Raw genomic sequence first — 131,807 nt, 5'->3', positions numbered from 1 at the left:
TTTTTTACATCAAATCCTTTTATTTGAAATCGTTGAACTTGCTTTCTGTTCAGATCATTATTTTTTTAATTTACTTTAAACACTCAGGCATATTTACGTCTCAGGCGTATTACGTCAAAACGGCTGATCGATTAAACGTGATCTTTGAGAAATAGAACATAATCATTGTTCTTATATAGAAGATAGAAATAATTGTACACATATTGTATAACACAAAAAGTGAGGCTATATATACTTGCGAGCAGTCTAAATCCGTGGAAACCTTTACTAATGAAGCCGCCTGGAGTCCCTTTGATGCGCTCATCGTCATCACAGCGAGCTTTATAAACTCTCTCGGCAGAAAATATCGAGCGGTCCTCTCTTCTGGAATTAACCCGTGGACGATGCCGCGGGGACATAGATTTTTCATTAGATTTCCCTGTCAGTTCTTCCACGTTGCTACAATGAGATAGAGAGAGAGAGACAGAGAAGGGGAGAGGGAAAGAAGGAGAGAGAGAGAGAGACAGACAGACAGGAGTTACCGTGGAAACTATTCGTTAGAGGCATCGCACATATATATATGTATACTTTCATAATTAACGGATATCGAAAGAACACGCCAACAAATCTCTGCACATGTATGTGACCCAATAAAGATGCCAATTCTTTTTTCTCAATACCGAGAAGGATAAAACAAAAAAAAAAGAACAAATTTTCATTCCGCCGGACGATACATTTCAGTTCGAAGTCCAGTTAACATTCGAGAACAGCACCAGGTGTTTCGAAGCATCCCTTCTAACTATATATCTATGTGATGATATGGTGAAATAGGGTTGGTATGGGGTGTATCAGGAGGTGGATTCATCCTTTAACGATGGAAGAATTATGGTGGCGGTAAGCACCGATACGGTGGCACACTTACGAGCGAGTGCACGGTAACGTCAATGAAACCACGCTGTTTAGTAGCTGCACTCTCTTATGGCGACGCCTCGTAAGAGCATTCTGTGAAAGACGATCATATATAACTTTATTTTTCGTTGGAGATAGTTGATCGTTTGTAAAATCCAAACTGAAAAAGAAGTTCTCTATAATTCGTAGAACAAATAAATTGAATTTTCGTATATTGAAAATATCAATCAATTGTTTAATCGATTGTGTAACATGATTAAACGTTGTATTATCATTTTTTATCGAATAAAGCCTTGAGAAAGGACATTCGAAGTCAATCCTGCAGATGTTTCTTAACATTTTGTCGTTTTTATCAAAAATGTGTTTTAGTCAAAAACATTATTCAGTCTTTGATTTAATTTATGTTACCAATCGCATAATAGTAATAAATATTAGGGAAAATATATTTTGCAATGATTACGAATATATTTCGAGTAAAACTTTGAAGGACGTTGATGATCGAAAAAGATCTTACATATTCGCATATATACGTGAATATTGAACACATGCTTTTTATAGGACAATAACTTTTTTAAGATTCGATCAAACGACTTGATTTTTTTTTAAAAAAGTTACAAGAATTAGTTCTAAATGACTGCGTAAAAGAAATTTTTAAAAGATTGCAATTGGTTGTGGAATCACGAAAGAAGAAGTAAATACCGCTTTTTATAACTTTTTTATCTTGGCTTGTAATAAAAATTTAAATAACACATTTTTGAAAACTTCTATCATTTATACGTGGAAATAAGCGACAAGCGTAAAAAGATATCAAAATCTGCATATTTTACGTAAAAACTTGTGAAAACTGCGATTTTCATCATTTCTAGATCACCAGAACGTTAATCGATTTCAATGGAATTTTGAGCATGTATTATATAACAGAAATAAAATTTCTCATTTGAAATTTTCATTATAGATTCAGATAAAAAGTTGTAAAAAGATGACCTTTTTACTTTTTCTTCGTAATTCCACAATCAATCGCAATATTTGTAAAATTCTTTTTCTTTTTTTTCTTTTTACACGTTATCTAATAAAATAATTCTTTTAATTTCTCAAAAAAAAAGAAAAGAAAAAAAGGATCAAGTTGTTCGATCGAATCTTAAAAAAAGTTATTCTATTGTAAAGAGAGTCTATTCAATTGCGCATGATTACTGTGTATATATAGGTATGTGTGTGTACGAGTATACTGGGCCAATTGAAAGGTCGAAGGGAGAAGGACGTTCTCACGATACTATACTGAAAGGCATTCTCGATTTATCACTCAGGCTCTCTCAAGGGAGAACGAGAGATGCATTTTACTCTCGCGTCTTTAAGAATGCAACGAGAATTATGAAAGTTCGCGATAATGCTCAAGCCTTCGTAGTTCGTGCCTTCACGAAGAAGATCGAGAGAGAGAGAGAGGGGGGGTTAGGGCTCTTGGGTCGATCTATATAAACCGATCGAAATTTGTCATTGTCGTCCTGGTTTCTATCGATCGTTTCTAAGAACACCGAGAAACGTCGTTGCAAAATGCAAATACTTTATCTCGATTTATCATTCACGATTCCTCGAGAATTCTACGAATGATGTTGTTTTTTTTTCGAAAAGAGAGACAGAGAGAGAGAGAGAGAGAGAGAGAGAGAGAGAGAGAGAGAAATGCTTGAATCGACAACGTAATTATTTACTGTTTTATCTTCGTTTTAAATACCCTTTGCATGTATTGTACGATCGATCGGACAAAAATCAACTAATTGTTCTAAATGAAAGTAACGATTAAGAGGAACAATCAAAATATCTATATATTATTTCCATTATATTTGTAATTATTTTTAAAAGTACGCGGTTGATTATATCGTTTTAAAGGAATCGCCGTGGTTTGAAAAAATTATGAAAACGTTTATCGCTCGTTATTATTATGCTAAAAACGTCGTTATTTTTTACGATCAGTTAATATTGATAATTAACGAAATAAATAATTATGTTTTCGTATTAATAAAGTCGATGTTATTTATCTCTACGTTAAAGATCGAAAGATTTCTTCTTATCAATTATTCGTTTTTTACAATTTGTTTCTTTTTCTTTTCTTTCTTTATTTTTTTTTCTTCCTTTTTTAATAATCTCCATCTTTATTTTTCTTACGAATTATATCATAGATTAGAATTCATTGAATCTGGATGTTCACCTCGAATCCCATGTATTGTTATATCGTAACAAAGAGTTTCGTTTCCTGTTCCCTCCTCCGATATCTCTTTCTTTAGATGTTCACCCTCATCGAAATCGTTCCAATCTCCCTTTCGCGATAAATCAACTGACTCTCATCCATGTGGATATACACGCACACATAGAAACATTTTCCCAAGACGCATGCCTATAAGTCATAGAAAATCTCCAAGATTTATAACCCTTATTCTTTCGAACATTTTAAAGTCGTAGACCGATCAAACCCATGAAAATTCTATGGTAAATTCAACCCACGTATACTCTTTCTAATTATTAATTATTAATAAGACTCATCGACAGTAGCAATTTTGGAGGTGTTCTATCTTAGATGAATTAACTTGACGATGATTACGAGTAATTACATGTATATAATATAATAATTAAAATAAATTGAGAATTATTATATATAACGGTATATTACTTTACAGTAATATATAGTAACATATAGTAACATATATAGTAATATTAATTCTTTGAACTATAATTTATTTTTCTAACTTATTCTCAACCAACTGTAATCTGAGTTATTCTGCTTTTGATATATCATGTATACATATACATACACATATACATTCAAATTAACTTTTTGTTGGAACTATTCCTTACTTATTTTTTTTTTTAATCAAATGGTATATCGTGTGAAAGATTGATGAAAAGGATTAAATATAATATATTATAGTAATACATTACATTTGATATTAATAATAATAATATTATATATATGGATAATTAATACGTATGTTAAATACATTATATTTTACGATAGTCAATACCAAAAGTATAGATCTAGAGTAAACTTTTTGTCATTTTTGATGTATTCCCTTAAGAAAGTGTAAGTCTCGTAGCTTGTTTGCATCTGGCGAAAGGTCTGGTTCCCAATTTCGTAGTATGAGAATACTGGTAGTGGTGAAGCCGAGAAGACTTGATGGTGATAGTGATGTTAGTGGTAGTGGTGGATGTTGGATACTCTCGGTTGACAAACGGCTTGCCAGATCCAGGCGACGAGCCTCTGGCTCCCCTATCGTGCCGGCGTTGCCTTTTGCCACGTTTACACGGGCGCAATACCTCGACGATATAGAGTTTAATAGCAACTAGAGCCAGTACCACCTGGCCCTGCCACTCTGTTTCTGCCAACTTTCTGTCGGATAGTGAGTAAGAGAGAGAAAGGATGTGTATGTGTATATGTATGTATATGGATGTGTGTGTGTGTGTGTGTGTGAACACTGGTCGAGAGTCTGGACGACATATATACGTTCGTCCTTTCACCTTCCCTCCTTATTTTTCTTTTTCTTTCTCTTTCTCTTTCTTTCTCTCTCTCTCTCTCTTTCCAACCTTAGAAAATCCCTGCGGAATTGTAGACTGTGGTAAAATGGAATACGCGTCGCTTCAAAGTTGGAAGTCTGTGAGAAGCCTCGTTCTAAAGGCTAGGCCGTTTCTTAACGTCAAACGGAGAACCCCAAGATGTCTTTTCTTATATGCCGACCATTTGGTTATCCTTAAAGGATTCCGTTCAAGGTAGTTCTCGTTTAAAACGAGAGAAAGGAAAACTATACCGGATACGTGTATGAGTTATATGTATATCAATTTCAAATGTAACACGCGGATTTTCCTTTTTCTTCTTTCTATCACCTTCGAAGCCCTTCTTTTTCTCTTGACTACCTCCCTACCGTACTATCCATCGCTTTTGCATAAACTTGGAAAATTTGTAGAATTTCGTTCGTTCGACGTTCTCGAAAGCGCCTTATCGTATTCCCTGTGGTATTTCACCGATCCGAAAGTGGATTTACGTAGAACTTGTTTCAGTTACAACGATAACATAAGACCGCAAGGAAACGGAATAACCATGTCAAGTGTATTGCGATACGAATAAAACGTCGTTTTTTTCAACTGTCGAGCTGTACTATCGAAACAATGTGTTTTGTTTTCTTTTTTTTTCGTTTTGCTACTCTTAGATCATTCCTCGAACATTTATCCTTGATTAATAGATAGCAATTTAAATAAATAAATATATTGGATATATTAAGCGATGATAAACTAATAAGAATTATAATGATAATTCGTCGAAAGATTTTCTTTGTTAGTCAATATGACGAATTTTTTTTTTCTTTTTTTTTTCCTTGAGAACTCGATCAATAAACATTTCATAAATATTTACTTGGGCCACTATATATTTCAAATAGATCGTGGATGTTAAATTTGTGTAAAGAAGATATTAATCAAATATTCACTTTATACCGGGCATAGCATTCCGTTTTCCAAGATGCTGCAATATGAATAAGTTTTCTTTTCCGTATATATGCTATGAGAAGTGGGATGGTAGGAAAAAGAGAAAGAATGAGAAAAGTGGTAGTGGTGGAGGGGAGAGGAGTAGAGGAGCTTATCCGAACCATAGTAAAAATATTCCATATTTCAGTCTCTCAGCAAGCATCGAAGCAGAGCTGGAAGAAAACCGATAGAGAAATGGAACGCGTGTGTCGGATAAACGTGAGATTCTTTTGAGAACGCAATGCTTGTAATACGGAAACTATAAATATGGCTACCGCCATGTGTTAAACGTTCTCTATTTCTATCTCTATCTCTCTTTCATTTCGAAATCCGTATCCCAGTTATAATGGTGAAAAGTTTTGCTCGATGAATTGTGACACCCACAATTTGATACTTTTTTCTTTCTTTATTTTTTTATCTCACTCTTTCTCCTCCCTTCTTTTGCCTCCTTTGTCTTTCACATTTCCTGTCGAGATTTTCTAAGTAAAACGATAATGTTGAACGCAGTTGCTATGTTGTATACAAGCATGTTTCCATGTACGTTCTTATGACACTTAACCATGTCACTCTATTTAAACATTTTTTAGTTGTAATGGTGTTACCGTTCTCTTTCTTTTTTCTTTTTTCTTACCTTCTCCTTTTTCTCCCTTTTCCTTTTCTCGCGCCACGTCACACATTACTACGTATGTATATAAGCGATAACGTTTATTACGCACATCTATTATACTTTTTCACGAGGAAATAAAAAAGTAACGTTTGATATTATATTATAAGTATATTTCTTATCTTCGTTTCTTACGTTATATATTTATTACGTTAATAATTAATATCACGTTTATCTATCACAGTCTTCGAAAATTTTCTTTTCTTTTTTTTTTGTCAATGCGGATACCTAAATTAACAAAAAAAAAAAAATACAAAGAAAATTTTTCGGAAATAATCTTCGATGAATTTCATTTAACTGTTCTTTTTCGTTTCAGTTTTATCGAATTTATGGAAAACTTGCGACAGATCTTTTTTTTCTCCAATGCTATTAAAGCTTTCGGTGATAGCTAGTAGCTCTTAGAATTGCAGATTTCTTGTTGTTCTTATATTCATTATACTATCATATATATCTATCCTCTTTCAACGTTGTTTATCATAGTAGGCAAACAGGTATGGTTGACTCTCAAAGAAGAAGGCTCATATTGAATCTCTTTCATTTTTTTTTTTTTTTTAATTTTTCTCTCTTCATCTACGATCTTTCATAATATCGTTATTTTCCTTTCTCTATCCTTTACTTTTTCACGTTATCATTTTCTTTAACATTTTATCGTTCTCGTTCTAATAAATTACACTGCACGATAAATGAATTTTTTTCTCTTTTTTTTTTCTTTTTATTAAACATATTTTTTTTTTAAACGAATCTTTCTTCAAGGATGAATAGATTATATAAACTGCCTGAACTAATCATACTTATTACCGTTTAACTTCAGTACAGAATGAATTATAAGATAACATCATTCCCGAAGAGAACAACAATTTTCGCCCAGGCTGCTGGCTTCAAGGTCGCGTGGGAGTTACCCACAAGCAACTTCTTGGACAATCGTGTCGGCAGATCCCTTTCTGACGTCCACGAGTCCGCGAAGCTCGTTTACGAGAGGTAATAAATACTTAAATAGTTAATAGAGTTAATAATGGAAAGGACGACTCACCGATTCTAGGATCACGTGGCCTCGAATCGAGAACATCGGAAGAGGAAATTTCAGGTCGAAAATATAAGATAAAGAGAGACAAAGAGATAAAGAAAGAGAAAGAGAGAGAGAGAGAGAGAGAGAAGGTCGAAAGAAGGATGAAAGCCAAAGAGGCCGGATTTCTGGTCGCTCTTTCCCAAGATTTCCGTAGTAGGAGGCTTAAAGATTGCCCAGTACAATCTCGTCCTCGAGAAACCTACCCTCCTAGTCTTCTACTTGATCCTTCGAATGTCGAAGTACGATAAAATTCTTCTCCTTGACTCTCTTCTATCTTCCCTTCTAGTCCTTCCTTTCTCCCTTTTTCCCTTTCAACCGATTAAATTATCTTAAATAGAATGTAAAATTGCAATGTTACTCGTAGTATCGTTATCTTGATCAATACATCGTATTTAGCCTATTTACTTTTCGAGAGACAACATTTCTTTATTACGAATAATAATGATGGATCATTTTGCAATATGAAACTATACGTTTTAATATGACTTGCAATGGATTTGTTAGTTTTTGAAAAAAAAAAATAAATAAAGATTGAATAAGTAAAAGCTTATGTATGTCGAAATACATCGAGGTACAATTTCCAATATTATTACTTAATCGTCAATAATCCAATATTTGTATCAATATTTCCAATACTCCATACAAATTAATGACAAGTAGAGAAATAATATATAAAATATTGGGAGTGGATTTATTAATATTGGCGAATCTTTTGAAAACAAAATTTTATTTTCGAAAGATTATTTTTAAGAAAGAGAATTAATTATAATAAAATTCGAACATTGACGTTTTCTCCCTCTTTTCATTTTCTTCTTTTTGCACAAACACGGAAATTTTTTCAGTCATGGTTTCGATGGACACTCCTGTCTTCTGAAGAACATCTGTCACATTCTCGAGTACGTAAAATGGAAGGATGGCGTTATGGCGAAGATATTGAAATTATTCGTCGGGTAAGCGCTTTGCATATTAATATCAATTACATGTCTCCGATATTAATCATGTTCCGTTTTCAGGCCATACATTAATAACGACACGTCGACCAATGCATCGCCAGATTTCTGTCGCGTTCACCTCGAAAATTGTCCATTAGAGTTCCAAGGGGTCAATGCTTTTTCAGAGAGAACTTCCGAACCTTCATCACGTAATTGAAGATGAAGAGAATATTACATCTAATTTTACTCAATGTTCTTATTAAAAAAATAGATTTTGATCTACGATTATTTTTCGTTCAATATAAAAATTTAGATATAAGTAGATGAAGTTATTATCATATACTATTATATTATATGTATACATTATATAATACATAATACATATTTATATGTGTATATATTTTTTCTTTAATGATATATTTGTAAAATGTGCTGAATAAATGTATGAAATTTAATATCAATATTTAAAGAATTTTAATACACGTGCGTCGTTGTTATACGATTGTTGAAATAAAAATCACAAAATTTTATTGTAACGAATGTTTAAACTTAATGATAATTTAACCATTTTAATTACGACAAAATAACGACTAATAATTCGTTGTCACTCGTTCGCTATATATGTTATAAGTAGCCAGTGTTCTAATAGAGAGAGAGAGAGAGAGAGAGAGAGAGAGAGAGAGAAAGAGAGAAAGATTGTGAAGTACGAAATTTCTTTCGTTGTACAGCGAATTAAAAAAATGGAGGATGCTCGTAGAAAATTCTCTTTTCAACTGGAAAAATTCGTCTTCACGACGATTAGTGCCGTGCGGTGCGCGTAAAAAATTTCGGTGTCACAGGCATTGTTCTTTTCTATGCGAGTGCCAGTATGTTCGCATGTTTTTCGCGTCAGCTGAGGACGAATATAATTGCAAGATACTCCTCTGATGCTCTGGTTTAACGAAAAGCATTAATTTAGAGTGTTTCATAGTTTTCTTGAAAAGTGAAAGAGAAAGAGAGAGGAAAAGAAAGAGAGAGAGAGAGAGAGAGAGAGAGAGAGAGAAGTACACGAACGTATAAACTTTTTTTTTCGTGCATACCCATGTTTCTTTTGCGTAGATGTAAAAAAAATAAATTTCTTTTCGCATAGTAGATGAGTGGACAGAAAATTACGTGTTTGTACAGTATTCTACAGTTAACAGTTAGTTAATATTTTTTAGTCTGTACGCAATTTTGTACTCGTCCCGTACATTATATAATACTCATAACAATACTATATTATCAGAATAATCTCATCATTATCGAACTTCTAATAAAGGGATATGATTTATTAGTCGTGTGAAATTAACGATAAATGAATATAAGTTTCATCTCGTTAAACTTAATATTTTTACTTTCGAAATTTATACAGTAAGAAGGAGATATTTTTGAGAATTTTTATCATACGTAGTATACACTAACCATAAACTTTATAAATTTTCTTTCTATTTCTTTCTATTTCTCTCTCTCTCTCTCTCTCTCTCTCACTCTCTCTCTTTTTCTTTTAAACGATCCACGATAATTTCCGTACCGGTGTCACGCTCGATTGAATTTCATGAGTATTTTCTCGTTTAAAGCTTTCACATGCATTCAGCTGGTTTAAAAATTCCTCGATCCCCATGCATCCGTTCTCGAATACACTATTTTTCTCTTCGTTTCCCGTTTTATTCTGACTCGCTTGCCTTTCCATCTCTTCCCCTTTATCCTTGTCTCTTTCCATCTCGTCACGTCGTTCTACGACAGAGTAGTGGTTATAATTGCATCTGGCGGTCCCGTTGGTGGCACGTTAACGAAAAGCATTAATTTAGAATGCTCTGTGGTTTTCTTCCCAGACAAGCAAATACTCATACAACTCCCATATGCAATTAACGGCAGGCTCGTTTTCCCGCGATGAGCTACGACGAAACGAGGAAATAAGAACCGGCGAATGAAAAGGAGGCAAAATGGTTGACAGCTTTTCTTCTCTTAGCTTCTCTCTCTTTCTCTCTATTTTTATATATGATTATATGTACTTATTTCTCTCTCTCTCTCTCTCTTTCTCTCTCTCTCTTTCTCTCTCTCTCTCTCTCTCTCTCTTTCATTAGATTCTCCTCTTTCCCAACTGACAAAGCTTCCAACTCGAAATGATATGAGAGAAGATGGAAATCTAGAGGAAAATCGCGATCGTTGCTTGGAATTCAATCATTCGTACTTACACATGCCACCCATCTTCGCGTTGTTATCGCCGTTGAATCGTGTCTTACAGCAGACAAATAATGATTGTACATAGCACGTAGAAATGAATTTTATTATGTCTAACGTTTCAATTCAGATCTTCTTTTAAATGCAGACATCGAGAAGATTTCATTTTCGAGTATTTGCTTTTCACGTTTTAAATTTAATAGAAAATTCGTTCTCTACTTATGAATTATAAAAAAGCTATTTAAAATAGAAGAATGCTCGATAATAATAATACTACTCGTTCGTAAATTATCGGATCACATTGATTTTATTTTTACGTTTCGATTCCCAAGAGTAGTTACGTTCTCAACTATTTATCTGCTATCTGGTTGCGGCACCGGGCAAATACCCCGTTCGCTAATTAAGAGTGGCCAGAAGAGCTTGAGAGAAAGAGAGAGAGAGAGAGAGAGAGAGAGAGAGAGAGAGAGAAAGAGAAAGAGAGAGAGAGAAGCAAACTTTAAAGGACGTCTGATTATTGACTTTCCTTTCAGTTTCTTAATTGCTTTTACAACTTGTGGAAGGATCAACGCGAAGTTTTGCTGCATTTTTGTGACACCAGGAATGCTTTTCACGATTTCGATTTTACAATTGACGTTTTCAGAAACGAATTCGAAATTGCTTTTGATCGAATAAAAATCCTTTCTCTTCTTATTCGTTTTCTTTCGAAGTAAGAAAAAAAGAAAAAATAATGTAATAAATAAAATTAAATTAAAAACCATGACAAAGGATATTTCTTTAGAAAAAAATTCTTCTCTTAGCTTATTGTCGATTTTCGAAACGAAACACATTTGAAGAATACATTTGACTCGTATACTTTTGTTCTTTTTTTTATGACTCACAGTAGTAGCCTGATAAATATTTTAAAGAGACAGTTACGACGAACATAAATGGATCTTATATATATATATATATATATATATATATATATATATCTTCACTCCTTTCTTTATCTCTCTCTCTCTCTCTCTCTCTCTCTCTCTCTCTCTCTCTCTGTCTGTCTCTCTTGCTCTATCTCTTTTTGTCTACTTTTCTCATAGAAAATGCAAAAGGAATGTTTACATCAAGCAGACGTGTTTATTCTTCCTCTTTTACCAACGCAACTACCTTGAAGGCTTCCTAGATTCAGTTTTAGGAAAGTAAAGCAACGCTTTTCAAATTCGTTCCTGGTCGTATTTAATCTCTCGTTTTCATGAATAATAGGAAAGGCAGATTAAAGAAAGAGAAAGAGAAAGAGAGAGAGAGAGAGAGAGAGAAAGAGAGAGAGAAAGAAAGAGAAAACATTGAAGCTGCTCCTCTTTTGTACTAGTTCTCCTTTATATCTTAATGCATTACCGCGATCTATTAATCTAAGGATCTTCATAAAGGTAGTCTCTTCATTTGCATTAAATAACCTATCTACTTAGATACGAAAACATGAAATTGATAACAAAGAGATCTTGATTAAATTACGGCATATCAATTAAGATGCCTCATCATTCTATTATAACCTTTAAACAAATGTTTCAAATTGTTAATTTGGCGTCAATTTACATCGTCATTACCATGGATATTCATTTTCTTTCGGTGAAATATTTTAAACCGAGCAAAAATTATGATATTATATAAATAGTAAGAGGAAATGTTTACAAGTATTACTCGTCTGATATGAGTTATGTACTTCATGAGACATGTTTGAACACGAGAACACGAATAAATAAGTGCGTTTAACTTTGTTTAACGTAGAAATAGCTCGTATAAGATAGAGGTAACAGGCGGGGCCATTAAGCCATCGAAAAAATGGAGGATGGTCGAGAAAAGGTATTACCGTTACCGTACACTCGGAAATAACCAAAGAAAACATTATTCTCCATCTCTCTCTCTTTCTCTCTCTCTCTCTCTCTTTCTTTTTCTCTTTCTCTTTCTTTCTCTTTCTCTCTCTCTCTTTTTCTCTTTCTCTCTCTCTCTCTCTCTCTCTCTCTCTATCTTTTTCACTCTGGTTGTTTAGTAAATCTTCCGAGAGAAACTAACCAACAGCTTCGTCTCGTGAATCTCGTGAGATATTTAACGAATTGACGCAGTTCGATACCACACCGAGATGACGTCTCCTTCTCGAAAATTACTCGAGCAAAAGAGGGAGGAGATCATTATCGAACGACGATCCTAACCAGTCGTGAACTTCGTCATATCTCGATTTTACTTTTAACTTTTCGTACGATCGAAAAATTTTTATAAAATTTACATCGCTCCGAACCTTGGCTCGGTTATTCTTCGATATAGTTTCTTAAATTTTATGATTAATCCAAATTTTTGTGATAATCTCTTAGATCCGCGATAGGAATAACTAAGTAAAGTGTTACTTGAAAATTCTTTGAACGGTGAAACGATTTATTGTTCTTCTTCTTTTTTTTTTTTTATAAGTTTATTAAATCGAATGATTTTTCCTTGAAATACAAATGTAAAGTCATAATAATTTATTTTATTACAATCAGTTGATTTTTGTTTTGTTTTTTTGTTTATTTCTTTATTTTTATTTCATTCGTATTTACTTTTTCTTTTTACTAGCTTTTTCATAGAGTAAATTTTACGAACTAGTAATTGAACGTCATGAGCGTGGCTCCTGTTGAAGTGAAAGAGAGTTGACGAAATCGGTTGTTTCCGTATCTTACGTAGAAACTGGAAGTGACGTACAAAGGATTCAAGAAAATAGGAAAATAACGTTTGGTTGTAGTCTCTTCTCGAAGAGATGCGAAGTTTCCGTCGTTCCTTGAGTCATCTCTTCGTGATCGCATGGTGTTTGGATTTCTTCATCTTATACGCCAACAGTCTCCATGAGGATGTACGAGGAAATTCCACGGAAGTCGAGGTCTCTCCGAGAATGCTATCGCGACAAAAGAGGTACCTGATCTTTCCCGAAGGTAGCAACTTGCAGGTAAATAACGTCAGAAATATATACGTAGTGCATCCTTCTCCTAATTATTGCGGATGTTTCGCGTACCTTCGAGCTTTCACTAATGGTATACAAAGAAATCAAATGAGAAAGTTCTTTTTCCTTTTCTTACTTTTCTTTTATTTTTTTTTTTTTTTACATTTTTATTTCAGTGACGGATTTGAAAATAAACATGAACCAATGTACATAAATATATAAAAATTGGGAAAAGTTTTTTATAAACGATTTATAATACTTTACAAATGAGAATTTGAATATTTGTCACGAATTTGCAATAGTTACGTTATAATTATTTTCAATTATGAAGATACACGTTAAAGATAGAATGAATGTAGGAGAATGAATAAAATCAACGGGGGGAGGGGGGAGGGGAGGAGGAACCCGAATAAATTAAAAAAACTTAAAAGAGATTGAAAAAGGATAAATGAGTATGACTATTCGTTAACATAGATATATCGATATATCTTTCGAGATACGAATCTAGCGCAAAGAGTATAGCGTTTGGAGAAATGGATCGACAGAAAACCGATGGGAAACGTATATCGCGTAGTAGAATAAATACGTACGTAAGAGACTAACACATAGGCACGTATACCTAGATAGATATACATACATAGATATATTTATATATAAATCCCTTTTAGTTAGTATACTGCCTGACTATCGGAGCGTATGGCAGAAACGATGATTTGGTGATGGGTCTGACAGCAGCGTTGGCTTGGGAACTTCCGAGTAAAGTCGACTCCAAGATATCGGATTTACTTCACCGTAGAAGCCGAAGTGTCATGTTCCCGAAGGTTGAAGCTTTCTTGCAGTCGTGAGTACCTCGCGATTTCTAACTAGAAGATTGTTACTTGGGAGTAGAGTTAAAGTAATTTGTCGTTGTCCAAACTCTTGCGAGGGAAAATTAAATTCGCTTCCTTCTTCGTTGTCGTCGTACGAAGAGTAAGAAGCGTCACGGTGAAAGAAAGAGAAGAAGAAGAAGAAGATGATGAAGAATAAGAATAAGAAGAAGTAAAAGATGAAGAAGCACGAAGGAGAAAGACAAAGCTATCAAATACAATTACGTTACATAGATTATATTATTATATATTTATATATTCTATAAGACATATACGAAAGCGCGTGTGTTTATTAGAGGGAGATAATCTTCGTTGCGTTTGCGTCGATGCGTTTCAATTTGCCATCACTTTAGGAAAAGATAGTGAAAAATCGTAAGAAATAAAAGCCGCTTGTCGTCTTTCTTTTTTATTTTCACGGCCGCGATCGCGACTAGAGAAAAGATAGATAGAGAGAGAGAGAGAGAGAGAGAGAGAGAGAGAAAGAGAGAGAGAGAGAGAAAAGGAAAGAAATAGAGCCGACGGAAGCTATCCTCGAGGCAACGAAAATAACGGGAGACTTATGGCGTTGTATTCCGTAGGAAATGGGCCGCCCTTATCCTACGTAAATCCGCGGAGAACTAAAGCAATCTTCCACTGTCGAAGCAACGAGCTTCCTCTCTCTCTCTCTCTCTCTCTCTCTCTTTCTCTCTCTCTCTCCATCTCTCTCTTTCTCTTTCTACCTTTTTTGCATACATATTTCATCTATCTATCTATCTCAATCTCTTTCTCTTTCTCTCATATGTACGCTATATATACAAAACGCATCAAATCGATCGAGCTTTTTCTTCGTGAATGAAAAATGAGATAACGATTTTTCCACGCATTTGAAACGTGTTTGATGTTTGAATCTCTACGTTAGAGGTTCAAATAAGAGAATAATCATTTCTTTGGTAAATACATCACATGGGAATAATGAAGCAAAAGGGACCAATCTCGGGATTTTACGTCGAGAACATGTTTTAATGATTAGAAAGAAAGAGGAAATAATAGCCGTTAGTGAATTCTTAGAAATGAGATTTTTGATTTTAACAATGTTTACGAACCGATCAATCGAAACAACGAGTAATTTTTATTACTAACGAGAAAGTTTCGATCGATTTTCTCTTTTTCTATCCCTTTCTCTATCTATTTATCTATCTACTTATCTCAGTTTTTTCAATTTATTTTATATTTCTCACTTTATATTTCATATATTTATTATATATTTACCGACTATAAAAAATAATGCAAAAATGAATTTTTTCCGATAAATGAATTTTTAATCTTAATTAACCTGTTAACTGTGCTTGATGAATATAGGTACTTGCTTGTTATGAAGAGAAGATAAGTTTTTGTTTTATGATGAGTATACTCGTCATATGAAAATAAAAATTATCTTTTTCTATTTGTATTAAAATATTATTGAAAACTAACAATTATTAATTTGCAAATTTAAAACATTTAAGAATATTTTAATACAACAACGAAATAAAAGAAAACAAAGAAATAACAAAATTCAATATTACATGTTACATCAATTTGACTAATAAAATTATTGATTTTTCAAAGAAAAATCATTTTTGTATAATTCGATTTTACAGAAGCTATATCTTCTATTCTACAGAAGCTATATATTTTACAGAAGCTATAATCTATGTTTGTCACGGAGTATCTTCGTTATCTCTTAATTATTGGGTATAGAACGTAAATAAACAGTTTTAAAACAGATCTAAACAGTTAACGAGTTAAATATTCTCAAATAAAATCGAACTATAACTTTTTGTACGGAATACAATTAGCATTTCGTATTATCTATTCGTTTGCATTTTACATTTCAATAATCGACTTTCTATTGTATATATTATATAACTATTTTGAGTTTATGAAGTATCTAAAACATTAATAAATATTTTCTCTTGCACTCACTCACTGACTTACTCACTCACTCACTTTCTCTCTCTTTCTTTCTCTCTCTCTCTCTCTCTCTCTCTCTCTCTCTCTCTCTCTTCCGTTATATTGTAAAAACTTTTGCGATTATACGATTAATTATTTTGCAAAGAAGTGAGTGAGAGGGGAAATATTAGTTCATTTAATTCAGAGCATGACGTGCTCATCAAAGTTTGGCATAGAAGGGAAGTAGATTTTAAATTAAACTTTATCGGCAGCACTGGTATCGACGGAAGATCCTGCGTAATGAAGGCCCTGTGTGAAGCTGGTCAGAGGCATCCATCTCAAATCGGCAAAGGAACCTTTGTTCAAGAACTCCTGCATGCCATTTTTACGTAAGTTGACTTTTTTTTTTGCTTTTTTCTTTCGTAAGCAGATATTTCGAATTATTTCAAAAAAGTACAATATATAAAAGATTATTAATGACAAAAGATATAGAAAGGTTAAACAGAATATAAGACCCAGTCGCGATTTATGCCAGACAGTTTATGCTTGCTTTTTCACTGGTTATCACTGAACGTGTTCAGGAAGATATTATTGCAGGTAAATTAGTAGATAATAAAACATTCTATAAGCAAGAGAGAAATTTCTTATGTACAGATAAAAATTCTTATTTATTTTTGATTAGCCAAAAAAAATTTCAGAATATTTGAAAGATATCAACCTTGAAATGTGTTTGACACTGAAAGTGTTAAACGGCCTCCCATCTGCTATTTTTCTCTCATTCTCTCTTTCTCTCTCTCACTCTGTCTCTCTCATATTCTCCAATTCTAAGAAAACGCTGTGACAACGGCGCCGTCGCAGGAAGTTAACGTTTTTCTCGAGTTTCCTCTTTTATATTCGCTCGACGTTAACTTCGCTGTATTTCACTTTGCTGCTAGACGTTCGTTTAAAGTGTTTTATGTAAAGTTACGCCGGTCGTTCGTTCGCCTGCTCGTATTCTCCTCGATATCGGACGATTTAAATAAGCAAACGAGCTTCCTCGTTGTGTTCCCTCCTCCATCTTTTCGTTGCACACGCATAGAAATTGTAAAAGTACTGCAAAGAACGCGAAACTCTGATAGGGGGATGGAATACTTCGGTAAACGAGTAAACGAGATCCGGAGGAGCGAGATAACGAAAGAAAGAGGGAAAGGTTGAACAGGGAGCAACGAAATGGAATGAACGAGGGAGGATGTAAGAACGGTAGAAAATTATATTGGTATCGTTTTGCGTTACTGGAAAATATCACAACGAATTTTCTACCAATTAGAAAGATCGGTTGGTATATATTCGTGAAGTTTCGAAAATCCAATTATTTATTGGCCTTATCTATATTGCATTGATTGAGAAATAAGTATTGATCTATTCAAATTAGAATTCAAATTAAAAAGAAAATAAAAGGAAAATTCTTTAAAGATTTCACACAAATATATACAAGGTATTTTGCGTAACGATCGCTACGATTAGTCAAAGTACATACACTTCGGAAGTATTACGACCTGTAACATAAAAATTATTTAAACTCATTTGTAAAAAATCAATTGTTAAAAACTCATCAATATTCGATTGTTAAAAATAATATAATTTTTTTAATAAAAAATTCTGTGTCATCTTTATTATTTTAAATACCACCGTATACGTAACTCAAATTCTCCGAACTAATTCCTATTGGATTTTTGAAAATTAATAGTGTTTATTCAGAGTCAATGTCTTAAATAAATAAATAACAATAAAATATCAATTCGAATCAAATAATGAAGTAGACGTTTGTTTAGATTACCAAGAGACGGTGGGAGATTCGAATGTTCGGAGGATCGACCTTATGAGAGAGCGTATCAGAACGGTGGAAACTGCGAGAAACTTTATCCAACGTGCCGATACTCCATTTACAGTGTGGATCTTTGAGATCGAAGGAGGCGAGGCGAAAGCTTCGTTCGCACGAGAAGAACGTAAGAAACGTGTGCGATGCTCGTAGGAAAAGCTCATACGAAAACCTCGCGCTCGACCGCTCCTCGAATCCGATGGAAAACTTTCTACCAACTAGAGATGTTACTGAAGTTTTTCTGGCTGCAGTCCAATCGACTCGTTGATGGGAAAAGGATAATGCTTTGCCTTTCGTCAAAATTATTCTGACTTTCATTATCGACGAGATCTTATATCGGACCAAAAAGAAAATATATGTACATGTTTTTCTTCTTAACACAATTTTATTATATTTTATTTAACATTCACACATTTAAATAATTACTTATATTTAATTTAATTAAATCGAACGAACGAATGCACTTCATGTCTGTATTTATTTTTTTAAAGAATGAGATGAGGATATGCAAAAAGAGAAAAAAAATAAATATTATTGAAAGTGTTCGTGGTGAATTTAGTTAAATTTTTAAATCACTTGTTTATTCTTCTTCTTTTTTTTTTCTTTGGTAAATAAAATATCGCAAAAGTTTACCTTTGTAAATTCTCTTCATCGATTCCTCTCTTTCAGATATTTTCTAATAAAATCGGTATCCCTCCTCTTATACCTCTTCTTTTTAATATAAGCACGGTTTTTGATCGTATATGTTTTCCAAGCTCCTCGCAAAAAGGCATTGGCATCGTATTTGCCGGAAAACGTACGCAAAGTTCGCCAGGATGTCGACGTCAAAGGCGAAATGCTCCGTGCATTTTGATTTTTTACAATTTCGACCAGGAAATGGCCTCCTACTCGAGAGCTTAGCGAGCTTTATCTTTGATGAAACTTTTGGTTAAAGTTTAACCGAAGTTTATTCGGTTCGCGTTGATCAAAGGAGGATCGATCCGATGAATCTTTTGATCATTGAAAGTGTAATTACCGTTAAAATCTTAAAACGCGAAGAATTTGATACATCGCTTTGAAATTAATTAATTTGAATAATTTATAAATTAGTACAATACAAGAGCGATATTTCTACATGTATTAGGTGAGTTTAACAAATTTTTCTATCCGAATTATAATATTTTTATTATTTTCGATAATATCATTAAATATTCTATAAAAAAGTTGCACGGTATATGAGTATAATGATTCGTTGAATAACTAATGATAAATATGTTATTTGAATTAAAACTATAAGTTTAAGAATTTTTACATTTCTCTCTTTTAAATCTAATCTTTTATCTTAAGATAATCTTAGAAAAAATAAAAAAATAAAAAAAATAAAAGAAAAAATGGATTGTTGTATTACGATAACAAACATATATCATTCGGAGATGAAACAAAATAAAAAAAAAAAATTAGAATGACCTTGAAATAACTTACATTTCGACGTAAAAAATTAAACGGCTAAGTCAATTATCTCTCTTCCTCATATCATATCAACTTTTGTATAAGTATAATATTTTATTATATTACTGAAAAACAATGGAAATAATTTATATGGGAATAAAATTACTAGTTCTCGGCCTGTGAATGTTATTTTATATTATTATATTTTACAGAGGAACAGATTAGAACGTATTCTTTTCGTAAATGAAAAATCGAGGTCAAAAGTCAGAGCAAGAGCTTCGTTATATGGGAAAACATTAAGGTAAATATTTTCTTATTTAAATTTCATTACTCTCGACACGACGGTATTGCGTTCCTTCCAGTAGCTCATTTTTGCAGGAAAGAAAGAGATAGAGAGAAAGAGATCAACTGAACACAAGACAAACAAAAGAAGAAAACAAATTTAGATTGATTTTCAGACGATCGCGTTTGAAAAGTCCGAGCCGACCGATTACGATGTAAATAATTCTCGAAACTAATCAACGATTTCTCCAGCACAGGATCGAACGAACGAACGAATGAACGAAAAGTTTTAACAGCGCGATGCGCTACCTTCTCCCACTCTCATGAATATTCCAAACCGGTCATTATATTACGTCGACGGGCCGTATAATTCATTTCGGTGCGGCTTCGAATAATTTTCGCGACGTTTTGCATTAATAAAATGGCCACTCGACTATCGTCAATTTATAGCTCATTTCGGTGGAGTGGTCCGAGCGTGTACGACTTGATTCTACTTTTTTTCTCGCCTCACCCTCTTATTTGGCGTCAGGTCATGCGTGTGCGCGTAGAAGGATGCGATATATGCGAATTGTCGCACTTCTGTGTTAATGTGACATCAGGAAAATCATTTATTGTAGTCGAGTTTTTTTAAATGATTAGAAAACAGTAAAATGATCCCAGTTGATATTAGGCTTAAAGTATACACATTTAATATAGTCAAAAATACTTTGTACATAAAAAAATTGAAATCGTATAATGCAGTTTAAACTGTATGTCTAAAAAAAAATATTTAAAACACATAACACACCTCTTCAAATTGAGTTATTAGAGATATGCTAATTTGGCAAAATTATGCAATCAATTTATCGAGTTAAACGGTGCTTTTTTTTATTTAAAGAATAACATAGAAACGATATGAATTATTAAAAATATCTACGGAAATAGTTGTAACAAAGTTTATGTTATATTATGTATGTTAGAATTAAACGTAACCGAGAGATTTTTGTTTAACCCTTTTAAATACTTTTAAATATCACTCCAAACGAAGTTTATTTATCACATTTATAGCAAATTGTGTAAAAAAGAACTATTCTGATAATATTATAAATTATTGATAACCTTAATAAATATTATAACAAAATAAGTATTATCAAGTCTCGTTACATTTCTTAATAATGTTAAGGTAAAATTTGTATGGGGGAAAATGATTGATATTAATCATGAAATTTTAATCACTCATAACTTTAATATTCAATAAATCTATTTTATATAGAAATACATTTTATAATGAAATCCATGGTATTATTAATCGAACATATTTATTTTCTGTTGATTCAAATTTTTGTTCCAATTTTGTAACGAAGTCATGAGCAATAAATATATAACGATTACAAGAGATAAATTAATCCTTTGGAAAAGTTTATGTGAGATTATAAAATAAACTTTTTCTTGCAAATTTCATCTCATTTGTGAGTACGTAGGTACATTTAATTAGTGGAAGTATCGCAAGGGACAAATAGAGAGAGAGAGAGAGAGAGAGAAAGAGGGAGGGAAACGATCGATCAGGTTAACCATGCAATAAACCGCCATAAATCGTATTCGACGTGATACAAGAGTAAAGGGTTTAAATTAATATTCATACGCTTTTGAAAGCTTCACCGCCGATTCGTTTATGCGAATTCCACCTACATGTGAGTGCGTGTTCGTTGCTACGACGACAAACGGGGTTGCGAAGAGGGGACGTTGGTGTTAACATACTTAATAGTCCGTTTATATCCACGTGCGATTTCTCTCAGCCTTAATGGATGTTAAATCATTGTTTAGGATCGCTTTACCTCTAAAATCATGAGCGTAAGCACGGAAATCGAGAAACTATTCTCTCGCGGTGTTCCTCTTCTCTCTCTCTCTCTCTCTCTCTCTCTCTCTCTCTCTCTCTCTCTCTCTCTTTTACACGGGTCGGTCCATATTGGCCGACATTAATCGCCGTTAATATAAAATACGTTGAAATATAGAGGAGAGGCATAAGTTGGTATTTAATGCTTTATTCTCGACTATAGCGATAATAGTAGTGGTGTGTGTCGGTAGTGGTAACGATGAGTGGTAGTAGTAATGCAGTTGCCACGAATTTAATATTACATGATTACTCTCTTATCAACTCATTATTATTATTATTATTATTATTATTATTATTATTATTATTATTATTATTAATATTTATTTATTTATTTATTTATTTTATACATTTTTCATTTTTCGTTTTTAACATTTCTTATTCTCTAACAATCTTCGTTGTTCGTTTTTTTCTTTTTGTTTTCGAGAAACGTTTCGAATCGATTTTTTGTAAGTATTTGTTATTCCATTCTCGTTGAAAAGATGTAAAAATTCTCTTTACACGATCGAGAGGTTTTGTAATCTATGCTACGTCAAGAACGATGATCAAACATTGGTCGACACCAAGTATCAATCTGTTATCGTAAATCCTTTCGGTAAATATTGGAAACGTGTATTCACCTACGTTTCGCCATTCCTTTCTCTTCTTTCTTTTTTTTTCTTTCTGTTCCTTTTTTCTTTCTTTCTTTTTTTTTTTTTTTTTTTTTTTACTTTTTTTATCCTTCCCGAATTTATTCGAATTGAAATCGTACGAAAACGATGCACTAATTAATTTATCGACAAATATATTTTTCCCATGTATTTTCAAATAAAATTATTTACTTCTGCTTACCATTGTCTGCAATAGTTCGTTAAAATTAATTCGATTATCTTCGATTTAAATGTTCAAAAGTAATTAACTTTTACCTTCTCTCAAACTTTTCTGTTATTAATGGAAAATTTTTTTATATCGCAAAATATAAAAAAAATTTCTCTCTCTCTTTTTCTGTCTTTCTCTCCATTTATCACTCCCTCTCTCTCTCTCTCTCTCTCTCTCTCTCTCTCTCTTTCTCTCTATTTATATCTCTCTCTTTCTCTTTCTTTCTCTCTTTCTCTCTATCTCTTTTTCGTTGAGAGATCATTCCCACATAGTAGAAATACGTGCGAAATGAGTAAAGCATTACGGTTTGGTGATTTTGTACAGTCGAAACATCGAACAGTCTTTATATCAACCGAATGTTTTTCTTTTCACGTTACAACCTCCATTGTATAGAATTATTTGGCGTGAAAATGACAGCAGTATTATCCATCTGTCCGTGTACCGTTAGGCCAAAAGAAAGAGAGAGAAAGAGAGAGAGAAGAGAGTAGTTAGCATGGTTGCTCGAACGGAATCGAACGGAAGTACAAAGCGAATCGTATCTTTGAGCCTTCGTTTTGTTTCGACCGAACTGCATCGAAGATGCCGCGTCGAGTTCTCCTACGTCGTTTCCTGCTGCTTTTCGTGTTGTTTCATCGTCTCATTGATGAGATTTCTCAGTGTCTTTCGAACGACACGTGTACGAGAGGTAAAAGGGCAAAGGATGATGAGAACGCGAGGTATCTGATATTTCCACAGGGAAGTAACGTTCAGGTGAGATGCCAACCAGATTGAATTTATTGCCTCGAACGTGGCTCGTTGTTTCGCCGATAACTCGTAACGTTACAAACTAAAAAATCGACCGAGATTTATACCTGATATTATCATTTTTTCTTTTTCGTTTCTTTTTTTCTTTTTTTTTCTTTTTTTTTCCTTCTTTTTTTGGTTGACGGCAAAAGACTCGAAAATACGTATGTGTTGTGTTTGGATTGGAGTAAAAGGGAATAGGATAAAAAAAAAGATTCGAACTCGTCCATCGACGAGTTAATCGACAACAAAAAAAAGAAGAAAAAAAAAAGAAAAAAGAAAAGGAGAAAAAAGAGAAAGTGAAAATAAAAGATAAAAACACACAGATGATTCACATGAAAAAGGATTCGAGCGTATTTTATCGAATTCTCCGTGTTAACGACTTAAAAAAAAAAGTATAATACCGCTTGTTCGTTAAAGGAAAGTAGTACGAAGCACAGGGATGATAGGAAACTTTTTCACAAGTTCACCTATCACAGGGAACTTTAATAATAGGACATTTTCGAAAGTCGCTTTTGATTAACTAATTTTGCCGTGGCGAATACGGATAACTAATCGTTACGATGGACGAAGTTAAGCATGGATGGTTATTAAACGATAAAAATTAACAACTTTTTGCTTATTATCGTTCTTTTACGTCATTGTCGACACTAGTCGATCTTACATACTATATCTCACGGTTTATGATAGAAAAGGAAAATTTACGAAAAACTACTTTTAATCTTCCTTCATCACTAACATTTTTATTTTATAAACTATATGTAATCCTCGCGCTTCAATATCGGTTTATATCGAAAAATAAAAATAAAAATCTTGGATATTTAATATTTATACATCTTAATTTTTTAATATCAATTATCAAAATCCGTTACAGTTGATCCAAGTACTTAGTTTAATTATCGCTGTATATTATTATTCCGTATGTTTTATATAAAAACTAATTGTTTCCTTTAAAAAATAATTGCTCGTTAAACGCGAACAAAACTTTCTAACAGATCTAACATTTCTTACTCGATCATTACCTTCTTATATATTTACATAGGTTTAACAGGTTATTCCTAAAATCAATGATCGTATTCGTAAACGTCTAAAGTTGCATCGATGTAAGTATAGACTTTTTGACTTTGAAATCATAGTGATCAACCAGTTGGATCGGTAAAACGATGATAAAATGGGAGTCATTACATGCCGGTCGAATTTCGAAAGAAGACGTATGCTTACATAAAGAATAAATCGCTCTCATTCGTGGAATCGATTCAAAAAGAGAGAAAAGAGAAAGAGAGAGAGAGAGGGAGAACCAGAGACACGTAGATAGATAAATAGATAGAAAGAAAGAGAAAGAGAGAGAGAGAGAGAGAGAGAAAGAGAGAAAGAGAAAAAGAACCATCGAATGGAGAAAAGACTTTCCCCTCGGAGCTATCTCGTTTCAATATTTCAAGCGATTCGATGATCGAGTAAACTTCGCGCGTAAGACAAGCAATCGATTCGAACGTCGGTAAATAACTTCGTGACTCGGGCTACAATATAGGTAAGATTGTTTTTTGAAAACAATGCAATCGGAATGGATATCTCTCTCTTTCTCTCTCTCTCTCTTTCTCTCTCTCTCTCTCTCTTTCTCCCTCTCCCTTTCCCTCTCTCTCTCTCTCTCTCCCTTTCTTTCTATCTTTGAAAAAATGGAAAACATTTCTTATGGAAATAAAAACTGTCTTAACAAAGAAAAACAACAGATAGAAATCTAATTTCGTTAGATATTTACATAGAAAAACTTTCTTTGTAATAACTCCATTTGACTAATCGATTTAGTATAACATTCTCTTTTCTTTTCTCTTTTTGGTATTTCATATCCACATACATATATACAGTTGGTATACTGCATGACCATCAGCACGTACTCGAAGCCTCAAGGAATGTTTACCGTTGGTGTTACGGCCGGACTGGCATGGGAGCTTCCTCATAGAAATACCGTATTGTACAGGAAGCCAGCCGAGGTTTATCATCGTCGAAGCAGAAGGGAGTTGTACCGCAAAGTGGAACTAATGCTGAAAACGTGAGTGACATGCACAGAGCGAGGGAAAGAGGAAAGGCGACAAAGAGAGGAAGAGAGAGAGTGACAGAGAGAGAGAGAGAGAGAGAAAGAGAGAGAGAGAGAGAGAGAGAGAGAGAGAAAGAGAGTGAGAAAAGAAGAGAAAGAGGGGGTGGGTGATGCGCGTGTCTATTCGATACCTGCGTGTCATTGGCACTGTCCACATTATTGGACAATTTATTGGAAGCTATATATTTCTCTCTCTCTCTCTCTCTCTTTTTAATTATATCGTTTTTTTTCTTTCTTTTTAAGTATCTTATCATCGCGGGAAGCAAATTACATCTATCGAATATTGAACTCCGTTTAAAATCAATATTACGATTATTATGAATTCTGACAATTGTCAATGATAATGCACGTTAAAGGTTGGTTAACTCGATTTTATAAAAAGTTACTCGACATATTTTTTCTGGTATTACCTATTCTCTGATTATTCAAGAGAGAGAGAGAGAGAGAGAGAGAGAGAGAGAGAGAGAGAGAGAGAGAGAGAGAGTGAGAGAAAGAGAGAAAGATCATATATAATTATTTTTATTCGTACTTCGAGAAGTTCTGTCATAATGCCCCGACGCTTTCCTCTTATTTGCATTGCATGTTCTATATAGATATGTACTAATACGTATATATGTTTGTATGTATGTGTGCAATTTAACGAAAAAAACCACGATAAAAAGTGGCTTGCCTTTCCGTAATATGCCTAGCATACGAGTGCTCGTATGCATGGAAAATAACGACAAGGTAACTGTAATTACCGCGTAATACATATTACGAGGTGCAAACGTTTCACGGAATTACATTTGTAAATCCGTTGGATTAGACGGCACCTAGGATGGGTGGAACTTCGCGAATTAAACGAAAAATGAATGTGAAGTTTCTTTTTACGAAAAATCGATCAATTGTTTTTACAAATAATTTAAAAATGCAAAACAAAGCGAAAAATAAGATAAAAATAGCGAGTCGTTAAGTAAATATTTTTCTTTTTGTTGCTTTTTTTTTTTTTTTTTTTATAAAAATTGTTCTTTCTTATCGTTATCGTACAATCGATTTTATTTAATTAAGCTAGGGTTTCCTTGTATTGAAACAATTATCGGTCTCTTTCCTTTTTAATCTCTCTCTCTCTCTCTCTCTCTCTCTCTCTGTCTCTCTCTCTCTCTCTCTCTCTCTCTGTCTGTCTGTCTTATTTTTCGATAAATTCGGCAAAAAGCAGAGAAAGCAATGAGCGACAAAAAGAAAATAATCTCCATGATATCGATGCTAAAGGCATCCGAGTATCCGAAGCCTTTTAATGAGAGATTCAGCGACGAAGTTGGAATCTTAAGATGGTCGTTTAAAAAAGAAAAATAATAAAAGGAAAAACGAAAAAAATACGAAAAAAAAAAAACCAACACAAGTCGCTTCGCTCATTTCAAAGAGGCCGTACGATAACGAGTGTCGAACGCGTGAATCTCTTTCCTTTCCTTCATCCTTTACACTCGCTTTCAGTGTAATATAAGTCGTGAAAAGAAAAGAAGAAAAAAAAAAAAGAAAAGAGAAAACAGAGAAAAGGAAAAAGAACAACGACGACACAACAAGGCAACGACATACGCTACGATCACATTAATTTTTTCTCTCCTGGGGAGACACGAAAAAAGCAATTTTTTTTTCCGTACGTGAGATGTTTTTTGTCCTTTTTCTTCTTTCTTTTTATCTTTTTTTTTTCATCTTTCGTCAGTTCAATGCATCACGATTCCGACGCCACGAATCTTCGAAAGGTTTCGTTTTCTCCTTCTTCTTCTTCTTCTTCTTCCTTTTCCTTTTTCTCTTCTTCATCTTCGTCGTAGGATAACGAGCGTCGAACGCGTGAATCACTTTTCTTTCCTATTCTTACTATTCGAGTAATATAAGTAGTAAAGAGAATAAAAACAACAAGATGACGACCGTACAACGACCTTACTCATTTTTTTTCCTCTCCTGATGACATAAAAAAAAGAACCATGTTTGGTATACGTGATACTTAGTCTTTTTTCTTTCCTTTTTTTACTTTACTTTTTTCGTCAGCTCAACGTTACCATTTGCCAAGCTTCGAAAAGTGTCTTCTTCCTCTTCTTCTTCCTCTTCTTCTTATTCCTCCACAATTTCTTTTTCTTCTTCTTTTGCTTAGCTTTCATGACGAGAAGAAAATGACAAGAGGTGAGTCGAAAAGCAAAAGGTCGACTGCTCGAAGCCATTGTACCCTTCCATCTTGAACAACGATACTTCGGTAAGAGTGAACTATCAGGTACCTGCTTGCATGGATAAAGAGAAAAAGAGAGAAAGAGTGAGAGAGAAAGGGGGGGATAGAAAGCTCATGAGAGCGATTTTGGCGCACTTGACGAAAATTTTAGCTTTCTTTCTCTTTTTTTAGCTTTCTCTTTTCTATATATACATATATATATATATAGAGAGAGAGAGAGATATGTGGAACGAATTCTCGAAGGTATAGAAAAAGAAGAGTAAAGGTCCAAAAAGGTTATAGATGAGAAGGGAGAGCAGTAAGATGGGAAGAAAAGAACCCTCGACAATAGTCAGGAGAAGGCATTATTCGAATGCTCGTACCGATCAATTAATGCGCTCGAGTGCCCTTTATAAAGAAGCATTTGCTAAAGCTAAGAATTGGTACGTGTATGGGATTAAGAGGTCGCAAAAGGATCGTTCATTCCTCTCTTTCTCTCTCTTTTTCTCTCTATCTCTTTCTTCCCCTCTCTTACTTTCTCTTTACTTTCTCTTTAGACCATGTATCCTCTTTCATGTCATGAAACAAATCATCTTTCTTTTGAAAGAAAAAATAAAATAATACAATATTGTAAAGAGAGATAAAGAACAAAGAGAGATAGGTAAATAAATATTTACATAAGTCATCATTATACAGGGAATTCGTTTATATTATTTATTAAAGAAAAATTTGTGAATATGAATTATTATCATTTTTTTTTTTTTTTTATTAAAGAACACTCGATTTTATCTTTTTCTCATTTTTTTTTTTTCAAGAATATTGTTTCACGAGAAAATCATGGATATAGTAAAATCTACATCCTTGATTATTTTCATTCATCTATACAGTACATATCTTTTGTGTTAAATCTTATTTTCTGATGATTCAACTATTATTTAAAGAAATCGATTTGACAACTACTTTGGATATTATTTATTAAGACAAGCTTTACTTTCAGTTTTATAATAATATTGTATATATCGAGATAGATGATATAATATTATATTGTTATATGTTACGATACTAACAGCCGGCTATTGCTTTGGGGATCGTTGGAATTCTGAGTTGTTTGAATAGCACGTTGCAAGGCCCTTTAGAAGGCTAAGGGAATATTCTGTAGCAGTGACACTACTATGAGAGAGAGAGAGAGAGAGAGAGAGAGAGAGAGAGAGAGAGAGAGAGGAAGAGAGAGAGTCCTGATATCAACGTTCTAGCCGGCATTATCGCCAAGTTAATGAATAGACCGTAGACTCTTGGCGAAACTGACGGCCGATAACGAGGATGATAGTTACAAACGACACCGTCGTATCCTCTTTCTCTCTCTCTCTCTCTCTCTCTCTCTCTCTCTTTCTCTCTGTGTCTGCCTCTGTCTCTTTCTTTCATACACAGACTCACTCTATGTGTGTACGTGCACTATTTAACGTGTATCGCAAGTCACGTCGTGTGACTTCTCTCCTTTCCTTCCTTCCTTCCTTCCTTCCTTCCTTCCTTCCTTCCTTCCTTCCTTCCTTTCAGGGTTAACGAGAAGCGAGTTCCCCTCGTCCTTAATATCTTCGGGAATATAAGCAATCTTATTTGATTTTCTTCTTTTCTCTTACGTCAGACGAAGACAACGAAGTTTATCGAAAAATTTGTTTGTATTAAAATCTGAATATTATGAGGATAAATAGTAAATTTCGTGGTACCCATTTTTGTTAATAGGCGCATGAAATAACTTTATTTATACATGTGTAGATAATATTTTCACGAATAATATTTATTTGTTTGGCTTTAGTCAGGGTAAAGATGGCAAGGCTTGCGTTCTCAAAGCTATTTGCAAGGCTTCTAAAAGGGATAGAGAGATGATTGGCAAAGGTACCTTCCTTGAAGAAATCCTACATACAATTTTCACGTAAGTATTCGCGATTAAACGAATGAAAATAATTTTATCACGATCTATAAAATCTGTAAAAATCATTGATCTATAAAATCTCGAGTGTCGATCTGTAAAATCGTTAATAACGTTTTATAAATACCTGGTCGACGTCAAAATGATAAAAATTATCGTAGTTTGTTATTTTTCTTTTTTTTTTTACAATTTGCAGGTAATACTATATAAACGTAAAAAATTGTATTTATCTTAATGTGTGTACTTTACTTATGTATATTAAGATTTTAGTTAAAGTCAATGTAACGCATTAAAACGTACCAATCGAAACTTTTAAAAACGTTTTATCTAATAAATTGGAAGCAAGATCCTTACAAATAAAAAAAAATAAAAAAAATAAAAAATTCATACATTTTATTAAAAATATGCGAGCAACGTGACACTTATGTATATATGCGCATACATTCATTTAAATATCTATCCTATACATATATTTCAAGAATATAAATTACAAATTATCTTTTCTGAAAGATTTCAAAGGACGCGTATAGTGATGAATAGGATATAGATAAACGTTAACCACAGCAAAAAGGCTATTAGGAAGCTCGAGGGCATAGAAAATTTGAGAAAATCTTCGACTTAAAAGAAAAAGGGTTAAAAAGTCAAAGGAGAGGTTATCTTCACTATTTTATTTTAACAAAATGTTAATATTATTCATAAGATCGAGAAGATGACGTAGCACTTTTAACGTTCCTATCACTTTTCTCGTTTCTTTCTTCTTTGACAAGCACCAACTGAAAAGTTTTCGTCTTCGAAACGTTGTTCGAAACATTTTCACTAGGGCCAAAGAATTTCCCTTGGTAACTTTTGACGTTGCTTTGAAAGCCAACTTCTTCGATGCTGATCTTTAAAGAAAGAGAGAAAGAAAGAAAGAAAGAGAAATTAAATTCTACGAGGAAGTATCGATAAATGTTAGAAGCAGGAAGTTGTGTGTAGAAGTTGATCTCTGAAAAGTTTACAAGGACACAAAATCCGATCGTTCGAATACAATTCTGGTCCATTCGATGTTACGTTTAAGAATAAACAGTCGTTCTATCAAATTTTGTTCGAGTAACTTCACAAGTGACCGTTTTTATATCCAACAGAATTTACTTTGCTCTTATATTTGAAATTCTACTGATTTGTTTTTTATTTTACTAAAAAACTATATTGGAATAGGCTTAACGCTTTCAAATACATAGATAGTTATTCTTGTCTATTGGAAGAGATTCCAGAATCGATTAACGAGAGATTGCTCGACTCGTTTTCAATAGAAACCCCTTATCGAAGTTTGTAGTATAATTCCCGTACCAAAGTAATTCGTTCCTTTAAACGATGAATCTCAAGTGTTAAACACGTTGAACCAATTTCGATCCTGACAAGCACCAATGTGCTTCCTTTTACAAAGTAGACAAGAATCTTGGCTTGTATTTACGTTGCCTTTACGTTCTACTTCGTTCTGGATTTCCCAGAAGAAAACGTTCCTACGTAGTCATTTTACGTAGTCAATTTATTTTTCGTCTGTCGAGCTTCATATATATATTCATGACAAGTATTACAGAAATATTTTGTTAATACAATAATTTATTATTTCTCGTAATTCTTTTTTTCTTCTTTTTTTTATTTTTGTTAAATTTATTCTCATTATTTTCTTTAGTATCTTTCAAATTTTTGCAGTAATATAATAATAAGAGAGAGAAAGAAAGAGAGAGAGAGAGAGAGAGAAATAAACATAATGAATTATCATTTTTTTTAATTAAAAAAAAATATTATTTTTGAATATATAAACGATAATAAAATAATATCTGTTTAATTTTCATGAGTTTGTTCAGTAATATACGTTTAGCATCATTCAATAAAAAATATGTATGTGTATATAAATAAGTAACGTAAAAGATATATATTATGTATGTATGAAAAATATGTAAATAAGTACTGTATTCATATACAAAGAAAATATGATCTCAAGGGAGTTAATATAATTTAAATATTGATTATAAATTATAATACATATCATGCATTTGTATAACAGAATACATCTTCGTTATATCTTCTTGAGCAAGCAACATACCGATCGATATCTTTGAATTCTTGCGAGTTAGGCGAGCAAACGATCCTTCTATTAACCCTAAACTCGAACTTTTCGTGATCTATTATAGTTCATAGGACAATGTTGAAGTTTAGAACGGCTAAGATTAGCATCGTCCAATGGGATAGGTCATTAACAAGAAAAGCATATCGAACGGTAGATAAGAAAATCAATGGCTAGTCAAGTAACTAGCTAATCATTAAGCGTTTGGTTCTAACGATTTGAAATTTCTATTTTAATTATATAATATAATTCAATTCAGAATTGCAGTAAGTAATTGCACGATCTTATTCATTAAATAATTTCATTAATTAATTGTAACGTTTATAACGTTTATTAAGACATTTAACAATGTTTATACGATGAAAAATGATAAATTATTTAAATTATAGATTACCCGATGGTTTCTACGAGCTTGATCCAATGACAGAATACGAGGAAGCCCATTGGAAGAAAGAAAATTGCAACGAATATATAGCAAAATGTCCAGACGTTTTTTGAAACAACACGGATGAATCTTCTTCCTTAATTTACTCATACATCGATAAATTTTTCTTCCGGAAAATCGCCTTTATGAGTACTCAGGCATCAACTATGTTAGACTTCCTCTAGAGAAGCTCGGAAACCGCTTTAGTTAATGCTGCATTTCTGTGGCCAAGTACATACCACATCTTCCATCCTATCATACTTCATCAAAACTTGGCAGCTCATTAACGAAATTAACGTAATAAATCTAGATCAATTAAATTATTCGTCGTTATATTAATCAATTTAACTTAACAAATATTTATATACCATTTAATACGATATTTAATAGGTTGTCAAAAGATCAAAGAAGAATAGTAACATTTTATTTATTCATTCTTATGTTTCTTTTTACTTTTATAATACGGGTATATAGTATTAGGGATAGTAGACACATAGAACTAGTACATCCACTTCTACGTCCTCGTTGAACTATATAATAAACATTCATGCTGTCAGAGTTTAATGCACTTTTTATTGCATATCGTCTGAGTGCTCTAGTATCTTCACGTTATGTATCCCAACACTACATATGCTCTATATATGATATTTCGTATGATATTTTACCGATACATTTATCGTAAATTCACATGATAATGTCGTTCTTAAAAAAATGGCTTGATAGTATGACGTAAAAATTTTACTAATTAATGTCTAAATAAGTAGCTAATATACATTATATATATATATATATATATATATATATATATATATATATGTATGTATCTGTATATGTACAAACTATATAAATGACTTCGTGTAATAATGCATGTTATTCTTTTTCAATGATCGATTTTCATAATTTCGATTAAATTAAACGCAATACAATTATTGTTATTAAACTTCAAGATAATGACTCGATTTATTTCAAGTAAATAAACATAGACATTAAGCAAAAAATAAAATTTTCAATTGCAATGTTCTAAATGGATGATAAATAAATAATATGATGTTTTGGAATATTATAAAGCAATTAAATGTAAATAATGTCTTCTCTATATGTTGTTTTACTGCACATTTTGCATTTTTACAAGCTTAGTAATTATGATACATTTATCAAGATCTTTAAACGAAGAAATAAAAAGGATCTGAAGAAATGTAAATACAAAGACGGAAAGGATACGTCCTTGAACCTATTTAAGTTGCAATTTTACATAGCAATGATTAGGATAATGATATTAACGATGGTAATAATAATAATAACGATGATCATGATGACAATGATGAAACCTATACTACTATTAATACAGATTATGACGATAGTGTTGAATTCTACGAATTAGTATCGATACGATTAGTCCGATAATATGAAAATACGCTTGAATAAGTATTGTTTATTTTAAAGTAAAAAGATAATACCCATAGAAATAGTTTTTAAACTATTATATAAAAATTGTTATATTATATAAAAGACGAATTAAGAGAACAGGGCGATTTGCGTTAATGATGCGCAGTAGAAACCCTTTCTCTCTCTCCTTCTCTCTCCTACAGTTGATGGCCTCTACCTAGATGAATAGTATTACAGCAACATATTTACGTCGATGTATCGTATGCTCCTGGTTACACGCCATGCGTACGTAAATGCATGTATCTATACGCGAGTATGAATGTGTGGAGAAGTGCATCCAGTGAAAATACACATGCATGATGACAAACCCCGGAAGACCATACATGAAGGGAGAAGATATAGGATATATTATTCCGCTAGTATGAACTATTATTGTAATACTATTCCGTTGAAATAACGTACGATGTTTCCTCGATATAAATTTTCCTTACGTATGGGAAATATCTACTAGATAAACAAGTAAAGTTCATTCTCGTTGTTAACAATATTAAACGAACAGCAGTTAGATAATTTTCTTTTTTTTTTCCTTTAAATCCTTCGCAATTCTTTTATTTTTTGAATTAATTTCATTAAGTATATATGTAATCATTTTTTTTTTCATTTGACACATGATGATTTCTTGGTAAAACCGGATTTCTTAGTGAACGTTGAATAAATTGTTCGTTCTTTTGGCAGCATTCAAGAGAATAGATTCTGGCAGGCTTGTCACGTCTACTCGACGAAAAAAAAAAGAAAAAATGAGGAGGAGGAGAAAAAAGTAGAATAAGAAAAGAGAAAAAAGAAAGAGAGTAGTCCAGGATAAAATTACCTTTCGGAAGAGAAGCCACGTAAATGGTTAGAGTGCATCCAAAGCAGGACTTTTTAAGATTGGATAACGTGAAGTAGGTTTTGATCTTTGAATATATTTTTAGAGATTTGAAAGATTTAAATGCTATCTGTTGATGTAAATACGAATATGTCTATACATGAGAGAAGATGGCGAAGTCAAAGCTTTCTCGTTGAGATTTCCCAAGATTATACGAAGAAAAGAAAAAGAATAGAATGATTTTTACGTGTATTTTTCTGATGATACGTGTTGCGAACTGACAGATTGATTTTCGAAAGTAATAAGTTCTTTTTAAAAAGTTTCATGTAAAATTAAATGTGACTCGTTGTATTTCTTTGTATATTCTTGTTTATTATATTTTTTGAATTCTAAACTCTATAGTTGATATATATATCTATTTATAGCGTTTCTTGTTAAAGCAAGAATAAAAAAAGTTAAAAGAAAAGGAAATTTGAACAAATTTGAAATGGTGGGAGCGCATATGCGGGGATAGGATGAAAGGAAGAAAGCTACAAGATATAATAAAACGTAACATATATCTAATATATATTCAATATAATAATTATATTATTATATTATTAATTATATTATTAATTATATTCAATATATATATTCAATATAATAATTAATATTCTAAGAAAACAATTAAATGAAGTTAAATGAATGCTTGAAAATTCGATTAATTTGCTTGACGAAATAAAAAGAAACTCTTACGTACTCATCCGCATAATTACGTATACAATAAAACGATGCTAAAACTAATTAGAATTGATTGCAATTAAAACAAGCACAATTACTTTCTTCTTGGAAAGGCTTTTTATGAGTAAAAAAGACGGTCGTGAAGTAAAATCGCTGGGCTTGACTTCAACGTTGCCCTGTAATTTTCTGTGTATCGTTTAGCGATAATTCGAAACTCAAAGTAGACTGTTTTGCGAGCTCCCACGCGTGTGTCTGGTATAAATGTTGCGAAGAAGAGGAAGCCGAACATCCGTTTACCTTATTACAAGTAAGACTATATTCGTGCCTATGAACTTAACGATTTACTTTTACAACGAGGTCGATCTAATGGCTTTTTATTTTAATAATTATTCATTTTACAACATAATCTTTTATCATAATAAAATATTTTAATAAAATCTTTCCTGAATGAAATATGTAAAACGTATCATTATAATGATGTACGAAGATCATCGAGATAGTCGTTGAGTTTCGATTGAAGAAAAAGAAAAAAAAATGAAACAATGGAACCGAAAGGCAAAGAAAAGAAAGAAATAACGAACAATCATGGTATGTTTGAAAAGTCGGGGACACATCGTAGTTTATTTTTTCTTATTTTTCAAGTCTTTCTCGCCTTGGGCAAGTCGAAGAAGAGTCAAGAATGTAACCGAAGTGATCGTTCCAGCAGTTCGGAACGATAACTCGTACATCAAACACACGTGGCACGTCTCCATGTGAGGCAAAAGACGACGCGAGTAAAGCACCGTTTCGACTTCTTCGAGTCTTTGAACCTTACATGGTGACTGGTTCGTGGCGTTAACCATAAAGGATGTTGTTTTAGACACATTGAAAAAAAAAAATAAAAACAGTTTTTCATTTTGTCTCGTACGAGAATATATTGGAAAAAGAAATAGAGAAAATAAATAAATTTGTCAAATAAGAAAATGGTCTGCTCAAAATAAAGTAATAAAAAGAAGATTTTGTGGTGAAAAACGAAAAAGAAAAAAAAAAGAAAGGAAAGAAGAAATCGTTCAACCAAGAAATGAGGGCACCATGGCTCGTTTTGATACTGATGGAATTACCGGACGTTGTCCTTGGGGTATCTCTGTGTCATCGTAATGACACTGACTTTGGTGTCAGGGGTCACAGTTCAGGAGAGATCTTTGTTAGAAGAAGACGATCTCTTGTCTTTCCAAAGGGCAGCGCTTTCGTGGTGAGTTCCTACGAGATTTATCGGTTCAAAGTGGAAAACATTAAAGCTGAGCCAATGTGTAGATCTTAATTAGATAGATTGAGAGGTTAAAGAGTTCGCATGGTAGAGTGAAACATTTGGCTTTTCTTAAACGAATTTACTCGAGTATTTTTCTTTTTCTTTTTTTGTTTTTTTCATTCACAGACGACCTTGGCTATGTTGAAAGCTATTATGGTTAAAGAACCACCAAATTGGAACATGATATATGAATTCGATGTGATATGGCCAATACCAAGTCAAGAAAATTTTCGAAAGAATTTATACAGAAAGCCATGGATTATAAAGCGACGTCACAGACGAGAGATTTACAGTAATTTCGAAATGGCATTAAACAGGTACGTACGTGAAAGACCTTTGTAACTTATTATTTTCATTTACTGCGACTTTAATTTAATCTCCTCGGAACGTTTGAAACTCATAAAAAATCAACGATGAAAGCGTTCGCATATGAAAAGAGGAATAACTCTTTTCAGTCAAAATCTCCCTGGCCGTCAATGCGTTCTTAGAGCTATTTGTGAGACTGCCTCGATTCTGAATCAACCAGGCTTGTCGTTGGTGGAAAAAGCGTTGAAAGTAATCCTTAGGTACGCTTTTTAAATGGCTTCGTTTCCTTTATTTTCGGTTCTTTTTAATGAAAATCTCGTTACAGCAATTCCGAAGACGTAGAAGAAAATGATTGTTACGATATAGCTTATCGAAAAGATACGGATTGTCACATCGAGTATCCTTGCCCGTTTTCTTTTATAGAATTACTTTTATACAGCTTGTACTCTTGAAATTGGATATAAAAATGAAAATGCTTTTCTCGATTATACGTAATTTATTTTTTATTCTCGAAACGATTTATCTTTAAATCTGAGAAATATTACGAATTAAATAGCATTTCTGGTTGAAGCATTAAAAACAAAAATCTTCCAAGATGCTTCGCTACGGCGAAAGATACTTACTTATGAGTAAGTACTTGCGGTGTATCTCTTGCTGTCATGACATTTTGTGTTTCGTGAATTCTACTTAGAAAAACCGAATGATCTAAAACCTGAAAAACGGTGAACTTGCAACCGTTATCTTCTTATATGTCATTTTGGAGTGCAGATGTACGGATATAATTATCAAGAGGATGACGAAAGTTTAACGCTATCACTAATACAATTTTTTCTTAAGATAATATTTAAAACATTGACAGTTAATATTTACCAATCATTGTAAAGAATAATAATATAAATATTACATTCGTTAAAACGTTACGTATTTGTAATATATTGTTAAGAAGTGATAATTGTATATAAATTATTTATTGTATTAAAAAAAAAGAAAATAAATAAATAAATTTTTTACATATTAAAGAATATTTTAATTAATTAAAAGATTTCGAAAGATTCGCAGATTTTCTGAATTTTTTTTTTTTCATCGTCTTTCCAATCTGCATTTAATTATTACAGATTATACATATGTATATGTATACTTTAACTATATGCCATTGACTTATCGTTTATTCCTCATCTCTCTCTCTCCTTCTCTCTCTCTCTCTCTCTCTTTCTCTGTCTGTCTGTCTGATTTTCTGCCTCTTTTTCTCTCTCGTTCTCGGCTTTAGCTTGGAAACTTTGAAAAGCGTCAACGTGACAACCGATATTACTTTGCGCGAGAGCCCGAAGCAAAAGAAAGTTTATCGATGAAGAGGTTGCCTCACTGCTTTTGGAGTCGGTAGAATGCAAAAGGCGATTGTTACGGACGATCGAGCCGTTCCGAAGCTTATAATCGCGGTCCAAAGTCCGGGCCATTGTTCTTTTTTATATTCTTCCAGTCTTCTTAGATACTTTCAACATAGTAAAGAGTTTTCAGATTCATTGTCTTTTTTTTCAGTATTTATCTATCCACGTTCATCATCCGAAAATTTTATTCTAAGACATTTACAATTACATTTGAATTATGACAAATACGTTTTAAGAAATTAACCAATGAGATATGGTTGTTCGATACACGTTCTCTTTCCATGATACGTAATGTAGAATTGATTTATTTTAATCGACAATCGATGCTTACGATCCATAAACGTAATAACAAAAAATCAATAATTTTATGAAAATGATATGGATGAACAATTCTAATAGATAATTCTAAATAATCGTTCGATAATTTCGCTTATTGTTAAATCCTTTTATTATTTTGAAATCGAAATGATTAAGTATGTATCAAGCTAATGTTTTTCTTTTTACTTTTTTTTCTTTTTATATACTATTTCTCAATTTGCTACGTTTAAATGTGAATAGTTATCGTTTTGAATCTGCATTATTAATTTAACCCTATTAAATATTCCTATTAAATATTATATTAAATATTATTCTTAGGATTAAATAATATTCCTATTAAATCCTTAGAGTATTTTTATCGAAAAATAATTGACAAGTATTGGACCAGGTTCAATTATGAATCTATGTCTATACATAAGTTTTCGAATTTTCGCGTGGCTAATTACGTAACGCCTAGCGCAAGCCTGTAGACATGAATACTACACGTGTACGCCGATAAACTTTAATCGTATTAACATCATCGAGGTGATTAACGCCCTGAAGGCTACCGGTGGTTCGACCTACCGTGTTCCTTGAGTTTGTGTTAATCGTTTGTTAAATAAATCCGAAGGAATTGCTGGAAGAGAGGGAAAGAGAGGAAGAGGGAGAAAGAAAGAGGAGAAGAAGAAGAAAAAGGGAAGAGGAACGTTAACGAACGGTTACGTGACGATGTTCGAAATACCAAGCAGAAATATCAACCAGAAGTACTTGTTCTTGCTCGAAAGAAGAAAGATTTGGTGCTTGTTCGCCGTCCACGAGAAATATACACAGTGAGTACAAAAATAAAAGAGAGAAAAAGAAAAGAGGAAAAGAGAGGAAAAGAGAGGAAAAGAGAGAGAGAGAGAGAGAGAGAGTGAGTAAAAGAGAGAGAATTATTTTTTAAAGAAATCTTTTGAGAGAGAAATAATAATCTTACTTTTTTGTTGTACTATTTTGTCTATTTATTTTTTTTCTTTTTCTTTTTTTTTTGAATCATATATGGTAATAATTATCTCGTTCCTTTTATTGTATTTGTTTAATAATATAATGTAAAATGTAGATTATTTTGTACACTTATACTTAGCGTGCATTAAAATACGTGTTATTTTTTTTATTTCACTATTGGATTATTCTATTTATTTTTTGTCCTTTTTCTATTATTCCCACGTTATATCTCATATGTGTAACATTCGCAATTGTCCGATCATTTATTGTATTGATTTCCCATAATAATAAAACGTTTACAAGTCCGACGATTATCCGATTTGGTACTATCGACCAAATAGATTTCAATGAAATTTCAATGGATGAATCTGTTGTATGAGCTAAGATATTATCGAATTATTTTATCGGACATTCGCGATACACCCTACTCTTCCTGGAAAATAATAACGGTGTCAAACTTCTTCTCTTAATTCCATTTTCGTCTAAGGATATATATATATATATATATATATATATATATATATATATATATATATTAACTGAATAAAAGAAGATAATCGAGAAAAAGGATTATTTCGATTTTTGATCCACAAGCGACGAGTCCAAAGAAAATTTTTATTTATCACATCGTTAAAGTTCAATCGGAAACTATGGTGAATTTCGCTGATTCTGCTCTTTAATTACACGGAAATCCAAAGTATTTAATCGCTCCAATTCCGCAAACTCGTTTGTTACTCGCGGCGAACTTTTCTTCGGATAGCTGGTTCTCTTTCGTCTGGAATGCGGGCGGAATGCGAGACAATGAAAAATGTAAAGGGACTAGAAGAAAGGAAAGAGGGGAGAAATAAAAAAAAAGAAAAAGAAAGGAAGACAGAAGGAAAGGGATGAATAAAAGAAAAAGAAAGAAAAAAATGATATGGTTCTAGTTAAATGCACGAACCAATAAGAATGTCCTCCGATGAAGGAATTTTCTATCATCGATCCTCACCCCGCACCCCTTCCTTCCCGTTTCATCGAAATAGCACACACCTGTGGCGACAGGTGTAAGTGACAAAATAGGAAAAAAAAATCCGATCGTACGAAGGAAAAATGTCTAGTCGTTGATATATTTTTCCTTTTTGTTTTCTAACGACGATGCGTGGTTCGATTCGAGGATTAAAAGAATTTCAATCGAGGACAAGGTTTTCTTTCATAGATAATATTTTTGAAGAGATGTCTCGTTCCCGATGAATACTCGAAAGACCTAGATCGAGTTTTCTAGTATCGATATCGACTATCGATCATTTTCTTTACAGCGTCGTTTTTCCAAGGCGAGAGATCTAACAACTTCCTACTTCCTAAAGAGCTTACTGAGGCGAGTCTTGAGATATTTCTACCGAGTAGAAATCAATCCTTGGTAAGTTCCACGTGGAAAGTTTCGTCCACGTCGATTCGATGTCCTCGAAGGTCTTTGGTTTGCCTCTTGTCTTGTCTCGTGATTTTCAAACGATTTTCTCAACGCCATAACACGATCTTTATTACTTTGTTTCCTTATTTCTTTTCTTTTTTGGTTTTCTTTTTTCTTATCGAAGTAACTAAAGTATATAAGTGCTTACTTTATCGAGTGGGTCAAAATTTTATTTCAGAATAACAAAATGAAAGACAGAGATAAAAATATCAAACTCCTCCTCTCCCGAATAATTTCAAAAAATGATCGCAATAACAGATTTTTATTTTCATTTACGTGCGAAAGAAGTAAACAAAGAAAGAAGTTTACTCGTATCTCTCATATCATTTCGTTGAAAGATATTCGTGAAGATACTCATGTATTCGGGACTAAGAAGAGCTAAGTAATTTATTAAGTCAATATTCGTGAAGAAGAGGAAAAGAGAGGGAGAGAGAGAAAGAGAGAGAGAAAAAGAGAGAGAGAGAGAAAGAGAAAGAGCAAAAAGGATGGGTTATGATTTTATGAAATGTTATTACCATGGAAAATCATTTTGCTATTTTCATCAAAATTACTATCTCAAACGTTGTGTGAAATCTTTGAATACAAACTTATTAATGTATCGAATATAATATATCTACTATGTACTTATCATCAAAGTTAAGTATTTTCATCAATATATCAAGAATAAATGAACTCGTTGTAACATAAATTTTTTTTTCTTATGATTTTGGAGCGAAAACAAAAAGAGAAAGAATAGACGACAACAAAAAAAAAGGAAGAAAAACAGTGAAAAGTAAAAGAATAAAAAAGACAAGAATCCGATATCAAAGATAAAGGATAGATCGTAAAAGTCGTACGAGAGACTAAGAAGAGTAGAAAGAAGAATCAGAGAGAAGGAAACTCTGAAAGTCGAAATTTTCACGTATTAGTGAAATACTTGTGTCTATTCCAATGGAAGAATGTGACAATATTCTTTTTTCTTGCAATAGAAAAAAATAGGAAGGGGGAACGAATTTCTTTGAATTGTAGCGACGAAGAAGCAAGAAAGCAGGAAAAGAAATAGAAGAAGAAGGAAGCAAGATAGAAGAAAATCGTGAAAGATAACGAAAGGGAAAGAGAGAGAGAGAGAGAAAGAGAGAGAACTATAGGATCTCATGGTTAGAAGCGCGAAGACTATGATTAATGTATGACCACGTGAAAATATAGAATTCAATTCTATTTGTGTACAAAGTTAAATCTAAACAAGGATCGAAAAAACAAATGCGTTAAAATAGAGAAAGACGAAGAAGAAAAAGAAGAAGAAGGAAATACATACGCTTTTGCTACCAAGGAACAAAATTAATGCCGGCAATTTGAGACTTCGTAAAAGGTAAAGGATTTAAAGAGAAAGTAAAGAAAAAAAATATATATATAAAAAAAAAGGAAGAGACAAAAAGAGACAGGAGAAAAGTCGAAAGAAAGATTGCGAGAGGAGCTAAGCCACGAAACACTCTCGACGACAATGATGACGACGACGACGACGCCTACGGCAACTTTTTGCGAGATGAAAAAATTGACAACGATTTGTCACGTTCTATCGATTCTCGAAAAAACCAAGAGGAATATATATATATATATATATATATATATATATATATATATATATATATATATACCTATCTCAGCTTCGAAAAAATCATCTCACGATGTTCTACCCTTCTTTGCCTTTTTGTCATTTTCTCTCTCTCTCTCTCTCTCTCTCTCCCTCTCTCTCTCTCTCTTTTTCTCTTTCTCTTTCTCTCGTACGAACGAACAAACGAATGAATGATCTAATCTCTTCCTTTATCCGAAAGTAAAGCTTCTCCTTGTTGGTCTTTTTTTCTTTTATTTTTTTCATTCATTCTTATTCCGTGATTCGAGACGTTTTGTCTCTATTTCTCTCTCTATTTCTCTCTCTCTTTCTCTCTCTCTCTCTCTCTCTTTACATTGATATCGAGAAAATTATATCTATATCTTCTTTTTCCACAGTAATATCAATTTCCCTTTTCCTTTTTACGTACTTCTTTCTGTGAGATAAAAGTAAAACGATGTTACACTACATCGAAAGATAGAGGAAAGCTTTAATATTATATATGCATATATATATATATATATATATATATATATATATATATACGTACATAAGTACTTATGCAGATATATATCCCTCTCATTCTACCCCTATACGTAACTATCCTTCCCATCCTCGAAATCCACATAGTCGATCCTATTTTAAGCTCAAGGATTCGGTTAAAGTCAACCATTTTCCGTCTCGAACTCCTCCATGGATTCTAAGAATTGCTAATCGAGCTGTCACTCGCCTAGGAGTTACCCTTCGTTTTCGGAAAATCTCATTTACATTTCCTTCTATGTTAGAAAGATCGAAATGTCTGCACGTATGTATGTATGTATATATGTACAAAAGAGAGAGAGAGAGAGAAAGAGAAGAGACGGGAAGAGAGAACGAGATAAAGAACGTAAAGAGGATTTCACGTCGCTTACGTATCAGCACCCCAAGCAATGTCGTTCGTTATGATTATTTCGTCGATTTCCTAGCGACATTCCAATCTCTCCTTCCACTCACTCTCGTTGCATCCAAGTAAGTACATCCCAATCGAAGTCACGAAATACTTTGGAAGGATTTCACACCAGTTTTCGCTGTCACGATGGCAAGAAAAACTGTCGAATGCGTTACCAATTCTTTCCTTTCTCTCTCTCCCTCTCTCTCTCTCTCTCTCTCTCTCTCTCTCTCTCTCTCTGTGTGTGTGTGTCTCTCTTCTTATATATATACTTTTTTCTCTCATTCTCCTTCTTCCTCTCATCGAGTACAACGAAGAGCAGGGCACTTTTATTTCAGATAAGTCGTCGAACAACTTTTCAACGTATTATACCAGGATTTGCTCGCGAAAAAGTTAGATAATTCCTTTACGACTTCGCACTCGGCCGAGCAACTTTTGGCTCACTTTTTTTCTCTTTCTCTCTTTTGTATTTCTCGTCTTCTTTTAATCGAGATAAAACAATTTCCTGTCATTGGTACGGTCCGAAAAAGCTATAGATAAAACTCGAATTCTCATTTGATAAGACGTCGAAAATCTTTGAAGGTCGAGTATGTAAGTACTTACTTTAAGTATTTCGATTTTTTATTTTCAACAATAGGTAATTAAATAAGTAAGTAAATAAGTACTTTTTGAGAAGAAAATTTATCTTCTGAAATAAATAAGTTCTTAGTTAAAAAAATAAATTTCATTTCTCTCTCTCTCTCTCTCTCTCTTTCTTTACCTATAAAATTTTATAAATATATTGATCGATATTGTTATTATTATTATATCGTTATAGAGTTTGGACGATTTCGAATTACGACGAATCGATTGCTTTTGCTATGGTACGATAACAATGGAAACCAAGTTCTTCTTTCGTTCCATGTATATTTCATTTCAGAGATATGGATCGCTTTGTCGGCCGTTGCCTGCTTATTCTGGCGATACTTTGCGGTCTGCTGTACGAGCACAAAGCGAACAGTGATCGTGATAGTCCGCACTTGAGACGGAAGCGTTACGTCGTCTTTCCGGAAGGCTCGAGCTTTTCCGTAAGTATCAAGAGGCACGTACAACATTCTTCTGTACAAACGTTCCGGATCCACGGAAACCCAGGAGACGTTGGAATATTAAGAAAGGATAAAATGTGTACACGGCGCATTTACTTCAAGGCACACACATACACACATACACATATTCAATCTTTCTCTTTTTCTTTTTATCCGACAAATCGTAACATTATATTTATTCTTCCATTTCATTTCGAACACGAGGGACTGGCTAAAGAGAAATTATCTACTATATAAATCGTTCGTTATATTTAAAAGAGAAAATGGAATTTAAAAGTGTAACGATATACAATCACGACTGAAATGATAACAATCTTCTTCATTTTCATGAAGAATGAAATATATTGTATCCTTTTTTTTCTTCTCTTTTCTTGCTTTGAAAAGTAAAATATTTATTATACCTAGACATTTAATATGTCTAATTGATGCTATTTTTCAGATTGCACTCTGTATGACGGTTCATACTCTAACGCCAGACAACATCTTCACAGAGGGCGTAAATTGGGGTATCTCTTATGATTTACCGAACGAGAGCAAGCCGGCTCTTGAACCATTTCTTCAGCTCAGAAACGATAGATTCAAGAGCACCAACAAATACGGATCGATCAAGAACGGCTTACAATCGGTGAATAAGAATGCTTTCGAATATACTGGATGGAACGTACCTGGCAAATACGTTCAATTTTCTTCGTCTGGAAAGAAGAGAAAAGGTTACAAGGGCAATTATTATTATATTCAAAGAAGACATCGTCGTGACCTTTACAATAAACTTGAGGTCATCATGAACTCGTAAGTATTTTGTAATTATTATTATTAATAATAACGTTATTCATTATTACTATTGTTATTGTCATCATCGTCATCGTCATCATACCTTTGTCATTCTCATAATCGTTACTGTTATTATTGTTATTACGATGCGACAGTCGTGCAACACTGTCATATATCGTTCTACCTATAATATCCTAATACTAATTATTAATTGACGGCATGACGTTTAATGTAATCTAACGCAACGAGCAGGACCATGCGGATTAATTGCCCAACGGAATATTAATACGATCGTTGATTACAAATGTATGTATATAAAATATACGATTGTATTCAATTTCGTTTCTACTCATACATACACACATACACACACATACACGTAGATATATATACTCATCAATTCAAAAATTAATTTCGTTCTTTGACGAGTAGGAAAAAAGAGAGAAAAGAAAAAGGAAGAAAATATTTTATCACGACATTTTGCATTTTCTTCCTCAAGATCAATCGAGAAAATGTCGATTCTAGTTTTCATAGATTTAGTAAAGAGAGGAAGGTCGGCCGTTCGTTGGTAAGCAAAAATTTTCGTAAAATGTACTACGGACGGAGCGACAAGCTCGATGTTCGATAATAAAATGTTACAGTGACGTTAGTGGCTTCGAACCGATCGAGTCTCGTTTCTCTTTACGAAGAGTCGGCCCGGCCTCATCGACGTGTCTCCGTTCTTTTTATCGTCAATGTCTTACGTACATCCTTTTGATCGAGTTACCTAATGCAAAGACCCGATATAGTATATAAGTATATAGACTGTACACTTTATCTCGTCCTTGTTTCTTGGTAAAAATGTCCATTTTCGACTATAAAAATCTTCAATAAGATTTCATCTTGTTAACGACATCCAAAAGAGACAGAATTAGGTGGTTTTACTTTTGATGTAGTTATATCCTAGAAAATAAGACGTATACTAATATTAATAAAAAAGAATATTTTCAAGATCTATCTAAAAAGTTTTATCCGTTTTATTTACATTTCTTTTTTTTTTCGAAAAATTCAATATTTTATAAAACTCTACAGTTTGATAGAGTAAACGGAAATGAAAGGCAGATTTTTTCTTTTTTTCTTAATTTGTGGTAATTCTGTTGTGTGTTAATGAAAATTCTTATTAAACTTGTTAAACAAGTCAAAAAGTTAATAATCCAATCTCTGTTATTTCTCTCATTTTATAGAAGTTCTTATTATAAATTTTGTAATTATATATGATGTAATATCGTATGAGTTAACTCATATATACAAGTTTTAAGTTAAACAGTTTGAATGCCATAAGTTCACAATACAGTTATGAAATACGCAAATATACGAAAATGAATCTTACTAGTGTATTTAAACAGTAGTATTAATTTATGTAAAACACATAAAATAAAATTAAATATAGCGCAACTCAATTTGTATGAAATTCCTACGAATATTTCCATTACATTCATAACAGGTCATTAACTTTCATTTTATTGTTAAATTTATCAATTACCATTAAATCATCATCAATATCTCGACTGTTAAATATAGAAGATACATTTATATATGTATGATTAAATTCAAAATTAAACTAGCAGAGGAATTCGTTGTTATGGAAAATTTTATATCTCAAATAATAAAAGTCTCAATAAATTAAAGAAAAAAATTACAATTTTTTTAAATCTAATTCTTCCATTGTATTAGTTATGAAAAATCGAATCATACATGCAGATAATCAAAAAGGATAAAAGAAAAAGAATTTTATAGTCTTGATTTTTATCCGTTAAAACTGAATTTCCGCGAACAATAAAATTTGTGCTTCGTTCATTTTTATCTGTTTTATCAAACTAATGTAATGTTTTATCAAAATCGAAGACAGCCACTTCATCGAAGACACGAATATACCCTATTAATCTAAGAATTTCATTATCTAACGTTTCATCTCTTGAATAGTAGATAACCAAATAATAGATAAGATGAAAAGAGCTTTAGAAGAAAAAGTATCTCGAAATTCAACCCCTCCGATTCGTCCGTAACTGCGGAGGAAAAATAATTGAACCTTTGGGTGGACGGTTATAAATCTGATTATGAGCGAAAGAACGTGGAGAATGAGATAGAAAGGAAAGAAAGAAAGAAAGAAAGAAAGAAAGAAAGAAAGAAAGAAAGAAAGACAAGTAGAGAGAAAGAGAGAAAGAGAAAGAGAGAGAGAGAGAGAGAGGGAGGGAGAGACAGAGAAGGAAAAGAAACTACATCTTCGTAGCCATTCTGTCTAGAAATGGATAAATGGTCTGGCATGCTTGTTCAGAAACGAACAGCCGTACTAGCGTAGAGAACTCAGACTCGCGGCTACCGAGGCACCACCCTCTGATTCATGCCACCCTTAAGCCGTTCTACGATCACTAGCGGCCACCCACGAACACCATCGGAGACACGAAAACCCTCTGTAAGCCATCTTGTAAACCGTTCTCATCCACGCAAGAGCTATTCAAGCTTTACTAAGTCTCAGACAACCAAGACTGTCTTTATAACTTTGACGCCTAACCGTAAAATCGTATGTTATTTCTTTTCTTTTTTTTTTCTTACGCTATCGTTGGTACCAGATGGTAAGACTATCGATATTTCGATCGAACGATCAAACTCTTCTATAAAAAAGAGAGAGAGAGAGAGAGAGAGATTTCTTTTAGACTAGAACGTAAACTAGTTTGTTCGTAACTCGATGACTCGATTTTTCTGTGATAAATGATCAATGAGATTACCTTAGATCATGATTAATGCGATTGTCGAATCGAGAAAACTATCGGGAGTGAATTGCTACGAGGAGTTAAAAACTTTTTATATTCTTCAAAGCGCTTTTGTATTGTAAGATAAGGAAACAAATTATGTAAAATAATATAAACGAGTGTAATAATGTATTTTAAAGAAATTAACAATGTTTGGGACTTGTACAAAAAATGATGAGAGAACAATATCAAGAAATATCTAAGATAATTATTTAATAAGTATATTAATATACTATTGATTATATATACATATATTATTTTGTAATTATATATATATATTTTTTTTTTATATATTCTATAGCTTCTATATATATAATTTTTTTATAGATTCTATATATATATATAATACATACATACATACAATATATATATATATTGTATGTATGTATATATATATATATATATATATTGTATATATATTGTATGTATATATTGTATATATATATATTGTATGTATATATATATATTGTATACAGATCTTCATTTTTATGATCTTATATATGATACGATAAAACATTGATCAGTAAGAATAACTGTAAGTATTTAAATAGATAAGTCCATAGGAATGCACTTTGAATCGTTAGACGTTAGATCATTTTTTCGTCTATTTAAATATCTATACATTTATACGAAGAACCGTTTTAAAGATAGTCTCTTTTTCCTTCGCTAGCCACGCCCTAAAATTCACCCCTTTTGTCAACGAACTCGATTCATGCCACAATTGGATAATATGATCGCTCGAAATATTCACGTACAACGCGTTTTTGGATTGAAAATATATGACTCTTCGCAAAAACTCGAATTCATTCGACGTGATTAACCGCGTTCATTGACCTAATTATATTGCAGCTGGTACCGCTGTGGAATGTAAAATACTTTTTTCCATCGATTATGGATTTTTTAATTACCATTTTTCAACACATTTATAACGAGCGTTCTTAATCTTTTTTTTTTTTTTTAATAATACAAGAGGAATTGATAACATCATGCATACATTTAAAAATATATATTTTATATTATATTTAATAACATTAAGTAAAAAATTCTTATAAAAGAGATTATAACTTACAATTTGTATTTTATGCATTTGATTCTATATCATATGATATAGAACGTTTTACGTATGTATTTATAGGTGCATTTATTTCTAAATTTATAGGTGTAATTTATTCCTAATCTCTCTACATAATTTCACATTACTTTATTAGAAGCTATAGATCAATTCACTATTACTACTAATCTCGATAGCGTTCAAAGTATTAAAAGTTTGTTTTGTTAAAAGCAATCGTTGATTATACAATCGCATCTATACGTCCATACGTATTTTACATTCGAAAGATAAAGGATCGTTAATCAATAGAAAAGTTACGGTCCTCAAATCAAGTCGTAACGTTTGAGCTCGCTCAAAGCGGTACACGAAAGGCTTTTGCAGCAGGCAAGTCACGTGTATTTTCTTCCTCTATGTGAACGAAATAGAGAGAGAGAAAAAGAGAAAGAGAAAGAAAGAAAGAGAGAGAAAGACTAGGAAGTAGTAGTACGAGCAAGAGAGTAGTTCACGTCACATCCGCCGTTGCTACATCCAATATTGCAGTCGAATCGAATGTCGAAGCATCGTGACGCGACGTCAGGTTATATATCGTCTGGCATAAACCACCTCTCGCAGTTAGCTTTCCCGATGGGAAAGAGAACGACGAAGTACGAATGAGAAAAAAAGGAAAGAGAAAGAGATAGAAAGAGATATACTAGCCACAAAACGGAAATATCCTGTTCGATCGATTTTGCAAGGTAATAGTCATATTAGAAACTGCCGATAACGACGAAAATTCACGGAACCTTCAGAATATATCTGTTAATATAATAAAATAAAAAAATTAAAAGATGTATAGAATACGATTAATAGTTACGACACATTAATACGTATCCATTTATCCTTTTCTAATCTTTTTTATATCCTCGATTATATCAAAAGCAACGAATGTATATTTACGTTTTATCTTACTAGTAGAACTAAAACAATCGTCTTTATCCTTTCAGAATGGGTTTTGACGGGAGATCCTGCGTCCTTCGAGCTCTTTGCGAGGCCTCTCAAAGACTAATGCCAAAGGGAAACACTCTTGTGGAAGAAATGATGAGGATATCATTCTCGTAAGGTTCATTGAGGATAAGTTGAAAAAGAGAAAAAGAGAGAATAAAAAAGAAAAAGAGAAAGAGATTTTCAACTAACTTCAACATAGGGTCCATGAAAGCCAAAAAATTCAAATATACATTCTCTCTCTCTCTCTCTCTCTCTCTCTCTCTCTCTCTGTCTCACTATCTATCTCCTTTTCCCTTGTTATCTTCTCTCTTTCTTCTCTTTTCTATTTCATCCTAATAGTAAATTAAGAATCGATCGGATTTGAAAATAATCTGATTTATGGTGGAAGGGATGGAAAACCTTACTCCTTGAAAAGTATCGGTTAAGCAAATAACGTTATAAGGATTCCTTTCCCTGTTCCTTTCCCATTCCAAGTTTGTTTCCCTCCTCAATTCGATCCTCTGAGTGATTCATTACTTTATAACGCGATCCCGCGCGTTCTCCGATTCCGGTTTAACGCTCCGATTGCTTTGCTCTTTCAAGTTTCTCCATCGACTGTTCCACCGAGGATATTTAACTCAATGGAATCGAAGGAGCATACGCTATCCCACTAAATTATGCTGATACCTCATCGCATAAAAAAGAAATATACGAATGTATAAATATATCAGGATACGTATAAGATTTTACATTATAATTAAATTTAATTTATGAACATCATTGTTGTTACAGAGATGCAAGAAACAATGATACATTACCATGTATCCATATTACCAATGATAATAACTTATCAATGATATTATCAATGATAATAATTTATCAATGATATTACTAATGATAAGTAATAAGACATTCGTTATTAACTATGATTGAGTTCATTAAAATACAAAATTTAAGTATGTACTATGAAACTAGGAAACATTAAACTCTCGGATATAAACTAACAATACATTTACAAGTTTTTATCGTTCTATTTAAAAAATAAAACGATTTATAATCGTTAATAAGTAAATAAAGACTTATTAACAATTATCAATTGTTGCATAGCGCACTTTTTATCTTATACTATTATTTGCATTATTTAATATCTTTTATTCGATTGCATATTACTTATAGTCTCTAGATTTGATAAATAGAAATGCTATAAGTAAAATGCAATCTACTTATAACATTTCTACTTATAACATTTCTACTTATACTATTCTATATTATTAATCTATCTTTATGTTTACAGTCATGTGTGACTATAATGACAATTAAAGTGTTAAAAAAAAAAAATTGTTGAATGAATTTTAAACTACGTGAATACATAATTCAAGCATACATTTTTTATTTCGTTTGTTTACAGGTTACCCCTTAAAAAGGTATTTTCCTTTGAACCAGAAGAACATCGTACGTATACCAATGCCCATAAAGCCGGTCACGAAGGCCAAGACTGCGTCGCCATGTTCCCCGGATGCAGTTTCTCCCTCATCGACATGGCCCTCGGGAAATATAATGCACCGTCGGGCGACTATACTGACGTTACTAGCTACCATCCATCGCATCCGGTAATTCCGATTGGCCCGTCCGGAACTTATGCCACCGATGATGACCACGACGATGACGTTAGCGAGAATTGGACAAGATATAACATGAAATAAACTCTATCTATCTCGGACAGGACGAGTTCTCGAAACTAGATGAGATTTTTTTTCTTATATATGTAATATAAGTACGTATGAGAAACTTTCGATATTATCAAATTCTATAACAGTTTGATTTTGTCTTTGACGTTTTAATCGAAAGATCAAGGTCGACATTATAAAAAAAATATTTCAAGAAAAAGACAAGAAATTGAGAAATTTGAAGAAAAGAAAAAAAAAGAAAAAAGAAAGAGAGAAAGAGAAAGAGATAGATAGATAGAGAGAGAGAGAGAGAGAGAGAAGAGAGAGAGAGAGAGGAGGGTAAATCTCTTAACTCTAGCAGTTAATCGGTGCCGCCGAGAACCCATCGATAAAGAAGCTCAAAATGAAAAGCAATTTTCGGGAACGCTTGAAGGAAATGGTTAAATCGGAATTAATTTTCTACCCCTCCCGGTAAGTGACACCGGTATTCGTATCTTTTCTTAAATAAGAGGGTGTCTCCGACGAGGGATCGAAAGAAAAAAAAAATAAGAAAGAAGAAAAAGAATGAGGAATAGATTTTTGTCAAACGTAAGAAGGACAGACTGGCCTTGCCGATGTTTCTTCGTCTTCTTTCCCTTATCCTCTTTCCTCCCTTTTCAGTTTCTACGTTGGCTGCGTAACGTCGTGCGGTCAACGCGATAAGGGATGAAAAATCACTCGGCACGATTTGCGGACTTTCTTGCGGACAAAGATATGAAGATATTGAGATCTTTTTCCTTTCTCATTTCTATACGTAAAATGTCTTTCTTCGTATAATACGAACCATCTGCTTCCTCTCTCTCTCTCTCTCTCCCTCTCTCTCTCTCTTTCTCTCTTTCTCTTTCTCTTTCTTTTTCTCTTTTTCTTTCTCCCTTTGTAACTCATTTCAAAAACGAATAGACGACTTGTCATAGAGAAAATTGATTTTCGACTTGTTCATTGTTATTTCGTGTTTGCCGAGCGTGCTTCTTCTGAAATAGGAACGTGACGATAGACTACCCAGCTGAGTCGATGAAAAATATACGAGAGTGAGATAATTGTCACATTGATTAATGAAGAAACTATGAATCAACGTAATTGAAATAATTAATATTTATATGCATGGTTACGTTGATATATAGTCATTTGTATTATAAAAAATAAAAATAAAAAAAGAGTAAAAAACAAGAAAACATGAGAAAATAAATAAAAAAACTTCACATTTATTGTTTACAAATTAATTAATCATAAACAATAGAAAATATACATGCATTTATGTATTTCTAAGATCATTTCTCTCATTTCGAGAATTCAATCTGATAAATTCCATTTCTACATATATGATTTTATTATTGTCAAATCTGTAATAAAGAAGTATATCTTTCTCTTTTCATGCTCGTAAACAAGTACATTTTTTTTTATGGTGACTAAAATTCAGTAAGAGCTGAACAGATATCGATTCTACGGCGTTGGTGGCACCGCCCCAGTTCGCGGTGCAGGTCGGGCGTGGTGATGGTGCTGGTGGTGGTACTACTGCTGATAGTACTGCCGGTGGTATTAGTGTAGACCGCTTATAACAACCCTCTTTTCCATGACACCATCTGATTCTTGTACGATTAACCACAATTCTACTACCTATCCTTAGATTAAAAAAAAATGGTTATTATAATGGAAGAGAAAGAAAGAGAAAGAGAGAGAGAGAGAGAGAAAAAAAAAGAAAGAGAGAAAGGGAGAAAATTTTAATTGATGATTAATGCATTATGAGATGGATTTATTTTCATTAACGTCAAAATGATAAATATTCATTTATGACAATATTTTGTAAAATGTTTTAAATAGACAATTTTAAAAACAAACGTACAAGAATCTTGTAAGAATGTCAGAGATCGATCGAACATCGACTTAGTCCAATATACCGATCTCCTTTATGCGGTTAAACTTCTCCTCTTGAACTTTCTTCCGGATTGAGTCCAGTTACCCTCGCAACTTCTTTGACTGTGTCCGTTCGTAAACGTACTACTCGATGAAAATTCGATGGGAAGTTTCCACGAAGTATCATAGAAACGTGGAGAGAAAGAAAGAAAGATAAGGAGGAGGCAAGGTAGTGTTAGTGGAGGAAAAGGTAAGGGCGAAGGAGTAAGAAAGAAAAACGATCACTCTATCGAAAAGAATGATCACACTTTACAGCTTCTGGTGAATAATTTTTCCTTACGAGCTTCTGATTTGTTACGAAGTGGTAAACACAAGTACAGCCTGGTGATTTTCATTTGATACCATATAATACATATATACAAAACGTAGCTATAGGTAAAGGAAAAGGAAACATAAATAATGATATAAAACAATCTGGCAACAAATTTGAAATAAATGGAAATGTCAAGAATAATCGTAATAAAAGAAATATATATATATATAATACGTATATATGGCTAAAATAATTTATTTATTTTTATTTTTTAATTGCGGGAATAAATTCTTGAAAAACGTTTCTATAGCAAGCAGAAAATACTCGACTATTGATACGAAAAGTATCGAACCTCCCTTTGCAATACTACTACTATCTCGAGAAATTGCTTCCCTTCGATTAATTTCATTTCGTGAGACGCGTACTGCCTTCTCTATAAGGAAGGAAAGAATGAGATAGAAAAGAGTCTTTCCGATTGCCTCGATGTCTTCTGCCGCCTTAGGTGATATCGTCGCTCGTTTTAAGTTTCGACGAAACAGAAGGAGCCTTCTTTCTTTTTTTTTTATTCTTACTCGTGAATCCTTGGAAGAAGCTCTGCAATAACGACAGTAGTAACGGTGGAAAGAAGGTTGACCTAAGTAGAAAAAAAAAGAAAGAAGAAGAGAAAGAAGAAGACAAGCTTCAAGCTATAGGAGAAACGAAGAAACGAAGGAACAACGAAATAAACGAAGGAACGAACGAAGGAACGAACGAAGGAACGAACGAAGGAACGAAGGAACGAACGAACGAACGATATCTTTTCCTCGGCGAATTATACTTGACGCCATTTCGATTCTCCGCAGACGTCAGGATTTACCAAGATTACTCTTTATCGACGGTTCTAACGCTTGAAAAATTAAGCTTGAGTACGATCAAACGAAGGAATTTGTTTCGACATCTTCTTTCGCTTTTCTTCTATCTTTTTCTTCTTTTATTTATCATCTAGTAGAGTTAATTCGACTTTGATCAAACTCGTCAAGGTTCTTCATATAAAGATGATAATACTTATATAAAAATGAATGAACACGAACGCCATATTGTACCAAGAAACAGAAAGAAATTGCAAGAAGTAAAGAAATATCAGTATATCGGAAAAATGATTATCTAAAAAAGTATATTCTCGATGTTGTGTAATAAATATTTAATTTGTACGATTTGAAAGAAAGAGATAATCGAAAAGTTAATAATTATATAAGGTTAGTAAAGTAAAAGTAAGAAAAAATGGAAAAATTGATAATCATAAAACAGAACAACGATAATTGTAAAAAAAAGATTAATCTATTAAATCGTTATACATAATACGTATATCTTCTCAGAATTTATAAGACCAACCCCAAGAGCAAAGCGAGGTGAACGAGATGACGTCACGGTAGCTTTCACAGGTATAGAAATAATTCAGACTTTATATAGTGCCACGTATCAGTCGTTTGTGAATTCTAAGGGAGTTTACTACATGTGTAGGAGCGCGCGCAAGAGCCAACGTTACTTGCGAGAAAGTGCGTCCTATATTATGAAAGACGCGATGCGTTGGACGCGCTTACACTCACCTCCCATCCGATATTCATAGGGAATAGGATAGAAATTTGTTGGAGGGGAGACAAATTTTATCGTTCAAATGTAGATGCGTTTGAACGTTTATATAACGGGTGTTTCTCAAGCTCGAAGCAATTTTATGTGAAAGATTGTCGACATACTTTTTCTTTATTTTTTTTCTTATTATTCTTCTTTTTCTTTTTTTTTCTTTCTTCTTTTATTTTCTTTCTCTGTTTTTCTTCATAATTTTTATATTTTTATATTTTTATATATAGCGAAAAAATTCTCTCGTTAAATAAACAAACACAAAGGTAAACAATTTCTCTGTCATATAATGAACATTTACGATATATTCTTTTAATCATGTGAAATGGAAAAAAGGAATTTTTTTTGTTATATTCTTTTAATCATGTGAAATGGAAAAAAGGAATTTTTTTTGTTATATTCACTTTCACTAATTGCTCTCACACACGCGATATCATTAACACCATAATTATAATTATCATTTTATATTATATCATTATTATTTTATTATCATTACTGATAAATATCATCGTGTGTAATTCGGGTTATTACTAAAGACTTTTTTAATTCTCTTCTTTTGCCCTTTAATAGATCTTTGATAGACATATCCCATTTATCGATCTTACGACACAAAAAATAAAATAAACTAACACGTACTAGAAACACGAGTCACATTTAATTATAAAACGAAATTCAAAGAAAGATTTTTTTTTATTTTCGGAAACGATATTTTCGTAAGTTCGTAATTTTATGTTTTAAATAAATAAAAGAAAATCTCTTTATATACAAGTTTACAGAATAAAAATTATATAGATATATAACATAATAATACAATTATTGTTAATCTTTCTATGATATTGGTAAAACCTTTTATCAATTTTAAAGATTTATTATATCAAATAAAATCTGAAAATATAATATTTTCTGATTAAATGTTGACATTTTCGAACATGTTTGGATCTGTCGTAGACCTCACAACAAGAGAGAGAGAGAGAGAGAGAGAAAGAGGGAGAGAGAGAGAAAGAGAAAGAAGGAGAGAGAGAGAAAAAGAGAACTGATAGTTCCGCGCGATTTTTCCGCTATTCCATCTTTGAAGGAGAGAAAGCGAGAGAATAAAAGAAATATAGAAGCGAGATGATTCTTGCGTTTTCTCTTCCGTCACATCAAAAGAAGCATCGACGTAGTATGGTCCGTCTCACGTGACAGAGAGAGCGATGAAATGAAAAATTTTCTCTCTTTCTTTCTCTCATTCTCGTTTCCTTCCTTCCTTCTTATTTTTCCTTCGCTCTTGTGTAGTTGGTACGGTGCATCAATGGAGATCAATTTAAAGCGGAAAGAGAATGAGAAAGATAGAAGTAGATACCTAAGACGACGACGAAGACGACGACGACGACGACGAGTCGAATGTCGAAAACGGATCAGATAGAAACCGGAGAGAAATCAGGGGATCTGCAGGGAAAATTCGAGGCGAACGAATCTAGGAAGAATCTACCGAAAGAGAATTTCAAATGGGGAACGCGTCCATCGGTATATCCTCCTCTTTTACTGCATCCTGAACCCTTCGAGGGCAACGTCATTTTCCTCGCTTTTTTCTTTGTTTTTTTCTTTTTTCTTTTTCTGTTTTTTTTAAATTTCCTTCGGATCTCATTCTTTTTCTCTTTCTCTTCCTTTTCTATACCAGCTTCCTTCTGTATCTTCTAGTTCTCGTACTGTCTTCATGGATTCTCGTGAGACTGAAAACTTGAAAAAGAATTATTTTCTTCATCCTTTATTCTTTTCTCCGATAATAGATATAACAAAAAACAAACTGATCATACAAGAAAATATTTCTCGTTTAAGTCTAACTTTAAAATAATATAAAATAAATATTGTTATATATGTATATTTTTTTTTTTTTAATAATTTACACATATACTATTTGTACGTTATTCTTTAAACAAAAGATTAAACAAGAGATACATATTTAATACATAATCTTAAAGAATGTATAATTTATCCAATGTTCCTTTTGTTAATATTTTTCTATTAACACAATTTGGGAAGGCCCTATGTTTCTTAAATATTTTTTAATTTTTATAATTATTAAAAAAAGAAAAAAAACAATTAAAATTATTTTTTAAACTTAATCTCTAAAGATCAATTTACTACTTTTTTTTTCTAAATATTAAAAAAATCTCTCTGTATAATACTTGCACCTTTGATCTTTAACTATATATGAATTTTCACGAAAACTGGTAGAAAAAAGAGAGAGAAAATTTCGTTTCAAAAAAAGCGAAATACTACCGAAGCTCTCCTCAAGTACACGATAAGGGACTCCTAAAGTCGAGTTACGTTGGAATGGCACTCGACCAAGAAAAAATAGGTAAAAATCGATAAAACGTACATCTACGTTTGATATGAAGAGAGGTTTCATTTTTTTTTTCTTTTTTGAACTTTTGAACTACGAACCATTGATCGCCGCGAATTAAAAGTGAGCAATACCTAGACGTTCGTACAACTAATTGGATGTACTTCAACTTTGTGGTATTGTATAAAGATTGATATCAATGATTACTCAATATTTATACGGTAGTCAAAAGGTAATTAAAAAGTAGAAATAAATTTTATTTAACCTATTAATTTGAGAGATTGGTGAATTCAAATTTATAAAATTTATTTTGATTGAAAATAAAATTGTATAAACGAAGACAGAAAGCTTTGTATATAATTAATAAATCGTAAAAAAATGATTTATCAAGAAGTTTAATGCGATCTTAATAAGAGTAACCAAAAAAAGATTTACCTATGTAAGATAATACGGGATTAGTAAATAGAATCACAGAGAATCGTATCTGTGAATTTTTATGCGATCAGACACGAGAGATTCGATCCAAAAATCCTTGACCATCTGGACAAGAAGAAAAGATCTTTGAGCAATTTTCGTTTCTTTGACCAATTTCGGCTGCTTGTAGAAAATCTTCAGGAAACGATGGATCCTCAGCGTGTTCTGGTCTATAGCGAAAAATAAAGTATAATTAAACATATAATAACGAACGTTGAAAGTAAAATATTTAATTGTAAAATATAAAATTACGTTAATAAAAGATGTAGAAGTTCTCCTATAAGTCCTTCGTCTATCAAAGGATCCACAACAGCCTCGCAAATACTTTTTTTTAAACATTCTCGTCCGTTCAATCCATTTCTATAAAATTAATATCATTTCGTCAAAAAAAATGTTGTTCTTGATTTGAACAAAGATATAGTATACCTTTGAAAATTTTGTTCCAATGTATTAAAAAGAAGGTCCCTTCCATACCAATCAAGGTCTCTACGTCGTCGCGAAAATACACGATTTTGCGAAAGATTGCTGAAGAACGTTGCGTTTTGCGGCAGAGCATATTGGAATTGAAAGTTTTGGCCATAAACCAAAATCCTTCCAGCGAGCTTGATCGGCACTGCAAATCCTACCACGAGCTATATTGCGAACACATCAATTTATGAAGAAGAAGAAGAAGAAGAAGAGGAAAGAAGTATATTGCGCGAAATTTTGATTTCTATTGAAATTTCTCTCTCCAAACGGTTTATTTTTCTTTGTACATAATGTTACAAAAATAAAAGAATTTTATCTTTCTTTATCTAATTTTTTCAATATTTCACGCCTTTATGCATCAAAAAGTCTATAACTTCATTGATACTCGTATAAGCTAGATTTTGTCTTTTATCATTGTTAAGAAATCGTATTTTATTTGCAAATAATTTGCAAAAATTACGTTATCCTAAAAAGTATATACGTAATATTTTTAGAATTTTTATTTTTATTTTATAAAATATTACTATCATTTAATTTCATCAATTACTCCTCATATAGGTACACACATATATATATATGTGTGTGTGTGTGTGTGTATACATATATTCACACATTCTATAAACAAATAAGATCTAACAATAGAAAAACAATTAGTAAATTGTTTAGATAATTATTTAGTGAATAATCTAGAATTCCAGAAATATAAATACAGTTTAAAGAAGTTCTTGATTTCCAATATATATAAAATATTATTGCAGTATACAAAAATTAGATTAAATTGTTTTGATTTATATCCGTGATAATACATACATCGGAAGATATGAGTGTACTGAAACAAACTAAATAAATTTCAATAAAAAACTTAATAAATATTTTGTATCTTATGAAAACTTTCCTTCATATCCTAATAATATTTTAACAAATATTGTTTATATCATTGTACGACCATAATATTGTAAAGAAACACAATAAAAGTATCTTTTTTCTTCCTTTTATATATAGAAATTTTCTAATGTCCGTATTATGAATTGCGTTCAATTATTCCGAAATGTACGAATCGAGATTTTTAAATGTGTCTTTCATATTACTTCCGATTCATGAATTCTTTTGTTTGAACATAAGATTTTCTCGACGAAAGAAACGAAAAGAAAGTAAAGATTTTCATAAGATCTAAGTAACGTTCCGCGATAAAGATGAGAGTTGACCAATGGCAGCTAGGGATTGCGTCTATAAGAAACAAGCCCGGAATTCATCTTAGAGAGTACATTCGCTCGTAAAACATTCGTATTCTCGAAGACTGATAAAATCTAGCCTACATATATGAGTACCAGTATAGACTTCTTAGAGTATGAAAGTGATAAATATATGAAGAGAATTAGATGAAGAAAGATGAAATTCTTTTGTTTGTAACATCACGTATAAAGAAGTATATATCATTTTCACGAACCTTTTAGAATATGAAGGAGATAAAGATGAAGAAAATTATATTACATTGCATACAAAGAAAAATATTTCATTTGCTTAAACCTTTTAAAATATGAAAGAAATAAAAATAAAGAAAATTAAATAAATAGAGAATATGAATGAATCAACCATATGGGATTTATCTTCTCTTTCTCTATCTATTTTTTTTTTCTTCTTTTCGTTGCAAACAAAACGTTCTAAATTCTGCAAAAAAGTCACATAAAAGTGGTCAAACGATAAGAATGAGCGATTGAAGAGAGGAGGAAAGTGAAATTACGCTGTCTCATGTAGCTTTTTTTTCTTCCATTTTTGTGAGAAATTTCACCATTCTTGACATCGCACGGTGGTCTTCGTATTTCAACTTTTGGAATACCGCTTAGTCTCTCTCCCTTCCCTCACTATTCGTTCCTGTAATTCCCAAGATATTACGTTGTTCTTAAACTTTTTCCTTCTTTCACGTCTGTATCAACCAGCCCCCCGTCCGGCTACTACCATCCTTCCCCATTTTGTTTTTGTTTTTCTTTTAAGTCTTTCTCCTTCTTTCCTATTACTTCTCCTCCTCTACCCCTTTCTCCATTCTCCATTTTCTCTGTCACTTTCTTTCCAAGTTACCTACTTTTTTTGGTTCCTTTCCTTTCGATTTCCTATATACACTTTCTTTACGATTTTACATCTTCATATTATTTTCAATCCCATGTATATTGGTTTTTAAATATAGATTGTGGCCATAAGATAGTATCGATTGATTCTTATTCGATATTAAATATTGAATTGTAAATCAATAAATAATATCGAAATTTTCAATAAAAAAAGATACTTAATACATTGTTGTTTATATAAATATAAAATGTTAAACATTTCTACGATATTTATTAACTAACCTAATAATTTTGACGTTAAATAATTATACATTTTACGTTAGAGATGACAAACATTATAATTAAACTGTATATATTATCAGCATTTATTCGAAGAATAAGAATCATACTTTTCTATGATGTTTATTCTGCATTGCCTTATGATGTACCAACTGATGTTATCTTTTCAGGATGAACAGTATACTCCGTCATGATCTATCCAGCTACATATAACGTTGTAATTGTTATCGCAAGATATTTATCTATTCTAAAGAGAAAAAGGAAAAAGAAAACGAGAAAATAACAAATATTTTACGGCTGGCTTACTGTATGTCTTTTATTTTTTATTTTTTTTTTCATTTTTTTAGTTTTCTAATTTCTTTCTCTCAATTATCTCAACACAATTTTCTTAACAATTATTTGTAGAAATAGAAAATTTGAACAGTGCAAGACAAAATTAAGAAAGTGTTAACTAGTGCAACGATATAAATTACAAAACTAACAATATGTTAAAGTGTATGAATTTATATATTAACAATTGTTAAAAAATATCGAATGTCCAAAATGATTCACCTGTATCGTAAAATTGTATAAAATAGTATCGTGCAGTGTAAATAGTAAGGTATGTTGTATCGAGTTTCACGCGCGCATATAAAGTTAGACCGTATCGGATATATACCGGGTGAGTCATATAAAATAGGAAACATCTGAATTATTTTTGACAATAAAAAACAATCTCTCCGGAAGAATGTTTGATTTGAAGAGATTAATATATAAAATAAAAGTTAAAACTTTTGCCCGAAGATTATAGTTTTGAAAATATTTATAAAAGTCATTGATATTTTTTTAAATAGAATTTGATTTTCTTGTTTTTTCTTTATTATAGAAAAATTCAATAGCAAATCAAGGAAAATTCTAAATATCCTTTTATCATTGTGATCATTTATGCATATATTTAATAATGAATCTACATATCTACATTAATATATACATGGTATTAATGATTTTATAGAGACTGTTTTCATCACTATTACGTAAAACACCCTATCGATTTTTCGAATCAGCACGAACTATATTACAATAATACCTTTCGCCATTCTTAGCTTTCTCTTTCTATTTCCCCACTTTTCCACCCTTCCTGAAAGATATTCGCGTGAAAATCGCACAGCGTGCACCATTTTCGTTACGTTCGACTACCGACTTGCACCCGTGTGGAATTTAAATTTTCCTAGAGAGAAGGAAGTAGAAAGAGGAGGAGGTTACACGGAGGCGTGGTATTCTCGAAGGAATCGTAAGATAAATGGTAGGAAACTCGCTTTTACAGCAATGCTCGCACCTTTCGAAATTGACCATTGACCGTTCGGTCATTTGGTCATTTACTTTCTTGAAATTTCTTCAATTCGCAAATTTTCTAATAAAACTTTTTATTAAAATATATAATTTTTCAATAATTACCAGTTCAACATTCGACCATTTGATCTTTTATTTTCTTGAAATTTCTTCAATTTACAAATTCTTTAATAAAACTTTTTATTAAAATAATATATCATTTTTTCAATAATTACTAATATATTTAATCTCATATCAATAATATAGTGTTAGACATTTTTATTTACTTTGTTCAAATATAAGTTTTTATATTTATTAGCTGAATAAACTAACAAAAAAGAAAAAGAGAAAAAAGTATTAGAAACCAATTAAATCATGATTTTATAATAATATCAAATTAGTTATTCATTCGAAGTACAGGTCATTGTTATTAGCAAAGAATTTTCTAATTCGTTTATTCAAATAATAATTTTGTTCTTTCATAATTCTTAATTTTTGATTTACAATAAACAATTATATTTTTTACTTCGTGTAATACTTTTATCTGACAAAAAAAATATTATTAGATATACGTATCTACGAAAACGACTTTCTAGGTGAAAAGAAAAATGTTCATAGAAATCTTTTAAATTTCGTAAGATAAAACGTTAGTAACATTCTTTTTATACATACGCTAACGTCATATAAACGAGTGTACGTACATACTACGAATTTACGTGTTCTCTTCTTCGCGTTTAGCCGCTTTTAGAGGATAAACTTTCAAATATTTGCAATACTCGGTAAGCGAGCACAGAACGCGTCGTGCAGCCGAATTACGATGCAAACAATCAATGTCAATTTCTTTCCTTTTTTTATTATACTTTGGCAAACTACACTCGCCGTCGTTCCATGCCATGCGCGCATTGACCCGAATACATCGTGTTTGCTCTCTTACCGTACTTCCGGAAGCAGCAATCAAGCAGCCCGAACTAATGTAAACGACCGACGTGCACAACTTCGACTTTTCCATCTTTTCTTTTCTTTTTTTTCCTATCTCTCTCTTTCTCTCTGTTTCTCTGACGAAAATTCGACCTCGCCAAGACTGTTTCGTAAATTTTTCTCCCCTTCGTTTACCTTCTTGTTTTGAAAGGATTACATAGCGAAAGGAGGTTAATGAGATCGGTCGAAACGTTATGATTATTTATTTTAATAAATTTTAATTGTAACAAACTGAATTGAACATCTTTGTATGACTTTATTATGTATACATGTATATAAAAAGAATAAAATAAAATAAAAAAACACGAAACCGAACTAAATAGAATATTTTCATATTGGCACAGTCTTTTGCAATTATAATGATATTAACTTTGAATAATAATTTTTCATTTTAAAAAGACATCTTGCAAGAATTTTTTTCTTTTTCTTTTGTTAAGTAACAGTTAAACAATAATAACGAATAGAATAAGATCGTATAATTCTTAAAAAGTATTACTTATCAATTATCAATTGTTATTTATTACTCGTTACTCATTTTCTAAAGAGGCATTATTCATTATTCATTTTTATCAACGCAAAAGTTTATTACAATTTCACAATGCAAATTAGAAGCTATCATATTGTTCTTAGAAGCTATCATATTGTTCTAACTCTGACATCGATAATAAAGATACAATATCCTACGACAACTCAATATACACATGTATTATATCTAATAGAGATTGCTTTGTCTAGTACCCCTCCATCCGGCTCAATCCTCTTTTAAATAGTTTCTCTATTTTCTACAAATGCACTTAATTCGACGAGATACGAAATTGAAAATGAAAAGCGTAACACTGTTCTAAAACTTGTTAAGTTTCGCATGCGATCAAAGGATTCCAACAGAGAACGTTGATTCAAAGTTAAGTATAATAGTTTTGTAGATGTTACATGAAATTTGTACACGGATATATCTCCTTGTGAGAATTTAACATAAATTGTTCTGCATGTGAAGTTTACTCGGGTAAAACTAAACACCGATAGAAGTACTTACTGGTTTGTGTCTAAAATATTATTGCGCTTGATCAAGCTAGTTTAAACCTTGTTCAACGAGATCACTCCTCCTTTCTCTCTCTCCCTCTCTCTCTCTTTTTCTTTCTTTCTTTCTCTCTCTCTTGCTTTTTCTCTTTCTCTCTATCTCTTTTTCTGTTTCACGAAAGAAACTCGTTCAAAGTAGCACTCGTCCTACTTTATATTTAGGTTTATCGTTAAGGTAACAGCCCGGAACGAACAGACGAATAACGTGTTATTTCAATCTATTCGTTTGGAATTAATATAGAAAGAAAATGTTGCGTTAGGTTGATACGAAAGTAAATTTGTCCCATTAAACCCATTTCCGTGTTACACCAAATTAAGATCAAATCTGATCGAAAGTAATAATGAATTTAAAAAAAATATTACGTTTACGATAATAAATGAAAAAGAGAGATACAGAAGGAGAGACAGAAAGAGAGAGAGAGAGAGAGAGAGAGAAAGAGAAAAAAAGAGAGAGAAGTAATAAAACGATATTGTTGCATCAAGATATGTAAATCATAAAATACATTTTCATTATCGCACACGTACACATACGCACATGCAAACACACATAAATCGCTATATATTTGATTATTTTTTATTTAAATAGCAATCGCTCGTGTAATCTATCTATCCATTTTAAGCGCTCTCCAGGTAACGTTTCATGCATCCTTCCTATTATTATCGAGCCACATTATTCGAGTCTCCTGGAATATTAGCAAAATGATTGATCGCGTGTTTACCCGATGAAACATTGAAGTAGCATTTGGAATCCATTTTAAACATCAACCTACTATTGCACGAGCGAAACACAGTGGACGAAAGCATCGATCATATTTTATGTAACACGAAAACGGTCTATCAAGCGGAAATTTCATGACGGATCTTTCTCTCTCCTGTTATCTTTTCGTATCAACGAAAAGTGTACGCACTATCCCCCGATATATCATTCTCGCGCTTTCTTTTATCTTTGGTATGAAAAGAATAGAAAGAATGAAAAAAAAAAGAACAGAAAGAAGAGAAATAAATCTCGCTAATCCATAAACGAAACGGACGAAGTGCGTTTTTCAAACGAGCGCTCCTTGAAGAGCGAAAAGAGCCCTTTCATCATAACGAATAGAAATAGACGTGAAAAGAAAAGAGAGAGAGAGAGAGAGAGAGAGAATGAGAGAAAGAGAAGCATTATCTCGCGAGGGAGTTGAGAATCGACGTTACATTTTCACAGCCATTAATTTCCACGATGTTTCCCACTAACACGATAATAGAAAGCTTAATAAGAGGAATATTCATGATAGTAAGCTTAAAATTTTAGTGGTCTCTACGTTGAAAAGAATTTTCATGCAAACGATATTCGTCATTTTCATCGATCGATTGATCTACCGAATCGATGAGAATAATAAAAAGTCAAATCGATAGAATAAAGACGGATAAGCGATCGTAGAAATGTTAAAAATTATGAAATTTAGCGGATACGTATAGAATGTTATTTTAAGTAAAATGCTATTTTTTTGCTGTCGTTTTTTAGACGATGATATTTCTGTTCGTTTTTTTTATTCTATTGTTTTAAAACGATGACATATATCTATATATGCAATAGTATTTTTAAGATAAATACTTATAAATACTTTTAATATAGTCCTATTTAATTTACAAAAATGTTCCTTACTCACTCAGGAAGTTCCATAATTTTTTAAATTTCTAAATTCGCTACTCTGTTAGATGAGTTTATAAAAATCGATCATTGAAACGATTTTTGTTTTTACTTGAACTAAAAAAAAAAAAAAATGAATAAAAAAGTCATAGATATTACCGGCTAGTAGGAAACGAAAGCAGAGTTTTACTTTAACGAAGAACTTAACAGAGTTTACTCGATTATACGACGTAATATCGAGTTATATTTATATGGAAAACTACGAGAAAATTAAATTTCATATCCCGCTCTTCTCTCGACGTCTCGCGCTCTTTTCGTAATTCGCCTTTGCTATGAGAAGAGGTTAAAAGACAAAACGAAAAGATAGATAGACAGAATAAGAGAGAAAAAGAGAGAAAGAGAGAGAGAAAAATATTGGCGTTGTAATTCAATCTCTCTCTCCCTCTCTCTCTCTCTCTCTCTCTATTCCTTTTTCAGATTAATAGCAAAATAAATTTCGAACGTTTAATCGAATATTTGACCAATGAAAAAAAAAAAGAAAAAAAAGAAAAAAAAAGAAAATTCTGTAATAATTATATTTATTATTTCTTGATTGAATAAAATAACCTACCTTTATCGTACCACCAAAAGGATAAAGAAGTGGAGGCGAATAAAAAGCGTTTCTTTTTTCTCTTAAGTCTCTATCGATTTGACTGGATGATATTCCAAGAAGACTGGCCAAAACGAAGAAGAAGAAGAGTAGACTAACGGTCATCTCGGATCACTAAACACAAAGTTTAAACATAAAATCAAAAAAAGAAAGGAAAGAGAAAGAAGAAAAAATGATATCATTCGTTAACCACGACCCATATACGTCGAGTCGCTTCGTAACGTTAAACGAAAATAATAATAATGATAACAATATTGGCGATATATGTATATAAATATCTTCTATATAATATATAGAATCTTCTATATAATATATGTACGTATATCCGTTCGCGTTCAATGATACGGCAAATGTTTCATAAAATGCTTAAAGTTATTTAACGTGCGCGAAACTGTAACAAAAAGAGAGACAATAAAATGAAATTATTATAAATCTCGTAGTGAGAGTAATATCGTTTCGATAAACATTAGATCGATATGATATGAACGAATAAATAAAAAAAGATAAAGATGTAATAAGACATATGTAGTTATGTATCTACGTATGTAATACGAATTGAACAAAGTCCTAAGGAAAAATAAAACAGTAAACGAAAAATAACTTGTTGGCCTCGAGCTAAACATAGAAGAAGACTGCTGGACGAATAAACAAAGTTTGCAACTCTTCAAAAATTCTTGAAACTGTGGGAAAGAAAGAGTAATGAGAAGGAACGATAAGAGAAAAGGAGAGAGAAATAGTGAGAGAGAAGAGAGAGAGAGAGAGAGAGAGAGAAAAAAAATAAAAAAAAGGCATCGGAGATATTCCGATCGAGGAGTTTTCGAGTGAAAAGACTTGCAACACTCGTCGAAAGTTTTCTTTCTCGAACGAAACGGTGAAAGTTTAAGAGACGTGGTGGTTAGAGACGGAGGAGAGGGGCTTGGGGATGGGTGATGGAGGGAGACGTTTTATGAAAATCACGCGGAAAGCGATGGTTTTCTTATTTTCAACTGGAAAAGCCGAGCGAACGAATTCGCGTATAGATGTATCTCGAACGCTCGAGCACAGGTTTTTAAATATAGGTGCACACCTTTATCAAGGGTGCAATTTATAGCAACTTTTATAGTAATCTACCTCTTATGACTCACATAAGTATCGCGTTACCTTCCATTCTTTTCAACTTGCATATAATAACCTCTCGCAAAAAAAAGGAGTTCGAACGAGTTAAAGACTGCCAATAAATAACTCCGATTATTTTTTCATATAGCTGAGAAACACTTCCCTCTCTTTTACCTTTTACTTTTTCATAAGTAGTTCCAAAATTTTTTGCTCGTAAGGATTCGTTAAATTCTTACATATCTCTTTTTAACGTTCAACTCGTATATCTTTATACATTTGCTCTCAAGATATAAGCGTAATTTAATATCAAATTATATGGTTTTTTTTTTTCTTTATTTGATACATATATTTTATTTAATATTATCTATAATTTTAAAACCTTCATATCTTTCTATTTATTTTAGAAAAGTTTCTGATCTTATCATTACTTATATTTTTAATCCAAGATGAACTTTTATAATTTCATATACATATTTTATATATTTCTTAAGATATCTTCTGAGAATTCCGATAAAAAGACTATATAAGTTTCTCTTCTTCTTTCTCTTTACAGGCGTTAAGAACTATCAGCCAATTTGTAATTACGAAGTAATTTAATTTTGACAATTCCCATAACTCAGTATAGTAATTTCACTAGTAGCAGTACGTTTCAACGTAGAAGCTGATAAACGAAGATCGGTCGAACGTCGGCAGTACCAAAGTATCTTTTCTTAGGTACGCGAGACAGACTTCGTTTTCCATTAGGCGCAAGCATAGAAGCTATGGCAAGAGTAGAATCGCTCGGTCAGCGACTCGACACCTGCGATAAATTGTGGTCTGTACGTTCTGCAGAGTTTCAAGACCCGCTCGAATGCCCCTGTAACGTCTGTTACCAAAACGTAACCACTAAAGTGATCTTAAGATTCAACTTGGCTATTACGAAAAAATATCAATATTAATGGCCCAAGAAAATCGATATCTAGAACGATCAGAACATTCTGTAGGCATCTCTTGCTCGTAATATCTAACCCAATAAATATTAAACATGAACTTCAAAACATTTCAAAATGATTCATTCGAATTGATCGCGATTGAAATTTTGCAATAACAATAACGACGTATTGGAAAAATTAGAATTAGTCTATTACCCTTTTCTTTTCTTTTTCTTCTTTTTTTTTCCTTTTCTTTTTACCTATTCTATAGAAATTGACATTAATTCAAGGCAATCAATGTAATTTCAAACTAATTCGAACGAATACGAAACGAGAGAAACGAAGCTGCGTAAAAACGCACTTAAATCGAATTTATCTTTTAATCGGGAGTAAGATTAGCGGCGGAACGAGAACGGTCTTTGAATAATTACGTTCTGTACAAAAGCTAAGGAATAATTTCTTGAATGTTCGCGAACAAATCAGGAATAGTTATTGTTCTTATTCCTTTCAACCTCACTTCGAGTATTCTTCCTCATCTTCTCTCCTTTCCCCTCTCGTAATCATCGTTTCGTCCGTTCTCGTCTAATTGTCATTAACTTTTCCGGATGAGTATACTCTCAACGAGGCGTCTCCTACTCCCTGTAGAGTTCGTGAGACAGAAAGAAAGAAAGAGAGAGGGAGAGAAAGAGAGAGTGAGAGAAAGAGTGAGAGAGAGAGAGAGAGTATGTGTGTATAAGCAAGTTCGAAACAAGAGGTTTTCCACGTTCGAGTTTCAAGAGAAAGATAGATAGATAGAAAGAGAAGGAGAAGAGGAACAAAGCATGGCGCCGACAACTTTCAAATTTTCGATACACGTTCTTTGAAAAGCCTACAACGAGAAGGTAGGGGAAACAGGAAAAGTAGAAGATGGAGGATCGTTCGTTAGTCTCGAGATAGTTCGATGGTCCCTTTTCATTCTCGAGAAGCGAAAGTTTACACGTAGCTTTTATTATTCAATAGAAAATTCGATATTATAACTATATCAAGAAAGAGAAAAAGAAAGAGAGAGAGAGAGAGAGAGAGAGAGAGAGAGAGAGAGAGAGAGAGAGTATTGTTTAATTTCCCAGCTGAAGGAAGATCAACTGCATAGATAATATCTTTATACGTTTAACTAATCTCTAAAATTTATCACTTAAATTTTATCCATTTTATATGAACCGTAATAAATATAATAATATAAGTTTGATGATAGCGAATAAAAAAAAAATTTCAATATATAATACTTTTTATTCTTCTCCTTCTGCTTGAATAATCAATAAAAAAAAAAGAAAAAAAAGATAAAAATAAAAATTCTAACGTTGAGTTAAACTAATGTCAAGTTATACGTTACTATTATTGACCACTCTTATATCAAAACCTACCCATGCGATCGTGCGTGACCGTTCAGACTTCATCATCAATATGAAAGAAGACAGAAAGAAAGAGAAAGAAAGAAAGAGAGAAAAAAAGAGGGGGAGAGAGAGAGAGAGAGAGAAAGAATCTTCTGAGATACTTTCAGTTTAGTTTCCTTTACCACAACTGAATGAATTTCGAGGTATCTAACTTCCAATGTTGGAAAAAAGAAAGAATTGAGAAAGAAATAGAGAGAGAGAGACAGACAGATAAACAGACAGACAGACAGAAAGACAGAGAGACAGTGAGAAAGGGAAAGGGAAAGAGAAAGAGAAAGAAAAAAAATAGATAAAGAAAATCATTGTATTTACGAATCGAGATAAACTAGTGAGAAAAGAGGATGCTGAAGAAAAATGAGAAGGAAAAAAGAGGAAGAGAATGAAATGAAAGGGAGAGAAGAAAAAGAAAAAGATGAAAAGAAAGAAGAAAATGGCACATCGTATATCGCTTTCCTTAGGTATCTTAAGGCGAGTCCCGACAGGGAAATTTACTTAGGACTTTTCCCATTTCTCGCCTTCGCCTTTCATGCTAGAACACCTTGTTGTTCCTCCTTTCCCCCACTACCCTTCTACACCCCCATGCTGCCTCCTCTTCTTCTCTGTATCTCTTTCTTTCTCTTTTACGATAAAAACGCAAAAAAAGATCGAGGAATATCGCCCAGTTATACGAGATCATTTTTCTTTCTTTCTTTCTCCGTTATAAAAAAGGAATTAATTGAAAATAAAGGCGGAAAGAAAAATAAAGGGAAAAGGTGATCGGTTTGGTAAGGAAACAGTCGAACCTCACGAGATTTCTTACTCATGACGATAAAAGCCTCCTGGCACGAAAGGTTGCCCTGGTTGCGGCGAAATACCGCAATTGCGATCATTAAGATCTCGATTCGGTCCATCCCAAGTTTACTTCGCGATAAAACGATCATTCCGCACTAGGAAAACGTGGCAGTCCATAAAGCATAATCCGTGGATGATATATATATATATATATATATATATATATATAGAGAGAGAGAGAGAGAGAGAGAGAGAGAGAGAGAGAGAGTAAGAGAAACTTACTTTCTGGCAGTATTCGCGTTAAGCTTCACAAGACTATTGGCAATAAACCGCACTGGTTTGTCCATACATCTAGTTCATACATTTTCTCTTCGTATTGATTTCATAAAATAAATTCTATTATTATATTATTTTTTTCAAAAATATCGTCTAATCGTTCATTAGAATAGATTTTGAAAAACATATATTTTTTTTCATGATACGAAATGACATATTATAAAAATTTAACAATCGTATTTCAATCTCGTTATTCCTGCTTTCATATAGGAATTCTATAATACTTATTCATTTTTTTATCACATTCATTTGCATTTTTTCTTTTCTTTATTAATATTCTATTTTTCTATTTACAATAAGTCATTCAAACAATATTTCATATTATAAAGAGAAAACATATAATATTGTTTATAAAATTAGAAAAGAAAAAGCAAATTATTTTGATTGTAGATTCGTTTTATAAAATCACATGGACAGTACAATTTCCAATTTATTTACCTGAATAGTAGGGGTTTGTTAATGTAGCTATTTCTGTCCGGTACGTACATGTACTATGTTTTGAAGAGTGGACTAATCGAGATTTGAGATCGATGTCGAACAGATGGTTAAAAGGAAGGCACGTGTTGTTTCGTGACCTTCCGCCAACCCTTTTCCTTGTTTCCCTAAGGAAATAAGATTTCGGTGAATGATTTCAGAGGTGATTCGATGCAATTGGGATACGTTAGCGTGCAGTCAACGCCAGACTTCCCCAATCGTTCAGCCTCCCTGTACGACTCCTCAACGCTCCGATGAGTGGAATTAACCGAGATTGCCAAGTCCTCAGTCGGTCTGCCGACAAAAATCGAAATTCGATCATTCGTCATTCCGTCCACATGGTCTCTTCTCTTAATTAATGTCGTCTCTGATTTCTGATTGCAACGAATGAATTTGACGATAATTCGTCGTAAGAGAAAAATGGATAAATCGAAGAGAAAAATTAATTAAAAAAAAAAAAAAAAGAAAGAAAAAAAACAAGAAAAAAAGAAAGAGACGAGAGATAAAAACAAGAGTATCAAAGTGACCAACGTCTCTTAAGAAAATAAATTAATTGAGACATCGACGATGTCGTTAGAATGTGTACGATATAAAAACTGAAATGAGCTCCTTCCAGTGATATTTCAAAAAAGAACCGTTAAGGACGAGAGAACTGAAACGACTCTGAAACGTGATGAGAATGAAATCGTGACGAAGAAACAAATGTTGTCTCGATATCGCACGAAACAGAAGGTAAAAGGAAAAGGATAAAAATTGTAGGAGGAAAAAGAAAAGAAGAAGTAGAAGAAATAGAAAAGAAAGATAGAAGGATCGTCTTTGTTACTTGAGAAGGAAGAAGGGATAGGAGAATCGTGCGTTTCTCGCGACAAATTAATTAAGACTTCGGCTTTTCTTAGTTAGAGACAAACGAGAAAAAGTCATAAGCGACTCCACAAATAAACTCGAACTTTAACGGATTGATCTTTTCTTAAATTTTTCAATTCTCTACCGTCCTTTCTCAATCGACAAATAATAGAAAGAGTAAGTAATTATAAAGAAATGAGATTAACTCAAAGAAGAATTCCTAATTGAGTATCATTCGTCTAAATCATATTTGATTAATATTTTTTTCTTTTTTTGCTAAATATAAATGATTTTTAATAATAAATATAGAAAAAGGAAAATACTATTAAGTAAATAATATGTAAACTATAAGTTCACATAGGATTCTTAATGGAACACTAAAAAGAGTTAATATCTTTTTTTAGTTAAATTTAATAATGAAAAATTAAAATCCTTTTTATTCTTCCAATTAAGTAAGATTTGGACCATTAATATTAATATAAAGGGTATCGTATATAATAACTATTGTATATTAAATATTTTTATCTTTATGTAATTTTTAAAATCAATTAATTAATATATATAAATATTATATTGATAAAAAATCTATACGAATTTACTCATACCTGTTTTTTCATCGATAAGGTCATATAGCTGCTATATAAAAGAAATATCAAAAATTGTAAAAAAGAAAAAAGAAAAAAAATTGCATTTATTTACCCCTCTTAAATCAAAGACCATGGGAATCAGGGATATCCGAATCTAATAATAAAAAAGAAAAAACTTACGTTAAAATTAAATGTATCGTTTCTTCGACGATATCCTCTTCTCTCCTGAGAAACGGAACTTCCGCAAGTTCGCAAATACTCCTTAAAAGGCATTCTCTTCCATTTCCCCAGCCATATCTGCGAACATCCATATTGAAAACATTTATTGACTTTTGTTCGTAGTCGGAGTCAGAAATGTAAATAATTACACTTTTATATTTCTTTCCCCACGAGGTTAAAGAATTATAAATAAATGGTGGAATATATATATATATATATATATATATATATATATATATATATATATATATGAGTTCTACGATGGAACTTCGTTGACGCGGATTAAACGAGCTCGACGAATTATTCCAACGAAGAGGCACTCTCTCGGTAAGCTTTATCCAAGGTAATATTTTACCTCTGCCACGACATTGTCGTTGGCCAAGCTTGATTCTCCTTCGTTAACAAACTGTAAGCTGGTAAACGTAACCTTACCCGCGTCTTCTAGAACATATTTTTTTCGAATACATTCATTTTTTTATCTCAATAAAAATTATTTATAGTCGTCGAGTAACAAATAACCGTCGAGTAATAAATAGTAAGTATAAATAAATGCAAAATTAGACTTCTTGATATAGGAGATTACTTAGTTATAATTTGTATAAGATAATTGCTTAGTTGTAATATATACATATTACGATACTGTTATACGCACATAAATGAATGTCCAACAATATTTACGATAGCTCTAATTTTATAAAAGTATAAACGTTTAGAATAAAATCGCATAATACACGTAAATACGTCACAAAAATTATCTTAATCATATCTGATTTTTTTAACATATTGAACAAAGCGATTAAAACGTTTATAACAAGCGCAAAAAAAAACAAATACACTTTATAAATTTTTAGTCTATACGTCTTCGTATTCATTTACATTATATATATATTTAATATTAAATATCATTAAGTAATAAGAGAAAGAAATTAATTAAGTACGATTTAGGTAAACTATATGCTTCTGACAATTCTTCTCTGCTATCATCTAAATATATATAAAAGGTGAAGCAATAATTTTAATCACCTTAAATATCTCTGTTCTTTTTAAAGATATGGAAAAATTTGTTTACAAAAATCGGACAGTATGGCAATATGGCAGCAATAATTAATTATTTATTAATTTATATAATTTTATAAACTAATCGCAATTTAAATTTTTTTAATAAAATAAAATGAATAGTTCATAAGCATTTGTTTTTGAAAATTGTTTATAACAAATTGTTAATTAATTATTAACAATATAGTAAAAAATTGAAAAAAGTTTGCCTTTCAGAATAATGCTTGATTCAAATCTCTGTAACTTTTAATTTTTGAGAAATTCTCATGTAAATGGAAGATGTTTACATAAACTTACTGATCTATATAATTTAATTCAAATTAAATCAATGACACACTAACATATATGAATTTCGAGACTGTACGCAACCGTACTGCTACTACTACTACTATTACTACTACGAACAGCTGTACTATACGAATTATGAATGGAAATCTTTCAAAGACGATATATTTAAAATAAAATATCGTACAAATTTAAAACAAACATTGTTTTTAAGTATATTTTATTCTTTATTTATTTAACTATTTCAATGATATTTGTATAATAAAATCGATTTTGTTAATAATTTTTAAAATTGAATTTTTTCTTTTCTTTCATAATAAAAAGATAACTATAATAAAATCGCTTAAATTTGTATTCTATTTATGTAAGTTTAATTTTGTTTATTAAAACTAAGGAATAAAATGTCTATTAATAATAGATAATAATAACCCTGTAATAACGATGCAAAATAAGCTACTATTTATATACTACTATTTACTTATTATTACTCTTATTACATTTTATTTAATTTAAAATATCTTTTAAACTAATAATTTGTCGGCATACATGTATTAACACTTTTTTATAGAAAATTTCGAACTATCATCGGCTAAATGGATGCAAAAATATATGATTTCGTTTAAAAAAAAAAACTCACTTGACTTTCACACTTCTTTTACATGCCCACCTATAAAAGAATTATTATTATCACATTTTGACTAATTCCCGAATTATTATATTCACATTTTGACTAAATATTATTCCCGTACGACTTTTGTAAACAAAATTTCTCTATGTCTTTAAAAAGAAAGAAAAAATTTAAATTGATCTAAGTTATTGCAATATCCTGTATATACAGCACATTTCTATTTTCTATTTATACGACATAAATAAATGATATAGTAGGTTTTTTGATAGTTATCATCAGATAGATATTTTCTAAGAATTTCTCGTAAAAGAAATAAAAAGGGGAAAATAAAGAAACTTTTGTTTCTTTCATTCAAAAGTTCTCTTTTAACTTGTACTATTGCAATGTGATCATCAGTAAGCGAGAGAAACGTGTGAGCAATCCTCTTGAAGAGGCATATCGAACGTCGAATGCTTTTCTCAACAATGCTTAGCAGCTTCGATAAACCGTTTTGCCACGAAGTACCATCGCGAGTAACCTCATTCGCCTTAACGGTAGTGGTTGTACCGAACATTTCTGACACTTTCTTAACTCTCAAAGCTCTCTTGGAAGAGAAACGTCGTCGTCTCGACGGCCGTTGTTACCTGTGTATCTACGGCGCCATACTTGAATCTCCTCTTCGAGGCAACGTAATTGCCTTATGTCCCAATTAATTTACCTTCGAATTCTCGCCCTTACCTTGCTTCTCTGACTCCTTTGATCCTTCCGAGAGCCGATACTAGTTTCGTCAGTAACATCGAAAGCAAGTGAGCTTCATGTCTGCTTTCCATGCTTCTCAACTAAACTTGAGCTTAAAATGTGTTTTAGAAACGACACGTGTCGATTTTACTACTCTACTCATCCTTCTCATTTTACGAAAACTACAAGATAAACGTGCAATATTATATTCTATACTAACAACAGTTTATCCAATCTTATATTATTCATGAAATTTGCCAATGAAATGAAAATTGACAACAATTTTCTTATATCGATCGATTTGAGAGATCGTAATTAACTTATTAATTTACAATGACGAGATAACTTGTCCTTTAATAATACATTTCTACTTTCATTTCTACATGGGCACAGTATCAATCAAAAATGGAATCACAACAAGCGTAGGGTACTACGATCGATGGCAAAGTTGAGTTAATTATAAATTTATTCGTTCACTTTGGCTATGTTTACTGATTCATCGGACAATTTCAAGCGGTAATTAGCGCAGCATTTGTTCTTCCGCTTCGAAATTCAAATCACCCTCTTTCTCTCTCTCTCTCTCTCTCTCTCTCTCTCTCTTTCTCTCTCTCTCTCTCTCTTTCTCTCTCTCTCTCTCTCTTTCTCTCTCTCTATCTATCTATATATCTGATTTGCATTCTATTAATACTACGCGTCTATCTTTAATTCTATATCAGTGATACAAAAGAAAGAGTTAAAAAGCAAACGAATCGAGTAAAAATTCCTCATTTGTTTTCTGAAAATAGAGCGACAAAATATATCGATGTTGAACTTACTCCTCCAATAAATTTTCAATCGTCGAATAGGTATCTCGAAGATCTCTAACGTGCCTTGCAATGACGATCGTAGATTCAAAATCCGATACGTTCGATGGTAAATAGTAGTTGTATTGAAATCCGGATGAAAAAACTACGCTTCCTCTTTTGTTCGATCTTACTGGCACCGATGCACCCAACGTTATCTACAAAAAAAAAAGAAAAAAACAAACGATAAATAATCCAATAAAAAAAAGTATAGTCTTACATTTAAAATTATGCAAGCAGTTACGAAAGCGACCTGTATGTATAAATGATCTGACTGACAATAATATTTTTTTATTTATTTTTTTCTCGAAACGAAAAATACAAGTTCAACCTTGATAACTTTTGTAATCATATATATCGTAAAACTATTAACAATTATTATTTATAAATACTATATCAGGATATATTCATGCATTCAAGGAATAAAAATCAAACTTCAAAACTAACTTCTATCTTCTTCTTTGTTCTTTCTTCACAAACTCGATGAAAACTTGAGAATTGAAACGTCAATTTTTCACTGAACAATCTTTAACTTTTGAAATTGAATTTAAGACTTTCTAAAAGAACCAAGACAATTCGCAATAGCTGTCTCGCGAATCTGCGAGCGCCTATGAAAAGATCTTTTTCTCGGTCTCCTTCTTCTTCTCGCGTTCGTAGTTCGAAAATGAAAAAAAGCTTTATTTCGGTTCGCAAAGAAATAAATCGTGCTTACAACGTTCAAACGTCAATTACATTCATTTTCGAATCCCTCTTCCTTCTTCTTTCCTTTCCTCAATTTTACACATTTTTCTCTTTCATTCAATTACAAAAACGTAAATTAATAATCTTCCTTTCAAGAAATGAAGAGAAGAAAAAGTGCAAATTCGTTCGAGAATCTTCAATTTTCGCTTAAAAAAAAAGTAACAAGAAAAAAGCCGAAAGAGAGAAAGAGAGATAAAGATAAAAATAGAGATAGAGAGAGAAATGGTAAGTTCAACTTACGAAACTAAAATCGTTCTTTGTAAATTCCCACAGCTTCTCTATCTCTCTCCTTCTCCCTCTCCCTCTCTCTCTCTTTTATCCTCCAGTGACTCAGAAATCGAGTAATCGTGTGAACGCGATTTAATGTGCTTCATATCCACCGACTACAAGAGAATGCGCTTTGCTCTCTATCTCTCACTCTCTCTCTCTCTCTCTCTCTCTCTTTCTCTCTCTCTCTTTCTCTCTCTCTCTCTCTCTCTTTCTCTCTGTCTACCTCTTTCTCTTTTTCTCACGTTTTTCACATTCTCCGTCTTTCTTCTTCTCTTTTTGCGAGATCGCGAGCAAACTTTGTTGATAATAACCACGGAGGCAAAGGACAAGCAAACGAAGCTCTGCTCGCTCAGCCATTCGAGATTATTGAAATAAAGGATGACGCATCTTGAAAAAGGGACGCATCTTTCAACGGATATCCAAACACGCGTTTGCGCGCGCGCGCCAGAAGGAGAATGAAAGAGAAAGAGTTTCCTATGTAATCATAAATAAAACCGTAGTACCTACATTTCCTAATGACGTTGTTACGTGGTAAATCACGTTGTTACGTAGACGGTGTAAACTCGTCATGTAAGTTGATTGATCGTTGAAAAGAAATCAAAGGAAGTATATATGTAGATATAAGTATGCTTTAACAAGTACGCGTCGTTCTCAATTCAAAATTATAAAATATCATCTCGTTAAGCCGCCACGGTTGCTTTCTTCTGTAGTTACGATAAAACGAAGGGTGGTTGACCCTTCGACATCGTCGTGTCTCTCTCTCTCTCTATCTCTCTCACCTTTAACAACGTAGAACAAACGATCCGAAGCCCGTGTAAAGAGGTCGGTGTAATCATTCGTGCAACTCCCCTGCTAGAGTAAAGTCTTTACTAATTAAAAACTCTACGAGGAGGCATTTGTAAAGAAAGGGTAAAAAAGGGAAAAAAAGAAAAAAGAAAGAGAAACGAAATAAAAAAGATAGAAAAGGAAGGAAATCATTTCCTTAAAAACGCTCCGTTTTATTCAGTCGATATCGTTCTTAATTATGGTGACAGTAGGGGATAGCGGAGGAAAAGAAGAGGGTTAGTGTAGGAGAAGAAAGTAAAAAAAGAAAATGAGAAAGATGAAGGGGAGGGTTGGAGGAAAGATATCTCAGTGATTCGCAGCTCCGAATCTCAGTTCATACTTTCGAAGTTCGCTCGTTCGAGAAAGTTCTTGAAACGTTGTCGTTATTACGGAGAAGTAGTATTTTTTTTCTCTGTCTTTCTCTCTCTCTCTTTTCTTCTATTCTTTTTATTGACTAGAATAGTTCCCATTCTCTTTCTCTCTTTCTCTCTCTTTCTCTCTCTTTCTGTCTACTCGCTTATCTCTCGTCAATTACGTTTCACTCGACAAAACGGCGATGTCTTCTCAAGCTCGTCTCATTTCGTCTCGTTTGCTCTCTGAACGAATGGTAAGAAAAAAGCCGTTACGGATTCAAGAAAACGGGAAAGCGTGGTCTATTTAATTAGGGAAAACTTTTCAATGCGCGGCTCATTATTCTTGCAAGCGTCCCTCGCGATCCTCGCATTCGCACCAACGACGTGACGGCAAAGAAGAACTTTTGTAGCACGATTTATCTTTCGACCGGCGGCCGACTGAATTATTACCCTTGAGCTACCACCCCCAATTCCTCATGGCCTATCCTCTCTCTTTCTTCCTCTCTCTCTCTCTCTCTCTCTCTCTCTTTCTTTTTCTCTCTCACTCTCTCTCTTAGCATGTATTTTAAAGTCATGTATCGTTCACACAGGATTCACACAGGAACGTGGAAATTGCCCGCATTTTATCTCCCTTGGCAATTGAGCTAACTTGCTAAATATTTAGGTTCCACAATTCCCTTCAATTTATCAATTATTATTTTCTTTAATTTCTATAGAACGTTGAATATTGATAACTATTAAATTCAATTATTTTATTTTAATAATAATTTTAATAATAATTGTTTTTTATAAAACGTGAAAATGATCAGGTTTGTCTTAATTTTCAAACAAGTAACGTGACTGTCTAATATAATATATTATAATATATATTATAATAGTATATATTATATACTATGTATATATTATATAATATGTATTATAGTATATTATAATAAATATATTATATTATATAATATATAACTATATTAATCCGAAGAAAGAGAAAATGTTTATTAGACCGATAAGACGAAATGTCTATAATAAATTTAATTATTAATCATTCATTATTAATCACATCACGATTAATCATTTCCTTTATCGATAAATTGATTCTCCAAACATTTTAATTTAAAATATTGTATTATGTTAATTAAATAAAAGAAATTAGATAACACTCACCTGAAATACGGAACCAGAGGGATAGAGAAGAATGGCTTCGGTCGATGAAAAAAAGGAAAGAAAGAACAATCCAACGAGTAGAAGAATCGTAGTTGATAGAAATAATGTATTTTGCATTGAGGAAACTATGAGGACCGCTGGTGGCAGCACTAAAACTGTTTTCCACAATGCGTTATAATCTCGACGACTAGTCGTTCGGCCGTAAAATATCGGAAGCAATCCTGGCTTCTTTCCTTTTTCCTCCTCTCGTCGAGTAATTGGAACTGAGCCGACATATTGGTCCACTGGTCAACGAACCGTGTACAGTCAACCGGTTGAGTTTCAACGATTTCGCGAGTACACGATAATCACTGCGGATATTTCTCGAGGAGTCACAACTACGTACCAAATGCTATTTGCATTCCGTAAAACGCTTGTAAATTCGAACGAAGAGAAGGAATCCCGTTCGACCATCCGCTATTTTCCTTCTCTCTGAGAAAACAAAAGTCAAAAGTAAACCGAAGGACCGAGCCAAATGTCGGAACACACGCATGCTTCTACGTACTCGCTAAATATCAACGCAAACCAATCCAAACTTCTTTATTTACTCTTCCGATTAACTCTCGTTTCGATCCAAGTCAGTCTGAATGAACAATCGAATTGGAATGTCATTATTTTCTATAGTCCATTGACTCGCAATGTGTACAAAATAATAAAAATCTCATACGAATAACAACGATTCGTAAAATTACTTAATGTTTTTTGTTTACATCGAAATATACCACGTGTGAATCCAAAAGACGACACGACGAATCTAACAATAAGAAAAGTATTTCGACGGGACGACAAAAGAAGGCACAAAGTTTAAGTTTCAAAGTTCTTTCAAGATATGAGTATCGATACGGACCGTTAAGATGTCCGATTGCCGTTCTTTGGAAATCTCTTAGAGCAAGAAAAAGGAACTTTTCTAAAAGTACGTTCATTGGTATTACATGTAAGAATGGTACCGTACGTACTTAAGTAAAATGTACGTGTATCAATGAGCTCAAAATTGTTAAGTAAAGAATGAAAAACTTCTAGCAAGCTTATTTACGACCAGGGAAGTACAAAGATATAAATTCCATATCGAACAAGAAAGTTGAAATTCGTCCTACGAACAGATTCGTCCTACGATCATTCTTTTTTCTGCTTCTATATGAAACATCTACAAGCATTCCTCCTCCTCTCCCCACAAAAATATATTATTACTATCACCATGTTCTATAATAATATAATTATTATATAACTATATTATTATATAATAGTATTATTATTGTTATTGTTATTATTAAATATCAACTCGAATAAACTCAAGACTATTTCTGTTGTCATTTTCCAAAGCTCTTTCATAAAGATGTCTTTTACAACACAAAGATCTTACAACATAAAAATACAACCTTACATAGATTTTACAACACAAAAAGTACAACCAAATACAGGAAGCATACCAAATCACATTTAATTATAGAAACAAATTTCGAGATATCTTATTATTTTTGAGAATCAACCTATTCACGTTCGCAACATTTCATATTGTTAAATAAAAAAAAAAGAAATATATATATATGTATACTCATCATTCGTCGATTGAAATGAAACTATTAAAATATTTGTTATGCTTTTCAGAATTGTGCGAAATAAAAATTTCTGTTTAATATTATAAATTTTTTATTTATATTCATTATATCAAATGAAATTTAAAATCATAATATTTGTCTTAATAATATTACGTTAAGAAAAAAATAAAAAAATAATAATAAATCAGTATATAAAAGACAAGAGATGAATTTAATTATGCAACAAAATTCAAAATAAATTTTTTACTTTCGAGAACCTATTACATTTACTTGTTCGAAAAAAATGTAAAAGAGAAAAGAATTTAAATAACCATATGAAAAGAATACGAAGTCGGTAGATATTACCTATCTATGACAAGTCCGCCTCGAAGATGGTGCATTCTCTGTGATCTCGATGAGATTTTAATTCAACTTCGGTCGTTAATCTCGCTCGGACGAAAACGGAATTAATTAAAGCTGCTTAAACGACCGGCTGGGACGGGGCAATTATTGGATTTACAACGCTATCGCTATCGCTGAGAAGATATAGGATGAAGAGAAGGAGGAGAGGGAAGTAGGAGGAGAAAGAGGAAGGTGGGTAGGGTAACAGGGAAAGGGTTAAACCAATACATCGATGAATCCTACCTACAAACTTATCCTCGTTCGACGATAATAGTCTACTGTCATCCATATAATACACACAAACCTAATCTCTCTAACTCACACTTATTATCTTTGATTTAATATATCTAACAATCAAATCGATTGTTACGGTAGTAACATATAAACTGATATATACGATTAATGACATTGATCGTTTATTTAATAACAATAATGAATTATAATGTATTATTACGATATAAGTACGGTAAAGTTAAATAAACAAATAAATTTTAACATAATTTAAAATTAATAACTTACAACAATATGCAAATTTATTAATTGTGCTACTTTCACGAAACTTTAGGAGGAAAATTAGATTTCGGTTGATAAATTAGAATTAGAAGTTGATCAAAACGATTATACACGACTTGCGCATATTTCAAGCGGACCTATACCTCGGATTCGTGTACCTCGATTCCAACGAAATTGATTTTTTACAAAAAGTTGTAGTTGAGCTATCTTCGAATGACCGAGCCCACGATATAGCCTAATACAAAATGGTCTGAAGAAGTAAAGGAAGAAGAAAGAAAGAAAGGAAGGTTTCGGATTTTACCTGCATTCTTCGCTAAATTTCCGATGAACTCGATCTAGAGACAGAGTCTAAGAGGGGAACGAAGAGCAAAAGATCCAGAGGAAAGTTAAAAGACAAAAAGAGAGAGGAAGAAAGAGAGAGAGAGAGAGAGAGAGAGAGACAGGAAACGGATCAGAGTGCACGTTATTCGTGGCCAATCATCGTCACCCCTTTTCACCATTCTTTTACTATCTTCTCTTTCTCTCTCTCTCTCTCTTTCTCCTCCCCTGGATCGACATTTTCTGGAAAAAGCACAGGGACGTTCGAAGAACTTGGCAAGAAGGAGAACCAATCACCCCACCACTTTCTCGTTTCTCTTCCTTGCCTAGTTCCTTCGACATTTATAGCATTCTTTAAATCTACGATTACCTTTGCTTCTTTGCACGAGTCCCTATTTATTCGATTGCTGGACGGCTTACATTGCCTCTTTCTTTCTCGTTATAGCCCGATAACTATGCTACGAAGGTGCTATGAAAAGAAAATAAGGATATAAGGTACGTCAAGAGTTCTTTCCCGAGAAAAATTTTCTCCATGGTAAATTTTCTTAAATTCGTTTCATTCGAATCTTTATTTTCATATCAAACGACAAAACGGTAAATCAAATGGATCCTTTCTCGATAGAGTTGAATAGAAAGAATTTATAATAATTCAATGATAAGAACGAAGAAAGTTATGTTAATCGAGGATATCTATGCGTTATCACGAAATTTTTCAATCAGAAGAATCCTTTAAAAAGATGCACTTCCATGAAACACCAATAGAATGATTTTTAATGAATATTCATAGTCATATTTTATCAATCGTTTAACCATGACCCTTCGACGATTCTCTCTTCGTCACTTTTTATTCTACTTCTTCTTCCTTCTCTTTTTAAATAATTAACGAAACGATCATGAATGTTAGACCTTTATCCTCACGTTAACACGCTACACGTTTTTTCCTTTTTCTCTCTTCTCTCTCTCTCTCTCTCTCTCTTTCTCTCTCTCTCTTTTCTTTTCTCAAGCTTTTAAGCACGCCACGTACTTGGCTCTACCGCACGATAATGGGCTACGCTTTTTAAAGTACTATAATACACTACCATTATCGTTTTGCAACCAGTTTCTATCGTCCACTAGGGCAAATTCTTACCTAGTAATTTTCGTCCTAGTATAGCTGAATACGAATGAAATAATAAAGGAAGAAATTTTTTACTTTCACGAGAAGAAGGAGAACATCTCGATCCCGAAGAAACGTTTCAATTGACGAAAACAATGAGGCTTACGTTTCTTTTCTTTTAATTAAAAGATTCATTTTCATTTATGTCTGACCTGTCATTGTCCAAGAGTTAATATCGCTTAACGAACTTTGTTAACTAATCATTTTTATCGTTCAGAAAATTTATCCTTCTTAAAAATATTGAACGTATTGAAAAGTAAGAATCAAGTCATTACATTATCGTTATTAAAATACTTTACAGTGATGATTAGATTTTTTTATTTTTTTTTGTTTATTATTTAGTTATCATTAATTATAAAATATTTGTAAAGATTTTTATAAAACTTATATATTCGATAAATCCTATCGTAATCCGTGCAAACGTAATATCGATCGATATTTATCGAAAATTGAGACTATATTGAGAAAGAGAATAAACAGGTTGAACTCGGTTTATAATACTAATGAATTCGATCGATTATAATTGAAGAAAGAGAGAAATATAGAATGCAAAAAAGAAATAAGCGTAAAATCTCTCTCTCTCTCTTTCTCTCTCTCTCTCTTTCTCTCTCTCTCTCTTTCTCTCTCTCTCTCTTTCTCTCTCTCTCTCTCTTTCTCTCTCTCTCTGTCTGTCTGTATCTAACTATTTATTTATCTATTTATTTATCTGTCTTTCTAACTCTCATTGACAAAAAGAAGTCCAAAAGAAAGTTGAACAGAGATTCGCGAATTTTATGCAGGAACGATAAAATCGCAAGAGAAAACTCGAAGAGAAGCGTCGGTCGAACGAACGGCAGAAACGCCAGAGATTCTTTAATACTCTGGAATACTGGGATTCCTCGTTTTAAGAGAGAGAGAAAAGGGGGAAAGCGAGGACAATTTTCGATCGTACTTTTAGGCAAATGAAAGTTGGAAAGAAGAGAAAAAGGAAAGGAATGCGAAGGAAAAATTGCGAGAAGTTAAAAAGGTGGCTGCTTTTCTACGGTCGATCTTCGAGTGACAGAAGGGTCGTAAAAGTACGAATATCGATGAATAGGGAGGATAGGAGAGACACCTCAGGTGTAAAACTGGAGGAGGATACGCCGTAAATGAAAGAGCGGACGTCATTAGAAAATCAATAAAAAAAAAAGAAAATCAATCAATTTGAAACTTACTAATTATTTACGATGACATAAAAAAGAAAAATGTGTAAAAGTGAAAAAAATGGCGATGCTTAAACTCTTTCTTCTTGATAAAATGACAATGTATTTTAAAAATGTTTTTGTTATTACGACATAAATTGTTATCATATCGTAACGATATATAAATAGATACATACAATAATAAATTGAAAGTGTTTTATTTACATCATCATCGATTTTGTGTATTTTCCTTTTACGTTTTTTCTTATTCATTTACTCCGATAAAACGAAACAAAATGAAAATTTACAAAACAAAAACTCGAATGTTATTCTAATCTAGATTTTGATACCTACAAATTATTCTTGTCTTTAAAATACTTTCTTTCCTTTCTGACCCACGCAAAAATATACGAACGACGCGAGTAAAGTGGCCCCATCCGGTATTGCACATAGGGGAGAGTTCTCCTAAATCTCGGGCAACGTTTTAAAAGTTATAAATAACAGCACCGCGAGTGGTAGGACGAACCGTGCTTTCTCCGAGCTTCCGCGTTGTGAGCTTTTCCACGTTGGGTGTCGCTTATCGCACGGTGAGCTTACAAATCTTAGACGATAACTTCTTGAAAACGAGCAAGGATACTTCGAATTTAATGGTTTTCGAACTACCAGGAAACCTATTCTCGTTTCCTTTTAATATTTCTTTTATCTTTTTATTATATAAACTCTATAAAAAAAAACAAATTTTCATTATTCATACAATAAAAAAAAATATATATATATATATATATTAATATAATTGATCGATAAAAATTAAATTTAATGAATATTATTTGTTCAACAAATAGAAATACAGTTTGTTAAAATTTATCGTTCAAACATTTCAGTTATGTTTGAAACACGCTTTTAAAGCGAATGAATCCTTTAAGAGATGGAATAAAGAAAAAAGGAAAAAAAAATATAAAAGAAAGATAAAAAGATAAAATTACAATGACAATTTTGACGTCATCGTCACTTAATATATACCTATATATTAAAAAACAATCCAAGAAAAGAAGGGTGAAAGATTCACGCGGGCTGCACTGTTGAAAATACGTCGAGCACACTCCTGCGGCATTCCGGATAAAGGGCGTGGCAGTTTTCGCCCGCTACCTGCTTGCCCAGCCGCTCGGCTGCCCTGTACTCTCGATCCCCGTACTCATCGTACTCCTCCTCGGTACTCGACGGCCTGCAAAATCCACAAAAATTCTTCACCGTCCAACAACGGCGTTCTTTCTTTGAAAAAATTATGAAAGCCAACGCATGTCACCGCCAACACCACCACCACCATTACCACTACTACTGTCCCAACTACGAACAAAAGCAAAAGAGAGTAGGATGGACGTAGTTCTCTTTTTTCGATTCATTTCCACCTTTTCCTCCTATTTCTCCTCTTTCTCCTCCTCCTTCTTTTCTCCCATCTCTCGAATTCCTCTTTTTATCTCTTTCATTTTACCCAGAAGTTTTCTTGAATTTTCGAAAATCTGTAGCACAGCTAGACTACGCGATCGATAAGTAAGGTCGCTGCTTTCCCGAGTTGGGATATATCTTAAACTACACGCCCACGATAGCGTTTCACGTTTCTTCAAAATTTTTTCTCTCCCATTTATTATAGTTATTTTGTATATAAATTCGAGATTTTAGAAAATTGATATAAAAACATTTCTTTGCTCGATAATAATAGTAAGACAATCTTGAATAAGACAAAAATTACTATTACAAGCGACCTACTTATAAAGACAAATATATGTGTGTGTGTGTGTGTGTGTATGTGTATATTTCTTTTTATTATAGTATATTTTTGATATGTATCTCACCGCCAGCATTATTCTTTTGCTCGAGTATATACCTACATATTTCATAAATGAGGATTTATGTAGAAGCTCTGAGTGCGTTAAATTTACTCTGATAATAATGATAAAATGGTTTGTATGTGAATGGTACCGAAAACGTATTTAGATATATATATATATATATATATATATATATATATATATATATATATATATATATAATACATGTATAGTATCCGAATTCTGCTCTTGTATTTCGTACGTTCTTCGAATGGTCAATGAAATAATAAGATTATCCAATCTTATCTTGAAAATTCGAATTTTGGCCGTACGGAGAAAGCCGACTTATACCATGAAACTAAAGGAGATAAATATAGTATGTACAAATTGCGTAAATTTGTCGTGTATGCTAATGTTATTAACTTCTCTGAGCGGACCGTTGGCATTAGAGATTTTCTCAAGTATACTCCTAGCATAATTGTACCGCAAAGGGATGATTTAGAAGTGGGACAGTGACTCGATGGTTAATGCTACGACAGTTTGTGGAACGAAACGAAATTGTACACGGATACTGTAATTGTACTATTTCTCAATTTTAATTGAGAAATAAATAAAATTTCACGTTGCACAAAAGCAATGCTGTCTATTTATCAACGTATTTAAATTAGGCAGAAGAAATGAAAAGAATAAAAATACAATACATAGATTAGTTATAGAAACAAAAAGAAAATGATAATATTTAATTACTTACTTAAAAAATAGTTGCATCAATTGACCAAATAATCCGTGATGTGCATCAAAAGGTACGTGAGCTATTTCGCAAATGGCTCTTAACAAACAAGCTTTTCCACCAAATCCATAAATGGTTGCAGCCTTTTCAAGAATTTTATAAATACTCCATCTGCTTCTGGTATTTCTGGTATAGTAAACTCCAGGCTCAGTGAAATCTGTACTATTTATTGGCAGTGCATATATTATTTTAATAAAAACTCCAACGATTACGCTTTCGCTATCTAATTGCAATGGTGTTCCTAGGCCAAAGATCAACTGTTTAAAGAAGAGAAATAAATCATAGAGATTAGAAATAAATTTCGATAGTCGAAAATATAATTAATTTAAGATAGACTAATTGTAACCTTTGCATGGTTACAACGATGAAAATTACTATCGTGTTAGGCAATTCGAGCAAATATGCAGTAAGGATTTATTATTTCACCGTTGAAAATAAAGTATCGGTCTATCGGAGTTTCGGGTGTATTTTCTCGACCAATCCAGAGGAAAGCCACCGTCCAGATACTCTCGAAACGATCCAATGCGGAAATTCGCGGTTTTATCGGAAATTCATACACGGACGACGGCGCACATCGTAGTAGTACACGAGCCTCCTACGGAAATTGGACGAACTACAAACGATCGTCTGAAAATCATGGATGTTGGACGACGATTGTCACGGTCTATGCGTAGAAAGAAGATCAACTTTTATTTACGATTCGATTAGAAGTTGATTATATTCTGATCGTAATAATGTAACGATATCATTTTTTTTTATCGACGATAATCCTTTCTATTTTAATTGATATACACTTATGTACATTTAAAACTTGTAATATTATAGTATCGAAAGATATTTTCAAATAACAAAAAAATTAATACTCTTATTCCTTTTTAATATCTTTATCTTAATTCACAACATAAGATGCTGTTTTATATTTAGCTACATATTCATCCAAAGGAATTCTTCAAAGAACGAAGGTATAATAAATCCTTTGCAGGTAGAAACGATCGACATACCTATCTATTTCTCCCTTTCCATACTTTCCTTTTCCAGTCGTTGCAGGTAGAAGAAATAGGCTATATCGATTTCGCGTTCGAACGACCAACTCGACCGACTCGACCAACGTAAAAACGCTTTTCACAAGTCTCGCGTACAAAAAGCTTTTCGCGAATCTCGTTAAACTGTCCTATCCAGACGTGAACATGATTCTCCGTGAAAATTCGTGGTGGTTTTTATCGAAAATTCATAGGAACTAAAGGTAACGTGGCTTTCGTTACATCTTCGTAAATAAATATATCAAATATATATTATATATTGATATAAAAAAGAAAAAAAGGTTCTTTCCAATCGTTTCTCGAACCATTTTCAAATTTCAAATTTTTTTATACTTTCAAAGAGATAAAAAAGAAAATCAAGCGAATGATTGAAACTAGACAGTATGTGATTTACTGTGCCTAACTATTCTAGAATTAGACGCATAATTAGACGTCTACCATGATGCACTTGTTCGTCTTATGTTTACGTGCACTACCTCTTACCACCAAACTTCCTTGTCAACGCTCGATTACACTTCCCCCATCTCATGCGATATAGAATAGAATAGAATTCAACGATGAGCTGGAGTAATCATTGCATCATGTCTCCTCTATTCGAACGATCTAATTATGTAGGTGATTGGATTCCCGATAATTAGACGCAAATCGAATGTATCCGTATTTCATACGCAATCCCTTCCTGTTTACATTCTGCAACGATAAACCTTGTTATAAAAGTTATTATTTGTTATTAACGGAGATATTAATTATCGAAAATAACAAGAGTTTATTTGGAATTTTATTTTATAATCCAACGTAACTCGTTGTGTTTCTTTTATATTTTGATTTATTGCATTATGTTGGACAATAAACAATGAATAATAAATAATGGACAATAAACAATGAAGCCGACGACAACATAACACGACATTAATCTCACGATATACCTTGCAATACTTTTAAGCTACCCTAATTACCATCAACGTTGCCGTTAATGTTCCACCACTCTATTTTTAAGAAAGTCCAGTACAGAACGCCTTAAAACAGAGTAATTACAGTTTCTCTTATAGAACCTTACTTTAAAAAGTGCCTCGAATATGCCTAGATATCTACCTACACAAAATGACTCGAGTCCGTCCATGTTTATTCCCTTCGTTTCGCTTTAACCATGTAAAAATAATATTTTCTCTCTCTCTCTCTCTCTCTCTTTCTCTCTTTCTTTCATACGATAAGTCTGTTTTTTTTTTCTGTAAATAACGTTCTCGTATATATTTCTATTACAATGAGATAATACAATATTATTTCAGAAAAAATTATTGAGATAGAAATATCACAAAAATGTGAATTTTTCCTCCGAGAATTGATCGAAAAATAAACATATACGTATCTCGATTACATGTTAAATAATGATAACAGTATAAAAGAAAATTTTTGTCTTCTTCAAAATTATTTATATTATTTATATATATATATATGTGTGTGTGAATTTGAAGGTTCCAGGAATAGTTAGTTGTATACATGTATGTATGAGATAAGCCTATCGATAATTAGACAAAAGATGAAAGATAAAGTTAGTTAGACAAAAGATAATTAAATAAAGTTAATAGCTATGTGTAAGAATTCATGAGATAAGTAAATCTGTCAGTCGAACAAAAAGGTGAAAGATTCTAGAATTGGTTAGTATTTATGTATATGTATTGGATAAACCTACCGATAGTTAGACAAGAGACGGAAGACTCCAGAGTTAGTTAACTGTACGTATGCATGCATAAGATAAGTAAATCTATCGATAGTCAAAAAAAAGAAGGAAGGTTTTGGCATTTAGTTAGCTGTGTGCGTTTAGTTAGCTGTATACGTTTAGTTAGCTGTGTGCGCTTAGTTAGCTATGTGTATAAGATAAATCGGCCGACAGTCTATTCTTTGTGAATTGCATTGTTTACGAGAAAAAGAGAAGGGGTTGAGATATTGAGAAAGTGAAAGTGAGATGGAAATGCAGCGTGAATAAGATAACTAACGAAACAAGGAATAAGGTAAAAGGGCAATAAGAGTTACAGAATATGTATGTACGAATGCAAATGGGGATGAGAAAGACTCTGAGATTTACGTGATCGGAAAAGAACAACGTAAAAAACAGTTTTGAATAGACCCAGTGAAGTATAACTACGACAGTCTTGAGTAGACACAGTGAAGTATAACAACAACAATCTTGAGTAGACCCAATGAGAAGTAACGATGAAAGTCTTAAGTGGACCCAACGAGAAGTAACAACGAAAGTCTTGAGTAGACCAAGCGAGGTATAACGACGAAGATCCTGAGTGGATAGTACTGAGTGGACTAACAAAGAGTAATAAATAAAGCCTTGAGTAAATCATGGAATGAGAAAAGAGCTATAGCATTTAAATTGTAATATCTTAAATATAATAGTTGTATTAATAAAGCACAAAAATATTCTACATATATACATTAAATTATTGATTGACAAGGAGGCGTATTTTCATTAAATCAATTTCTAAATGTTATTAAACTATTCAGAATCAGGACAAAAGAAAAAAACAAGAAAGATAGAAGAAAATAGCTTTTTCGATCAAATGAAAACGTACCAAAAGAGTTGGGGGTATTTGTGGACCGGGAAAGATCAGGGCTCTCTTTTCCCTCGATGAGATTGTCATATCGTTGATCTTCGCTGCTCCTCGAAGACCGATCACATCCTTCATATCGTCAATTCGCTGATAAGAATTTTCAGATTGCCAAAATAACAGAAAAAACAGCACAATTCTCTTCGCAGTTGACATTCTAGACTCGAATCTACCTTCTTAGCGATCTAACTTGCTGATCGAACGGAGAGATTTACGAAAAACGAAAAGAAAGAGAGAGAGAGAGAGAGAGAGAGAGAGAGAGAGAAAGAGAGAGAGAGAGGGAAAAGGGAGAGAGAAAGAAAGAAAAAAAGAGAGAAAATAAGAAGCAACGAACAAAAGAAGTGGAAGAGTGTTCTCGAACTGGATTCTTTCCAGACATCTGTAAAGTTCTCTCGCTGCCGGGTGTTTACATCGTTCTACAAACCACGATGATCCGTCAAAGAAGCTACCTGCTTAAACTACCTCGTCGAATCAATTAAATGAAACGTTGTAACGCTTACATGCTTCATTCACGAGTCGTTGCGCCTAAAACGGGATCGAGATCTATCGAATATTTATATTTTCTTATCTACTTTGCATCTCTCTTATTTCCTTCTTCATCCTTAAGTAAATCCATAAAGTTGATAATGTCGTATTTGTCGAACAAACGTGTTGAGATATTTTACAATAGGTAGATAATAACATCGTTACTCGTAGAGTTCGTAGAAAACCGGTGGAATTATTCTTTTTTCTTTTTTTCTTTTTCTTTATTTTACCATTTAAGTCTGATAATTGTACTAATACGAGCTCGTGTGGTTTGTGGTTTCTTGCAGAGAGGTTTATTCGTCCAATTAGACAGCATAATTTTGTTCTCGTGCACTCGTCAAGCGGTTTCTTATTTATTTATTTTTTGTTCCTTCCTTTCTTTTCTTTTTTTTTGTAAGAATTTTTTTCTTCTTTTTCTTTTTTTTCGAGAAATTTCGAGGAACAATTGTGGTCGCAAGGATGAAAGAAATTTTTGCATTAGGCGACTACCTACATAAGGTTCCATCCCCTTATACAAGAAGGGTGACTTTTATGAGCTCGTTCATGGAAGAAGAAGGAGAGTTGTAATTCAATTTAATGCTGGAATAAAGCGTCCCGTTGCTTCACGGAGATTCCACGATGTCCTCGAATTACGAAACGCGCTAGCCTCGCATTCGCCCGGTATAAGATCTTCGTTACGTTGACGCTATGACATTTTTCCACAAACTGGTTTGAGGCTACCTTTCTTATTACAAAGATTCGCAAAAGAATGTTACATAGTAATAAAGACGCTCGACGAATTTGGACGATGCTAATCCGTTTAAAAATCCGAACAATTTTAAAACACGTCAAATATGCTTTTATTTTTCCTCGTCAAACATACTTTATTAACTTATTTAAAAAGAAAGATGAATCGTTTCTTAAAGTACTGAATAATCGATAAATAAGGTCAATATTTTTAATAATAAATATTAAATCGATTTATTGACATATAAAATATTGATAATTCCAACGTTATTTATTGGTCAACTCTCAAGATATTATAAAAATTTTAAGATACTTGTTTGATTCATTAATAAATATTGTTATAAATAATGAATTTATTGTTTATTATAATTTATTATAATTTGTACAATTATTTTATTATTCTTTAATATTTATTTTTTTGTATTTAATAATATTTCATTGTACTATATTATGAACTATAATAAAGACTTACTTTTAAAGATTTACTTTATTTATGAATAATCCTAATAATTTCATCATAAAGACGAACGAAAAAGTAGTTGTAAGGAATATGGATAGATATCTAGGTCTAATTAAAAAAAATAAAATCTTCCGAAAATAGTACTAATAAAGAAGTTGTAGAAACCGCGATATCGGCGAACAAGCTTTTGTAATAAACCCTTCGAACAAACTGCTCCAAATCACGGACTTCGACAACTACGAAACTCCAGGCCGTGTCAGGTACGTGTAAACGAAATAATATCGTTTCGTTTCCAGACACGTTTCTAAATATTGCGGAATGTTCTCTTGAAATACATCGAAATTGTGGCACATTGAAAATGGAAAGGGAAATACTAGCTAGTGACTGCTACTCGTGCCATTCTCGAATGGTCTACTCGTCAAAGTTTAGCTTGAGGCCAATGTAACGTCTCACGTTTTGTGAAACTACGTTTTAATAAAAACCAAAATATTATTCTGAAAATACAATGAACATATGAAACGCTTGACCGATTAATACTTTCTTTTTTTGCTCTCTGTAGAATATTGTAATATATCTGAAATGATATATATTTCAATATCCTACATTTATATTTCATATATAAAATATGAAATATATTTCAGTGTAATAATATTAAGTAATAAAATATATAAATAATAAAGTAATAAAGTAATAAAATAATATACATACATATATGTGTGTGTTTGAAGGTTCTAGGGCTAGTTAATTGTGTACGTGTGTATATATGAGATAAGCCTATCGATAGTTAGACAGGAGATGGAGAGAAAGTTCTAGAGTTAGTTAGCTGTGTGTATGCATGCATGAGATAAATAAATCTATCGGTAATCAAACAAAAAGATGAAAGGTTCTAACATTAGTTAGCTATGTGCATGTGTGTATGAAACAAATCGGTCGGCAGTTGCACAGAGGATGGTCTGTACTTTGTAAGATGCATTATTTATAAAAAGATGAGAAAGGGCTGAGATATTGAGAGAATAAATAAGATGAAAATGCAGTGTGAGTAAGATAAGTAACGAAATAAAAAAATAGAACAAAAGAGTAATAAGAGTTGCCGAATGCGTATACACGAATGTGAGCGGGGATGAGAAAGACTATGGGATGAAAGTAATCAAAAAACAACGTAAAGGACATTCAAAACAACGGAAGAGGAACAGGAAGAGGAACAACGACGAAGGTCCTGAATGGACCAACAAAAAGTAACAAGTAAAGCCTTAAATAAGTCAAGGAAAGAGAGAAGAGTTGTAGTATCTTAAGTTGTAATATCTTAATTATAGTATCTATATTAATAATGTACGTATTAACGAAGAGTAAGTGATCAGAATATCTTTCAGATGGGGTTTTAAAAAATATCCTACATATATATATACACACACACACACACACACACACACATTAGTCCTGTATACGTTTATATATAATACGAATGCTACCACTCCTACGTCTCTAACTTCTCATTTCTTGTTTTCTGATTGATTCTATTGCTTTTCAATGAATTTTTTACAATTACTATGACGCTATAACGAAAAGTGTTTGTTCGCTATAACTAACAATAAAATGAGCAGAAAGATAGAAGTTGTCCAACAGCAGAATTGAAGGATTAAATTCGCAAGATAACATAACAATCAACTATATCTCGATTGAAATCTTTAGTCGTCATATCTCTTCCGAGACGATCTAATAAGCGGGACGATAGAGACGATTTCACGATGGAGGTAGGTATCACGATTTCAATGATGAAGGAAAACATCCTGGTTTATACCATCTTTTTTCGCATCCGCTCCAACTTTTATGTTGACCGATCGAACAATCGTAAATCTTGATCAGTGGAAAAAGACTGTCTCCTCTCTCTCTCTCTCTCTCTCTCTCTCTCTATCTATCTATCTTTTCAACCCTCAGCTTCATCTCTTGGCCCAACAAAGCGAAAGAGAGAGAGAGAGAGAGAAAGAAAGAAAGATTTTCTTTGTGATTTCTGATACAACAGGTTTCTTGTTAACAAGAGTCAGTGATACTTCAAAGAAAAGAAAAAAGAAGCGAATTTCTATCGTTATCCAAGCAAATTGTTCAATATTAAATAATTTCTAATTTTTTTCACTCATTGACAACAATCTAATCATAACTCATTATTATTATTAAGAGATTGACGATAATACGAGGAATTATCTGCTATCGGATTTTCAGAAGTAGTCAAGAGAGATTACAGTATTATGGTATTATGGTATTATGGTATTAAGGAAACAGAAATAGGAATATACCTATTTAGATATAATAATGGATACTATATACATATTATAAATTATCTGTTTAGGAAACATTAAGAATCCGCTCAAACTATAACAAGCAACAGATCTTCACGTTGAAGATCATTGCTACTTAGAGTATTCCCTGAGTTTGTATTTAGAACAAAGTCTTTTCACGAACGAGCGGTTAACCGTCATAATTCAACGCGGAAAACGAATGATTTTCAAGTGGATACCGAAGCATATTTGATCTTCAATCGAATATATTTCCTGAAGGGTTAAAATACCGACGATTTTTAACGAACTAAAGCGAACACTCTCGTTCTCATATTTCTTTTAAATATTTGAGTTTATAAACGAAACTCGGACATAAGGTTCACACGAGATGAATATAGAAACTGGACCATTTTTACAACGAGTCTCGAGAAAACTCGACAGCCCTTCGGCAAGCTTCCTCTTCCATGAGGCAGGTTAACACGTTCCAGTTTGAATAAACCAAAAAATGTATTCCTACAATATGAAGTTTGAAATCTCTTTCTCTCTTTCTCTTTCTCTCTCTCTCTCTCTCTCTCTCTCTCTCTCTCTCTCTCACTCACTCTCAAACTCCACTTGTTTCTGACGACGCTGAACAGTAAAAATAGCCCAAAGCATTAGCCTGTGAATTCTCCAAGATGATTCTACCTTTTGAGACGCGTAAACTGGATTTCCTGTCAATAATTAAGAACATCCATTCTCTTGATTTCTAATCTTTTTTAGAACACTTTTAACGAGTATTTACCGTTCGTTTATTATCATTTATCATCGCCATTATTAACTTTTACCCGTTTAATATATCAATCCCATATCCTTTACCTTAACGAAGAAGTTTTACTATCTATCTAAATCAAATAGATCTTCTTACTGAGACGATAACGTTCGTAAGAAAGTTGAATCCACGCTAATCGTAGAATCTCGATAGATGGTAGAGGAGCGAGTCGTAAAAGCGAGAGTTAGGGTGGCCACAAAGATCCAACGAAGAGAGACAACATCTCGTAGTCCAAGGTCTCAAGGACTTAAGGATACGAGAACTAGCAGCGGGTGTAGTAGCAAGAGGTATGGGCTGGATGGACATCGAAGACCGTTCACTCGGTTCACGTGTATATCCTGATACGTGGAGTGTGATTTCACCATGGAATTGAATTACTACCTTCGAACGACCCAATAAAATTCAACCCCTTGGAATAGTCCTCTCTCTCTCTCTCTCTCTCTCTCTCTCTCTCTCTCTCTTTCTCTGACAGACATTTACTCAAAGTACAACAACCCTTGTACTATGGCATTTGTGGGATTCGCTCGTCTTTTTCTTTACATTTTTACGACACCCGACGACGATAAATGAAAGCGCCTTCATAAAAACTACGAGAATAAGATAGAATTTACTTCGCTAGAAGAAAAAGAGAAAGGGATAAGAGAAAAGGATGTGTGCAGAGTGTATTGCAATAAGGTGAAAAAGGAAAAAAAAATCAAGTAACTTGATTTTCTTCGAATTTTCGCCATTTCGAAATACGATTGACGCGAACGCGAAGTTTTCGATTGTCGCGAAGTGATTGCTGTCATGATTGAGGTTGTCGAACGTAGACGAGGAGAATCGACGGACGTCGAGTAACGATCGATTGCACGTCGAAAACGTAACGAAAAACCATTAGGCAACGTGGATACAAACCGCCGTCGCGGCCTCTTTTCATTCGTCAGTTCGAAATAAGTGACATCGACTCGACGAGCCACAAATCGTGCCGACTTTCGACTCGAATTTAGAGTGAGAGAGAGAAAGATATACCTATATGTGTGTGTCTATATATACACCTATGTATGCATATACCTACACTATGTGTCGGAGATAGAAAGAGATAGAGAATAGATTCGCAAAGTTCAAAGGTTTCTACATCGACAGCGATGTAACGAAGCGGAAGTAAAATCATATATTGTCGTCCGTTGTTAATTACCGCGAATGGGTTTGTCCTAGAAACTGGTCCTCGGTCACCCTCGTAACCCCTACTACTTACCCTTTAACCGCCTTTTTTCATCTCTCCCTTTCTCTCTCTCTCTCTCTCTTTCTCGTTCGTACGCGTTCTCGCTCTACTCCCCTATTCATTTCAACGAAGAGTATTTTCTCTTTACGCGCACCTGTTATCGAAAGAAAGAACTGCCAATAACGTCCGATAACTGCGTCACGTTCTGTTGCGAGGGCCCGTTATAACCTTCCTTCCCTTTTTCCTCGGGCACTTCTTTCACCACCTTTCATCTCTGTCTCTCTCCCTCCCTCTCTCTCTCTTTCTCTCTCTCTTTCTCTCTCTCTTTCTCTCTCTCTTTCTCTCTCTCTTTTCCTCTCTCTTTTCCTCTCTGTGTCTTCCTCTCTTTTATCTCACTTTTTCTCGCATTCCCTTTTTTCTTCTCGTTTTCTTTCGTTATCTTTTTCTTCTTATCTTTTATCTCACTTTCTGTTCTGTTCCATCTTCTTTCATTCGACTCCTTCTCCCTTCTATATTTCTAATATTGGCTTGGGCGATACCGAACGGCCAACGCAAGTCATAAATTTCGTTTCGGCCGTGCGCATTTTCGCGTATCTGTGTCGAACAGTGCAACGGCAATGTGCAAGACAAGGAACACCTGTGGCAATAGCAATAGTAGTAGTAGTAGGAGGTGGAGGATAAAGAGGAAGTATAAGTGCAGTATCCAGTAGTAATAGCGACAGCATGCCGGCGCCATCTTTTCTTCGAACTTTAATTTCACTTGACAATCCCCCGGGGAATTACTCGAAATTTATCGACTTCATATTCTTTATCGGCAATCGTCCGAACGAACCGCATCGAGTGATAAGAATAAAACGTTTCACCAAGATACTCTTAAATGACTTTGCGATTGTCATGCGACGATTTAACCAGATGAATATTTGAAACAAATAATTATTTCATTTCTCTCATATTAGATATAGGTATTGTTTTTTCTTTTAATTAAGTGTCTTAAAAATCGATGAAATTAAAAGAAAATGAAAAAATAAGATTCAATGAAAGAATTGATATGAATTCATAGAATTCAAAAACTATATTTTCAAGATCTTAACAATAGAAAAAGAAAGAAAGATGTTCGATAATTAGGATCGACAATTTTTGACTACTGTCTTGCTTTCTTTCGTTATGATAAAAAAAAAACTACTTCCAATGGAATATTTTCTTGACGAAAATTCGTAACATTACGGGATTTGAATCAACTTTATTATCTCAACCCCGATGGCGAATGAGTTCGAACGGACGTTCGCAAACGCTATAACGCCAATGCATACGCGAAACGACAACGTTCAAGCGATAAATTATTCTCGAATCTCGGTAAAGTATTCGAGCAGACTTTCCGGACATTCGGAAAATATACTCTGACATCGCTCGGGATTTTGTCGACCTGCCAATTCTGCACTGTGATATTCCTGATCGGCATGCGTTCTAAACGTATCGGACGTTGTTGAAGGCCTGCAACAAAATAAAGAGGATTCTGTTTTAGGGAATTTACGAAAATTAAAACCAGAAACGGACCAGCTATGATTTTTATTGCTAGGTGTAGACAAAATTGGACAATTTTTTTAAAAATTGAATTAATTCGTTGAAAAAAAAAAAGAAATATTAGTGCTTATAAATCGGATAACTATTTTGTTAAACTCTGACACGTATATAATTTGTAATAATGATAATGATACTGTGAATATTGATAAATCGCTATCAGAAAGAGAAAAGAAAACATTAAGCATATTAAATGGAATTTCCTGAAAAACAGTATCTCATAAAAAATAAATCTTTTGAAATCTTATACGATATGGAAAGGTACTATTTTTCCTCGTAATCTTAAAGTATCTTTCTATCTCATTTTTTATTTTAATAAATTATTATAAATAATATAATCGATAATACTAAATACATATATACATATATATGTGTGTGTGATTTATGGTTCATGTATATACAAATACTGTGAACTACATAGTGATTTTTCAAATAAAATATTAAAACATATTTAATTATATTGTTAATACATATCCAAAGTATAATATTTCCTAGTTTATATAATCTTTTTTAAAAGAAGAAAAAAAATCTAGTTATAGAGAGTTAAATAAATAAAAGGGAAATTTTCACAAGAATACGATCTAAACGATGAAAAACGAGTATCAAAAGATTAATCGATTGAAAATAAGCCAAAGAGATAATTATTCTTGACGTAGCCCACGCTGATGCGATTCATTTCATCATCAAACGATGAACCACGTGGCGTTCCATTAATATTATACAACATATACATATAACACGTATGCACATACGAAGGTTTCCCAACGAATATTTTCTGCCAATGAACTCGGACGGTGCTTCGTCGCGAACGCGTGTAAAATTAATCCAATGAACAGCAACGTCATCTACGTCGCTACGAGTCTGCACTGTTATAAATAATCCAATTCATTCTGACCGGTAAACGAGGTGATGATGCCTGGCAGATTTTAAACATCGCGAATGGATATATTAAAGGAACCAAAGTGGTCAACTATTGTTTCATGTAGCTACATTAGTGATAATGAAGAGCACAATTCATCAATTATCGACGATATAATTTCATTGTTAACAATAATAGTGATCGGCCAAAATATTTTATAATACATACGCAAGACTATTCTAATTAAAACGAACGTAAGAGAGAAAGAAAGAGGGAGACAGAGAGAGAGAGAGAGAGAGAGAGAGAGAGAGAGAAAATGTTGAAGAAGTGAACTTGAAACTATACTCACGTGAGAAGTACATGAAATAGTTTTCCTGCAAGTCCGTGCATTCTATTAAATGGTACATCAGCAACTTCGCAAATCATTCTTAAAAGACAGACTTTGCCATAATGTGAATTTTCCAAAATCGATTCGAGGATCTCGTAGAGTTCCCACCTGGATGTAGTCGGTGAATCTAATCGAATGGAAGATGGATAACGATAAAATACAGAAGAGTTGGAAAAGAGAGAGTTAGAAAGAGAAAGAGTCCCGGAAAAAGAGGATTCTAAAGAAAGCGTATTCTTCTATAAAGAAGAGCAAGGGCTTTCGTCCATTGTGATACGGCCCTGACGTGAGGGGTAAGGTGTATCCAACAAAAGTGGCCTTATTAATATGTAAAGGAAGAGAATCTTCGTCTTATCCCCAAGCACTAAGCCTTCTCTCTTTCTCTCTCTCTCTCTCTCACACACACACACACACTCACACACACATATATAGACACACAAATATACACAGAGATATACTATCTATAAGGACTTCGTCTCTTTCTTTCACTTTTCCATCTCGATCCTCTTGGATATCGGTCGGATTTCAAAGCGGGGACAGGGATTAAAGTAGGTAAAATCTCCAACGCGAAACGGCAATCTCTATTACCGCAATGTTCTTAACTTTAATAAATAATGCATGCTACGTAAGAAATCTAGCTCGATTCGATCGATAAGATCTTTAATATTATAAATATAAAGAATAAATTTAAAAAAAAAAAGGAAAGAAACGAAAAAAAAAACATTATAGGTATTTACAAAAAATTTGTTCTTTTTAATCAGAATCATTATAAATTAATTGCTAGTTAAATTATTTGAAGAATTTGAATTTAGGCAAAATATTTTAATCTCAAATATTACATTTTAAATTATTTAAATTTTAATCGTTCAAATCTTTTATAAAATTTTTGCTAAATAATACTTTTATATCGAATTATATTCGAAGAAAGAATAGAAGAAAAAGACTTACCAAGTATATTCGATGTTCGAATGTCAAATCCATTGTTCTCCTTCACGGAATCGTCATGGTCGATCGATCTCTCATACCGTACGAATGAATCCGTCAAGTAGGAGGCGTTATAGGGCAGGACGTAATTAAATTTCATCACATATCCGATAATCATGCTGACGTCGATCTCCATGGGTAAACCGAGCCCGAGGATTAGCTGGAACGATTTTCAAACATAGGCAGGTGTCATCGATCGTTTATCACGTTCGTATTCGAGCTCGGTCGACGGTTAAGAGAACGGTTGGAAAAAGGGTATAAGAATGAGGGTGTTGAGATGCAAAGGATAAAGGATAAACCGTCAATCGCGACATTTTTGCGAGCCAACTTTTTACGAAATAAAAGAGCTAATGCGAAATAATTGAAAGAACATTAAAAGACAAAAAATTAAGAATTAATTTTAATAATTTTCATGTTAATATTTAATAACTTTATAATCATTAAATTTGTTTTACAAAAGCAAAAATAACTTCTTATTTGATAATATAATTTTTAATCTCTTTTGATCATAATTAAAGCTACGAGAAACGTCGATTTATATAATATTTACATATGCTGCTATTTATTGAATCAGTATTTTTAAACATTTTTAATTAATTTTTTAAATAATTAGTCAATATTAATAATAAAATATCAGTACGTAATATAAGTGGTCAATATTACATCGATTAATGCAAAAACTGTTAGTATTTTAATTAAAATATTTGTAAATATAATAATTTGTCAGTATTTTAAAGAGATGATCAATATTTATAATAAATCGAGACGCAACCCAAACATAATTCCAATTTAATTATTTATATTGTCTACTTATATTACGTACTGATATTTTATCATAAATACTGACAGAAATATTCGTAGATATTTGAATAAGATATTTGAATGAAACAAAATTATTTAAAAAAATACTGACCAAATAAATATAATATAAATGATTCATATATCATTAATAAAATTTTTTTCAAAGTACCTGTACTTTAGTTGGAGCGTTGGTACCCGGTGGTGGAAAAACCAAATATCTTTTGTCTCGTTGATAGGCCGAAGGATGATTAAAAAAAGAGTAAAAAATTAAAAGAAATTTCAACGAAGGTTCAAAGAGCGATCGCATTTTCTTTGTCGATTGGAGGTGTCGATGAGACTGTAGAAAATTGAGAAGCTTAGACTACGTCTGACAATTATACTCGCTAATGACGGCATTTAGTTCAGTGACCGCGGGTTAAACGGCTAATGAACCGTCTTTGTAGAGAGACGAGATCGCTCAACGAGCAGCCGATAGGATAAACCACTACCGTTCTCGAGTCTCTCTATCGATTATTGTATGTATGTATATAATATAACTGGGTTGCCGTCGATATCGATATCAAACGGCATTAAAGTTATGCGAACCCGTATTAAAATCAATTCGATGCCTAAACGGCCGACGACGTGTCACGTAAAACATCATTAATAATAACCTACACAGCAGACAAATGTGCTTCATTGCCATGCAAATTAATTTTCTTCTTATGGCCAATGAACGATGGCGTAATTTGGAATATAACGCAACTAATTTTCTCGGTCGTATCGGATCATTCGATTTTATAGGGCGTTCTTTCTCTCTTTGTGTGCGTACGTACATCTGAATAAGTGTGTATAAAATAGGACACACTTATGAGAAAACCTGGCGAGATCATATCCCTTCAGATATTTTATAGTACATTTTTTCTTTATCATTTTAACATATCATCATAAGCAACAGATATATGTCAAGTATTCGAATTAGATGAAAAATCTTATATATCTTTATACATTTCTTTGCTCGTTTACGTATTATAATATAATGTATCAATAAGTGATATAATTCAGATAGCTCTTATTCGGCTTATTCAACTATAACAAGTTTGAAGATTTCATTCTTTTTTATCTCATCCATCAACTATTTGTTATTTTATCTAAACATCAAAGATTTATAACAAACGATCCATCAACTTGTCTTAATTTTTAAAAATTTCCTCCAACGTATCTAAAATTCAGAATAAATTATTGACTTTCCTACTCAAACGAAATAAACTACATGGCGATTAATATACACTAATATACACTACTAACGTATATCGTATTATGTTCGATGAATATTCAAAAAAAGAATTTTATTCGTGAAATCTATGACGGTCTTTTGCATTTAAAAGGTATATATATATCGCATTGAAAATAAGAGGATATTGACAATGACGTGCTTTGACCTATATAATATCTTGAAAAATACCTGGACCATGTTTAGGTACACCGGCAAAAAGCTGTCTGTGAGTTCAATGGCCCATATTCAAGTTGCGCATTCTTTATGAACGAGCTGGTCCGACCTACATAAATTCACCGAACCAGCCGACGACGAGCACCCATAAAAAACTGTTTTGCCTCGACGTTCTCGCCATTAATCCTATCCTATACGGAGCGTCCTTCATCTGTGCGATACTTCGTAACGCTTGAAAAAAAAGGATATTTACGCGATAAACAATTTCACGGTTTTTTGAACAATGAATATCGCCATTATCGATCCCTCATTCGTCCTTTTTCTTTATTGGTCGACGAATAAAATTATTATTCTTTTTTTTTTTTTTCATTTCTTCGCTAGGTCGTCTTAAAATATTGTATCTATTTCTGACTTCTTTTTTTCAATTTTTTTTTTTTTTTAATTCAATATCGAGAGAAAGATCAAATATGTGTTAATTGGAAGGAAAATAAAATGGAACGAATAAATGTCACGAACGATAGAGTTCGTTTCTTTTGGACCTTCCTCTTTCTACACGTTTGAAAAAAAAAAATAAAGAAAAGAAAAAAAAAGAAGTGAAAAAAGATTTGAATGGTGCAGCTGAGCAATATTAAGAGACAAGAGACTAAGAGCGATATCCTGTCGGGCGATAGATCCATGTTTGCATTACGGATTGGTACGAGAATTTTGCCGATGCAGAAACCTCAATAGAATAATATCTGCATACGGATAATTGAATCGTGCGGCTTGTCGCGCATCGTTGACCTAAATTCTACTTTGCCAAACTTGGATGAGATAGATCCTAGTTTTCAGCAGGCATATACGCCTTGTTAATATTTGTTATATAAAACGAAAATTAAAACGTGCCTTAGATCAGATAGCATTTTTATTAAGTTATTCATTGAAGAAAACATAAAAAAGAAGAAAAGAAGTACAAATATAATTCAACTTTTACGTACTATTAAAATTAAATAACAATTAATCTTTTTTCATAGAAAAATTAAAATAATTTACAATAGTGATTAGATGTTATATCCTGCGTATGTTTATTTCTATATCTTCTCACGCTTAATATTTTCCTTGTTGAAGTTTAGGAATGCGTAACCTAAGAACCTACTTAGAATAAAAAATAAACCGACGCTATTTTAGTATCTATCAAAAGATCAGTATCGTGTCGCTTCGTTGTCGATACTATAAAATATCAAATTCAGATCATCCAAGCGCTCACCTAACACTTCTGTTGACATAAACAGTTCAGAATATCTCAAATTATATTCTCAATTTATAAAAATGCATTCTATTAAATTTGTCTAATCTTTCGTCAGCTGGATCTCGCCTCGTGATACAATAGACTTAATTAAATCTTAAATCAATCAAAATCGTAGGCTTTAACATTTTAATTTAATTGAAAAAGAAGGAATAGATCTTTTATCTTTGATAAATTTTCCTGTTGTAATGACCTAAGTGCGTCTGAAGAAGAAAAAGACAGAAAGAAGCATTTAACAAAAATCAGTCAGTATTTCTCATCCTGAAAATCCAATAATTAGTTAATAAACCAATGATTAGCTCTTAAGTCTCTATTCTTGGAATTCATATTTGAATCATTACATTGCTTGTTGAAAAGATAAACATATTGAAATCTTCAAATTATCTTCTATTTTATCCTATCGATCTATGTCAACCGTCTCGTCGTTCATTATCTAATTCACGTTATTTAAGGTCAATAAGATCATAATAAAAGCTTCACGATCTGACTAAAACCCGACTATCTTAAATTACGTTGCAAGACGTAACAATTATTTTTATAAATTCTTTAGAACGAGAGAATTAACCAAAACTATGTTCGATAACAGAGAAGAAAAAGTTGACTGTATTTTTCAGTTCGGAAGGTCGTAATTAAGGAAGAATAATAAAACAGATGAAAGAGACGAAGAGAAGTCCTTCGATCTCTCTCTCTCTCACTTTCTCTCTCTCTCTTTCTCTTTTTCTTTCTCTCTTTTTCTCTCTCTCTTCTTCTTTCACGACCACAAGTCGAAGAGAACTAGCCTACCGCTCGTACATCGGAAAGGAGAGCGACTTCTCGTAAAACGCGAGAAAGCCCCTTCTACATAATTTATAAGGAAAACTTCGTAAAAGATGGTACAGAGAAATTGCCAAGTATGCAAACGCGGTGCTTCGTCTTCCACCTGTTCGTTTCGCAATCTCCGAAACTTCCTCATCTGCTCGGATTGTCTTGTTAAAACTGCTATTTTTTGAAACCTTTACTCTCCGTTCCTTTACTCTTTCTCTCTCTCTCTCTCTCTCTCTCTCTCTCTCTCTCTCTCTCCCACTCTTAACTCATTTCTAAGGGTGGAATCGTTCAACACGAAAGAAACATCTCCTATTTTTCGTAAAGTCTAACAAAGTGATTTGCAAATAAGAATTATACTTTATGAAGTACCTACAAATATGTACATAATTCATCCATGACATCGCGTTAATCTATCGCGAAAAAAAAAGAGAAAGAGAGAAGGGGTTTTCACTTAAAAAAAAAAAAAAAAAAATAACTAGACAGGTATTTCGATGTTTTTTTATACTCGCAATAAAGAAAAGTCAAAATACCTGTCTAGTTATATTTTAAAATAAAACGAAACGATTACGTAGTAAAACGATTTATGTTTAGCAAGTCCTGACTCTTGGAATCTTCGAGAAATCGTATTTTTCCTATCGCGAACTCGGAACGAGCTATGGCAACTCCTTTTCGTTCTTCTTCTTCTCTTTCGAACGTATTCCAGAGATCCATAGGGAGAAGAAGTTCCGCTTTTTCTGTAATCACCTTTTAGTAAACGCGTCTTGTCGTTACCCTATCTCTTCACTTCGCAGATCACCAAGTATCACTCTCTTTCTGTTTTTCTCTTTTTTTTTATCTCTCTCTCTCTCTCACTCTCTTTCTCTCTTTCTTATCCTCTTTCTCTCTCTCTCACCCTCTTTCTCTCTCTCTCTCACCCTCTTTCTCTTTCTCACTCTCTCTCTCTCTCTCTCTCTCTCTCTCTCTCTCTCTCTCTCTCTATTTCAATTCCATTGGTTTCTATCGAATCGGGAAAGAGAAAAAGAGACAGAGAGAAAGATAAAAAAGAGAAAGAGAATGTCTTTTTACCACTCCCTGTAATCCGTCCCCAGAGGTGACTCCAATGAACGAATACTATTCCTTTGATATCTTTAGTTTCGCCGTTAAAAAAAATGTGCATTAAACGAGAGAGGGAGAAAGAGAGATAGAGAGAGAAAGAGAGAGAGAGAGAAAAAGAGAGAGCTTAAGAAGGCTTTAGGATTGCAGGGAGACTCTCGGATGCAAGAAGGATAATGGCATTCGTGATCACTTGAGCATTACATGACATCTCTTTCGATAAGGTTCGAGAAGATATCGATTGGTACTGTAAAAATTATATTTTACGAACTAAAAATCACATTGCTTTTATAATAAGTTTATTATCTATGTTATGTTATATTTGTCAGAAAATATGAATTACTAAACGTAAAAGAAGGACACGAATGGTTGATCCTGACAGACATCAAAACTATGATAAATGATACATGTTTGTGCTATTGACATTCGCTATAAATAACAAAACTTCGTGAATTTACTATTCGAGGTACTGTTTTATTCTTACCTAACTGTAAGTTAATTATGCAAAATACTAATATTTCTTCGTCATTTCATAAGCTCGAAATACCACTTTCTTTTTTAAGCACTACTATCTACTAACAAGATAAGATCCTAAACTCGGGAAAAGTTATGAAACTTTGTGGATATGTATGTTGAAAGAATTTCCTTTTCAGTAAAACGTTATTTTTTATGCTGCAACTCGTTTTTAGCCTAGAAAAATGCCTTTAAAGTTCCGAACTTTTCAAGCTTACTATTAGGCTTTTAGTTTTACTATCTGAAAAAAATAATTAGCCTAAAAAAAGATCGGAAAAGGAACTTTTGATCCATTTAGAGACTTTTAGTCTATCCTGTATATCAATATTTTATTATTATAAATAGAAAAAAGAAACAGTCTAGTTTACTATTTCACAATGAAGTGTCTCTATTTATTGCACATGATGGATTGTTCTCTGAGATAGTGAAACTCTTTAAAAAAGTGTTTCGAAAACAAAACAAAAAACGGATCATACTATGAACAACCTATTAAAACATAGCTAACGCATAAATACAGAAAAAAATTGAAATACTCTATATCCATACAAAAATTTTATAATTTTTAAATTGTATAATTTTTTAATATTACAATAAGAGAATATTATAGAGAGAATATTATAGGATATTTTTCCCTCGAAAGACGCTTTTATTATTGAACGTATTATTGCAATGTTGCAAGCGTTTATTTCGGAAACCAAGCTTTTAAAACGCTCGAAGGAGAATATGAACATTACTTACAGACCTATTCATATTGAAGAAAAATTAGAAAGATGAGTCGATATATCTTTTCTCTATTATTTATCAAGAGGAAATGAAATTATAAATTCAATAAACGCTTGACATATGTTGTTCGGTCGCTCCGAAAATTGGTAAAATAATCGAATACTTTTTGAAATCAACAATTTGAAACACTCTCTGTCTATTTGTCTGTTTGTCTCTCTTTCTCTCACTCTCTCTCTCTCTCTCTCTCTCTCTCTCTCTCTCTCTCTCTCTCTCTCTCTCTCTCTCTCTCTGTCTGTCTGTCTCACTTTCTCATTCTCTGTATTTCAACGGTCTACCGATCGTTTTCATGATGTAATTCGAACCAAATAATCCACAGCCCTGTGGTCCATTTGACGTAAAAGACAAGTTACATTACGGACTCACGCATATATTTCCAATGTAATAACGTTATTTTAAATTCAGCGTAACACATTTGGTATGATGTCGATATTTCAGCTATGTTACATAAAGTTATTAGTCTTAATTAAGCTTATTACTATGCACTACGAGGATTAAATGATTTTCAATGTACTTACGAACGAATCGCTTAAAATCGATTTTATACACATCAAATTCTAAATGGATAATATGAACAAAAAAAAAATATATATATACATTACATCGACAATGAAATTCTTATTGGAAATGATATTTACTTATTTAATCCTTTACGATATGAGCTCACTGCTGCTGCATGATAATACTATTTTTCTCTATAATTCTTGAGTCACACATCGCACACCATTCATTGCACAGAATCATTTGTATAGAGAGCATCCGCTCTGCGGAATAATAACGTAAGAAAATAATAGTAATAGAGGGAACGTGGCAGATGTTTTCTCCTTGATGCTTAGAGAGCACGGATGATCGTAAAATAATCTAACGGATTGTATTGGCACTCCGAATAAAAGTATCCGCATCTCCCATTGGAGTTCTGCCCGATCTTCTCGGCCGCGAAGTATTCGCGATCGGAGTAGATTTCGTATTCTTCGAAGGTCGTTGAGGGCGTAAGTAGAACGTGCAAGAGTTCCCCTAGGAGTCCGCGTCCTTTCTCGAAGGGATTCGACGCTGATTCGCAAACGGCACGGAGTAGACAAGCCTTACCGGAGCCTAGCTTTCCCATCGCTGATTCCAGCATTCTGTAGAGGGTCCAACGGCTCAAACCTATATTGCCAGAGGGAAAAAAAGGAAAAAAGAAAGTAAATGACTAACATTGCTACAATAGATAGATAGATAGAGAGAGAGAGAGAAGAGAAAGGGAGAGAGAGATCGTATAGGCAGCGATATCCTGCTCGATTTTTTTATTAAAGGATATCACCGAATATAAATCAACTATGACTTTGGAAAGGATCATGTTACTTTTTTGTTAAAAAAATTCGCATAAACGAAAATCATATGTGACTTCATAAATGATATGAATGTTATTAGAGTAATACTTTTTACCGGTCTGGATACTGTCTATATAAAAATATTTTTTTTCATATAACGTAATAACAAACCTATCTTCTCGGTGTATTAATTAATCCGCATTTTATCTTGAAATATCTTTTAAATAATATCGATGAAATTGTGACGAGAACTTCGACTTTTTTAACTTCGGTTTTATTTCCTCTTCTTCCTTCTTTTCCTCTTTCTTCTTCTTCTTCTTCTTCTTCTTCTTCTTCTTCTTCTTCTTCTTCTTCTTCTTCTTCTTCTTCTACTTTTTCAACGATTAGATCGCACGACTTTAATTAACGAGACCGAGGAAAAATTTAGCAAGTATAATTTTTAATACACTCCTCGTCACGTCCAGTAAATATTATTTTAAACGCTTTCCAACATCGCATTTCTATTTTCCTTTTTTTCTTTTTCTTTTTTTCGTTTTTGCTTTTCCATTTTGTTTCGCACTAAGTTAACATGAAAGCGAAATCACAGGAATTTCATATTTCAAATGTCATTTTATAATCCGATCGAAAGTGATTTGATTTTTAAAGAATTTTTTTATATAAACCGCGTATATATTATCTGGGAATAATTTCAGTATTTCTTTCATAAATCTAAAAAGCGGCAATAGTATAAAAATTAATCAGGTCGTAGTGAGTTTCTACAAACGCATCTCTTTGTTTATTAAGAAAGGAAAGTATTGTACGGTGTGAGTATACCCACACATATTGGCGTATACAAGAAAGGAAATTAAAAAGGTGAATAATCTCACCGAAGTGGCCTGATTTATATATGAGTACTCGAGCTCGTGGTGCTTTTTCCCCCTCTCTTCATCTCATTCTCTCTCTCTCTCTCTCTCTCTCTCTCTCTCTCTCTTTTCCTTTCTTTCTCATTTTTTGATGTTCTGTTTTTTTTCTCTCCCTTTTACCTCGGTGCTCCGGTTTTTCACCCTGCGGTAGAGCGTTGTCGGTGAACTTTTTAAATCGTGCGTGAGCTCTTGTGAAATCCGACGAATTGTAGGGTAGATCGTAATTACACTTCAGCACGTAACCGAGAGTCATAGATATATCCTCCTCCATCGGTAGACCAAGACCAAAAAGCACCTTTTTCAAAAAATCAGAAATCCATTAGCTAACGATCGTCAGTTCTTTTATTGATTGATCCATTCTCTTTTGGTTTTTTAACTTTTGTCAAAATACGTATAACATATACATATAACATATATGCTAATAACAAAGATTTTCGAATAACAATAATAATAATAATCATTATTATTATTATTGTTATTATTATCATTATTATTATTATTGTTATTATTGTTATTATTATTATTATTGTTATTATTATAATTCGTATAAAAGGTATGAGTTTTAATCGAAGTTTAATTTAATTAATATCTCACTTGAAATTTATAAAAGAAACACTAATAAATAAAAAAAGGAAATTGAAGATTTTGATGGACAGTCCAATAATATTTTCTAGATATAATCTAACTATCAACGTAGATATTATATTTCACTTTTAAACGCTTGAAGAAAGGCAAGAATGAAATAGAGAGAATCGCTCGGCGGTCGTACGAGTTTTAATTACTTTTGTCTCTGCATCTGCTACCGCCACCATATACTCGTTCTTTACTTTGCGATTATGAATTCACGACGACCAAAGTCAAACAGAGGCGGACTTGCGAATCAAAAAAGAAAAAAAAGAAAGATAAAAGTGTTATGTAACTTTTCATATGCTGGTATGTATATACGAGATATCGGAAGAGTAACTTACAACAGCTGTTTCTCAAAAATATGACACGCAAAATAAATTCATTTATCGTTTGTGAATTATGCAACGAAATTTCTAAAAATCACTGAGAATGAATTTGAAATAAAATTAACACATTGACCGTCGTGCGATTTGTAAATTTTGTCAAAAACGCTCGTCTATGATCAAACAATGTAAAAAAAAATCATAAAAATAAACACGTTAAAAAGTGTAATAATAAAAAAAAAATCATTGAAAAAAAAACGAACCTGAACTTTTGTTTCGCTATCCTTTGGATCAGGAAAAAGCAAATGTCTCTTCTCTCTTAAAAAACTTCTAGTTCTCTCGTACTCTCTTGTTTCCGATCGAGAAATTGCAGTGCAACCGGAAATGAGAAAGAGGAACCGGACGTAAGCGAATCTCATCGTTCCGTTGATCTTAATCTGTGAGTTAAAGGAAACGAAAGAAAATAGTAAGATGAAGCTAAACGAAAAAAAAAGAAAGATAATAAGAAAAAATTAAAAAGGAGCAAGAGGGAAAGAAGAAGAAAAAAAAATTAAAAAAGAAAATTGGTTCAAAGAGGAAGATAATTTTGTCCTGAGCGAAAAATTCGACTCGTCACTTGAGATTCTTGCGTTACACGGACGAAGAAGAGGACTCGGAGAATTACGTAAAGCATTTCGTTCGTTCCGAGTGTTTGCTTTATCTAACTGTACCCACGAACACGCAGAGAGAGGAGAGAAAGAGAAATATACAGTCGACTAGGACGAACTCGTAAAGAAACTGCTTCGTACGTAAGTAAGTTGGAGAAAGACATTATAACAGTTTGAAACGAGTTCGTTGTTTCTCAAAAACGGCCTTAGGTTTTCTTCTTACACGGATTAATAGTACATAGACAAATGTACCAACCAGAAGGACGATTATTGTGGCAATCCTCTTTCAACATATCGCTATCGGTGATACGTATTTTGTAAGCTTTGCATCACAGGACATCCATTTTAAAAGCGGCGCCGAGCTTTTACCAGTCAATATAAACTTCACCGCATTCTTGGGAATAAGTGTTACGATATTATTGAACGAAAACGTACTTATCTATAACACGAAGAAAAGAGTACGACTATCATTTTTACTTATACGTAGGTATCCCTTTTCCCATGCGATTCGTGATAGTCCTTGCAATATCGGATTCGATTGGCTTTCTAAAAGCACGCCGTTGCGATCGTAAGATAGTGCAAAGTGTTCTCTTTTTATCCTATAAATTCAACGAAAACGATCGATCGATTTGTTTTTATAAATGAAACAAACGTTTTATCGATAGAAAATAAACAAGGAAAAGCTCGACGCTAGTGACTTTCTTTACTGTTGACGGGAGCGTTCGTTCGTTCGTTCACAGATGTCTCACATTTAATCTGCTGTTAACGTGTTCGTCCAAGTCGTCAAACTCGGAGATAGCCGAAACTCTTCATCGACCTATTAGAAGCTTGTCATTCCCAGAAGCTAGTACGATGGGTGTAAGTTACAGGCATGTCATGTATGTACGATCTCGTGTCTCGAGAAAATTGAACGTTCGTTAAATGGAAAAATCGATTATACGACGAATCTTTTTAACATTATTACATTGACATCATCGAAAATAATAAAGTTAATTAGTTGATTAAATTAAAATGGTTAAATTAACTTTTACAAAAATTCGTTCTTGAATCTCGGATCTTCGATTAGTTCGATTAAAGAATTAGAAATAGAATTTTGATTGGCTTTTGTTTTCTTTTTCCTTTTTTCTTTTCTTTTTTTTTTTTTTATTATTCTTTATTTCTTACGAAAACGGATCATTCTTCACGAGAAAAAAAAGTTGTGTCTACGAACGTGAGATTCCGAACGATCCTTCGATTCGTGAGAAATCTCAAGTAGCTTGACTCGCTAACTCGAGAAATCGAGAATCGATCGTTTCCAAGGAACTGAGGAGAGAAGTGGGATTGATAACGTCGATAACGATTACAGAGATCTAATTCCTTTCAGATCTTCCTCGCTATCGCTGTGCCACTCGAAGATCCCCAGAAATCGATTTCCTTGTCGTATTTCTTCGAAGCCAGCTACAATTTACCCTCGAACTTGTCGTACTTCGAACCTTGGTCGGCGAAGGCTTCGGAAGGAGAAAGAAAAAGAAGGAGCAGCATCGACAGAACCACGATCTACCGGGTACTCGAAAGTAAATTCAAGAGGTAAGCTCGTGGCTCGATAATACTTCGAGAAGTCGATCGACGACACAAATGAGAAATTTGTGCCATGTGCATCGTCTTTACAAGTACAACGGGGAAAACGTTCGCTCGCTATAACAGAAATGAAAATTTTTCAATTCTGTTTCAACTTCAAAAATGTATTTTATGGAGAAAGAAGAAGAAGAAGAAGAAGAAGAAAAAAAAAGAAACAAAAAAGATAATATTCGTTCGACAAGTTCGTAAATTCATCGAGAAATTAAAATTAAATAGGTAAGTACGTATTACTACGGACTATTCCGTTGAGAATGAAGAAAATCGAAATATAAAAAAATCATTATTCGTTTTTCCCCGTTGGCCATTTTCACGAGTACATCGAGGCATTTAAATTCAAAAGACGTTTCAAAAGCTTAGAAGAGAAGGTGGTTGGTAAAGGTGAATTCACGGAGCACATACTCGCGAACGCCAAGCAACCGGGTGAGTTCGTCAGGCAAGTTGCTTTACCAAAAGTCTTCCTTTCTCGCTCTCTCTCTCTCCCCCTCTCCCTCTCTCTCTCGATTTTGGTTTTACGAGAAAGCTCCTTCATTTGTGGAAACGACGACACGCTACTGAGATATAACGTATGTGCGAACGTGGCCCGAATTACGTATGCGAAATCCTCTGCAGTTAGAGGATCCTGAAGTCCAATGTAAATAGTACTTAGCTTGGGAAGCAGTAACGACGAGCCAGAATAATTTCGTCTCGTTATCTACTTACCTTTATTTTTCTTTCAACGCTTATTTTCCTTCTCTCTTGACGATTCAGCTCTGGATATCTTGGAAGGGAATGCCTACTGAAGACTATCTGCGAGAACTCGGAATATCCTTTGAGACATAATGGTGTCATCGGTGATATCTTCCACGTCCTATTCACGTAAGTTAATCGAAAGAAATAATGAATGTTCGATAAGTCGAATTTACTTAGATTTTTATTTTTTTAAAAATCCTCATTTCTTTTGTAAGAAAAATTTAATTTATAGAAAATTAATATAATACGCATGATAAAAAATAACATTAAATTAAAATATAGAGTAAAAAAAAAATAACAACAACAAAAAAATTCATTAATACAAAAATCCATAATTTTTTGAAAAATACGCCCTTATAGATCCAAGTTTATAATCGTTTAAATCTTCTCATTGGAATTAATAAACGTTTATTTTGCCGACACATGGTGGTAAAAGGAGAAAGAAACTTTTCAAAGTTTTCATGCATTAACTCGAACGGACATAGTAATTTTATTAAGTGGAAAAGAGCTAACAGCCACGGTTGAAACGTTTTCACGATAAATCTTATGTTCCACTTCCGATGTTATAAACGTATTCGCCGAACTCGTTCATTATCTTGCTCGTTAATGCAATCATAGTCGGGAAAGTTTGCTTTTTAACTAGTGAGAAATTATTTTTAACAGCCAAGAGGATACTTGTTTATTTCATTTTCTGAATATGAGAATAACGTGAATTTCACTAGCATATAGTAAAATGTATGTAGGTAATTTACTGTTCCACATAAAATAGAGATGTATTTCTTTCGAGAAGAGAATGTAACAATATGCATAAGCGTTATTTGATCATATGATAATGACGTTTACGAATATGTTAAAATAATTATTTTCAGCATTTTTAAGCTGGCGAAATCTATTCGTAAAATGAATTTGTTTTTATCTACTGCATTCTCAAAATATAAAGGAATACCAGAATTTAGTGTTTCTCGAATGCCAATAACAATCTAGAAAACGAATGGAATTTTTCGAGAACAAAAGAAATAATTAACGATCCCGAAGAATAAAGAATCATTTTCATTTCTTTTTCTTCTATTTTGTCTATCGTACAATACTAGGAGAGCAACGAGTCTAAGCAAAATTGCATAAAAACAAACGAACAAATTAACGTCATAACTCACATCGTGAGATGGTAGTTGTGTATATCGATCCATCGAAAGCTAATTTTCGATACTCAAACGATTTTAATCGTTTTTATTTTGTTTGTTACTATTTATTTCTATCTCTTATTGAATTTAATGATAAAAAATAAGCTCATTTTGATTAAATTTTTATTACTGTATAACTTCATAGAATTTTTAAATCACTTTGTCATATATATTATTTCATTCTTTCGTTATTATCTTTTTACAGATGGAAAGTAAGTAGGATATAGAAAGTTAATGAAGTTCCATATATTTTAATATTAAATGTAATTCATATATATATATATATATATATATATATATATATATATATATATATATATATATATATATATATATATAATTTAGACCACTCAATCTCCATTACGAAATCAATATTAATCAGAAGCGATGTTGATTTAAAACGAAAGGAAACGATACAAATCGGTAAAACTAACAACAATGATATACTTTAACTAAAGTAGTCGATTAAACTCAAAGTTAATGAATAAAACGGAATGACTCGAAATATGCGTCAGAGTAGTAGGTCGAGATAAAAAACAAAAGAAAAAGGAAAAAAGAAAAAAGGGGAAAAGAAATGAAGGGGTTTTCAGTCTAATTCCCTTTATTCTTCTTCTAACATTCCTTTTTTTTCCTTTTTTGCCTTCTTTTGTATTTTTTGGATATATGTATCAAGGTGACATAAATTGGAGTAGATATACATACATACATACCGTTGAAAGTAAATTTGGTTTGGCCTTCTCATTTTTATATTTCTTTTATACTGTATCGGCTAGCTTACTATACGTGCATTCGCAAGCACACGTACTCCTCTATACTTGCTGTGTGTATTCTGTGTCTATATGTGTCTCTCTCTCTCTCTCTCTTTCACTTTCTGCATGCGCGCGTGTGAAAGTGTGTATGTGTGTGTTGCGTGCTTATACGCGTGGAAGCATAAGTCTCGAGCCAGGGACGTATGAATAAAGGAAAGAGCCCGCGGGCAGAAAACGCGACGACGTATTGTCGTCGTCGTCGATGTTCTCGTCGAGAAGCTCCGTCGTTGCTTTCAACTTCGTTGAAACGAGAAAATGGATCGTACGTTTAAAAAAAGATATTTTCTCTTTATCCTCGTGATTTACGATTACATGATCGCTCCTCGAATCTCGATGAACGTGTATATATATATATATATATATTATGGTTCAATCACTGAAGACGAATTTATTATTTTAACAAGACTAGAAAATAAAAATTATCAATATTTTTAATATGATGTACATATATGAAGAATACTTTTGTTAAAGTTGATTCATTGATTCTTTATGGTTTCTATACGAGTTAATTTATGGGATTACATACACTTAGAAAGTTCGAAATAATCGATTTTTTCCAAACTATTTTTATTTAATACTATTATCTTACTAGAATATTCTTTGAAAGTTCCAAAAATTGACGAAGTTACAGCCAATACGACCCTGTCGAATTCAATATTATATTTACCTTAAACTTTAAATGCCTTTCCTCAAAACTACGTTTTTCAAATCGGTGCCAATGATATTTTGAAAACTATTGAATCGATTTGAATAAAATTTGGCACGATTTCTTTTCATATGTATTATCTTATCTTTGTGATACGAAAATTTATGCAAGAAGTCGTAGTTCCTGTTTTTAATCATTAAAGAACTATTGAAATTTTTTATCGAAAGTCAGATGGTGAATTCAATCATTCATACTTTTTTTATTAAATGAAACTATTAAAAAAGAACTAGATTTTTTATCGTACTTGATGAGTTTTTGGTTTTTTCCATTTTTGATAATATCCTGAGGCGATATTATTGACATTGCAAACACCGTTCAAAACGATTCTGTTTGATCCAATATCGATAATTCGAAGAAAATAACGGATAGTTTTAAATTTTTTTTTGGAAAATATTTCTCAAAGTACGCACTATCAGACATATTTAATGATTTTTTATTAACAAAATGAATTACATGCAAAACAAAATCATAAAATTAATTTTATTTCGTATCGTCTAAATATATACAACCCCTTTAAAGAGCATTAATTTCGTTATAATTTTTATTTATAATAATTATAATGAATATTTTGAGGATATTATCTTAAAGATTGTTAATTTAATAATATTCCTTACTAATGTTCTCAATATAATTCTTATTTATAACAAAATTTTAATATTTCTGAAATTTTATTGTATTTAAAATGAAAATATATCTTCGAAACAAATGCAAAAAGATCTTATCTGTGATAAAATCGAAAGTTATTCAATATAATTTTAAATGATTATATATCATATCGAGATGGCAAAAGTTTCGATAATTAGCTCTTTCGTTACTGTTTTCAATGATTGTTTTCAAACCCAGTACGAATTGTTTCAGTCCTACGACTTCGCGACATGAGAAACTGCCGCGAGATATCGTCGAGGCCGAGCTGGTTGGACGTAATGGAAGCTGCTCGAAGTATCAACCGCAATGCCCCGTGGGACTCTTCGACTTGATTGGAGTCCTCGTATGAAGCTCGGAAAACCGCAACGGTTTGTCACGCCGCTACTTCCGACGAACGAACGGGGCTGATTTCGTCTGCATAATGAAAACCACCGAAAGAGCGAAAGCCGAGAGAATTAAATAGAACGAGCATATCTCCAAATGTTTTTTACTTTTTTTTTCTCCATTTAATCTGCTGTAATAAAAACTAGATTGCAATATGATTATTATTTTTATTTCATTTAACGAAATCATAAAAACGTTTTAGTACATATATATACATACATGTAATATTAACTTTCTATTAAACCATATAAATTTGAATTCACATACTTTTATATCTATAATGTTATAAAATGTTATTTCATTTCGTTGTCTACAAATTTAATTAATATTTCATAACTGAAATAATATAATTTCTTTTTCTAGAAATGAAAAAGAAAATTGAATTATAGAGAATTAATCATATATATTACAATTAATATGTAAAATAATTATTGTCAATCTAATTTACACAGTGAAAGTAATCGTTCTCTAATGATACGATATTGTACAAGAAAGTATATTGTTTTTATTAATTTTAAAATTATCTTTAGAATATATAAAAAACAAAAGAAGAAACTTTTAACGTTTTACTTTTGAATTATCTTCTATATTAACAGCTCCTGTTAGATTGACGACATGAGTGAGGTATATTCTTTCTGTTTTATTTTTGAACAACAAAAGTGTCTTATCAAAGTTATCAATACAAAAATGACCGAAACTTATAATTGTAATACTATTATTGAATTCTGTCAACAATATAAATATTGATTAATACGTATCTTAAAAATATATTGTAAAATACATATACATCTATATTTTTTTCAATGAAGAATAAAATGAATAAACCTATATAAAAATCTCGATATTCTTAAATTATTTTAATACTCTATAATAAAAACAGTATTAAAATATACCATTCTTTTTTTTCGAAAATATCATTATATTTAGGATCAATTAAATATTTTAAACTTATATAATATATATTTAATATTTCATAAATAATATAGTAAATTATCGATCATTATTGTATTTTCCTGCCCTCAATTTGTGCTATTTCCTTAATGCAATGCGATCTGTAATTTTTATACTTATTGATTTTACCTTTGGTGTAATAAACTCTTTTATACTCGATTCTTCTTTCCTTCGATCTCGATAAGATTCAAATAATCGTATCGAGTATTATGTACCTTTGACGCTTCTCACGATCCAGTAGATGTTAAGAATAGGAAAAATGAGAGATGGTTTCAAATTTTTTATTGCTTGAGAATACGTCTATACGAACGAATGAGTGAGTGTAAGAGTGGATACAGACAAGGTAAGGATACATGAGAAAAGCATAAAACGATCATTCCTTCTTACACTCGTTTTCAACTTGATTGGACTTTCTCATCCTAACTGCACTGTTGCAAAAATGGCCAAGCTACGAGACATTCACCACGAAGAAGTCGAAGGAGCTTCCTTTCCAAGAAGTAAACAAGCTGATTTTATCTACATAATGGAATTACGTTGGCGCACGTAATGCGGGAGTGGCTTCTGTAAAAACGAAAGATCATAGCCTTGACTGAGAAAGAAAGGAAGAAAGTAAAAGGAAGAAAAGAAATAAGGAAAAAAGAAAAATGCTTTATAATAATCGAGTCGCGACAACAAAAAAGCCATCGTTTTTTATCTTCTATTTTATATATATATATATATATATATATATATATATATATATGCGTTCACGAATTAAAACGTCAAAGGAAACGTCAAAGGAAACGTCGAATTGTTGCTCTTTTGAATACTTGAGTAATCAAATATTTTTAAGTACATCTTTCCTCGTCCTTTGTAATACTACCGATTTAATCGGATGAGAAATAAGAAACATATTCTGTCAGAAATAGTAAATATAGAAATAGTAACGTTTTTGAAGAAAATAAACTATATTGTATAGCCTTGCAATATAGGGAATTTTCAAATAAATGACTACGTCACTGATCGACGTGCTTTCATTTAACTAGTAGATTTTATTAATGATCAAAAATTGCGTGTGCGTTGTTTAAGTGAAATAACGTAATTGACTATTTTACAATTTCGAAAGATGCATACATTCCAAAAACCATTTTAGTATATGTAGCTGAAATTTAATAAAATGAAGGAAAATCAAAGGAAACATGAATATTTTTTTGATATTTATACGAAATTACAACAATGATAGTTTGATGCAAAGAAAGCTGTCTAATTTTCATGAAAACTTTGCCGATGGATTTTAAATCAGTCCGGAGCTCTATAAGCCCTACAGTTGGACGAATATTGAATTAGATTATCGCAGCAAATATTCTGCATTGTCGACCGAGCAAATTCACTCCCCGTTGCTATCGAAATTACGGTTATTAAAGCTCAGCGATATCGCGAACCACCGAACAAATCCCTCGATTAAAATCATAGACACGTATGTATACGTGGCTTTGATCGAGATTCGATTCGTATAGATGGGGAAGAGAGAGAAAGAGAGAGAAGAGAGAAATAAAAAAGAGAGAGAAAGGAAGAAGAGAGAGAAAAGAGATTTGATCGAACCAACAATGGACAATACATATACTATAATGTTTATCTAACGATAATAATTCATTGTTATTATTATTATTATTATTATTATTATTATTGTTGTTGTTATTATTATTATTATTATTATTATCATTGTTATTATCAATAGAAACTCGAAAATGATGTACATACGTAGACAGAAAGAGGAAAGAAAAGCGCTCGGAAAAACGAGGTCTTTCTGATTTAGCAAACTTTCGTGAGTTTTCATTAGAGCTTCGAGAGCGTCGTACCAACCAAGAGTGCTGGAGGGTAGAGAGAAGGACCGACCGAAGGCAAGCTGCTACTCTCACAAATCCTGATAGGGGAGCGTTATGTAGTCGTAAATCCCGTACTTGCAGGTGGAATAAATTTCGGAACATTTCCTCGTACCATCGACCTTCTCAGCTTCGGCGTATTCCTTGTGAAGATCGACTTCGAAACGTGATGAGGATGGTCTGCAAAAGAAAAAAAAAGAAGGAATGGAAGAAAAAAGATAAAAAAAGAAAAGAAAAATTAGATGTCCTCCTTAAAACAAAAACCAAAATGTTATGATTTTTCAATTTTATAGGAAAAATAAAAGATTCAAATTTATCAGAGCAATTTACAATTAAAGAATAAATAATTCAAGGACTCCTATTATTCTTCGTCGTATATAAACTGGTTTACTCATTACGTCGAAGAAACTGCGAATATATCTGGAATATATCAAGAGACACGTTAATACACTCACGTGAACAGGATTCTCAAAAGATCTCCAAGGACACCAGCATTGAGCTTCCAGGGCAGTCGTGTGGTCTCGCATATAGATCTGAGAAGGCACTGTCGAGCCGGATAGCCGATTCTGGAGGCACGTAACGAACGATCCATCATCTGGTTTCTCTTCTTCAACTTTGCTATAGGATACGGCGGATAGTAAAGCGAGACAAATGGGGAGTTTTTAAAAAGCTCGGACCGAGAGAAACGCATATACGAGGATCCGTTCCGCGAACAAATTCTTTCTCTTTTCTATTAAACTCTTGGACACGAGTGTTACTTTCTTCCGTCGCTTGATCTTTCTCTTTATTCTGTATGTGTATCTATTTGCGACTGACAAATGACGAGAAAATTGGATCAAATTTAGTGAGAAGAATGGATATAGCTAGTGTGTTCTTGATGAGAAGATTGTTGTACTTACTTAAACAGCGAAAACAATACTCACGAAAAATGAGATTTTCTAAGACTATCTACGGGATATCTCGCTTCTGATCGATAGAATTTCTGTGTGACGTTAAATCGCTTTGATTGAAAAGAGAACATTCACTTTGAAGTGTCACGGGATATAGTATAATTAACGTCAAAGGGATATAACGGGAAGTTGGATGAAAAATGACTTTTGTTCGTCCTTTGAAGAATCTATCTATGTCAGAACACAAGTATCTACGGTATATGTATATATGAGACTGTACTTCTCTTAGTCGAGAAGTACAGAGAAATTTTACAATACAGGTAAACAACAAACGAATCTGATAAATAGATTTTCTTCACAATAGTGAATTCTCGAAATTAGGTAATTAGGATCTCTGTAATGTTCGTTCAATTGCCTTTTAATTTCGTGCAAATAACAAAGAAAAAAAAAAGGAAAAACTCGCAATACGTAGTCAAAAGGAATCGAAAGGAAGAAAATAAGATGCGGATTATTCGTTGCGAAGGATCGATTTTCTCGAAGGAAAATTGACGATGTTACGCGACAATCGGTAGACGTCGGAACGACAGATTTAATTACTCTGTTCGATAGTCGATAGTCACGAATACCCTTCTACGAGACGATTCATCTTATCAACTTCGAAGATTGATTAACGTTACTCTTCGAGAATCCATTCGAAGCAGTCGCTGTCCTATCTTCCTAACAAGGCTCCTTCCGATGAACCGACACATTCGTGCACTAGCCTGATGAATCTCCCCTTTCTCCTCTCTACGTGTACGACTCTCCCATGCTTTATATACCTTCTGTCCTCTCTTGTCTATATATGTATGCGTATGTGTGCGCGCACTTGTATATATATATATATATATATATACATGTGTGTGTGTGTGTGTGTGTGTTTGTGAACGTGAGCGCGCGCATTCCCTTGTGTGTGTACGTACGAAGCCTAGCGTGTTCCGCGACAGATGCGAGACATTTAAATTGAATTTGGCAAGTACGAGAAATTTGCATACTGACGTTATACCATCAGACGGTGAGTTGCACCAAGATCTCCGTCAGAAGGTCGATGATGCCAGAGATATTAAAAGACTCTTTGTAATCTCTGAGAGAGAGAGAGAGAGAGAGAGAGAGAGAGAGAGAGAGAATATAACTCGTTCAATATGTCGTTATACATGACTATACAAATTTACTCAATTACCAAGAACATTTTTCTTCAAATTATCTACCATTGAGATTTCGTTCTATAACAACATAAAAAAATGGCATAAAAAAAGTAGAGATAAATTATCACGCGTGTGAGAAAATAAATATCACGCGAAGTTCCATTCGTTTGGTTAAAAAAAAATGTCTTTCATATTAAAAAAGATTTAAAAAAGAATAAAATTATTTGAAAATAATTATTTACTAAACTGACGGAACTTTTCAATAAATTTAAAATAATATTCAATCGTTAATCTTTAAATGCGCGTTTCGTAAAGAATAAAAAAAAATTATGTCAATTTTTAATAGTTGTATCTTCAAAATACTATATATCTACGTATATACTATATCTCATTATATTTTTCCATAAATTGTCAAAGGATAAATGTTCAAATCTTCTCAAGCGAAAGAGATTAATCGTTTAACTGAGTCCAAAGTTTAGACGATGAATACCAATCCTGATCTCTGTCGCGATATCAACAAAATTTACATCCTGAGTGGTGCTTTATAAAATTAGTGTCCTTCGAAGGTCTATTGCGAGCGAGATATCAAAGACTGTCTCGACCTTATCCCGATCTACCCAGGTAAAGAGAACGTTCTATTTAATCTGTATTTTAAACGCTAAATTACACTGGATCGTTTATACTAACGATTTAAATTTTGATTCCAACATGGAATAGACCGTGGTGCGATCTATGCTTTTTCTTTGCCTTTTCTCTTTCCCTTTGACCTCTAAGTCGATATCATCCTTCGTCGGCAACTTATAATTCGCCTCGAAGAAAAAGGCAGCAGACATCGAGTACGTCGTGATTGGATCGTCCAAAGGTATTGCGAGGGCAAAGAATATCTAGAAATGAAAGAAAATTATAATTATGTATATATATTATAAAATATATATATATATTTTTTTTATATCTCTCACAATACATAAATTTCGTCCATTTGAGATTAAAACTATTCTGAGTTGCTTACGAGAATATTTCTTGCTATATCTGTTTACTACGTTTGCAAGTAACTGTAATGTATCTGAGAGCATAGTTCAACTATCTGAAAGCGATTGCGTTGTATAATATTTTCAAAACGATGGAATATTATTATCAGAGAGCTACATATTTTACGGAAATACCAATCGATTTCATATCCTGAAAGTAACTATTGGATAATAGCAGCACAAAAATGTCTGCAAGAAAAGAATGAAGGAAATATGAGACCTTCAAATTATAATATAAACTTATAATAACAATACATACATATATGAAATAAATTCAATATTAAACAGATGAATGTTAACGTTATCTCATATTAGGATGCTTATCCTAAAACAAACAACAGAATAAACAAATTTAAACGGGCATAGGCGAATCTCGAATAAATATCATTCTGAAAGTTGCTGTCTCAGATAGTAAGCTCTCGATAGTAAGCATGTTAGTGGCTATCCGAGAATAAAAATTTTCTACATTGTTTTCAAACGTATACAAAATTTGAGAGTACTCTCGAAAGCAACTATTTGCAAGAAACTCTCAAGTGGACGGCTGCTTTAAGAATAGGATCTTTCAGAGAAACACTTCTATACGAACTTTTCCATATTCTTCTCTCGCAAACTAGAACGTCTTCTTTAAAACTGAAGCCAATGATCGATCAGTGAAGCTTATGAAAATAACGCAAGCCATCCTAAGGGAAGGAAAACGAAGATGAGACGAGATGATGCACATATAGGGTGTTTTAATTAACTCGAAAACCTTTTGAAATATCTTCGTTGTTGTTGGTAGTGATATAGGTATTGATGTTATGAAAAAAAATATTCGAAGGAAAGTATTGTTTGATCTAATGATAGTAATATTGTAATTAAGACAATAGTTTTTTCTAATGATAATAATATTGTGATTAAGACAAGAGATGATCAAATGATCATCGGGTTTTTTTCTTTCTTCTCTTTTTATTTCTCTAATAAATTAAATCAAACAGTTTCTTCCTTCGACATATTTTCGTATCATCAAAAGCAACAGAGATATATATTTTAAGTATATATATATTCAACTTAGGTGAAACACCCTATATATAGACGGCTTGCTTTATCTTCGAATCGAACGAACCCTAAAGACAAGCAGGGATATCCTCGAGTGTCTATTTTAAAAAGACGCAACCTGTTATGTAGGCGTACCAGGTTATACCCCTTCATATTCATCGACAAGTTATCGCTGTTAACCGATAGGATCGAACAACCGGATGGCAATAACCAGAGAAAGCGGAGGTCGAGAAGGGTTAGTTAACTCCTTTACTTGTTGCTTTCTCGACATTAACGAGGGACAACCAAGAAACCAAGCTAACCTTCTAACATTAACCATTCCTCACCATTCGTTCGCATTATCTTTGTCGTAGTTATGTTCCTACTTCTGTTATAGTTAAAATAGAGTGGGGGAAGAATAAAGGTATAAAAAAAGAAGAAAAAAAAGAGAACAGAACAGACAGATGATACTTTCTCTTTACTCTTATTACTCATAAACCAGGTTGAAAGATTATTGTAAGATATGAAAAAATGATAAGTACAAGAGATTCGTTAGTTATTTTTAACAATAAATTAATTAACGTAAATTATTTTTACAATAGCACATTTTTAAAAATATATCATTTGTTACACACACACACACACACACACACACACACACATATATATATATATATTAATTATTAATTACAATAATATATTAATCATGATAATTAATAATTATATAATAAAATTATATATTATAATGGTATATTGGATAATTATTATCTTTATATTACTTATAGTTATGTCTATCAAATTATATTATTGATTATACACAAAATATAGCTACATTATATGTATATGTATATATACATATGTAATACATACGTAGTAAATACGCAATGATGAGGTGGCTTGATAGGATTCCGCCACGAGTAAGCTGGAAAATAAAGTTGCGGCGGACTGCGATTAAAGCCACCCTCGCGTTGATTACTAAACTGGACGAGCTGGTAGTTCGTTGGTAACTCGTTGCCTGCCTGCCAGTCTCGTCGACCAAACCAGCCGAAAACGGAAATCGATGGCCTCGCTTATCAACGGCCACTCTCCTCTCTCTTCTTTCTTTCTCACTCACTCTCTCTCTATCTCTCTGTTTCTCTTACTCTCTCTCCCTCTCTCTCTCTTTCTCTCTCTCCGTCTCTCTCTCTTTCTCTATCTCTTTAAGTCCCTCCGTTTCGTCGATCACACTTAGAGGGTGAGAAATCAGTACACTCTAACCGTACCTAGCGAAAATAATTTTATGTTCGGTTCATTAACGCAGGGGAATCCCAATTTTCTCTTGAAAATCGTTTATGATTTAATTTCCTCTTATATATAATTTCGTTCAAATTTCGTGCGATAAATGAATTTGATCGCAAATACTTTAGAATATTTCGTTATTAAAGTCACTTTAACTTTCGTATTCTTCCTTTTTCTTTTCTTTCTATTTTTGTTTTGAAAATTGTATTGTTTTACTTTTTTTTTTCTTAAATAATTCTGCATCTTATAATCGTCTTTTTCTTGGTCTACTAATTTGTTCTTCGAATTGAAAATAATAAAGTACTCATTCTATATATTTCTCTCTTTCTCTTCTAAGAAGAATCTTCATATTCTGTCATTTTTGTTCTGTCTCAATCGTTAGTATATATCAATTTCATTCCTCGTGATCTATATAAATAAACTAAATAGTCATGTAATCTTTGAAATCCACCCATTATTCAGTTCACGAATATCAACATGAATAAATGGGATTTACGCGATAGGAAATATACCTACATAGGAAATTTCGATTTTACAAATTCGATTAAGCGAATTACAAAGTGTGTACTTCCGGCCGAAAGTGCGAGGCTTTGAATTTTCCGATTGAAAACGACAAAGCATTCATTAAAACATCGAACGCGTACGGGAATCATGTCGGCGGCATATCGAACGACACATCGTTCCTCTCTGTACCTTTCTTCTTCTCACTCTCTCTCTCTCTCTTTCTCTCTTTCAAAACACACATACGTATACACATGATACACCAACTGCATTTGCAATATTATCGCGACGCAATCAGGGCACGCGGCGCGCCGTAGTTCAAAATGCCAAACGATATTACGAGCCCTTCGTCACTGGCAAATACGTACGGCAAATAAGCGCCGCCCGCGTGTACGCAAATATTAATTAACAAGCCAACGCGTTGCATTTGTCGCGTGGACTGTTCGAAAAAGCAGATCGAGCTCAGACTTTGAAAAACAAAGTAAAAAAATTTTAGCAACTTTGTGTATTCAGACTTATTTCGCTTGGCTTTTCCGCGATAGACAAAATCGATAAAGTTCAATTTATCGACCAAGACAATTGTAAATATTACTACTTGATTTTTGTCATTTCCGTCGCTTATGCGATTTTTTTAAATGATTGCAAATCGAATCAGAATTAAACATAAAATCTCGTTAATAAGTAACTTCATTTTTGAGTCAATCTGTCTGATCGTTTAAATCAATAAATGAATAATATACATGCAAACAATACTTTTGTAATAATAGTTCTAATTTTTTATAAGGATTTTCAACAGTCTCAATTAAACGCTAAGATAATCGTTTGTTATAGTTTTTGTTATGTAAAAAGCATAAGAAACTTTCTGAGGTTTTTTTTTTAAAGAAAATAAAAACGTGTCAGCATAAATATAATGATAAATTCTCACCCCCATTTCGCTTTCTTCGGGATAAGAAAGACTCCTGATATGACGTCGTACAACTTCCGTCATATTTTTTCCCATAGCATTAATCGAAATAAGAAGAAACGAGACGACGAACCTGAAAAAGAAAGATAGACGAAGTTAAGAACTATTTTAAAAAGCATCGACTAGATCGATCTAATTAATCTTGATCGATTTTCATTGAATACCATAATTGTCATATAATCATCCGTAACGATTATCTAACAACTTATCAAAGAGTAAAAATCAAGACGACGATGTTTCATTTAATATTTCAAAGAACAAATCTATTCCCACTAACCTTTTCCATTACTTGTTTTAATTGAGAATGGTACGCTTTATTTACCATTGCTGTGGAAAGATATTTAAAATTGTCCAGTCCATTGTACTCTCTGCTGTCCACAGCAGGAGGATCGAAAGACCGCGGGTCATGGAGAAAGAGAAAGAGAGGGGGGAGGGAGAGAAAGAGAGAGAGAGAGAGAGAGAGAGAGAGAGAGAGAAAGAGAGAAAGAGAGAGAGAGAGAGAATGGAAACGATATTTCAATCTTCATTCTTTTACAATTTTGCTCTTTTTTCCCCACCGTGGCGAGCCGATGGGTAATCCGCATATCGCGACGAACGGTAGATAGATTTCCTTTTGAGGGTATTGGAGGGAGTGGCTGGTGATAACGCTGGCATCGTTGGTGGTGAATGTATGAAGGGTAGGTCATGAAAGCAACGAGTTCGAGAGAAAGAGATAGAAAGAGAAAGAGAGAGAGAAAGAGAGAAGAGGCGGGTTGATTGTAACTGGTCGACCAGACCAAAGAGAAATTGCATTTCCTACCACGTATATCGTCAACTCTTGCGTCATTTCGTTTAAACAAACCGCGTCCATTGCTGCTTGGTATGGAGGCTTTAGTATGACCAGCCTCGCCAAAGAGGTGCGGAACTCCCTTTTTGGTAGATTTACCAGCCACTTTGATTACGCTCTTGAAAATAATCCCAACTGGAACCTATCTCGATGAGAAAGTCTGTGATGCTTTTCCACATAACCATCTCCCCATTTCTCTTTAACTATTATTTTTAATATACATAGATATATACAGAATATAAGGTATCAACTTTATCCATCTGAATTATTTCCTTTATTTTCAATAATATCACCAAAAGATAGCTTATAATAAATTACGTATTTCTTCATATCGTATTACACACAACTTTTGTATATAACATTTTGGTATATTACTGAAAATAACAAAAATAATTCAGATGGATAAAATGAATGCTCCACCCTGTATCTCTCATAAACTCTTGTTGATAGACTAATACATATGCATAGCATGATTATATTACATCGCGATACGAAAATCGTTGGATCCTGCGTACTCTGTCTCCTTAAGCAAGTACCACGTCTGTTGGATTAATGATACGACAAGGACTTTACCTTGGTTTGATAAATAAATAAAAGCAAGCTTTTGGAAATGCGCCGAACGATTATGCATATGTATGATACTATTCGTTACTACGATAACACAAAATGTAAATCCAACAAAATTATGTAGAACGTTGCTATATGTATATTTCATATACTTGTTTTTTCGTTTTCTTTTTCTTCTTTTGTATCACACGATATACGTAATTTTTTTTTTTTTTTTTTTTTTTTTGAATAGAAGAGAACGCATTTTTTCTATTTAATATTCATGATATGTTTCCGTTGATCTCGATACTAAATATAAAAGTGACAAAGCGTTAATAGCCGTGTACGATTTTTACGATGCGAAAGAACTTCTTAGACCAGCTTTGGCTTCTAAGCTTAAGAACTCCGAGGACTTGTATTGAAAGGATTTCGTTGTTCCACGAACGAGAAGAACGTGAAGCCGCAATAAAATCGTTTCAAGTGCCACGATCGGTACCTACTCGACAAGCGTTGAAATTGATGATAATGGAATCACTATTGAAAATTTTCTTTTCTTTCTCTTTCTCTTTCTCTCCCTCTCTCTTCTTCTCTTCTTCTTTTCTTCTTTTCTTCTCTCTCCCTCTTTCTCTCTCTCTTCTTCTCTTCTTCTTTTCTTCTCTTTCTCTCTTCTATAAATTTTTTAGCATTTTATACGAACGATAAGATCGAAAGCGTTAAAAACAAAAATATTTCGAAATAATAGAAATAAAATTCTATTATTTTCCAATCCGCGCATTTGTTCCCCCTAGACGTTTATTTCAAGCCTATCGAACTGTTGTTTTCGAAAAACATTTGCGAACGTTGTAAATGCCGCTTATGTAATTATTCCGCTCGCCGCGACGAGAGTTTCATTGATATTTGCCCGATCGAATTATTTTGTTATTTTTGTAAAACGATCCGATGGTTCGCAAAAATTCCCTACTATCGTAACGTAACATTACGTAATCTGTTTGGTACACTTATCCCCGATATGGATATCGATATCGATTTTTCTTTTTTTTTCTTTTAAATTTATTTATTTGTTTAGTTTTTGTTGTTCTTTACTATACATACCTACGTAATAGGCATCGACACAAGGGAAACTTTTATCGCGATAAGTATTTCCATTGCGTAAACTAAACCAATATAACGAACGTTATCCTAATGAATATTATTTGAGTTGAAACTTTAAATTAAAAAAAAATAGAAAAAAAGAAAAAAAGAACGTCTATTAATTTGAAAAATAATATGAAAGAGTCATTGATAGGATAATAAAAATAACGATATTTTTGAAGAAATAAAATAACTCCAAAATATTCTTTAAATTTCAAAATGATACCTTTTCACAATTAAAGACTTAAAAGGTGGGGTTTATAGATGATCGCAAAAAGTTTAATAAAATTCTCGAGTCATTATTTCTTTCTCTATCTTTAGTCCCTTGATACCTTTACCATAACGTCATGTTATAACTATAATCGTTACGTAGCTGGAAGATAGGGAAAAGGGGAAAAGAGGTGCTCGTAAAGAATATAATTATTATCAAAATCGATCGCTTTTATAAAAGAAACGATAAAGATTAAGGAAAAGAAACGATCATTTCGAAAGGAACGACCCATCCATTAGTAATTTTTTCTTCGTTCCAATTCTCTCTCCCTCTTTCTTTCTCTCTCTCTCTCTCTCTCTCTCTCTCTCTCTTTCTCTCAAACGTGTATCTATCTATCTCGTTCTAACCACATAAAATCGTAGCAAAGTTCCATTCCGGAGAAGCTTCCCGTCGGGAGAACATTCTGCGACAGACACCTTGATTACAATCCCGGAGTAATTCCCCGTGTCCTTTCACCGAGTAAAGGGCAATCGTGGAAACGTCAGTAAAAACGGGCACATTTATATTTTTCGGAGGGCTTGGCTGCCTAGCTGCCTGGCTGGCTGCCTGCCTACCTATCTCATTCGCTAACAACCCTTTGCCAACCAACCCAACGTCCTCTAACCTCTCTACTCTTATATAATCGAATTCTCATCAAATATTTAATAAACCGTTCTCCAGCAGTCTTTCGAGAATTTCGATTCGTTGATTCAATTAAGTCTTATTGATTCTGCGATCGATACTGCACTCAATGCTCCAATGATGAGACGAAAAGGGAAAAAGAGAGAAACAGAGAGGAATATGGAAAGTAATTTCTTCATTAATAACTCGTAATCTTTTTCTCGTTCACGATCTCTGAGCTATCGTATTTATCTCTCTATAAGAAAAATATTTATTGACAGTGAAACATATTTCGGATAAGTTCGGATAAGAAAGCATCGACTGTAGTCCTTGAACTTTTTTATGATTTTTGTGACATATATTATCGATATTCTCTGCAATTGAAAGTTTTAATACATACATGTACTCTTTCTGTGAAAGAAATTTATCAGAGTAACTGTCGTTATTGAAATAAAGTTAAACTAAAACTTCGTCTGAACAAAAAAAAAAGAACAGTCAGAGAGAGGGAGAGAGAAAAAATGAAAAAGATTTCATTTAATTTCTGGAAGAAAAGTAAAAAGCTTCATGAGGGCACTGATTAATTAATAATAAGAAAATTGATAGCATAAGTATGGAAGAAAAGTTGCTCGTGGTGGTCGTTATAAACTAGAAAGGGCTATCATTAATTGTAGAAGAAAGTAACAGGTTACGACTTCTTGATGAGGGTTAAACGTACCAGCGTCTATATATCTTAACTATACACTTATATATACATACAAGACATTGCTGTAAAAATATTAAAGTATCTGAGTTTAATTGTTACTCCACTTAAACTTTACGTTTCTTAAATGATCAAAAAAAAGAAAGAAAAACAATAAAAGATAACGATTAATATACAAAGAATTTATAAAGAACTATCTGTAATTTATTTAAATGTATTAATAAATTTTTTTTAAAATTATTCAATAAACCGAATAATTTATTGTATTAATAGAACGTCACGTTAAGAGATTACGTAGGAATGTTGTTATGTGCTCTACGAGGAAAAGTCAACAAGTAAGAGCAAAATCCTTCGGATTTCTGGATGTCTCGTTATG

General features: G+C 32.7%; 11 protein-coding genes across 19 annotated transcripts in view; 6 read left to right on the top strand and 5 right to left on the bottom strand.

The window, feature by feature from the left end:
• The first annotated feature begins 5,291 nt into the window (after positions 1-5,291).
• On the top strand, positions 5,292-8,282 carry LOC124429364. Of its 2 annotated transcripts, XM_046974546.1 has the most exons (4): positions 5,292-5,610; positions 6,867-7,033; positions 7,964-8,071; positions 8,135-8,282. In XM_046974546.1, the coding sequence occupies exons 1-4, from the start codon at positions 5,428-5,430 to the stop codon at positions 8,268-8,270; spliced, it is 594 nt and encodes a 197-aa protein (XP_046830502.1). In that variant the 5' UTR covers positions 5,292-5,427; the 3' UTR covers positions 8,271-8,282. The 2 variants fall into 2 exon arrangements, with proteins under 2 accessions (XP_046830502.1, XP_046830504.1); XM_046974548.1 differs by lacking the exon at positions 5,292-5,610 and having other exon boundaries at positions 6,499-7,033.
• Positions 8,283-13,013: 4,731 nt separating this feature from the next.
• On the top strand, positions 13,014-17,911 carry LOC124429563. Its single transcript, XM_046974993.1, has 4 exons — positions 13,014-13,199; positions 13,862-14,034; positions 16,243-16,359; positions 17,782-17,911. Exons 1-4 carry the CDS (start codon positions 13,014-13,016, stop codon positions 17,909-17,911), a joined length of 606 nt encoding a protein of 201 aa, XP_046830949.1.
• A 4,934-nt stretch (positions 17,912-22,845) lies between these two features.
• On the top strand, positions 22,846-31,855 carry LOC124429562. Its single transcript, XM_046974992.1, has 4 exons — positions 22,846-23,016; positions 24,912-25,096; positions 29,134-29,250; positions 31,747-31,855. The coding sequence occupies exons 1-4, from the start codon at positions 22,846-22,848 to the stop codon at positions 31,853-31,855; spliced, it is 582 nt and encodes a 193-aa protein (XP_046830948.1).
• A 3,957-nt stretch (positions 31,856-35,812) lies between these two features.
• Positions 35,813-36,798, top strand: LOC124429506. The gene is made up of 4 exons (XM_046974862.1): positions 35,813-35,983; positions 36,167-36,357; positions 36,496-36,606; positions 36,672-36,798. Exons 1-4 carry the CDS (start codon positions 35,813-35,815, stop codon positions 36,796-36,798), a joined length of 600 nt encoding a protein of 199 aa, XP_046830818.1.
• A 1,984-nt stretch (positions 36,799-38,782) lies between these two features.
• Positions 38,783-52,399, top strand: LOC124429375. The gene is made up of 5 exons (XM_046974564.1): positions 38,783-38,858; positions 43,895-44,042; positions 44,500-44,849; positions 49,655-49,765; positions 51,043-52,399. Exons 2-5 carry the CDS (start codon positions 43,899-43,901, stop codon positions 51,335-51,337), a joined length of 900 nt encoding a protein of 299 aa, XP_046830520.1. The 5' UTR covers positions 38,783-38,858; positions 43,895-43,898; the 3' UTR covers positions 51,338-52,399.
• Positions 52,400-57,949: 5,550 nt separating this feature from the next.
• Positions 57,950-66,475, bottom strand: LOC124429561. The gene is made up of 4 exons (XM_046974991.1): positions 66,332-66,475; positions 58,348-58,553; positions 58,174-58,281; positions 57,950-58,091 (listed from the first exon to the last, which is right to left on the bottom strand). Exons 1-4 carry the CDS (start codon positions 66,473-66,475, stop codon positions 57,950-57,952), a joined length of 600 nt encoding a protein of 199 aa, XP_046830947.1.
• Positions 66,476-71,515: 5,040 nt separating this feature from the next.
• LOC124429560 lies at positions 71,516-80,312 on the bottom strand. Its single transcript, XM_046974990.1, has 5 exons — positions 80,297-80,312; positions 79,911-80,195; positions 76,538-76,616; positions 72,998-73,114; positions 71,516-71,681 (listed from the first exon to the last, which is right to left on the bottom strand). Exons 1-5 carry the CDS (start codon positions 80,310-80,312, stop codon positions 71,516-71,518), a joined length of 663 nt encoding a protein of 220 aa, XP_046830946.1.
• Positions 80,313-86,096: 5,784 nt separating this feature from the next.
• On the bottom strand, positions 86,097-91,383 carry LOC124429559. The gene is made up of 3 exons (XM_046974988.1): positions 91,270-91,383; positions 87,612-87,907; positions 86,097-86,256 (listed from the first exon to the last, which is right to left on the bottom strand). Exons 1-3 carry the CDS (start codon positions 91,381-91,383, stop codon positions 86,097-86,099), a joined length of 570 nt encoding a protein of 189 aa, XP_046830944.1.
• Positions 91,384-98,635: 7,252 nt separating this feature from the next.
• LOC124429558 lies at positions 98,636-102,487 on the bottom strand. Its single transcript, XM_046974987.1, has 4 exons — positions 102,075-102,487; positions 101,069-101,264; positions 100,085-100,250; positions 98,636-98,789 (listed from the first exon to the last, which is right to left on the bottom strand). The coding sequence occupies exons 1-4, from the start codon at positions 102,210-102,212 to the stop codon at positions 98,636-98,638; spliced, it is 654 nt and encodes a 217-aa protein (XP_046830943.1). The 5' UTR covers positions 102,213-102,487.
• Positions 102,488-103,943: 1,456 nt separating this feature from the next.
• Positions 103,944-117,810, top strand: LOC124429557. Its single transcript, XM_046974986.1, has 6 exons — positions 103,944-104,028; positions 108,806-108,989; positions 112,358-112,475; positions 112,981-113,183; positions 113,982-114,089; positions 117,518-117,810. The coding sequence occupies exons 1-6, from the start codon at positions 103,944-103,946 to the stop codon at positions 117,651-117,653; spliced, it is 834 nt and encodes a 277-aa protein (XP_046830942.1). The 3' UTR covers positions 117,654-117,810.
• A 1,096-nt stretch (positions 117,811-118,906) lies between these two features.
• LOC124429418 (mitochondrial folate transporter/carrier) overlaps positions 118,907-131,807 on the bottom strand; it is a 39,219-nt gene continuing 26,318 nt past the window's right edge. For 2 of the 8 annotated variants that reach the window (XR_006943442.1, XR_006943446.1), the window contains exons 10-14: positions 127,319-127,430; positions 123,260-123,456; positions 120,957-121,067; positions 120,380-120,681; positions 118,907-119,200 (exon numbers count right to left, since the gene is read on the bottom strand). The gene's annotated coding sequence lies outside the window, so the exon portion shown is untranslated. Of the gene's footprint in view, positions 119,201-120,379; positions 120,682-120,956; positions 121,120-123,259; positions 123,457-125,484; positions 126,301-127,318; positions 127,431-131,807 lie in introns of all 8 variants that reach the window. The other 6 variants (XR_006943443.1, XR_006943445.1, XR_006943444.1 and 3 more) reach the window with 6 other exon arrangements.

Source organism: Vespa crabro, chromosome 15 (assembly GCF_910589235.1).
Source record: "Vespa crabro chromosome 15, iyVesCrab1.2, whole genome shotgun sequence".
In the NCBI taxonomy this organism is placed as follows: Eukaryota; Metazoa; Arthropoda; class Insecta; order Hymenoptera; family Vespidae; genus Vespa; species Vespa crabro.
This window is presented reverse-complemented; position numbering and strand designations above follow the sequence as displayed.

Coding starts and splice junctions, on each gene's coding strand:
- LOC124429364 (XM_046974546.1), top strand. CDS start 5,428: ATGAGAAGTGGGATGGTAGGAAAAAGAGAAAGAATGAGAAAAGTGGTA. Junction 5,611..6,866: donor AACGCGTGTGTCGGATAAAC/GTGAGATTCTTT, acceptor GTTTAACTTCAG/TACAGAATGAATTATAAGAT. Junction 7,034..7,963: donor GCGAAGCTCGTTTACGAGAG/GTAATAAATACT, acceptor AAATTTTTTCAG/TCATGGTTTCGATGGACACT.
- LOC124429563 (XM_046974993.1), top strand. CDS start 13,014: ATGCGAAGTTTCCGTCGTTCCTTGAGTCATCTCTTCGTGATCGCATGG. Junction 13,200..13,861: donor CCGAAGGTAGCAACTTGCAG/GTAAATAACGTC, acceptor AATCCCTTTTAG/TTAGTATACTGCCTGACTAT. Junction 16,360..17,781: donor CTCCTGCATGCCATTTTTAC/GTAAGTTGACTT, acceptor ACGTTTGTTTAG/ATTACCAAGAGACGGTGGGA.
- LOC124429562 (XM_046974992.1), top strand. CDS start 22,846: ATGCCGCGTCGAGTTCTCCTACGTCGTTTCCTGCTGCTTTTCGTGTTG. Junction 25,097..29,133: donor GTGGAACTAATGCTGAAAAC/GTGAGTGACATG, acceptor GTTTGGCTTTAG/TCAGGGTAAAGATGGCAAGG. Junction 29,251..31,746: donor ATCCTACATACAATTTTCAC/GTAAGTATTCGC, acceptor TTTAAATTATAG/ATTACCCGATGGTTTCTACG.
- LOC124429506 (XM_046974862.1), top strand. CDS start 35,813: ATGAGGGCACCATGGCTCGTTTTGATACTGATGGAATTACCGGACGTT. Junction 36,358..36,495: donor TTCGAAATGGCATTAAACAG/GTACGTACGTGA, acceptor AACTCTTTTCAG/TCAAAATCTCCCTGGCCGTC. Junction 36,607..36,671: donor GCGTTGAAAGTAATCCTTAG/GTACGCTTTTTA, acceptor ATCTCGTTACAG/CAATTCCGAAGACGTAGAAG.
- LOC124429375 (XM_046974564.1), top strand. CDS start 43,899: ATGGATCGCTTTGTCGGCCGTTGCCTGCTTATTCTGGCGATACTTTGC. Junction 44,043..44,499: donor CGGAAGGCTCGAGCTTTTCC/GTAAGTATCAAG, acceptor GCTATTTTTCAG/ATTGCACTCTGTATGACGGT. Junction 44,850..49,654: donor CTTGAGGTCATCATGAACTC/GTAAGTATTTTG, acceptor TTATCCTTTCAG/AATGGGTTTTGACGGGAGAT.
- LOC124429561 (XM_046974991.1), bottom strand. CDS start 66,475: ATGACCGTTAGTCTACTCTTCTTCTTCTTCGTTTTGGCCAGTCTTCTT. Junction 58,554..66,331: donor CTTTTGGTGGTACGATAAAG/GTAGGTTATTTT, acceptor TTCGCAATATAG/CTCGTGGTAGGATTTGCAGT. Junction 58,092..58,173: donor CTTCTACATCTTTTATTAAC/GTAATTTTATAT, acceptor TTTTCGCTATAG/ACCAGAACACGCTGAGGATC.
- LOC124429560 (XM_046974990.1), bottom strand. Junction 76,617..79,910: donor CTCTGGTTCCGTATTTCAGG/TGAGTGTTATCT, acceptor ACGTATCGGATT/TTGAATCTACGATCGTCATT. Junction 73,115..76,537: donor ATTGAAAATTTATTGGAGGA/GTAAGTTCAACA, acceptor GGATGTTCGCAG/ATATGGCTGGGGAAATGGAA.
- LOC124429559 (XM_046974988.1), bottom strand. CDS start 91,383: ATGAAGGATGTGATCGGTCTTCGAGGAGCAGCGAAGATCAACGATATG. Junction 87,908..91,269: donor AAATACCCCCAACTCTTTTG/GTACGTTTTCAT, acceptor TTCTTTAAACAG/TTGATCTTTGGCCTAGGAAC. Junction 86,257..87,611: donor TTGATGCAACTATTTTTTAA/GTAAGTAATTAA, acceptor TGGATTTTGCAG/GCCGTCGAGTACCGAGGAGG.
- LOC124429558 (XM_046974987.1), bottom strand. CDS start 102,212: ATGCGATCGCTCTTTGAACCTTCGTTGAAATTTCTTTTAATTTTTTAC. Junction 101,265..102,074: donor ACGCTCCAACTAAAGTACAG/GTACTTTGAAAA, acceptor AAATCGTTCCAG/CTAATCCTCGGGCTCGGTTT. Junction 100,251..101,068: donor TCGAACATCGAATATACTTG/GTAAGTCTTTTT, acceptor CCATTCGATTAG/ATTCACCGACTACATCCAGG.
- LOC124429557 (XM_046974986.1), top strand. CDS start 103,944: ATGGTGCAGCTGAGCAATATTAAGAGACAAGAGACTAAGAGCGATATC. Junction 108,990..112,357: donor GAAAAAAAGGAAAAAAGAAA/GTAAATGACTAA, acceptor GTTCGTTCACAG/ATGTCTCACATTTAATCTGC. Junction 112,476..112,980: donor CAGAAGCTAGTACGATGGGT/GTAAGTTACAGG, acceptor AATTCCTTTCAG/ATCTTCCTCGCTATCGCTGT.